This window comes from Mytilus californianus, unplaced genomic scaffold, assembly GCF_021869535.1.
Source record: "Mytilus californianus isolate M0D057914Y unplaced genomic scaffold, xbMytCali1.0.p SCAF_7, whole genome shotgun sequence".
NCBI lineage: Eukaryota > Metazoa > Mollusca > Bivalvia > Mytilida > Mytilidae > Mytilus > Mytilus californianus.
In genome coordinates this window covers 79295626-79420550 of record NW_026262723.1, presented here as the reverse complement: position 1 = coordinate 79420550, position 124925 = coordinate 79295626, and the positions used below count along the sequence as shown (strand labels likewise).

The 124925-nt window shown below is 32.8% G+C and overlaps 5 protein-coding genes across 7 annotated transcripts; 1 reads left to right on the top strand and 4 right to left on the bottom strand.

Annotated features, from left to right (window-relative positions):
- Positions 1-1283: 1283 nt before the first annotated feature.
- LOC127708446 (neuronal acetylcholine receptor subunit alpha-9-like) lies at positions 1284-5045 on the bottom strand. The gene is made up of 2 exons (XM_052213315.1): positions 4432-5045; positions 1284-2399 (listed from the first exon to the last, which is right to left on the bottom strand). Exons 1-2 carry the CDS (start codon positions 4960-4962, stop codon positions 1671-1673), a joined length of 1260 nt encoding a protein of 419 aa, XP_052069275.1. The 5' UTR covers positions 4963-5045; the 3' UTR covers positions 1284-1670.
- Positions 5046-25379: 20334 nt separating this feature from the next.
- On the bottom strand, positions 25380-27034 carry LOC127708529 (neuronal acetylcholine receptor subunit beta-3-like). The gene has a single exon (XM_052213426.1). It carries the CDS (start codon positions 26907-26909, stop codon positions 25506-25508), a length of 1404 nt encoding a protein of 467 aa, XP_052069386.1. The 5' UTR covers positions 26910-27034; the 3' UTR covers positions 25380-25505.
- A 29870-nt stretch (positions 27035-56904) lies between these two features.
- On the bottom strand, positions 56905-100467 carry LOC127707887 (synaptotagmin-17-like). Of its 3 annotated transcripts, none has more exons than XM_052212644.1 (5): positions 100347-100467; positions 71129-71226; positions 65257-66108; positions 59872-59992; positions 56905-57524 (listed from the first exon to the last, which is right to left on the bottom strand). In XM_052212644.1, exons 2-5 carry the CDS (start codon positions 71147-71149, stop codon positions 57172-57174), a joined length of 1347 nt encoding a protein of 448 aa, XP_052068604.1. In that variant the 5' UTR covers positions 71150-71226; positions 100347-100467; the 3' UTR covers positions 56905-57171. The 3 variants fall into 3 exon arrangements, with proteins under 3 accessions (XP_052068604.1, XP_052068603.1, XP_052068602.1); XM_052212643.1 differs by lacking the exon at positions 100347-100467 and adding an exon at positions 78818-78929; XM_052212642.1 differs by lacking the exon at positions 100347-100467 and adding an exon at positions 71642-71716.
- Positions 100468-105817: 5350 nt separating this feature from the next.
- LOC127708065 (uncharacterized) lies at positions 105818-111171 on the top strand. Its single transcript, XM_052212855.1, has 2 exons — positions 105818-105871; positions 108330-111171. The coding sequence occupies exon 2, from the start codon at positions 108336-108338 to the stop codon at positions 109848-109850; it is 1515 nt and encodes a 504-aa protein (XP_052068815.1). The 5' UTR covers positions 105818-105871; positions 108330-108335; the 3' UTR covers positions 109851-111171.
- Positions 111172-113895: 2724 nt separating this feature from the next.
- Positions 113896-114909, bottom strand: LOC127709534 (neuronal acetylcholine receptor subunit non-alpha-2-like). The gene has a single exon (XM_052215138.1). It carries the CDS (start codon positions 114907-114909, stop codon positions 113896-113898), a length of 1014 nt encoding a protein of 337 aa, XP_052071098.1.
- Between the last annotated feature and the right edge of the window lie 10016 nt (positions 114910-124925).

Sequence of the window (124925 nt, the reverse complement as noted above, 5' to 3'; positions counted from 1 at the left end):
AATTCAGATATTTCAGTAAACTCTTCTCAATACAATTTCTTTGACTTTTTTTTAATAAATCCAAACTTTCTCTGATTTAAATTGGAACTGTTAATGTTTTTACAACAACTTGGTCGATACCTCTGCTGGAGGACTGTTCGTCACCAAGGGCACCACCAGTCTAGTAGCCAGTACTTCGGTATTGGCATGAAAATGCGAATCTTGTTTGATTGAAATTTGCTGTTGAGAGATTTTGGAAATAATTTTAAACTAAGGAATATATCTTTCTCATGCAAAGTCCAGGTTTAACTATACTTTATGAATTTGTCGGTGTTGTCAGCTCTTCAAAGTTTGTATTATGATTTGCATTTTCAAATATTTTGACCTCGAGCAGCTCTGAAGAGACATTAATTATGGAAATGAACAACTGATGCAGTAAAATGGTACCGTTAACATTATTACTGCTAAATATGATGCCTTTTTACTGAATAAAATCTGGTGAATATGCCAATCGCAACTTCTATATTCCCACTGAACTTGATAAAATGGATACCAAAGATATGAATAGGGGTGTCTTATACACGGATTTATACCGAGAAATTCATAGTGAGGATCGGTTGATGACTTAAATTTAATAAATGTGAACTTTTCATATTTATGTACGAACACTCCAGCAGCACCTACATACTAAGTATATATCTCCTAGTTAATACGATATTCCAGAGTTTATGTTTAATAGCAGGATTTACAGGTCAAAAGGGTTGGTGCTTATATTTTACAAGGACGCAATTGAACCAATGGTTCTTAATAGTAAAGTTGAATTCATCAATTAGAAAGTTTTACTGACACCATCATGACTTTTTTTACCGTTATGGAAAATCTGTGAACATGAATACTGTTTTTCTTTCCTTGTTTATGACTATTCCCAAATGTGATTTATCAGTAGATTATTTGTCATGATCAACAAGATGGGTACCACTAGTATAGAAACGGTTTATCCTTTTAGAGCACCTCAGCTCACTTCCTTTTTTTATTTAGTGTTTATTTTGTACTGTTGGTTGTATTGTCGACAGTTTTCTTTTGGCTATAGTGTTGTCTGTTTACGACTACTAGTTTTGCTTTGCTCCTTGCTTTTTTTCGATTCAATTCACTTAATTTTATTTAATGGACATAAAATGATACGTAAATTTGTTTTAGGCATTGCCATTTCATCAGACTCCAGCTATTGACCAATAATGAGCACAATAAAGATCAATAAGCTAGCGACTAATAAGGTGGTGTTATCTGAAAACCACAAACTTGCATAAGGTTTAAACGTTTTATTAAAAATAAAATCCAGTGACCAACAAGAAACATCACTTTTTAAGGTTTGTTGGCAATCGATACTTTCAAATGAATAATTCCGATATAGAGTATGTTTGTATCAAAAGAAAGTCTTTAATATTAATGCCAAAACATGTGAGTTCAGATTAAACCAGATCTATCAGTGCGTCAGATTTGTGCAAAATACCAATAAAAGGGAACAAATAAAGATCTGAATGTTAGGAGCCTGGTTGACATATTGCATGAGTATATTAGCGCTTATTTACTTTTATGACTCCTAACGATTTTTCCAAGAGATCAAAAAAATTTAAAAAATGCGTCACTTTATCACTGACAAAGAATATTTAAATATACAAAAGAACAAAATTTTACGTTTCTGCAAACGCTAATGGAAAATAGAAGAAAATGGCCACAACAATTGTCATAATCAGGAACAGCAGGAAAAATGTCCAGTCTAAAACACCTCCTACATCTTTCCATTGCATCTCATCCCAGTCTGTGTATTCTTCTGTCACGCTTTCATCGTCGTCATCTTTATCAAACTCATCATCTACCCATCCGTCCGAACTGTCGCCTATTTTACTCTTTCGTTTCTTTTTAGAACAACAATTTTTACCCTTCTGGCATTTAAGGAAGGATGTAACATGTTTCAGCCAAAGTGGAATGTCTGTGGCCTCTTCTTGAGAATATACTCTCAAAGTCAAGGTCGCCATGGCCATCGACAGAGAGCTCATCACCAGCATTAATGTCAGATAGATACTCAAAATCGTGATTGGACTTGACGAACGTGGAATGTTATCTGCTATCATTGTAATATAAATCACCAGAGATAAGAAGGTAACGACCGAGTAGGCAATTCGTTCTCCTGATTCTGCTGGCATCATGTATGAAAGACTGCTTAAAATACACAATATCAGGACCGGTAAGGCGTAATTGATTAGAACATTTCCAGGACGTCTGGATATTCGTAGATTAAACGTTAAATATGACGCTCCATTAATTGTACTTGTTGTTATAGAAGTTTGGTCAATCCACCACTGAACATTTTCTGTAAAGTAGGTCAACTCGATTTCAGAGGTAGAGTTCTCAAGTTTAACCTTTAAAGCAAAAATGAAAAAAATAAGCTACCTTAAATAATAAACATCTGACCGTTTCCATTTTAAGTCGACAATAAAAGAAAAATACAAAATTTTTACTACATATGCAGAATTAAAGTTGATATATTTTCTAGATATAAGGCTCAGCTTATTTTGCGTACTGAATGTAAACTTTGATGATCTGGGCTTTATTATTGTAAGATGCAAATTACAGTTTAATATTTGTAAGATTTGTTAATGAAGTTTACATACTTACACAGCCTGGGGTGTATTTTGGAAAAAATAAATTATTTGATTTCCGTTCAACCAACATGTTTTCCTAAAAATATACTTTTAACAGGTACGCTCGTAACAAAAAGTTTGTAAAAACAACTGTAAAACGTTCGAAAGCAAAATCAAACAAACAAATTAGTCTAAATAGAACGCCCACAAACGTCAAAAGTTAACTTTACCAGAGGGGGTTGCAAATTAGCCTAGTAAATGGAACAGCCACAAACGTCTAAAGTTAACTTTTCCAGATATGGTTGCAAATTAGTCTTAATATAACAGAACCAAACGTCTAAAGTTATCTCTACTTTGGTATCTTTCGCCTCTCTTCTATCAGAGGGTTGGGTTGGGGGGGGGGGGGGGGGGGGGTGCAAATTGCTAAATAGAACAGCCCCAAACGTCTAAAGTCAACTTATCAGAAGGGGTTACAAATTAGTCTAAATAGATAGCCACATACGTCTAAAGTTAACTTTACCATTAGGGGTTGCAACCATTGTTTTATCACAATATTCATGTAAGTTTATGACTGGAAATTTTAAAAATGAATCATTTAAATCATTCCGAAGAACTGACTGCATGTGGAATGGTACCATAGGTACCGACCAACAGTGGTAGCGACCAAGTTGTAGTAAAAAACAAGTTATGTAATTTCTGATCGCACAATACGTGTTCCTGTATATTCGTCATGAGGTATGCTCTTGATCAAATTTTGAAAACCAAAATTACAAAACGTTTTAGAGTCCGGCCTTAAAGTAAAGAACAATCCGTCTAAAATCAATTTTAACTTAGGGAGTTGCAACCTTAGTTTGATAAAAAAAATACATAATTACATGAACTTGAAATTTACTAACAAAATGTATCATTTGAATCATCTTAATACCAAAAATGTGGACAATATTGCTAAAACTTGCTCTGTACATGAATAAAACAAAAGGAAAACTAATGCCTAGTCTAAGACATAACCTATTGTTGATACACGTGCAAGATATGAACTGTATCCTACACTTGTAAAATTAAAACTGTCACAAAAAGTTACACTTGTACGATGTAAAATGTAGTGTAGCCTACACTTGTACGGTGTCTGAATGAAAACTGTAGTGTACTCTGCACTTGTATGTTGTAAACTGTAGTGTAGCCTTCACTTGTTCGATGTAAACTGTAGTGCAGCCTACACTTGTATGATGCGAGTTGTATCCTGCAGTTGTATACTAATGTAAACTGTAGCCTACACTTGGACGATGTGAGTTGTAGCCTACACTTTTACGGTGTGAGTTGTAGCCTACACTTTTACGGTGTGAGTTGTAGCCTACACTTCTACAATTTGAATTGTGGCCTACACTAGTACGGTGTGATTACGGCCTACATTTGTACGGTGTGAATTGTGGCTTACACTTGTACGGTGTTAGTTGTAGCCTACACTTTTACGATGTGAATTGTGGCCTACTCTAGTACGGTGTAAATTGTGGCCCACATTTGTACGGTGTGAATAGTGGCTTACACTTGTACGGTGTGAGTTGTAGCCTACACTTTTACGATGTGAGTTGTAGCCTACACTTGTAAGATGTGAAGGCTACTCTTCATTACTTACAAGTGAATGCTACTGTTCATTACATAAAAGTGTAGACTGCTGTATATTACTTACAATTTAGGCTACTGTTCATTACATAAAAGTGTAGACTACTGTATATTACTTACAATGTAGGCTACTGTTCATTACATACTAGGAAGAGAAAAATAGTTGCAAACAAGCAAGTTAAATATTTACCTGGTCTTCCAAATAACCCAACGGTGTAAACTGTAGCTGGCATGTATGTTTATCGAAAGGATAATGTGACATCGTAATTTTACAGCTGGTCTTTGATACTATTCCTACTTTCCATGTGTGCGTTCCGTCCTTATTTAATCGGATTTTATTACTCCTGTAACCTAACGTTTGAAGTGTTTCAACTGTATTGTGTATTGAAATAGGTGGCAACCAAACGTTGTCTTGAGCAATCATCATTTCATCTATGCCGGCAGTCCATGCCGTCAACAAATCATTAGTCCAAGATGCTTCTATAAATCCAACTAAATTTATTTGTCCGTGTCCTTCGTCCAACTTATTGATAGCAATTAATGAATATTTCATGGAAACAATTATCTGATCAGACTGTGTTTCCTTAGGAAAAATCTTTTTATTGTAATCTGTGAATTTCGTTTCTGATAGAAATGCCTGAAAATCTGTATTCGTTGCACATAGTATGGTACTTGATAGCGTACATATTAAAATAATACAAAAGTATATTGTTATATTCATTTTCACAAAATAATATTTCTTCGTGTATTTATTTTCGTTTTTTAAAAGTATAGACAAATATAAGTATGAAAACCTTTGTAAATAAAAAATAAACGAATCTTTCGCTTCATTGGATGGGTTAAATTAACTTGTCATTGTTTTATGATTCGCGCTATTTATTTTGAACAGAATAACTATTTAAAAAATACACAGTTTCTTTTAATGTTCATGTGTTGGTTTGAAGGTATTGATACCCTAATAGATCCTGACAAATTCATAAAGACATAAAAAAAAATGAATAACATGTAAAATGAAAAAAAATGTTGAACAAGTTACTAAGTAAAGAGAATGTTATTGTATTCAAAGAAACAAATTTCAACAAAAAAGGGATATTTCTAACAGCTTGAACCACTCCTAAAATGGTGGCAATGTTTAAAAAAATTGACAAGATTTCAAAGAAATAGCAAACACGTATACATTAGAGCTTGCATGTAGGATTATGGAACGCCATAGCTGTCTTATGTGTCTTTTTTATTGCTTTTCTATTATACGAAGATGCTTTTCTATTATACGATGGTGGTTTTCTATTATACGAAGGTGGTTTTCTATTATACGAAGGTGCTTTTCTATTATACGAGGGTGGTTTTCTATTATACGAAGGTGCTTTTCTATTATACGATGGTGGTTTTCTATTATACGAAGGTGCTTTTCTATTATACGATGGTGGTTTTCTATTATACGAAGGTGGTTTTCTATTATACGAAGGTGCTTTTCTATTATACGATGGTGCTTTTCTATTATACGATGGTGCTTTCGTATTATACGAAGGTGCTTTTCTATTATACGATGGTGCTTTTTTATTATAATAAGGTGCTTTTTTATTATGTGATGGTGGTTCCCGTGATAAACCGGAAGTGTGGAGTTTATTTGAAAAAGGGACGGACCAATTGCTAATGAAATATGAAAAAAAAAAAAAAATCAAGAAAATCAATTAAGTCTTTAAAATGAAATAGTTAGTTCAACATTTTTTAAGTAGATTTTGTATCGCTTAATGGAGTCAAAAAGCGAGACATAGGTATGCTGTTTGCGGCGGCGTCAACAATGTATTAGTTTGTGATTAGGTCTAGTTTATGGTGAAGCCCTAGTGATAAGTTAAAGATATTTGGTATGCAGTTGTATTAGTATTGACATATCTCATTACCATGGAGATTATTGGCCATGCCCCCTCAGTTATGGTCTATTGACTCTGAAATTATTCCTAAGAATCATGCATTAGTTTGTGATTAGGTCAATTATTGGGGAACCAATAGTGGTAAGTTAATGATACTTGGTAAGGAGTTGTATAAGCATTGGCATATCTTATTTCCATGGAGATTATTTGGCCCGTCCCCTCAGTCATTGTCTATTGACTGAATTTTTTGTTTAGTTTTTATGGAGCCTGCGACTTTTGTCACAGAAAGCTTTACATATGGATAGTGATCGGGCGGCGTTAGCTAACTTATTAAAAGCTTTATTTTTTAGGTGGAAGACCTGGATTGTTCATACTTTGTATATAGATGCTCAATGATACTAAGTTTCCGTCTGTCACATGGCCTATGTTCTTTAACCCAATTTTCATGGTTCAGTGACTGCTTGAAAAAAAAGTTATGATTTTTTGTAATGTTAATTTCTCTCTTATTATGAGTAATAGGATAACTTTATTTGGTATGTGCGTACCTTGTAAGGTCCTCATGCCAGTCAGACAGTTTTCACTTGACCTCAACCTCATTTCATGGATCAGTGAACAAGGTTAAGTTTTGGTGGTGAAGTCTTTATCACAGATACTTTAAGCAGTAGGTCCAGTATTTTTGGCGTATGGAATGATTGTAAGGTGTACATGTCCATCTGGCAGGTGTCATCTAACCTTGACCTCATTTTCATGGTTCAGTGGTTATAGTTAAGCTTTTGTGTTTTGGTTATTTTTTCTTATACTATAAGCAATAGGTCAACTATATTTAGTGTATGGAATAATTGTAAGGTGTGCATGTATTTCTTGTTTGGTTTATATTACCTTGATCTGATTTTTATACTCATGTTTATGTGATAGTTAGGCTTTCTATTTAGGACTATCAACATATTATCAATGTTTAGTAAAGAAGGCGAGACATTTCAGTGTGTGCACTCTTGTCATGTATTAGTTTGTGATTAGGTCAGTTTATGGGGAACCACTAATGGTAAGTTAATGATAATAGGTATGCAGTTGTATACGCATTGGCATATGTCATTTCCATGGAGATTATTTGGCCCCGCCCCTCATTCATGGTCTATTGACTTTGAATTTTTTGCTTAATTTCAATGTATTTGTTTGTGATTAGGTCAGTTTATGGGGAACCACTAGTGGTAAGTTAATGACAATTGGTATGCAGTTGTATAAGCATTGGCATATGTCATTTCCATGGAGATTATTTGGCCCCGCCCCTCAGTCATGGTCTATTGACTTAAACTTTTGCTTAGTTTTCATGCATTAGTTTGTGATTAGGTTGGTTTATCGGGAACCACTAGTGGTAGGTCAATGATATTTGGTATGCAGTTGTCATAACATTTGTTCACCTCATTACCACAAATATTATTTGACCTTGCTCCCTCAGTTATGGTTTATTGACTTTGAAATTTTGCTTAGTTTACATGTATTAGTTTGTGTCTAATTTTGTTTAATGGGAATTATGATAAGTCAATGGTATTTGGTATTAGCATTGGCACATCTCATTTCCATGGAGATTGTTTAGCCATGTACCTTCAGTCATGGTTCATTGACTTTGAATATTTGCAAAACTTGCATGTTAAAGTGTTGCTATTTTAATTTCAACATATGCATTATAAAAATTACCAAAAAGGGAGACATATCTCTATGATAACAGTTTATTTATTTTAGTAAACCTGACTGGAGGAATTTCAGTAGAAAAAAATCTATTTAATTTGAATTTTCTGTGTTTGATATCTTCATACCATGACTCTAAGTTTTAAAAAGGTATCTGGGGGGGGGGGGGGGACATGCCCTCCAGACCCTCTTAGAAAATTTCTCGCATTTGGCCCTCAGCAGTGATACTACTAAAAAAAACTGAGAACATTCAAATATTACTGATAGACTAACTTTTAAATTAGATATAAACACCTCTGCGTTATAGATGAGCATCACCACACAAGTTGGAGACTGTTCTTAGTGGGTGAACGGTAGAAGATGCCTTGAAATGAAATTTAGCTCAAGTTCAAGATAGGTGATACTCCTATATAGCCAAATTTAATCACTGGAAAGCATTTTCGCAAATATTAGCATTGATTTCATTACATCAAAAATGGTTTTAACCCAAGTCTAATAGTAAAAATAAGTACATTCAGCTACATACTAGTACCTCGGACAGTTTCGAAAAGTACCTGTTCGCTAAAGCTTGCCGACACATTTTTTTAAAATCAATGGACTTGTGTACTCCCGCAATACTTGTGACACAGTAAAACCTGTCTAAACCGAACCGATTGTAGTTAGTTGAAGTGGAGACATATAAAACAAGAGATTGGAAACTCTGAATATTATACAATAGAAAATTGAAGAGATTTCGGTCTGGAACATTTTATGACAAAATGAAGTTTTCATATTATCATGACAATATTTTGAAACTTACTAAATAACAAAGTATTGAGGGCATGTGTTGATTTTTGATACTTCTTTTACAACTTCTGTGATCGGTATATTTAGATATCTTGTTTAGTTTTTGAAAAATTAAGGAATATTTCTGAAAACTTAACTACTTTCTTTCTCTATATATGACTCTTATACATGTTATATTCTTATCAAAGCATGTGGCTGCGATATTTCTCGAGATTTCACAAAGTTGCTTATCTTTAGTATTATATGTCTCTGGTTCAAGTACTTTTTAATTTGGCAAATTGTAAGACCAATGACTTAATATTCAGGACACAATTAATGATTTTCAGTTCAAACACAAACATTTAAATATTTGTTCATTATCGGCCAAATTCTTTAAATGCATGTAAAAGTCACAGTTACATAAAGCATTACCGAAGAATTTCATTTAGCTGAACCATGTAGCCAACCTTTATATATAAAAAATAAAGATAAAACAAGGAATGGCAATAATTCGATATAAAACATCAAAAATAGAGACATACAGCGACAACACAAAAAGGAAAATGTACAGAAGGTAGAGAGAAGTCCCGACTTGGTACAGGCACTCTGGCAAAACTTGGCAGAGTGGTGGGGTTGAACCATGTTTATGGGTACACTAACCTTGCCCCTCAATCTACTCGACTTCCTATCAAGATTCGAAAGACGCGCAGCAAAAAGACTTGCACAATACAATTGCCAACTCAGCGTCCATATAAGTTAAAAAAATTGGTTATAATAAATACTAAAATAGTAAGAGGATATACAGATCTGTACATTGTACATGTACTACCTCTACACAAAATAATACAGTTACATATAACCAATATACCACTGTAAAGCTTGAAGTTGTTGAAAAGTCATGGGGTTTTATAAGATTAAGTATATAAAGAAGTTATGCAGTTATTCATTTACGTTCAAGATATGAAGGAAATTTAGTAAATTACAAATAAGTTTTAATAACCAGTTTAGTTATTTCTTTCAATGACTTCCAAACATTCAAGATAATAATCTATTCCAAAGTTAGTATTGCTTCTTATCAATTGTCGAGTTGAATCCAGCCTGCATTGATCACTTATCATGCGCGCAAGGGGTCCAAATATTAGTCTCTCGCCCTCTTCTACATCATTTTGATCCACATAGCCTTCAATTCCATAATCTTGCAAATTTGCTTCTCCTTCGGTAATTCCTACGGCATTTTGAAGTTGACCTGAAGTCCACAAGCTCAATGGAGATGAATTAACAGTGCGTAGTCTATGACCAGCCCATGCCTCTGCCAAAAATTGAAGCTTCCTGTTTAGTTCGTCCATGAAAACAAAGTGGAGAGCAGCTAAGTTTGTCAGTTTTAGTGGGTCTAGATAACCTTCATCTTCCATGAAATAAAATAAGTTGTAAAAGTAACTAAGCACACCTTCATGCACATCTCTCCATAGTCTCTCAATCCGTTGATTATGAGTGCTTTTTCCCGTTACCATACTGTTGGGCCTTTTTGAATCAACATGTAGTTTGCCACAGAAACATTTTCCAATCCTTTGTCAGACCTAACTTTATTGGGTATCCCATACTTTGCAACACCGGAGAAGAAATAATCCAAAACTGTTCTTGATGTGTTGTTGTCGGTACATTTTAAAAATGTTATCAATCGACTAAACCCGTCAATGCCACCTACAATAACAAATCTCCACCGGACAAGTTTATGATTTGTATCTATGTGCCAGAGGTGATTTGGACCAATTACATTGCAAACACGCCTATTAGGCCTACCAGTACGTCTCGCCTGTACACCGGCGGTATCTAATCGATGCATACACTCCCTAGTCTCCATCTCTGTACTCTTATGCCTTTTAATAGAAGCATCTGTTGCAATAGTGTTTCGCCACCCAACGGAAACTCTTTCATTATTTGTCCAAGTGTCAAGTCTAAATCACTGTCATCAATTTGTGTAAAATTCATTTTGCTTAATCCAAACTGTGACATTCTTCGGTAAATGGTGCTTTCAGACACGGACAACAATTTAGAAATGTCGGATATTTTAAATCCATTTTCAAGAACAGACTTTGGAATATCAAATTTCGGAGGGCCGCATTCAGAGTTTATTTTATTAGGGGCAGACGTTCCATATTTTACACATTCAGTTCTTAACTTCATCATATCTGCCCTACTAGATACACCTAATATTTCAATTTCATGTGTCGAAAGCCTACATACAATGTCTGGAGTGATTTTCTCTTTCTCAAAGTTTGGAAATGCTTGCTGCAAGTTTAATTTCTGTAAAACGTTTAACATTTTAGTATTCACAGCCATGGCCGCCATGTTGGTTCGGTGAGATTCAAATACACGCCACGCTTCCGGTTAATCACGGGAACCACCATCACATAATAAAAAAGCACCTTATTATAATAAAAAAGCACCATCGTATAATAGAAAAGCACCATCGTATAATAGAAAAGCACCATCGTATAATAGAAAAGCATCTTCGTATAATAGAAAACCACCATCGTATAATAGAAAAGCATCTTCGTATAATAGAAAACCACCTTCGTATAATAGAAAACCACCATCGTATAAAAGAAAAGCACCTTCGTATAATAGAAAACCACCTTCGTATAATAGAAAACCACCATCGTATAATAGAAAAGCACCTTCGTATAATAGAAAACTACCTTCGTATAATAGAAAAGCACCTTCGTATAATAGAAAACCACCATCGTATAATAGAAAAGCACCTTCGTATAATAGAAAAGCAATAAAAAAGACACATAAGACAGCTATGGCGTTCCATATAGGATAATACAGATACAACAGGCGTGTCATCATACATTTGCCTTTATATTTCCTTTGACAAAGAGACTGAACAATTTTCTTTGATGAATCTGTTTATCTTTTTTGGAGTACAACTAACAGCTGCTCTTACGTTGTGAATCATATATTTTGTGAATCATATATTTTGTGAATCATATATTTGCGTATCGGATAATAGCATCCCTTTAGTGTTAATGAAGCATTTTCACGTTAACTTGAGCTAATTGGCAATATGAACAAAAGTAGTTGTAAGGTATACATCAATGGAACAGCAATCCAACGACAAAAATACAAAAGAAATATAGAGGTCAACTCCTATAAAGGAGGAAACAAGTTTCCAATAGGATTATAGAAAGTCATATTAAGACCCAACTTCAAATTAAACTAAAAACAAAAATAACAATCTCGTCACCTAGAGCTAGTAGGTCTTTTGAAAATATTGTTGTCTAAAAATATAAAACTAGTAGCAAGCATATCGTCTTTATAGATTACGAAGTCGTGCATACGTAATTGACTACCCCGGTTTTGACTATTTTTTGACAATGCTTGAAGCACGCAACTCGCATAGGACTGTAAGCCTACCTTCTTGGCGCATCATCTTTTACATTATAATCTCCCTTTGGTATTCATTTATTTTCTTCTCGCATCACAGTTAAGAACAGTTTTTCCGACCTTTTTCACAAAACAGAAAATATCTGAGGTAATAAGTCTGATAACAATGCATTTAGATAAATACATTATATATAATCTATATGTATCTACTAAGAAACTCCCTATAGACGGGGGAAAAAATCTCCAAACAAGAAATTATCAATAAAATTATTCATGTAGAATTATGAAACTTTTTTTCGTTTCTCTAAAAGACAAATTGTAAATGATAAAGAATATGTTAATGTCCGAGTGTTTAATGTAGTCAGAATGTGTTCGGGTAGTGGCATATCTTCCCGTGGACTGTTACCTTGTGAACTAGCGGCTTAGAATGTCAGACAAGGACAAAGCAGGGTTCACATTCGTATTATAGTGAAATGTTCTCGTTCTGAAATGCATGTTAATAAAAATATCACTTTATATATAAATATCATGCATCCGAAGCGCTTTTATGGATTTACCTTCAACAGGAACGCTCAAACATCAAGAACTGAAAGCTAGAGATGTAAATATACGTTGACACGTTAGAAGTTATATACACGTAACTAATATGGACATACATAGAATAGCCAAATTCATCTAAGGTAAAAGTTGTCAATGAAACCACAATCATCATCATTTAAAAATATCAAATGTTTGAAAGCCTGACCCCCTCCCCCTTTAAAAAAAAACCAACCCCAAACCGAATAGAACAGGAAAAAATCATCTAATGTCCGGTTGTTAGTCAGCTAAGCTATGTTTAGGAATTTGTACTCTTACCTATATAATACAGTTGCTTTATAAATTGGGAAAAGGTACCAATTAAATCATGCCATTATTGAAGAATCGGCTACTGGGCGGTCAGTAACATAAAGGACTGGTGCTCCTCCAATAAAAATTAATAGTCCGAAATTCTAGAGTAAGCAACCAAATCTTCATTATCATATGTGGACAAGTAAGTTGTCTATTTCAGATTGAAACAAATTTTCATGAACGGGGAGGTAGAATTTGATGGTTTTTATTACTTGCATCTTTCAAAAAATATTAACAGTTATTAACCATTTATTTATCAAAGAAAGTGAAATTTAGAGTTTGGCATATTATGTAGACATATGTCTATTGTATGATAGACTGTATACTGTCCCACTTTAGATGTCGTTTTATATTTTTTGTTGTTGCGCTGTGTAGCTGTGTCCTTCATATTCTCCACTATCTCTTTTTGTTCATAATGAATAGTGACAGAAATATTGAATTACTATTTTTTTAAAAAGCAAGAAGTGGCTTAAGATTGTCTCCAAACGGTTGAAACACAAGCTCATTCGTTTCTCATATTGTTTATGACGTCTTTACGCTAAATCCGTTGGATGTGTACTGATTGATACTTTAGTCTGGGAAACCATAATTTATTTATTAGTTGTAATTGGATTTGAACTAGCTTTTAGTAACAGCGAGTACTCTTATATCGGCGCTTTGCCCAACATCAACTTATTTCTATAGTTTTTTCTTATGTTGTGCTGTTACACCACTGTCCGATGGTATAGGGGAGGGTATAGCAGCGCTCACAAACATGTTTAACCCCGCAACATTTTTTATGGTTTGTTAAAGGAACGTATGGTGGCCTATAATTGCTTATATCCACACTCTGGTGGATAGATGTCTCTTTGGCAAACATTCCACATCTCCTTATTTTTATATTAAAGAGCAGGTCCCCATGAAACATCCTTATAGAATTCTTTGAGAAAAGATATATACAAAAGGACCATTAGTCCTTACATACAGCAAAACATGGGCAAATGACATTGATAACACTTAACCTTTGAAAACATATTATCTACAACTCTATTTACGATAATTTACTATTTCTTTTAGTGTACTTTTCGTTGAGATAAAACAAATGAAAATACTTTCTAGCTATTTCTAATACAGAGTTTTAATGACAAAACATCGATTGAAACATATGATATATTAAAAGTTTTAATAAATATAAAACAATGAAAATAACATAATCGAAAAGTTTCTTGTATCCTTTCCTAAACAAATTTACACTGACTTCTAATTTATATTTGCATACCTATTTGACAAAATTGAATTTTGTCTACAAAAATGAATTTTGTCTACAAAAATGAATTTTGTCTATAAAAATGAATTTTGTCTACACAAAAGAATTTTGTCATTACAAAATTGAAGTTCTCATAAAACAAGTCTGTATCAGATAGTTTTGTAAGACAAAAATTATTTTGTTATGACAGAATTGAATTTTGTGTACACAAAATTGATTTTGATTACAAAAAGTTCAAGTCCCATTCGGCGCCCATACTAATCTACCAGTACATGTATATTGTTTGGTATTTACGAACAATGTTCTTTACTCTTACTTCTGCTGCACAATATAATGAGTTCATTTACTGAAACACGTGTAAACTATTTTTGTAACGAAAACCTCTTGCTAACAACCGTTCAAAGCAAATTGTGTGCAGAAATTCTGGTTATAAACTTCATGCATTTTGTCATGACATGACATGACCTAAGAAGCTGACATGACATAAGAAGCTGACATGACCTAAGAAGCTGAAACGACTAATGCCCGATATTTTTTAAATTATAAAACTGAAACAAAATGTTTGAGAGATACATAAATAAGAAAATAACAACATAAATTAATTTTGTCACGTTCTACTTGTAATAATGTACAATTAATGGCGTCATAAAAATCAGAGTCAAAAGGAAATTGACAATAATAAATACAACGAAACAAATTTTATCAAAGGTTCTCGCTACATGTTTCCATGTAATTTCATAATCGTTCTTGTACACCTTATCATCTTTCCGGATAACAATAGGAGCAAAGTCTTCTTCGTATTCGGTTTGAAATTTCGGATGAGAAAAGAGATTATCGTCATTGTCGTCATACTCCGATAAAGTCAGAGGAGTTACCTTGTTTTGACGTGACAGATCATCCTTGTGTTTGTTCTCATAGCAACCACAGCATGCAATAAAACGGACGATTCTTTGAGGAACCATGTTCCTGGGGTCTTTACTGTGAATAGTCAATGATAAAATGGCTAGATACGTAAGAACAGAGACGACAAGAAGCATCGTTGTAAAGTAAAATGACAAAATGGACATCTGAGTCGACGATCTTGGCAATGATCCGGTGACCATAGCCATAAGAATTGATATTGAAAGGAAAACAAACATGGCGAATCCAACCCTTTCTCCAGAACCTGATGGTACCAGGAATATAAGGTTACTCAAGAAAACTAACATCAGAAAGGGTAAAAAATGCGTCAGCAAAAAGTACTTTGGATTTCTCTGCAGCGTTAGCTCGAAGTGTGCAAAAGATGTGCTCTCTTTGGTTTCTGTGTAAGGATCATGCGATTTTAGACGCCATAATTCATGCTCGTTGTAGTATGAAGTGTCTAAACTTTCGTTGGTAATTGAAATATTAACTTCTGAATCCATGTAACCCCAAGGCGTAAAAGTAATGTTACATTTCTGGGTATCAAAGGGGAAATAAGTTGAATCTACTTGACAGTTTGTTTTGGATACAATTGAAGGCGACCATTTCATTACTGCAGATTCATCTTTGGTAGGCATAGAGATTCTTACGTCTGTACTAGCATCTCCAATCATTGAAATATTTGAATGTGAATTAAAAATGCTGATGGTTGGTACCCACAAAACATCTCGTGGCACAGAAATTTCAGTAACAAAAGGCGGACCGGACACAGCGGATATTAAGTCATCATTCCAAGTAATATCCATGAGTCCATTTATCTCTAAATATCCATCCGCTTCATTGAATTCTCCTATGCTCACGAGTGTGAAGTTCATATCCACAGTTATTTGGTCACTTTGCTCAATTTTGGGGAAGATTTCATCAACAAAACAAGTTGAACAAGTTATAGCATTTGTATAAAAATTTAGAATATCCTGATATGATGGAGCTCCAGAAACTGGATAAAAGTAAACAGTCAAAGTTAAAATCAAGACTGGTTTTATCGTTGCCATATTTCTTTTCCCTAATTAAAAAAGGAACTTCAATCAGGCGAATGATAATAAAATCAAAACAAAAGACAAATTTCGAGCCAGTAAACCTATTGATCATATCAAAATGTGACACGTACTTACTTAAGTATATAAAATAGAATTGTTATTCGAAAGGAGAACTGACGTTAAATTATATTAATAAACAAAACTAAGAGAAAGTAATCAGAGCGATCAAATATAGTACACAGGTTTGTGTCAAAAGAATTAACCGCAATTATTTAAAACAAGTATAAAACCATATAGTTTAAATATTAAACAGTGTAAAACTGTACCAAATACAACTTGACCATTAATTGTTCCTTAAATTAGAAAAAAAAAAATCATATCTAGCCTTTAATTCATGAATTTAATAAAATATTTTTGTCAGTTTGACTTTTAAAGGTTAAACCGCCCTTTACCTCAGATGCTTTGCTAGTATTAAAGTGCCGCAAATAAAAGGATGTGTTTGGTATACGTTTACGAAAAATCTGATGAAAATTTGCAACATAACCCATCTATTTTAACTGGACATTGAATTAAACTTTTGTTTTGTTGAACATATTGTACAAATAGCGCAACTGACAACCACACCGATTTTTTTACCGAGAGATAAATCTTAGGAATCTTGAAATCTTAGTGATTGTCAGTGCAAGGTGGTAGATATTTGTGCATAAATGTTACATCTTAAGCTCAAATGTCAGATTTTGATCTTAAGCTCAAATGTCAGATTTTGTGAATATTTTGACTTTTTGTAGTAAAAAATTCAACTTGAAAATAAAAATGTCTGTTAAACAAAGTCATAACTAAGAAAAATCTTTATTTCATTTAAAATTAATTGATCGCGGTCATTATTTTCAATAAATACTGGTTAAAATTGGGCCAAAGTGCCCCATCCCATCATTTATTTTTTTATTAGAATTGATAAAAAAATGTTTGCTGTGAGAAATGTTAAACACCAACCAGAACCAACTTAATTTTCAAATTAAAAATGTTATCCATTAAGATACACAGTCTGATAGAATATCTTGCTGGTTCTAACTTACGATCGTTATCATAAGATCTAACATGCACGTTTACACATTTTTTTCAAAGCTAAAAAGAAATACAATTTTAAATAACGGAATGTGGGTTATACGTCAAGAGACGGTAGCCCAATAACACAAAAACCCAAAATACACCAAGAGGTCTATACAATAATTCAAGCCATAGAGTCTACAAAAAAATGTAAATATACTTAACAGAGACTAATAACGATCTGCCATCAACACCAAATAAGATAAACTATGGCAATCCTTACAAGGTTGAACAGAAATCTATTATTGTGGTGTCAAAAGGAAGTTCGTGTGTCGTTCATTGGGTTGGCGGGGTGCTTGAAATGAAGGTGAGTACGGTAGGAAAAATGACATAGAATCCGATTCTGAAAGCATTGTGTCTCGTTGAATGAGCCTTATAAATTCCATTTTGGTCATATAGCTCTTTAACTGTTTCGGTTCTTATACATCCTCGGCTTTCAAATATCCAGCTTAGAGAGTTCCTGATAATGGTAAATATCTACTACAAACATTAGGGACAACCAAATATATACTACAAATAGCTGTGACTACCAAATATATACTACAAACAGCAGGGACAACCAAATATCTACTACAAACAACAGTGACAACTAAATATCTACTACAAACAGTAGTGACAACCAAATGTATACTATACAAACAGCAGTGACAACCAAAAATCTACTACAAACAGCAGGGACAACCAAATATCTACTAAAACAGCAGTGACAACCAAATATCTACTACAAACAGTAGTGAGAACCAAATATATACTATACAAACAGCAGAGACAACCAAATATCTACTACAAACAACAGGGACAACCAAATATCTACCACAAACATTAGGGACAACCAAATATCTACTACAAACAGCAGGGACAACCAAATATATACTACAAACAGCAGGGACAACCAAATATCTACTACAAACAGTAGTGACAACCAAATATCTACTACAAACAGCAGTGACAACCAAATATCTACTACAAATAGCAGTGACAACCAAATATCTACTACAAACAGCAGGGACAACCAAATATCTACTACAAATAGTAGTGACAACCAAATATCTATTACAAACAGTAGTGAGAACCAAATATATACTATACAAACAGCAGTGAGAACCAAATATCTACTACAAACAGCAGGGACAACCAAATATCTACTACAAACAGCAGTGACAACCAAATATCTACTACAGACAGCAGGGACAACCAAATATCTACTACAAACAACAGTGACAACTAAATATCTACTACAAACAGTAGTGACAACCAAATGTATACTATACAAACAGCAGTGACAACCAAATATCTACTACAAACAGCAGGGACAACCAAATATCTACTACAAACAGCAGTGACAACCAAATATCTACTACAAACAGTAGTGAGAACTAAATATATACTATACAAACAGCAGTGACAACCAAATATCAACTACAAACAGCAGGAACAACCAAATATCTACTACAAACATTAGGGACAACCAAATATCTACTACAAACAGCTGTGACAACCAAATATATACTATACAAACAGCAGTGACAATCAAATATATACTACAAACAGCAGGGACAACCAAATATCTACTACAAACAGCAGTGACAACCAAATATATACTATACAAACAGCAGGGACAAACAAATATCTACTACAAACAGCAGTTACAACCAAATATCTACTACAAACAGTAGTGAGAACCAAATATATACCGGTACTATACAAACAGCAGTGACAACCAAATATCTACTACAAACAGCAGGGACAACCAAATATCTACTACAAACAGCAGTGACAACCAAATATCTACTATTAACAGCAGTGACAACCAAAAACAGGGCTCTTACTTGACACATGTGCATCATTATGCGAGGGTATTAACCCAGTTGTAGGATTTTGAGTAGTCAAGTAGACAATGGCCTACAAACAATATCAGTACACTGAAGAAACAACTTTATTTTTGTGAAAATATTTAACACTTCTCTAAACAAATTTGCGGTCTCTGATAATTGCGCGACATTTTGTCACAGATATACATGGAAATTGCAGCACATAAGACTGTTCACTATTTTTAAATATGAAATGATAGTTTATTAACAGACGTCTTGGTGATTTCATAACTTTGAAAATTATGCATATTTATAAATTTTCTAAATTCTCACATATTTTGTCTGTTAACTGTATCTTTTAGGACAATTAAAAAAAACCTTCGTATTTGTGTGTCAACGATGGTCCTTTAATGTTCTACTCCTGATAAATAGAAAAAAAGAAAACATTGGAAATAAAATCAGCATTGCTTTTATAGATGATTGTTCTAAAAGAATGAAGGCGCTTAATAAAGTATCAGATCATTATTCTGTTGTAACACCGGTAGTTCCTAATAAGAGGGGTAAAATGTAATAGCCCGAAATTATAAGTGTTCCGGACATGAAAATTAGGAACAATGTTTTATCAACAGTTTTCCCGACAACTGTCCAGGTTATCCCGTATCGGCATTCCTCTTCCTCTTCATCGTCGTCTGATACTTCATCGACATATTCCATTGTTTGTACCATCGACTCATCATCATCCACTACAGTAGCGCTATCGGATAAATCGCGTTTGACCTCCGTAGTATCGTTCGTCATCATTTCTTTGGTCAATGTCTGTTTACTTTCAGAACGTTTTTTGCGTTTAGGGGGCATGAACTGTGATTTTCGACACAAGCGACATGTCAACAAACCAAATATGTATACTAAAACCCATGGCACTGGCGTATTGTCCTCTTCCTTTGCATAAATTCTTAGCGACAAAATTGTCACGAATGTTGTCAAACTGCTGACGGATAGCATTATAACAAGATAATATACCATATTAGACATAGGTTTGGATGTTTCGGGGAGATTTTGTGATAAAATTGTCAAATAAACGGCAAACGTAAGAAAAATATTCGTTGCAAATCCCATTCTTTCCCCTGCTGTGGGTGGTAATACAAATGATAAAGAGTTCAGCACACCCAGAAGAACAATCGGAATGATCATGTTTATCATGAAATAAATGGGTCGTCTTTTCACTGTAATAGATAGTGAGAGGATGGAGCGATTTGATAGACTAGTTGTGTTTATTGACGAAGACAACAGTTCCCATTCCTGATTTTCAACGAATTGATCCGTACGAGCATACGTCGTCGTCGGTAGGAACTCGACCTCATGACTCTGATATCCCCAAGGAGTGAACATTATTTCGCACGTCTGCTCGTCAAACGGAAAGTCAGTGGTATCTACCGTGCAGCCAGTTTTGGTAACAATACCAATATTTAAGTCTACTTGACCATTAGTTAGCGTCAATGTTGCATCATACCCACCTTTAATGAGTGGTGTTAGACTTGACACTGAATTAAACACGGTGACCGGTGGTAGCCATATATCATCTGACTGAAGATCAATCTCCATCAAAAGATGAGTTTTAGGGAGATAATTAAGAACTATATACTCGTCCAACCATCTTACTTTCATTTTCATAATCAATAATAATGTTCCTGCCACTTCGTCAAACTCCGGAAGTTGTATCAAGCTGAACTGCAAGTCCACATACAATGTTTCATTATTCCAAAGCATAGGAAGCACATTTTTGTCGTAAGATTTTAAAAACAAAGCACTCATCAACTTCCTGACGTGTGAAGCAGTTGGTATAGTTTGTGAAGAACAGTTATTGCAATTTAACTGAACAGAACTTTGTATCAATGCTAGTATTAGTAAGCATGTCGGTAAAGCAGCCATGTTGTTTTTGTTTTAGCCTAAACTGAATTAATTGTACGTATAGAATGAAATGTATAACATACAATATTTTGATAGAAATCATACTTCATATAAATAGAACCATTTATTAAATGTCAATATAACATTAACTCCTTGAAGTTTAATTAAGATTCAACTGAAAAGATTGTGATAAAAGTCTGTTAAAAGGAATAGACGCGTAAAATAATGAAATCACCATTATATCTTTTTGCATTAATCTTGTATATAACAAGGTGAAATGGTTCAACATTCAAGATAAATAATTAATCTTTTAAATCTTCTTCTTAATAAGCATGTCATTTAAAAAAAATAATAAATGTACATCAAATCTTGTTTGACTTGCGGCGTTTAATCCGGCCAAAGTAAGTTTTTAAATACAAAAAAGACCAGCTTGGCAAGATCTACATTTATAATCAGATTGCCGAAATTGTCTATCGTCTTTGTAAAGGAGTTATTGCCCTTAAATGACATTTACCATTTTTGCGTTTTTGCTATAATCTTGAAACTACAATAGATAGAGAGAAGCTTTTAAAAGGAAAATGTTAAGCTATACCAATAAGTGAAGGTGGCCAAAAACGTCAGTCAACTCTCTATATGAATTAGCCCCTTCATTGTTGATTTTTACCATTTCTTTGGTGAAAATATTTACAAAATCTTAAACCACAATGCAAACAAGTGTTTTGAAACTTTGCAATAATGATTTATGTCATATCTTCTACGAATGATACTTAATTTGATCCAATCTTGAAATTAAAATAGCTATAGAGTTAAAAAAAAAACAGCAAAAATGATCAACTAGTCAAATCAATCGACAGGCCGATAATCGTCAGTTAACTCCTTATGAAAATGCGATAATGAGTTTTACGTCAAGTGTGAAAACTATAGTCAATAAAGAAAAACAGTAAACAGCTAAAATTATCAGCAAGACAGGATCTACAAATAAGTTACAATGGTCAAAATCGTCAGTTCTTTTCTGATAGGAGTTATTGCCCTTAAACGATGATTTTTTTTGTTTAAAAACTTAACGTTTATTGTGATATTTTCTAAAAACTAAAACAGATATAAAGAAGCTCCAAACAGTAAAACTTATTATAACATTAACGGTACCAATTTTTCTCATTAGCTAGGCAAGATCTACAAAAAAAGTCAAATGGCCGAAATGCTCAGGGGACCCCTGAAAGGAGTTATCACCCTTCAATAATTATTTTATCCATATTTGAACGATAGGAGAAAATATAAACAGTTAAAATGATAAGCACAATAAAATCTAACACTTAGTCAATGTGACCGATATCGACAATCGAGAGATATAATAATTATGAGAAATTGCAAAATAATATCAACGGATAAATCGACACACCTTACATTTTCATTCCAATCCCTATAGGAGCTATATCCTTGAAATGATTTTTTACCCTTTTTCAGTTTTTGCTACTATCTTGAAAACTATAACAGAAAGAGGAAACAGTCCTGCAAAAATTATCAGCAAGATAAGATTCTCGAATAAGCATTTACCTATTTTTTCGGTTTTTGCTTTTATCTTTAGAACTGGAATAGATATAGAGAAACTGTGAACAGTTACATGGCCAGCAAGGTAAGATCTACAAATAAGTAACATATCTAAGTGCATCTGGATCAAATTGGTCATAATTACTTAGTGTGTGAAAGATGGTCGTTGTTGCTAATGATTTATAATGGCATATTTTATTAGTCGAGCGATTCAGGTTCCTAAATGAGATCCCAAAGCAAAATTATTTTTCCATTTATTGTTTTAACAAAGTTCTGTGAATAAATGATCCTTCGACGTATCTATAAAAATCGTCTTATATGATTGCCATGAGCACAAAAAAAGGAAAAAGTTTCAGGGCCAACTTTGCATAAAATAGACTCCTGGAGGAAAATAAACCTCTAGATAAATAAGAAAAAAAAAACAGACAGGTGTATAGACGAACAAGAATAGACGTATCAAATCAGCGAACACTTTTAACTAAAACATTAGGAACTCCCATCAAAACAGAGAGTGATATCAGGTACTCTAGAAGGCTAAGCATATCTTTCATTGCGCGCGCGACATCCGCCGAATTTTGCTAGTGGTCAAAAGCCTTAACAAATCGCAAGGGTCAAGATCGGTTCAAGAATCTGAAGCTCTTCAGAATAACAACGATGACGACAATAAACCCTTCGCAGTTTATGCTGAATATGTAACACTATGCATACAAAGCATATAAAGTTTGCTGAAATAACTACAAGGATTACACCTATAGATGAGTTGAACCAGTCTTTAACCTCATTCGTGACTTTGAGGGATGCATGCATATTTACATAAATACAGTTTTATAAATTGTTTTTGGCTTTTAACTAGCTTTCAGTAATTGCGATTACTCTCAAATCGTACTTTCGTGTTAATTTGACCTTTTGACACAATTTGAAATGCATTTTTGTAATTCAATGTTTACTTATTTTGTGTTATATCTCGTCTATCTATTTTGAATATGTACCACTTTTGATAAGTATTTAGTGTGACGATAAATTTTCACTTCTGTACTCGTACTGTGAACAACAAATTTATTAATTTTGTAATAAATGTTTACTTCCGTACTCCTAACAACGAAATTATTATATTTAGATTTACCTGTGTACGTTATTTTATTTAACGCCATTTTGTCCCAGGTTAGAGTTGTCTTTTTGACACTGTTCCTTCATCTTTTTTTTTTTATTTATATAGTATTTATGTTGTGTCATAGATCAAACTTATTCGTTCAGTGTATGTTTACTTGTTTTTGTTTAAATGTATTTTTGATCGAGTTATGCCATTTCAATTGATATTTTATATTGTTGATGTTGTAATGTTACACTACTGTCCCAGGTTAGGGTGAATGTTGGCGCCTTTTAAAACGTTTAAACCCGCTGCATTTTTATACATCTGTCCTAAGTCAGGAGCCTGTTGTTCAGTGGTTGTCGTTTATTGGTGTGGTTCATAAGTGTTTCTCGTTTCTCGTTTTTTATATAGATTAGACCGTTGGTTTTCCTGTTTGAATTGTTTTACACTAGTCATTTTGGGGCCCTTTATAGCTTGCTGTTCGGTGTTAGCCAAGGCTCCGTGTTGAAGGCCGTACTTTGACCTATAATTGTTTACTTTTTATACATTGCGACTTGGATGGAGAGTTGTCTCATTGGCACTCATACCACATCTTATTTATATTGTCTAATCAAAAGTATTCGTCATTACACTGTCATTTAAATTATAAAATGATAACATAATGATTTAAAGAAGGTATTCCTGAATATATGGGGTCATTAGAAAAAACTTATTGTTGAGTAAGGTGCAAGTCTAGCCTCAGTACTTTTTTTTCATATAGTCCATATATTCTCCTATACCTCTATGTTGAAATCATTTGCAAATTGACGATACTATCAGTAACAGAATATTGGCTCTTATTCATTCGCTTAATCATGAATGTATCAATGTATCATATATGAATGATATTTTCCCACTAGTTTTTTATACAGTCTCTATTATACATCTGGTATGTTGATTTGTTGAATCAACTTTTGAAATTCTGTTTTATTTTTATATAGAACATGAACATTTACAAGGCTCCGTATTTTTCTTTATTCGTTATTTACATGAGACAGAACGTCATTGCGTGTGCATTTTACAGTATGTGACCAGTATAATAGAAAAACAAAGGAGTATGGTCCAGTTTTGGCGCAAGGTCAAAATCAACCTATTTTGAAGTGATAGATTTCTCAAAATAAGGATGATAACCTACAATACTCTTCCAATGAACAGAATATTCTGAAATGTCGTAACGCCAAAAGTCCTAACCATATCGTAAGACACGGAAACCAACTTTTGCATGCTCTTGTCATTTGTTGAGTAATTCTGAAACAATGTTTAAAAAAGGAGGAGACACCAAGGATTCATCGAAACCCATAAGTGATAAAAAAAAAGTAGTAAACACAATTGCCTAAACAACGTAGACATAGGATCGGACGTTTTCGGTAAGTTATCAGAAATCATTGTAAGATACACGGCAAAGGTCAGGAATGCAGTTACAGAATAACAGGTAAATTGCAGTCCATAAAACACTATACAGAAAACTAAAGATTGGGTCAAAAACCTGGAGTGAACTGAGATGTTCCGGAAGAGTTAGCTGTTTCTGCTTCCCTATTGGTACCCGTCGTGATGTTCATGGCAAGGAAAATCAGTATAAATTCAAGTCCCCATGAATTATTTCTTAAACATACACTCGATAAATGTAAACAATAGTCACATGATCATAGCGATTCTCATTGAGTGAAATAAATTCGATCTTATCCAACTGTTTTGAAGAATTAGATATGTTTGCAATCGTTGAAGATTGTTGTGTTGCCTCTTTGTGTTTCTTTTTGGTTAACTTGTGATGTTAGATTACTTTTTCCTTAATGTTTACCTCATATCTCTTTTTTTTTATTTTAAACTTAACATTTGCATACATAATCAACACTTCTTAAATATGTAAATGACTTTATTCAATTATTTGTAAGTAGCTGTACATACAATTTCGTTACCAATATCATTATGAAAATAAGCAAACCCCTTTTAATCATTTAAATTTAAGTTTAAGATTATTTCAAGTATTCATTTGTGCCAGAAGTGGAACCAAGAAAATAACGCATACAATGGCGTTTAGTCCTATGAAAACCAAGAAAAAAAGCATATCAAGAGTAGAAGCAACGAGTTTCCAATCCACTCCCCATTTACGAGTATGTTCTTCGTCCGAATCAGTTGTCACTATACTTCTGGTGTCGATTTTCCCTCTCTTTTGTAATTCGAAATTAACAGGGTATTCTGGATCCTCAAATTCATCCTCGCTACAAATTTTACAGTTTAAGCAGCCTATTAAATTTGAAAGCCAATTTGGAACCATTTTTTTCTCGTCTTTATGGAAAATTCTCAACGTGAAGATAGTCACAAACGCAGTTCCAGCACTAATTGCAACCATACACATTAGAAAATAGCACAACGTAGACATAGGATCGGAAGTTTTCGGTAAGTTATCAGAAATCATTGTAAGATACACGGCAAAGGTCAGGAATGCGGTTACAGAATAACCGATTCGTTCTCCAGAATTCCCTGGCAACAAAAATACAAGAGTACTAATTACAGCTAGTATCAATATGGGAGTTACAAGATTTACTACAAAATACAAAGGACGTCGCGTAAATTTTAATTTCACCAGGATAAAAGATGACCCATCTATTTCTTCGACTGTAATAGCCGTACTGTCCAAAGTCCACTCCATGTTTTCTTGATAGTCAGTTAAATTTACTTCCGGTTCCAAAGCATTGAACTTGACCTCTGTACTTGGATGTCCAAACGATATAAACCTCACTACGCACTCTTGTGAGTCAAATGGGAAATGGGTGACGTCGATAAAGCAGGCAGACTTTGAATTAATACCTGGTTTCCACGTTACTAGTGGTACCTCTTTGATAAGAGTTTTGGTAATAGTCCCTTCATTACTGTCATTTTTAATACACGTCGTGTAGCCCATCTGAACTCGAACGTGATATGTAGAATCTGCAATCGGTATAATAGCTTTCACCGAGTTAAATACAGATACAGGCGGTTTCCAAATATAATTCTCCGGAATCAGAAATTTGGTAAGACTTCCGTGATCTACCTCATCAAATGAATCATCTACAAGTTCGTCATTCCACAGAAGAGTTAGAAATCCTACTATCTCTAAAGTTCCAGCGACTTCGTTGAAATCTATGACTTGTAAAAGATCGAATGACATATTTACCTGAACAACAGACAAATCTGCTCTAGGTGGAACCAAAGTGTTGTATGAAGCTCTACTTCCTGTGAATGTCGTAGACAAAAAACTTTCAAACTGTGTTTTAGAAACTAAATTCGCATTAGGAGTACAAATTTCTGTGCAATTATAGTGATGAGTACACGGCACCGCATTAACATGTTGATGTCTTAAGAAGCAGAAAGTTATAACAAATATTTCCATTAACATCTCCATGATGTTTGTACAATTCTTTCTTCCTAATATGATTTATAAACGAATCGGTCCATGTGAACAGATTTGGCATCAATATAATAATGTGTGATTAAATCGAAGTTTAAATACTTCAAAAGACAAGAGTTCGACACCGTTACACAGACTGATACTTTATATTTAATTAATTAATTGGACAATACTGTAGTCGTACATATAGAACTCAATCAGGACATGATTAAGTTTACAATTTTATAATAATTGGACAATTTTCTTTTTCAAGCATTATCATAAAGTTAATTTAAAAATCAGACCTCTGTTGACCCTTAGATTGTAAAGTATTATTTTTTCGATTTTTTTTGCGTCAAACTTTGATTTGATATGCACATTAAACTAAAAACTACGCATGAGAAAATAGTTTCCCATAGTATTAAAATGTGAAAAAGATGGTCTGCAAAATTTACATAGCGATTGTGACCAATATAAATTCCGCTAAAATTATATTTTATGCTTTGAGTGAAGAAAATGTATACTTTCCATGGCAATGCTAGCAGTAAACTAGGTTTAGGACTTGATGGCACTTAACTTTTCGATTGATGAATTTTTACCAACTATCATTTTTGCAATGACTTTTAATTTTTTTTTTGTAAAACTAAAATATATTTTTAAAGTTCATTTAAGATTTTCAGTATATCTTATTAGAATTTTAGTTACGAAAATAACCTTTCAACATGGGATCTTTAAATTTGAAAGACTGTGTTGCCAATCTGATAAAATTTAAAACTAATTAAAAATTTGAAGTACAAAATGTTTGTATTGTAATATACGGAAGCCCTGAAGGGACACACATCATTTTTCCTGTCCGTTATCACGATTAAATAGTCCAATATTTCAATTAAGTAATTAATTATCTCGATTTTTTTCATCGTTATCTCGATTAATTTGTATATATGTAGTCGTTATCACCATTAAATTGTTCGTTAGTTCGATTTGTGTTTTTTTTTTAAATTAAGATAACGAATCACTAAATCGCAATAACGGACTTATTAATCGATATAACGGAAAATAAATCGACAAAACGAAAAAACAAAATCAAAATGACATAGAATGAAATCTTGATAAACGACGTAATATATCGAAATATCGGATAAGTTAATCGGGATAACGATCTAACAAATCGAGATAAAGAATCACTTTGTCAAGACGATGGACTGGTTACTCGTGACAACGGACATACAAAAGTGAAGCGTGTCCCTTTAGGGCTTCCGCAGTAATAAGAGTGATATTTTATCATATAAAAATTAATTTTATTATTTAGCGTTTTTTTTTAAACCCCGTTCTTTTTAAGTTTTATCTCTAACAGACCTGGGGTCAATTACATGCCAAAGTAATTAATTACATTTCAACTACATTGATTTTCAAATGTAATTAATTACATTTCAATTACATTGATTTTCAAATGTAATTAATTACATTTAAATTACATTGATTTTCAAATGTAATTCATTACATTTCAATTACATTGCCAATGTAATTAATTACATTTCAATTACTTTTGTCCAAAGACTTGTAAGAGCTCTATCATTTAGAATAAAATCATTAAAATGACAACAAGAAAGAATAGAATGAAACTTTTACATATACATGCACTTTTTAGCAGTGAAATTATTTCAAGATCCCATTTATCCATCTGAACATATTTTAACTTATGCATATGATGGTTCAAAAATAAAAATTGCCTTTGGCATTTTAATCAAGGGAAATTCCTATGCTTCATTATTAGTTAAGTGAAGAATAACCTGGGGCTATGATTATTGTTAATTGTTAGAACAACATATATACAAATTGTAGGTCAATCATGTCAATAAATTGGTATTGTTCTCAATTTTTAGATTTTTTTTTCTAAACATGTGAAAAAATTTATGAATTAAATACAAATAAAGATTATTATACATGCTATAATGATTATAAAAGGAAGTATCAAGGAATGCTGTAGTTTTTTCAACATGATAAGTGTTTAAAAAGTATAAAAAAATACCAAGTGCATACTAAATGTAGGGGAAATATAAAATACAAGTTGCCTCAGAACAGCCAAAAAATGTTTAAAAAATTTCCCAGCAAATATTTTAATGTAATTGAAAGAAATTGAAATGTAATTCATAATTACATGGCAAAAAGGCAATGTAATTCATTACTTTCAATTACATGTAACTGAAAATATGCTCAATTACACATTACATTGAATTACTTTCAAATTTGTAATTAATTACACCTAATTACAATTACAATTTTAATTACCCCAGGTCTGATCTCTAATTAGTTTTCACAATAGGAAAACGCACCTTGCTGGACAGAAAAAAGTATGAATTGTGAATTATTTCGGGTTAAAGATTCGAACTCCGTATCGTTAAAATTTACCGTTCTGATTTTTGTTATGGGCCGGCACTAAGCCGGTCCATCATATGATATGGGTTTGAGATTGTTACATGATCATCTGCGGATCTATATTATTTTCTGTATATGCAAAATTAAAGATTTTAGCTTATTGAAATAAATACATTTTTATTAATTTTTATAAAAGGAGAAGATGCCAAAAAAAAAAAAAAAACTTAAATATATTTATAACAATGAATCTTCAATGGTTTTTTTTATGCACAGAATGCGTGACTCATATTTGCGTAAATTCCCAAACCGGGTTATTTTTAGTAATGTAAACAAGGTACCATCATCTTACAACAACTCGTCTTCGGAACATGGGAAATGATTTATAGTTTGCGTTTTTTTCTCAAATAGTTATTTTATATTCTATTTTGATTATTATATATATAGTTTGTATCATTAAGAAAAATAATCTTAATAAAAATATCTTTACTTTCAACGTAAACGATCTCGGGAGTTTTTATAGGTCACATGTTTCGATGTTTCGCGGGTTTTTCACAAAGACACAGAAATGTCAAAGTTCAAGCCGTTCGTTTTTCTCGGAGATTATCACAAGTCCAATCCAGAAGCATCGCATAGATTTAAAAAAAAAAGAAGAAAAGCAACACGTGAACCCAAGACCGCTGACTGGTCACCAAAAAATTGTTGCTGCAAATTGTTTGCTTTTGAATTGAAATAATTGACTGTGAATAGAATAAGATAATGATGATGTTAAAACCTTTATTGAAAATATGTAATTGTGTGTAGATTTTTGCACAAGTCATTTGAAAGCAATGTTGGATAGTTGTACAGCTCCTATTTGAATATACATTTTAAGGCTCGACTATTTTATTTATTACTTGGGAGTGTACATCATTTTTTCATAACCCTTTTGTAAATCCCAGTTTCTACAAACCGGATGTCTAATGCAAATTGCACAAACCAATCGCAATATAAATTTAAGCACTCAGTTTGCTTTATAAAATGGATGCATTTATTTATCATATCTTCATATTTTTTCATTCACGACTGTTTAAAATTTAAATATCTAGCTACCTTTGGGTACGCATCCCTGCTCATTGGTGCTCATACGTTGCATATAATTTTCATAAATGTAATGACTGTTCAAACCTGTGAGGCATAATGCACGCATATATGACTACTAGTATTTTAATCATATTCTATTAAGAATAAATTCAGTCTCAGTTTAAACTTAATAAGAATATTCTCTTAGTCTGGTAGTATCTATTAATGAAATATAGATATTTTAGCAGAAAAATCCTTTTGTTTGATTATCTGTCTGCTTTCCGACCACTGTGTTTCCGACCTAAGATAAATATTTTTAACAGAAATATCGTTTTCTTAATTTTCATCATGCCTTCCGACATTTTCCCATGCTATGATTGAAATACAAAATATCAAATGATAAACGTTCAGAAATAGTCAGTGGGACATTATATATCAATAAACTATTCCCAGGTTTATAGTCACAATGCACAACGTGAAGCTATATTAATACTACACACACAACGCGTACAGGGACCGTCTCAAAACATGAAATACTTGATATTTGATAAACATTCACATTATAAAAACGCATGTTTTGTCGAAAGGCAAATATGTTTTTAACATATAAATGATTTTTTTTACTGCAACCTAGTCTATATTGTTTTACTTTCCAATCTACAAATGAACTGATTGTTGAAATATAAAATGTCACGTGGTAGCCTACCCACAGAGGGACCATATCAAAGACATAGATAACTACCTGTATAAATGATCGAAATTTTAGAGACGTTCCAAGAATCTTGATTCTGAGGATATCGAATGACCCATAGACACTTCAGAAACTCACCAATATATAAGCGTGAACCCCTCAGGATTTTTAACTTCAGTAACTGAAAGTGATTTTCAAGCCTCTCAAATATCCACTTGGTGTTTGTTAATACTTTGCAATTTTACTGCAACCCAATAGAAATGAAAACATTTTGTCAAGGATTTCTCAGCTGTTACGAAGAGAATAATTTGCTATACTGCCTGAAGCTTTCTGATTTTTAATTGTAGTATGTAAGCAGTTTTTTAGTCTGTCGTATACCCAATGAAAATATGAAGGGATATGGAGTAAATGTACATGAGACATTATTAATATCAATTCATGGTAAAACCAAAAATTTGAACGTTTTTATTGTTGTCATTCATCTTCAAGTCACCTTTAGGCATTCAACAATGGCAATATTCCTCATAACTGGTAATAAGTTCCAGTTGACCCCTCGCATCGGTCTGAGCAGAATTCATTGTTAAATATCATACAATTAACCCATTTCTCTGACGTCATTCTATTGTTCTTACAGTGGATTATTTTTCAAGAATCCACTGACTACTTCGTTAACTTATTTTATAACTGTAAACTTTTAACTTACGATTTTTTATCCTCTCAAAAACGAGTGGCATATGAAGGGTTCGAACTCGCGCGTATTTTCTTCATAATCAGTAGAGTCTTCAGTCTATGCATGATACCACTATACCACGAGTGCTCACATAAATCATTATTTAAATAACACTCTTAAAGCGCACAACTGTCAATACATGTCAATAAACTGTATTACTATCTCATAGATAATTCGCTTTTGTTATCTAACAAAATATATATACTATGTCTGGATTTGTTCATGTTCTTTTCAAATTTATTTATATCACGTCAACATTGAACGGACTCTAATTTGAGTAAAGTGTGATATATAAGCTACGACCGTAAAACTACTTCTTTGACTGTAAAACCAGAAACAAAATCATCGCCTTTACATGAAAATGAAGTATATAATACCTCTAAGATTAAACTGACTATTTTTATCGATAAAAAAATTACAATGAAAAAATTTCATTCCGGATACAAGGTTCGAACTTTGCACTGTTAATACATGTATCACCGTTATGACATTCGTTACCAACGACTAGACGATCACAGCTATGAACAGCTTGATGGTAAGTTTATGAAATCAAGATAATTATTCATTGTACATCCGTAGCAAGAGCAATTATGATGGGGATTCAGAATGCGTACCTCAGATAAAACTAGTTTATTTACCGGTGAACGATATATGCCAAATGAAATTATAACGTTAAAATAATCGTAACTTAATGAAACGGAAACAGTTTACACAGATTTGAATATAATTGTTCAATTTAAATCGTAAGCACAATCGTAATTTTAACACTTTAGGAAAGCAACATGAATTTGAGCATTATGAAATGGCAGATTTATGGCATCTACCTTATCAATATTTTTTTGACTAAGAACGGCTTAACGGTGTTTAGTCTTCAATTAACCAAAACATGTTGCTAAATATTATATATATAAATTTTGAAGGTTCTAAATTTTGGAAATTAAACTTTTTAACTTTTCAAAACAAGATAAATAAATTCTGTATATTAATATATGTCTTTTTGAATAAATTAAATATACCAAAATCTATTCAATATAAATAATTTGTAATGATTAAACATTAAATGAAATATGTATATACAAAACTAAAATCTGGTGTTAAAAAGGGGAGCTAACACCCCATTTAAGTTATCTTAAACTTATGTTAACTTGTCAAATGTCTAATTATAGATGCGAACCGTGTGGATATAATCATTTCCAGCTATTATAGAATAAAAAAGACAAAATACTAAACTATTTTTATGAAATATCGTTGATTCATTGTCAAAACGTAAAACAGACAGTCGTTTTACTAGAAATGGGTTAAGCTAGAGAATTGATAAGAAGCAGTGGATTCGGAAACGATAATCAACTTGCGACTAAAGTCGCTCGTTGATTATCGTTTACGAATCCACTACTTCTTATCAATTCTCTACTACAGCTACATCCATATTTTATGTCTGTTTTTTGATACTTTAAAATTTCACCAAAACCGAATAGAAATGACAACATTTTGTCGAGGATTTCTCAACCTTTACTGAGAGGAATAATATGACATGTGTTTGGTTTAAGATTTTTATATCTTTTGTCAAACGAAGTTGGGGAAGGGATATAGTGTTTTATCTGTCCGTCACAAAGTTAAAGTCCATCTATCTGTGGAAGTATAAGACCGGTAGTATAAGTCATAGTTTATGAGATTTTGTTCATAGATGCATCTTGAATAACCAAGGGGTCCTGATAAAAGTAAGGTCATCTTGACCTACATTTCATATATGAGTGACTGATTAGAGTCCATATCTGAGATACAACTCGTGGAGAAATAATATTTTGTCAGCAGATGCATCTTTTATAGTCAGGAGGGTCCTAAAAAATAAGTCATCTTGACATAAAATTCATTGATGAGAAAATGAGGTGAAAGGCTGCGGTAAAGTCCATATCTGAGATGAGGAATACAAATATGTTGTCAGTAGATGCAACTTTGATAGTCACGAGTTTCAAAGTCAAGACTTGAAAATGAATTAAATGATATTCCATTTCATCAACTGCACTTAAATGATATTCGATTTCATCAACTGCACTTAAATGATATTCGATTTCATCAACCGCACAATTTTGTAATATTTTATAGCATTATCATAACTAATTGGATTGGAATAGTTCTTTCAATTGAGGATTCAAGTCAACTCAATATACAGATTGTTTATATAAGCATTTTGCACTTTTTTACACCAAAAACCTCCTTACTTCCGGCCCAAACATTTGGTGCGTGCACCAATTTACTCTCTTGTAACCAGTTACTATAAGATTACACCTATCGGTTGGTTTGTTATAAAATGAATAATATATTATCAGAAATGTAGTTTCAGATGTGATTTGGTCGTAAATTCAATCAAATCCTCGTTCTACATCGATCAGGTAGACACTACATGATTTATTTCATGTTCAAGTGAACATTTACAAAAAAACGTATGCTACTAGTTTCTGTGACACATTATCTTTCAGTTACTCTAGACTTAGTATATGTTAGAGAATGATAATGAAGAAAGGGATTACCATTCTCTTACAAACTTAGAATATTGTAAAATGCTCAAGGCTTAAATGATCTCTTGATTGGTTATATTCAAGAATTAGTTTCACTGTCAGTGCAATGTTTGTAAGTAATGCATGACTTCCTTTTTAGGCATTTCCTTTATGGATTAGTTTAAGTGATGTCAGGACTTTCTTATAATTTTAAAAAATATAATAAATTGTGTTTTAGACATAAGATGACACAACAGTACAATGAAATGGTAAGAAATGTTTCCTGATTGTGAATGTAAAAATCATGTAATATTTCAGTGAGGAATTATCATTTTGTTTATTTACAGTTCAAATTAATTTTAATAAATTCAAAATTTGAGTTACAACTAAATTTTATTTTACAGCCAATATTTTGGTCCAGCCCTTTACATCAAATAATTCTTCATTATGTCAGGGAAATGTTCAAATATAATGCCTTTAAAAGTTTAAAATATATTCAAAAGTTAAACTTAATTCCTATTTTTCAAATCTTATCAGAATATTGGAAATTACTATTCTCACCAACTGCGGATCCAGTAATCTGAGTTTTTGAAAGAGTATAATTAAAGATTTAGGTTATATTTAATTCTAAAACTTTTTCCTTTCTTTTTTTGTTTGCATTGATTTGATATTGTTTATTTTTATTAGTAATTTAAAGTTATTAATATTCTTATAATAACGTTACCGGTACCAATGTTACTGCACCAGTAAACTTCATCTTATTTTGATTTTTTTTGTTTGTTTCAAAATTCAATTTTATGTCAGTTTCAATCTCAAATTCTTTAAAGCTGATACATTTGCTTCGGGGTAGTTGTAACTCATTTATAGAAACTCTTTGTCTTGAACTGTAAGTAGGCCTAAATAATAGGATAATCCCTTACTAAGAACATGATTTCATTCATTCTGCACAATTAAGAAACACTCAATCCTACAATTTCATTGGTCGAGAGTACTATGCTATATTCTAAATATTGTTTCTACATTTCACATTTAATCAGTTTATTAGCAATCAATAAGTGAACGATATCAACAGAACAATTCGAAAACTACTATTGATGCCTAGACATCGTACAGCTATACAGAAAACATAATGATGTGTTGGCCGCACCCTTCAAACTTGAGTATTGTGGTTACTTACTTAAACTATAAGCTTCCAGCAAATACTAGCTATATATAGATTGACAGTGTGATGAATTTAAAATTACACTTTTTAAGCTGAAAGACTTCTGCCTCACGTCAATCATTTGCTCGGAAAAAGTGTAACAAAGGGTTTACTAAATAAAGTTTACAGAAAATCGTTATTTTTTTTTATTTGTAAGTTTTGGTTGATTGTTTTTTTAGGGTATGTCATTACAGTTATTGATGTTAAGCACTACTAAATAATACATTCATAATGGTCCACCGAAATTAGTTTTGATAAACCATCTTAACGTTTTTATATCATGCCCCATATACAACTGAACATTTCTCTTCATTATACAATCGAGTAGGCAAAGTTATGGTTTGAATTTTAACTGCGTATGCCATAAGTTACAATTTAGGTTACTATGATCTTACTTTTATTTTTCAAGGCATGTTTTCCAACTAAGGTCTTGTGGTTGTTTAGTTAATAGTTGTCGGGTAACGAATGAAAAAAAAAATATATGACGGCTTTATAAGACTTACATGTAGTTGATTGATTACCTAAGCGTACCGGTAGACATAAGTATATAAATGTAGCAGATACCAATTAATGTGGAATAATAATACTTATTTCGAGTTTAGGGGTCACTTCAATTTAACCGTACTCTATTTAGCTTGTCTTTGAAGACCTTCCCAAATTATTCCATCAATGAATTTTAAAAGGAGTAACATGACGGTGGGTGTCATTAATGGAACAGGTACTGTTGACCCTTCCGGAGAACCTCCAATTTTTTTGGTGGGGTTCGGGTTGCCCAATCTTTAGTTTTCCGTATTATGTTTTGTGGACTGTTGTTCGTCTTTTTGTCGTTTTTTCTCTCGTGATATTGTCTGTTTATTTTCGACGTATGTTTTTTTTAATATCCCTGGAATAGTCTCCTCGTTTTAAAAGCTCACCTGGTCCAATGGGCCAAGTGAGCTTTTCTCATCACTTGGCGTCCGTCGTCCGTCGTCCGTTAACTTTTACAAAAATCTTCTCCTCTGAAACTAATGGGCCAAATTTAACCAAACTTGGCCACAATCATCATTAGGGTGTCTAGTTTAAAAAATGTGTCCGATGACCCCGCTTGCCAACCAACATGGCCGCCATGGCTAAAATGTAGATTTTGGCTTATATCTCTGCAACTAAAGCATTTAGAGCAAATCTGACAATGAGTAAAAATGTTCATCAGGTTTAGATCTATCTTCCCTGAAATTTTTAGACGAATCAGACAATCTGTTGTTGGGTTGCTGCCCCTGAATTGGTAATTTTAAGGAAATTTTGCAGTTTTTGGTTATTATCTTGAAAATTATTATATATATAGATAGAGATAAACTGTAAACATCAATAATGTTCAGCAAAGTAAGATCTACAAATCAGTCAAATGATCAAAATTGTCAATTGACCCCTTAAGGAGTTATTGTCCTTTATAGTCAATTTATAACAATTTTTTGTAAATTTTTGTAATCTTTTACAAAAATCTTCTCCTCTGAAACTACTTAGACAAATTTAACCAAACTTGGCCACAATCATCATTAGGGTATCTAGTTTAAAAATGTGTCCGATGACCCCGCTTGCAAACCAACATGGCCGACATGGCTAAAAATAGAACATAGGGGTAAAATGCAGTTTTTGGCTTATATCTCTGAAACTAAAGCATTTAGAGCTAATCTGACAATGATACAAATGTTCATCAGGTTAAGATCTATCTGCTCTGATATTTTCAGACAAATCAGACAACCCGTTGTTGGGTTGCTGCCCCTAAATTGGTAATTTTAAGGAAATTTTGCAGTTTTTGGTTTTTATCTTAAATATTATTATAGATAGAGATAAACTGTAAACAGCAATAATGTTCAGCAAATTACGATCTACAAATAAGATCAATGACCAAAATTGTCAATTGACCCCTTAAGGGGTTATTGCCCTTTATAGTCAATTTTTAACAATTTTTCTTAAATTTTGTAATCTTTTACAAAAAACTTCTCCACTTAATCTACTGGGCCAAATAGAATTAAACTTAGCCACAATTTTCAATAGGGTATCTTGATTGAAAAATGTATCCGATGACCCTGCCTTCCAACCAACATGGCCGCCATGGCTAAAAATAGAACATAGGGGTTTACTATAGAAGTCTATGGGAAAATTGTAAAAAACAATTTCAACAACTTGAAAACTAATTTAATTAAATAATGATAAGGGGTCTTCAGTAACTATTGTAAGATTACAATGGGATGACCTGCTTTTAATTTAACTACTGGGCCAAATTAAACCAAACTTGGCCTCAATCATTATTAGGGTATATAATACTATTTATAATGATTTTAACCTTATTTTACATGATTTCCAAAACCACAGTAGATTCAGGTGAGCGACACAAGCTCTTGAGAGCCTATAGTTAAAATATTGTAAAGATACAGAACAGCAATAAAGGTTTTGTTCTATTCCATGATATTTTTATCTTGTGTACCTTCGAACCGTATTACTTTTTTCCAACTGATTTTATTGTGCTCTAAACACTAATAACACAGACTGCAATCACGTTGATATTGCCTATTGCATCAAATTTTTGATGCTTCTTTTACTGATGCACTATTATAAATGAAATTTCACCGTAACGAGCTCATTGAAAAAAAACATTTATACCTTTCGTGTTGCGTATATTACATTATAGTAATAAAAAACCTAACGTTTGATGCATTTGTCTCAAGTGGTAGGATAGTTTTTGAAAAAGGAGAAGAAAATAGAGATCTCTCATACATGTGCAAAGTTGTTACATCCATCTTCAGGGACTGCCGACGTATGAAGGTCAAAGAAGTTTTATCAGGATGTCTTTATTAAATAATTTACACCAAGATGTCGTTAAATGACATTGGATACCTTGTATTTATCATGCTTTTCAATAACATATGGTCAAATCGCTGAAAGACCCTCTCCTAAATCATTGAAAACTATCATTCTGCATTGACAATGATTATCTTGGTGTAAATTATATACACCCATTCGGGCTAACGCCCTCAAGGTGTATCTAATACATAAAAATCTTAGATCGTTTTTTTTTAAGCGTTTGCTGTTGGATTTTATATGTTCCTTGTCTGAGGTGACATTTCATATCACAAATTCATGGTATTGTTTTAGCTGATATTTTAAATTTACAATCATTAAATTTCCCTATGAAATCAGGGATGTTTGTTAATTTTCTTAATGAGCAGAAATACATACAAAATACATAAAACATTTGTAAGCTCTTTTTAATAAAACAACTACTCTTTAAGTTCCCTCTAAAAGGATACATTATAGTTGAATGATAAGTATGGTGCATGATAAAACAAAGAGTTATTAAAACCCTTACATTCATGAATTCTTTAAATGAAAAAGCATCAATCTGTTGCTACTTTGAAGTTTGTCAGAGAATTTAATGCAAAGTGAAAATAAAATGAAACAACATCTTTATTATTTGTTCTCGTTCATTAACACACAACCAGAACAGATTGAAAAATCACAATCAAACGGTGATTCAGACATATCCCCCTTCCTTCAACATTGGATTCAAAAATACGTATGCAAGGTATGAATGGACAGCTATCGTTGCAAGAAAAAGTAAATAATCAAAAGCCCGCGAAACTGTTACCCAGGTCATTTCTTCGGGAACCCTACAAAACCAGCAACGTTCTGAGCATGTCACCTTCTTTGTATACGGTGGTGGTTCTTCAATTTCTTCACGTTTCTTCCATTTGTCCCATTTTACATTTGAGACCCCAAACTTGTGTTCTTGTGGAAGGTAGTAGACATCAAATTTTCGTCTTTTATCTTCAAAGTCATATGACGAAATAGATATACCATCTGGGTGAATCTTTGCTTTCTTTTCCCGCTTACATCTGCATACCATGCAACACATTGTACCAACTATAAATGATACAACAGACGGAACTTTAAGGTCAATAGTCTTAAGATGTTGTCTGACAGTAAAAATAGAAACTATTGTTATAACACCACTAAAGGCCATTAAAATCACGATGTACAGTGACAAGGTAGACAGCGGATTAGATGTTCTGGGAAGATTATCACCAATAATTGTCAGAAAAACGGAGAATGTTAAATAAACAGTCATAGAAAACCCTACTCTACCATGATCTATTGGCATGAGGAAAGCAAATCCATTTATGATTCCCAACAACAAAATAGGTGCAGCTAAAACAATTACAAAATACGTGGAACGACGCTTTAAGTGAATGGTAAACGACACATATGTGGCCTTGCTAGTTGAGCTAGTGCTTACTGTTGTGGTATTCATATCCCAGATAATGTTTTGAACGAAGTCTGTCGTGTCGAGACTTGTAGAATCAGTGGAAAGTGCTAATTCTTCTGGACTGTAATCAAGGTGCGACATATCAAATGAACATGTCTGTGAATCAAACGGAAACAGTTCGATATTCACATCGCAACCAGCCTTAATGATAAATGCAGGCTTCCAGACATGGGTGCCGTCAAAACTTACGTCAATTAGATCATTTTTAGTCCCTACGACGGAAAGTTGATCAACGCCATTGTACGTGTATATCGGTGGATACCAAAGATCAGATCGTGGTATTTTTGCTGTAGTGATGACATCTGTTACTCCAACAGGTTTTTCGGTCCATGTTAGAATTTCACTTTTCCAGGAAATTAAGAAATTACCGACTAAGGTTATTGTTCCATCCCTATCAGAAAATTCTTGTATGTTGTCAAGTTTCATTGAAATACTCACATTAAGTTGGTCGGACTGGTTGTTCTTAGGGAAACTAAGTTTATTATAATCAGCAAATATCTTATTGTAAAAGAACTGCCAGTCTGATGCTAAAGTAACTCCGTTTACAAATTGGAAATATAACGAAAGGAGGAAAAATCCTCTTAAGTAAAACGGTGATAATTTCTTGTCCGCCATGTTGATGTATAATTAAATCATTTGGCAAAACATCTCGTGTTATACTTGAACTCCATATCAGATCAGGTGTAATTATTTGTAATTAACTGGAAAACAAAAGATTTATTTAACAGATGTATTTGAATAACAATACAATTAATGTATTAGTTTAAGTACAGAATGTTAGAGCTGTATGTATGTTCAACACTGAAGTGTTAAATGTATAATTTACAAGTAGTTACAATAATTAAACAAAACAAATGAGATCATTTGATGGTTGTGAATTTTCCTTATGTTAATTGTTCCATCGAAAACAAGTGTAGGTACATCTTGCACTTCAATCTTTTGACTAGACAGAAATATGAATTATTAGGCATTTAACGGCTTTTTTTTATATTTAACCTCTTCTTTGATATTACCCTTTTTTATTTTTCAGAAATAACGATTTTGATTTTAAATAGGTAGAAACCTATGATGCAACTTTTAAATACTGTAGCAAACTGGAAGGATGATTGTAGCTTTTCTGTTCCATTCGTCAAGTTCAATTTAGTTAATCAAGTTGTTTCAAACATTTTTCTTAAAAGTTCAGACAGATGGACCGATGGATAGATTCCAATAAACTTTAAGATAACGTTGTGTGCAACTAAAATAAAGAGTTTTCCTTATAATTAACGGAGATATGGACATCAAATAGATGCTACGTCTAACTCATTCGCAAAGCTTCCTTGGCAAATAATTGAATGTTGGTTATACATTCAGCATTTTCAGTGCTTACATTTCATAATGCATTTTGTGGATCCTGATGTTGCTTATCGTGATAAATATTATTTTAAATAATAAATTAACGAATATAATTATTATAGAAGCAATTCTCCTGAGGCTGAAGTTTTTGAATGTCACGGAAAATCCGGCTAAAACAAAAAGTTGAAATATTTCATAAAAAATTTTGAAAATGAAAAAAATAAGAATTTTTAAGACGATATTTGAGCTTTAGTCATGTGTACAGATTTGTGATAAATCATTATCTTGTTCAAAACTATAACATTTGATAGATAAAATAATTGAACAGGGTTGATTTGTTGTTAAAAAAAGACGCGAACCTGCATGACATACTTTTAGTATTTCTTTTATTGGTTTTATTTCACTTTTGTGTGTTTTCTTGATGACTGTCTGGCTGGCTGGTTTGTGCTAAACATTACACAAAGTATCCCCCCCCCCATCAATAGTGTTGATTTTGAATAACATGTACCAAAAATAGTGAAATGACATATGAAATTTGATCTTTACTCGTTTTCTAGACACTTAGTTATATAAATGGATAGCCAGTCATATGTTATTTTAGCATTTTGCGTTGTCTGATTGTTTTTTTGTTGTTGTTGTTCTCAGTCATCGAAGATTTCGACTTAGATATATTGTTGCCCACCTGTTATAACGTAGATCGTCTGCCTATCCGTCAGAGCACTTGTCCAGATACCGGTAACTTAAGTTGCTTACTCAGATCTGTTTGGAAATTCTTACATACTGCTTTCTTCTTTGACGAAATACAATCGTTGGATTGTGTCTGTTTTCGTATATGTCGCTTAAGTTATGGACCTTTAATGATTTAATGTTTTGACAATTTTAAAGCTGCTTTAAATGAACTTTACGATTTTATAAAGACAAGTACCCTTAGTTGCTCCTCTCAGTGAGCACAATCAATCAAATATATTATTTTATTTGACAAGGAAAATCCACTCTTACACCACAGAAAAAACTGTAATACAAGATGGAAAATAGCAGTTTTGTATTATAGTTTCAGTGTATTGGTGTATTGAAATCATGGCTAAAAGACAATGAAAATGTCACGCAAATGTGCTCCATATGTATAAAATTGAGAATGGAAATGGGGAATGTGTCAAAGAGACAACAACCCGACCAAACAGCATATCTAGTCACTAATTTGGTATCAAATCAAGACAAAAGAATGTTCGTTTGAAATATATATTTCTCGAACAAGTATGACCTTCTGTATTGTTAAAAACGGCACGAAATGAGATAAGCAATTCAATTGTTGGATACTTGTTTGAAGTCTTTCTCCATTGAACCAGAAATATCAATGTTATCAACTGTGTAGGGGATATCATTGCATATCTCTGTGTCAAAAACTAAAAAAAACACAATAGTACTTTAATTGTATAATGACGTATATTTGATATTCTATAGTAGTGTTATATGAAACAATGAGATAATCGAACTGATCCTAAAATTAAATTATCATTGTTTAAGAATCACACCATAGTTTCATATCAATTGTTGTTTGCTTAATGACGTCCATTGTCATAACATTCAAAACAAATAGTTATAACTGTAGAACTTTCAGTGCAAATGTAATAGTAGGCACGTGTATTGTTCGATTTTAACATAATGAATAAATAAAATTTAAAAAAAAAGGTGATCAAAAACGAAAAAGCAAACCAAAACAATTTATAGACACCATCAGTATAAAACGATGAAGAGGAAATTAAAAAAATAAAGAATGTGAAAGGAGACCAAAAACCATAGAAAATCATGCTTAAGACTTAAAAATAACCATTTGTTGTTTTTCTGTATTTTTATAATTTTTCTTTTAATAAGACATTGATACAATATAATAAATAATTTATATCAAAACGATATTAAGTTGACTTTACTTTGTTTATAAAACTGTGAAAAAGACAACGATGATTATTACTTAAAAATTTAAATGCAAAAGATCCACACAAAAAATATTTTCAACTTGAAATAAGGTTTTCTTTTGCAAGATTGATCCAAGGATACATGAACATGAGATACACACAAAAATTAAGGAAAAGAAATAAAAATAAGTAGAAAATATCCATAGTCGATCCAACTGTTTTCCACTTTATTCTAGGAACTTTCTTCTCCTTTTCAATATCATCTTCCCCATCATCGTCTCTCCTGCGTTTGACTTTCACTTCTTTAACAAATGCCGAGGCTGCTTGAAGTTTGAATCGTTTATTTAGAATCCCATATCCCGACGGTGGTTTCCAATCTCCGAGTGTTTTACCTCGGCATGGGAAACACCACAACAACGAAACAAAACATGACAAGCATCCTGATACTTTAGACTTGCCATGTCGGTGATAGATATGTAACGTAGACGAAATATACGATAGAAGCATGATGTTCGTCAAAAACTGCCAATCAAGAAAATAAACGACAACCGGGATCGGCGATGTAGTTTTAGGTATTTCATCCGTGACAAGGTTTAAAACTATGGTAACGACAAGCGTTCCCGTAACGATGTATCTTACTCTTGCTTGATCGTAGGGAATCATGAATGCAAGAATACTCATCACACCCGTCAGAAGAACCGGAACAATAAAATACATGGTAAAAAAAGCACCTCGACGCTGAATCTTTATAGTATATTCAACCTTTGAGTACAATCCTAGAACATATGATGAAGTGGTTGACATAATATTCCAAGAAGGGTTTATGGCATACTGAGTGAGGTCTATTGTGGCGTTCTCGACAGACGGATAAAGTGTAATCATTTCGCTTGTTATTTGCCAAGGTAAAAATGTAATAACACATGAATGTGTATCAAAAGGATAGTATGTAGCATCAACTGAACAATATACTTCGAAATCAAAGTTAGTTTTGTAGTAAATACTCCCGTCAGGTTTTAACACCACAGGCGTTGAAGTATGACCAACACGAACAAGGTCCTCCACAGAATTTGTCATGATAATGATAGGCATATAAACATCATCCTGTGATAGAGTGATATTTATAACTGTTATTCCGGCAGCTGTCAGAGGTGTTTGTATTAATTCATCCGTCCATTCCATTTCAATGAATCCCATTAATTCCAACACTGCAGCCTCTTCGTAGTATTCCTTGATGGCTGTGATACCGAGGTTTATTGTCACCTGCAGTGGGTCGTCCTGGATTAATTTGGGACGTACTGCTGCATCATACTTTGACTTATCTGCTGGTGGCTGGGCAATGTCATCCAAAAAAGTCCCCACGTTTGTTGCAGTGTCTCCATAAATTACCGGTGCAATTCCAAATGCTATAAAGAAGATAAGTTTATATTCCATTTTGAAATCTTTCGGTATGGTAGAATTTAGTTGTTACTTATAAATTTGTTCTGTTTTAATATCAAATCGACATTTAAAAACAAATACAATTATAAAATAGTAATGGCATGATCGCTTTAGAAAATCATAGTTCCATGCTAATAATTACTTAAACAACTAGTTTGCTCAAACACAATAACTTTCAATAGAATATAATATAAAATGTATGTACTAACTGAAATAAAACAATAAAGACATACTCAAGAAACAAAATATGGCAAATTTCTGAAACTCAATCAGATTAGAAATATTTGTATTTTATTTTAGCATTGAACATTTAATAGGAAATGAAGTCTTCATGCGTTTTTACGGCGTTTCTAGTAATTATCAAGTTTTCATTATTCAAGACACAGACGGAGTATCATGATAAATTCAGAACCTACTTATCAGATGTGATAGAGGACGCCACTGTACACGATGCAAGGATACGCCCGGTAACAGACCAAGCAAACGCCGTAGATATTTCTGTAGAATTCCAGATCATATCCATAAGTAAGCTTGATACCTTTTCTGGTTCCATGGATTTCGCTGGTAGATTAATACTGAAATGGACAAGTGAAGAAGAAATAGTGCGTCCTGATAAACAGAGAAACTGGTTGGACTTTGATGCAAGACTTGTGGAACAAGATAGTATCTGGACACCCGACATCACTGTTTATAACTCAATGGGCGTGCGGAATCGACTTGGCGATTCGTCATTCCGTATTCAAATAGACATGGACGGTAGATGTGAATGGCTATTGGGCGTTGTTGATTCCACTTCTTGCACGTTTGATGTGACTTTATTTCCGTTCGACAAACCAACTTGTAACATCGTTTTCACTACGTGGAAATACAATGCTGATGAAGTTCTATTATCTGCTCTCAATGATAGTGTCGACATGTCATTATACAATGAAAATAGTGAATGGACGATAGTAAATACAACATCCAATCTAACAATTCAAAACGATGTTTCATATTTAAACTATACGATTTACTTTAAACGTGAAGCTGGGTTTGTCTTAGTAAATATGATTCTTCCCGTAATTGTAGTATCCTTGCTAAATGCATTAGTATTTCTAGTTCCTTCCGAATCGGGAGAACGTTTAACTTATGCCGTTTTATTATTTTTATGGTTTGCGGTCTATCTGGATATCATTTCTACGAATTTGCCTATATCGTCTGACAATATGTCAAATTTATCTTTGTTCGTCATTTCAATGGTTGGGTTAAGTATTTTAACGATATTTTTGGATGTTATTAGTGTAATGTTGTACAATCGCGATGACAAAAATCAAGTGCCTTGGTGTATCGAAGGTTTTGTTCGATGTTTACGCTGCCGATGTGGTGGTAGTAATCGTAATCGAATTATTCCTTTCGAAGATGTTGAATCATTTGATCAGAACAGCGAAACACCGATGCTAAACGGAAAAGCGCCGACGACTGTAGCGCTTGGCACGAGAAGTAATAACAAAGTAGAATTAAGACTGAGAGATTTTGAAATGCCTAGGGATGATTTAAAACGAAAAGAAAACATTGAACATGAACCTAGAAAGAGAAAATCAGATGAAGTTGACTGGAAAGTTGTATCTATTACATTTGATTATGTATGTTTTGTATTTACTCTGCTTTGTACTTTAGGACTTTGTGGTTACTTTCTTGTTCCTTTGGTAACTGCGAATTCGTAGGAAATAACTACTTATAGTAGTCGATGATTCAAAAATTAGAGGGAACAGGGAAACTAAATAAGAATTTAAAAACATATGTAGTTTTCTTTGAATATTTCTAATAAAGGCATTATTTATATATTCAATTACTTCTTTTACTGTCCAACAGCGTGATTATTTCTGTGCTTCTTTGCATGAAAACTGTTCAACTATTTGATCGTTACTTATTATTCTAGTTACAATCTCGTCCTCTTTTTTCATATGTTGTATCCCCGAATTAGACTAATCCCGAGTTTGTACTTACACGAGCAACACGAAGGGTGCCACATGTGGAGCAGGATCTGATAACTCTTCCGGAGCACAGGAGACCACCCCGGTTTTGATGGTGTTCATGTCACTCAGTTTTTAAGTTTTCTATGTTTTGTTTCGTATACCAGTGTTTGTCTTTTGGTCGTTATTCGGTTTTTGCTATGGCGTTGTCAGTTTTTCATCGAATTATGAGTTTGAATATCCCTTTGTTATCTGTTACCTTTCTTTAAGTAGTTAATATAAGTAAATTGATCGTGTAAATACAATCAATGGCAATCGTCTATTATCATTCGTCCGCAATGATATACTTGTAGCAATCAGTCACAGTCGCATAGACTATATCTAACCCCAAAAGAAAAACATATTTAAAGTATATATAATAATGTATTTGCAATATCACACACTGTCTCAACTCTTAACATCTATAATCCCTCGAGCAGAGCTCTCGGGATTGTATTGAAGTCTCGGGATATTGAAAAGGCCATATAATATTCTCTAAATATACTCTGCAAAAACAAAAGGAAACGCAATGTTTTTTTTCAAAGATTATTTGTGTACTGCCAATCTACGTTTTTATAAATCCCGCACCTAGAGGCGAGTTCAGCTAGCCCTTAAATAATAGTGTATACTAGTTCAGCGAAATGGACGCCACAATAAAATCTGAAACATAAAAAATGAACCAAAATTAAAAACACACAGAATACTAACAAAGGCTAGAGGCTAGAGGTTCCTGACTTGGGACAGGCGCAAAAATGCGGCGGTGTTAAACTTGTTTTGTGAGATCTTAATCCTCCCCATATAACCAATGTTGAATAAACAAACACACAGCAATACGCACAGTAAAACTCACTTTAAAAGAAGTCCGAGTCCGATGTTAGAATATGTAACAGAAGAAACTACTAGACGTAACAAAATGACAATGTTCATCATAAATCAACATAGGACTACTAGCAGTTACTGACATGCCAGCTCCAGACCAATGTTTTTGTTGTTGGGTAAAGTCTTTGATCATATTTAATTCGACAAAAAATATATGTGAAATTGTATTTTAGACCAAATATGTCACTTTCAATATATTGTTGTCAAATTAGGGACATCGCATACATCTTATTCATTTATCAATAAATAACATAATTTTGAGGCTTGAAGATTTTCCTTTTTTTTGTTGCAATTTCAGGGACCAAGTAATGGCTTGCATAATACCGCCTCCTTCATGCCTCATATGGTCGTCTCAATTAATGTCAGTCGACAAGTAACCAAGCTAATTACATTGGTACTTCATGTGATCCACTTGCGTAAGTTTATCCTACAAGCATCAACGTATCACAAAGAGTTGACAATGTCCTACTCAATTAATTACACCAATGTATCTGAACTTCAAGGTGGACCAGTTAATCGGGGAATTCAACTAGAGGAAAACACACATACATAATAGATATAGAAATATTGTTTGGAAATATAAGTACCATAGGATGGAAAGGAAACTGGTTGTCTAGATAAGAGAAACGAAATATCATCCCTTTTGTGTTAAATTGTATCGATATAGAATTTTCTTTGCTGAGTAAAATCCAAAACCCAGCAAAGACAAACTTTCGTTTTACGCAAAAGTTTTTGTGTTGTGAATAATTTAAACGAAGACTTCCCGATCAATTGAAATATCAATTGAAATGGCTTAACTCAATCAAAAGACATATTAACACTAGTGATAAGCCATTTCAATTGATATTTTATAGTGTGTCTTTCTATGTTGTGATGTTACACTATTGTTTCAGATAAGGGTGAAGGTTTGGTACCATTAAAACGTTTAAACCCGCTGCAATTGTTTGCACCTGTCCTAAGTCAGGAATCTGATGTTTAGTAGTTGTCGTTTGTTGATGTGGTTCACACGTGTTTCTCGTTTCTCGTTTTTTATATAGATTAGACCGTTGGTTTTCCCGTTTGAATGGTTTTACACTAGTAATTTTTGGGACCCTTTATAGCTTGCTGTTCGGTGTGAGCCAAGGCTCCGTGTTGAAGACCGTACTTTGATCTATAATGGTTTACTTTTATAAATTTTGACTTGGATGGAGAGTTGTCTCATTGACACTCATACCACATCTTCTTATATCTATTAACTCAATCAAAAGACATATTAACACCAGTGAACATACACTGAACAAATAAATTTGATCTATGATACAATGTAAATACAAAATAACATGTTTTGTGAGATCACAACTTTCCCCTATACATTTAGCCAATGTGGAATGAACAAACACGCAATACGCACAGTAAAACTCAGTTTAAAAGAATGTATTTTTATTATTATTATTTTTTGTACGTTTAATTAGTTTATTCTCTGTAAGTTTTACAACTGGAAAATCCCTCACAAACGTTTTACCATATGTTATATAAAACCTTTTTATTGCATACATCTAAAGATTATATATTATAATTGTCAATGATAACTACCTGACGATCGAGGAAACGAAACTGATCTTAAAAAATAATCATCTTTCGTTCACATTGCTTTTTTGGGTCACAAGTAGAAGTGAACAAAATGTAATTGACACTTTTAAACAGCAAAATCCTAAACTCATTTGAGGTCAACCCATATTTTATCTTTCTATAATTTGAGTTGTTATATGTAGAAGAAAACTAACATGTCAAGGTAAGTTGACCCTAAAAAATAAATAAAGATACTAGTCATTTGATTTGAATGAAAGTGTTTTCACTCTGATAATTATAAATTGACTTGGAACCTAATACTTTCATTGTACTTTCCATAATATAACTTTGAATTAAAAACAAAAGTTTTAAATTTTGGTAGAAACTGTTTAAACGTTACGTTGAAGTTCATCGTTTATATAAAAATGGTTGGAAAATTAATTGTTTTCCTTCTAATCTTGACATATTTTGGATTAGTGGGATCAAAAGACTTGGATGAACTGAAAGACTTGTTATACTTGTCTCATTATGGTCCTGATAACCCTTACGACTCAAGGATATTTCCATGCCACTTTGAGTACTGTCTTGTTGGAATAGAACTAAGTTTCCAACCGAAGTCGATAACAGGATTTGTGATGGAGACAGGGATTCTGTCGCTGACTGGTAAAATATCTTTATCATGGGTTGATGAAAACATCGGAGAATGGATGATTGGGTCCGAGCATAGCAGCATTACGGAAATGATTTTACCGGAAGATTATGTATGGCTTCCTACAATCACTGTTTACAATACGGTGAAAGAATTCAAAATGGTCAGTGATCCAAGCCATAAGGTGCGAATTTTGCCTATATCAGGAACTGGAACGCAGTCCCCCATTGAGTGGGTGACAACTCTTATAACAGATATTCCATGCGTCATTAATGTTAAATATTATCCATTTGATGAACAGACATGTGAAATTGTTTTCACACCTTGGGGTTATAACGTTTCGGAGGTGTATCTTTACACAGCAGACGACGTTTTGAATACAGCTCAATACGAAATAAACGAAGAATGGACTCTACAAGCAGGAGCTGCATCTAACTATTCCGTTGATGGAATTTCTTATCTTAAATATGAGTTTACTCTTAAAAGGAAGTATTTGTGGTTCTTTATAAATATGGTAGCACCGATCATTTTACTAAGTATGTTGACAGCGTTTGTAAATATGATTCCCGTTGATTGCGGCGAACGACTGACATTTCTTCTGACCATATTTCTTGGACTTGCGTTTTATATGGACATGGTTCAAAGAACAATACCGAGAACATCAAACCCAATGCCTTTTATTTCATTCTATCTAACAGGTATGGTTTATCTCAATTCGTTTGCTATCATAATAAACATTTTTCTGATGAGAATTTACAACAAGGACCCCGATTCAACCGTTCCCGTGGCGGTTCGATGTTTCATTGCAACGCTCACCTGGCGATGGTGCTGTCCAAAAAAAGTAAAACCGGATCCAGATGCCGTCCAACCAATCGAAACAGACAAGGAACACACCATTCCAGTAGAAACAATCACTCTCGCACCTATGGAGAGAATAGACTGGAGAACAACAGGAATAGCATTAGACATTCTTTTCTTCTACGTATTTACTTTTATGCACGTTCTCTGTTCAATACTGTTTCTTGTGCCACTTTCACAAGGGGCAATTTACAAAATTTAGTAGATACTCTTTTAGGATCCTTTCGGTTATCGCTAAATGAAAATAAATCAAAATAACTGGTAGGTTCTATGACTAGAGAGTATTAATAGAAAACAATTGTTAAGATGATTGAGTTGGCGAGATCAAAAGCAGTTTACCACGCCTTTAACCTCAATACATTTTTTAAAATCTAACATCGATCTTATATTCTTAAACTTAGTTGTTACTCCTTTAACCTCAACAAACTTAATCAAAAATGACCTGGTACCAGCTTCTACTGATTTTATATTCCGATACTAGGTTTAACCCCTTTAACCTCAAAATAATGATCCTTTATCGAGCTTAATCTCAAAATAATGATCCTTTATCGAGCTTCAGCTGATTTTAAATTCTTAAGCTAAGTTTTAACTCCTTTAACCTCAATAAACTTAATTTTAAAGATTGCATAGAAATTTATATTCCAAAAACTAGGTTAAACCGCTTGTACCTTTCACAAAACCTTTAGCAAACCATTCGGAATTTTTGCCCTTCAATGCTGTTCTACTTCGTACTGTTTTGTCCTTTTAACTTTTTTTATTCGAGCGTGACTATTGAGTCTTTTGTAGACGAAACGCTCGTCTGGCGTACAGAATTGTATGCCTAGTATCTTTGATGAGTCTTTTTTTAGTATACTTTAATTCAAAAATTAACTTTTATCGAGATTCCACTGGTTTTATATTTTCAAATCAGACTAATCCACTAAAATAAGCCAAAAACAATCCACTTTACGATATACTTGATAAACCATATCGTAGCACTATACACTACGACGTCGATGTCATCGAATATGGAATTAATATCTATAATAGAACTCGGAAAACGGACAAATATTATCGCATGTTACTTACCAACTAAAACGTATTGTCCCAGAGATGCAGAGATAACATAAACTTAAGGATTACTAAATGATAAAAGAATTATTGACTGTTTTCTGCTTACATCCAGTGGCAAATATTTTTCACATATCCAAGAAGATGTTACTTAAAGGCATGCACCATGTAATCATTTAGAGGGCATGAAGTACTTTAATCACTTTAATCAGATATTTATGTTAAAATATAGATCTGATTCATCTTTTTATGCATACATATATTATCTGTACAATGGCTCTTATTTATGATGCAATAAAAATGAAAACCTACAAAGGAAACAATATGTTTGAAAAACTTCATTTCATATATTTGATTAAAATATTAAGAAATTCTTAGTATTTTACTTATTTTATCATTCATCCCTACCCCTATATTACACCTGAAAAATCCAGTGACATTTTTTTTCTCTCTCAAAAACGTCAAAGTTTTTTTAAATTTTTGCTTATTCCTAAAGGAAATCAATTTAACATTGAAGTAAGATCTTTGAATGTTGCCTTTATCGATCCTAATACTGATGTTATATTTTATAGTATAATACATAACTAAACATGTACTGCTATCTAGTTTTAAGTGCTTATGGCACGGCACTACATCCTTTCAATACTTATATTTTGGTATTGCATAATCATGGTCACTTTTTTCTCAGACTGCTTTTAATCTTCCTAAATCATTTGGAGATGTATTGATTGATATTTTTCTCTGGGAAACCATGGCTTATTTATTAGTAAAAATGGGATTTGAAATAGCTTTCAGTAACTGCGAGTACTGTTAGATCGGTACTTTGTGTCTTTTGTCTTTTTGTTTATTATTGCGGTTTTGTGCAAATTAACGATCTGATAAACCAAGCCTTTTCAAACTATTTTTTTTACATTTTGTTTTCTTATGTCGTGCTGTTACGTTACACCACTGTCCAAGCTTAAAGTGAGAGTTGAGCGCTCACAAACATGTTATCCCGTCATATTCTGTTTGTTCATATCTCAAGTCAAGAGCCGTAATCCAGTGGTTGTTGTTGGTTGCTTTTCATCTCATTATCAGTCTTCATTATTTGTTAGTTTTTGTTTGTTTCATAAATCAAGCGTTAGTTTTCTTTATTGAATTATTTCCAATAGGACCTTTTGAAGCTTGCTATACGGTATGGGTTTTGATCATTGTCGAAGCCCGTATAGTGACTTGCAGGTGTTTACACACTTGCCCTGTGGTCTCTGTGGATAGTTGCCTCATTTGGCAATCATACCACACCGACTCATATTTATATTCATGGAAAGAAAAATTAAAAGAATGGATTAAAGAAAAAGAGAAAAATATTGAACTAATAAAATGAACATGCATACAGACAAATAAAGATTTGACCAGAAAACGTTTCATAAAATTTTTATCTACTCATGCTAAAGACTTCATGCTTTAATGTAAAGTGATCTTTGTTAACACACCTTTTATTTAAGGTAAACATGGGTTTGATCGTTGTTATGGATGTTACTTTTCATGGATGGAAAATGTAATTGAGCTAACCTGACACAGCAGAGTAAAACTTCCTGTGATACAATTAGTTCAGCACTTTTCAAAAATATTGTTCCACATTTCGCATAAAAATTTGATGTGCAAATCTAAGTCCTGCTTTGGTATCAATATTTGTTATCTATCATAATTTAAAAATAACTATGAGCACAAAGTAATAAGTAATTATGTTTGTCTATTATAAACTTGCAAAAGGTTTTATACTAAAACTTAAAATTGACTTTAATATCCTTTCTTTGCATAAGATGGTTAGAAAATCGAGGCTAGTATAAACATTTAAATCGTGAGTGAAGGGAAATAATCGAAGAATATTTTTAACCTGTTATGAACAGAACGACTGACTGATGTCATGAATGGAGCAAAACCACGTTAGTTCATTAAAGATATATAATGGTCTTCATGTATCCCAAATATGAAGTTTTTGCAGGAAATTATGATTGATTGCCGTTGTTTGTTAACGTTAAGTGGTAAGTATTTCACTCTTTTTCAGAACTTAAACAAATAAACAACTAGCTCAATTGTTAGGTTCTGTAATGTAGATCGACCGCGATGAAAGGCACGGACTTTACACTCCTACTTGAAAATGAGGTTTCTTTGATCAGAGCAGATATTTTCCCTTGCAACAGGTCACCTAAGGACCGCTCAAAGAGTTGTTGCAAGGTTTTTGTATCAATATGAAAGCGTTACACTCTCACTAAATGAGGCATTAGATTTAACCTCCTCATTATGACAACACGTGACTGCGTATTCATACATCCCGCACAACCAAGCGGAAGCACCCCTCTGACATATGTTTTACTGTCAGATAACCGTACTTCTATACTCCAGTCTATAAAGTTTTGTGAACACAACTGTTTGTCTTTTCGTCTTTGTTCTACTGTGTTTAACTGTCCTTCTTCATCTTACGATGTACCCCTCCCACTTTCCCCATAATCTTCGTATGTTTTTATCCTTGATTAAACAAAGGTTGTTACAGAACTTTCACTAATTTTAGTATATTTTGATAATCACTCAGTGAAAATGTCATAATAAATAAGAGGACTGTACAGCTGTGACAACTATTCTGTCATCAGAATATCTAAGACTTCGGAAACATGCCACCAGTAAGTTGAGACACAGACACATCGTATCGTTTAACTAATTCATGTTCGTAAAATTTATGTAATTTCGATTTCAGTCGTTCTGGACATCATCAATATATCTGAAAATGAAATTGAAATTAAAAGACTTGGAAAAATGCATTTTCATTTTGTTTTTGAGAAAATGACCAGAACAACTGCATATCATAGTAAACGAGAGTAGAACAATACTAGTAGCCAATCATTCGGAATGAGACCAGAACAATACTAGTAGCCAATCATTCGGAATGAGACCAGAACAATACTAGTAGCCAATTATTCGGAATGAGACCAGAACAATAGCCAAACATTTCAAATCAGTCCAGAACAACATCTAATCCTTCTAATTCAATCTAAGATAGCCGCTATCTATCTTGAATGAAATAATAAAATCAACATAAAAAAAATAATCATCCTGGAGAATTATCAGAACAAAAGCCTTTCATCCTGATTAAGACCGGAGTAACAACCAATGATCCTAAATCAGATCTAAAACAAAAGCCAATCATCTTAAATCAGATCAAAACAAAAACAGATCATCCTGATTGAGGCAAAAATATCAGCAAATAACACTAGATAAAACCACAACAGCCAATTATCCTAAATAACATCATAACAATAGCCAATCACCCTAAATGAGACCAGAACAACAGTCAGTTATCTCATTGATACATTAAATCAGAATAACAGCAATCTATCTTAAATTAGATCAGAACAACAAACAATCATCTTAAATTAGACCAGAACGACCAATCTATCTATATGCGACCAGAACAACTAACCATCCTAAACCATATCAGAACAACAATCAATTATCTTAAATTAGATAAGAACAACCAATCTTTCTATAGGCGACCAGAACAACTAACCATCCTAAACCAAATCAGAACAACAAACAGTCATCTTAAATGAGATCAGAACAACAGCCAGGTATTCTAATCATATCAGAACAACAACCAATCATCTAAAATTAGAAGAGAACAACGACCAATTATCTTACAATTGAATTAAAACAACAACCAATCGTCTTAAATTAGATGAGAACAACAACCATGCATCCTAAATCATACCAGAACAACAACCAATCAATCATCTAAAATTAGATGAGAACAACGACCAAATCTTACAATTAGATTAAAACAACACACCATCGTTCTTAAATTAGATGAGAACAACAACCATGCATCCTAAATCATACCAGAACAACAACCAATCATCACAAACCAGATCAGAACAACAACCAGTCATCTTAAATTAAATCAGAACAACGATCAATGATCTTTAATTAGATAAGAACAACAACCAATCATCCTTACTCGGACCAGAACAACAACCACTTATCTCAAATTATATCAGAACAACAACCAATCATCTTAAATTAGATCAAAACAGCAACCAAACATCCTGTATCCGACAAGAACAACCAGCCATCCTAAACCAGACCAGAACAACAACCAACCATCTTAGCCCAGACCAGAACAACAACAAATCATCCACATTAGATCAGAGCAACAACTTATCAACTCAAATCAGATTGGAACAACAACCAATCATCCTAAATCAGAGCAGAACAACAACCAACCATCTCAAATCAGATCGGAACAAAAACCAATCATCCTTAATCAGATCTGAGCAACAACCAATCATCTCAAATCTGATCGGAACAAAGACCAATCATCCTTAATCAGAGCAGAACAACAACCAATCATCTCAAATCAGATCGGAACAAAAACCAATCATCCTTAATCAGATCAGAGCAACAACCAATTATCCTTAATCAGATCAGAGCAACAACCAATCATCTCAAAACAGATCGGAACAAGTACCAATCATCCTAAATCAGAGCAGAACAACAACCAACCGTCTCAAATCAGAGCGGAACAACAACTAATCATCTCAAATCAGATAGGAACAAAAGCCAATTATCCTTAATCAGATCGGAGCAACAACCAATCATCTCAAATCAGATCGGAACAAAAACCAATCATCCTTAATCAGATCGGAGCAACAACCAATCATCTCAAATCAGATCGGAACAAGTACCAATCATCCTAAATCAGAGCAGAACAACAACCAACCGTCTCAAATCAGAGCGGAACAACAACTAATCATCTCAAATCAGATCGGAACAAAAGCTAATTATCCTTAATCAGATCGGAGCAACAACCAATCATCTCAAATCAGATCGGAACAAGTACCAATCATCCTAAATCAGAGCAGAACAACAACCAACCGTCTCAAATCAGATCGTAGCAACAACCAATCATCTCAAATCAGATCGGAACAACAACCAATCATCCTTAATCAGATCGGAGCAACAACCAATTATTCATAACTCAGACCAGAACAACAACCAACCATTCTAAATCAGTTCAGAATAAAATAGCTTATGATCCCTATAAGTTGCCATATTCCTGAGAGCAGTTGATGTATGTGTTTGGTTTCCATGCTAATTATTTTAAATAAATATTGTACCCTTTTCCTTAAGTGACATTTTTTGTTTTCGTAAAATTAACAAATGGTACAATTCTAATCAATTTACTTCTTTTCAAAAGACTCTTTAAAAAATGTATGGTCCACTTCTTCTACCGGTCACCTCTAGAAACAAATACGTTTAATCCTTATATTTTTCAACCCCAAACATTTGTTTTTTCTTTTAATTTCAACTTTCTTAGAACCCCAGGTTTCAATTCATGTGTATTGCGAGTATGGTTTCTTTTTGTTATTATTTTACCCTTTGGTCCTTATAATTGTCCAGATGTTTTAATCATTATTTAATTCAATTTAGCTCGATTTATTTCTTCAATAAATTCTCAGAGCAACAACTCTCATCTTTATTAACAATTATAACAAGGTTATATCATACATTTGTCAACAAAAAGATATCTGAAATAAATGTCAAATTTCTCAACAGGTTCATGCTATTGAATATCACTTTACAGATATTCTTATTCATATATTGTCTTTCATTTATCTGACAAATTATGTGTCTTCTTTCAAAATTGTCTGATCAATTTTATCAATCAGCATTTTATAAAATGATATGATGAGTTATTTCGCACATTAAGTAAATGATTGTCGAACGTGTCATTGAACTGCAATCGAGGCAGGTGACACTTGATCACACTCTATACGCGTGCGCAGTGAATGCCACTGCGCCACTGGAGACCTCTGTGAGTTTAACATGCGTTTCCAGTGAGTGTATTCATGAGGTCCTGTTCCGTATTTTCCTAGAGAAATACGACCTACAAAATCGTCCTTTGTTTTAGAGTTGTGATCCCAGACAGTTATAACAACTGTTGTGTTTTCTAACTGTTGTTGTGTAACATTAAAACTGACAGATTCATTGAAAATGGGATCAATGGTATTCTTTTTACATGATGTCTTCTTTGTCTTGATTGGCTTCTCAAAGTGCACCAAGGTAATTTTGACAATTGGATCTGAAAAAATACACAAGTAAATTTGATTTATAACATTTACATTCACTGTGAAAGATTTCTATGCAAATACATGTATTGAAAATGTTACTGACATATTAATAAAAAGCAAAACCGTTCTTTAGCATTTTGTACCAAAATATTCTGGTTGTTATCACTCATCTAGTTCTCTGTTGCTTGTCTGCAAGGTTTTGTTTTGAACGGACAAGTTTTTTTCTACGGTGGATGATTAATATTGGTTAAAAATCTTGTAATCACTCATATTGCTTTTTTATCATTGCAAGAACAAAACTCATATCTAAACTTTGAAAACAGATTTAAATCAGAGACCGAACCAAAGTTTTTTGAATTGATAAGCAGTCATACTTTTGCACATGTACTTTTCCGGTGAAGTACTACTAAATTATTTATACAATAAATCCATGTATAAGTAAAGAATATAAATATGTTTATCATCACAAAAGTAATACTTATAAATATATTCGTTGCAAATCATTAAATGGAATCCTATCCCCAAAGTTAGAAGAGTGCCTGCCATCTTTTGTGTACGTTTATAACCTTTTAACAGCTCATTAAAAAAATCCTGCCAATACAAAAAAAACGCCCTCTTTTTTAAGAAACAGTCCACATTTTCCTCCCTTCACCCCGTTGACCCAATTTGTCAAATTTAAATATTCATCTATTGTTAAATTTCTTTGTCATCTATTCAAAAGCCCAAGGGTTGACTAATGAATAGAAATACGGTCATATGGTTTAAAGAACGCTCTCTCCACTTTAATGAAACATTTGAGGGACTCGTATGTGGATTGTTGCAAGGCAAAATAGCTGCCCCTATCCAACATAACTACTTTCCCCTGTAACAGTCTAAATAATCTACCCTTTATGTCGGTCGACCACTTTGCAGGTCATATCTATTGTATTGTTAATTTGGTCTTGTCCTAAAACACAAGTCTGTTTTACTTCTTGGGTATGCAAGACTGTATAACACCCAATGTATGTCATACGGGTACTAGTATAACATTCAGGGTTTGTCAGACTATAACATACAAGGAATGTCAGATTTTAACATACAGGGTGTGTCAGACAATATAACACCCACTGTGTCAGACTGGTATAACATCTAGGATATGTCAGACTGCATAACATCCAGGGTTTGTCAGACTGTATAACACCACGTGTGTGTCAGACTATTCAACATCTAGAGTATGCTATACATTATCACACCCAGTGTATGTCAGAGTGAATATCGCCAACTGTATGTCAGACTGTAGAACAGGATATGTTAGCCTGTATAACACCCACTGTATGTCAGACTGTATAACATCCAGGAAATGTTAAACTGTATAACACCCACTGTATGCCAGACCTTATTACATCCAGTTTATGTCAAACTGAATAACATCCAGGGTATGCCAACCTGTATAACACCCAGTGTATGTCAGACTGTTTTACATCCAGGTTATGTCAGCTTGTATAACATCCAGTGTATGCCAGACTGTAACATTCAAGGTACGTCAGACTGTATAACACCTAGTGTATGTCAGACTGTATACCATCCAGGGGATGTCAGACTGAATTACATCCAGGATTTGTCAAACTATTACATCCAGGGTTATTGCAAACTATAAAATCCAGGGTATGTCACACCGGTTTAACATCCAGAGTATGCAGACTGTATAACACTCAGTGTATGTAAAGAGTGTATACCATCCAGGGTATGTCAGACTGTTAAACACCCACTCTATTTTAGACTGTATAATATTCAGGTTATGATGGAGTGTAACATCCAGAGTATGTCAGACTGTATAACATTCAGGGTATGTCACACTAATTAAACATCCAGTGTATGTCACACTGGTATACCATTCAGGGTATGTCAGAGTATATAACGCCAAGTGTATTGCGGACTGTATAACACTCAGTGTATGTCAGACTGGTATAATATCCAGGGTATGTCAAACTGTATAACATCCAGTGTATTCAGACTATGAAACATAGTGTAGGCCAGAGTGTATACCATTCAGGGTATGTTGGAGTGTATAACATCCATCGTATGTCAAACTGTATAATTCAATGATATGTGACATTGTATAACTTCCATGGTATGTCAATCAGCAGAATGTCAGACTATGTCAGAGTGTGCCTATAAAATGCCACTTTTACTGTTGAAAGTAAATAAAAAAGCGCTTTAGACGCACAAAATTTATAAAATGTGCTATTTTCACTTTGTTTCCTTCAATCACTAGTCTGTTTGAAAACATGGTTGATTTAAACCCACTACTACTTTTTACTGTTAAATACACCCTTTGAATCTGCATTATTATACAGTATTTATCAGTTTGTTACTTACCTGAACCTCCTATCATATCTGTTTGTAGAAGTTGTTTGGCTTTAATGATGTCTACATTTAAACGTCCAGCACTAGGTAAATAGTTTAGAGATAACAAAATCTCTCCTAAGTCCATTCTTTCCTATAACAAATTAAAAATATTTTAACATGAAATGAATATCCTGACTTCCAGTAATCCAGAAAAATTCTTCGGACACACCACATTCTTAAATATAAAAATAAGAAGATGTGGTATGATTGTCAATGCGACAACTCTCCACAAGAGACCAAATGACACAGAAATTAACAACTATAGGTCACCGTACGGCCTTCAACAATGAGTAAAACCCATACTGCATGGTCAGCTATAAAAGGCCCCGAAATGACAAATATTAAACAATTCAAACGAGAAAACTAACGGCTAAAGTCTTATTTTTATTTTCTACGCTACTAGTTGGCTGCTAGTCCTTGAGCGTTACTCAGCTCTGTAGTTTGTATTCTGGTACTGTTTGACATAGAGTATACTTTTAATATATTCTCCGTTGGTCGATTTAGAAACTAGATCTTCCCTCGTGCGAAGTTGATCTTAAACGAATTTTACTATTCTTTTTATGTCATTTTTGGTCAAATAGCTCTTCACGTATTCGGGAATTTACACACCCCTGGCTTTCAATGTTTAAGCGTTCCTGGTGAAGATAAATCCAGAAAAGCGCTTCAGAAACACCAAATTTATAAAGAGTTATTTAAATTTTACACATATAAATTGAAATTTAGGATCGGTTGAGAACTAAACTTTACGAAAAAAAAAGACTTCTTAACGTTTCATTGTTATGCAACAATACTCGAGCAGCACCTGCACATGGGGTACATATCTATCTCCTCGTTAATATTACATTTTAGAGCTTGTGTTTTCTATCAGCACTGCATTGATAAAGGTTTTCTATTTACAAGGCAGTTGGCAATTGAACCAATGACTTTTTTCATGGTATAGTTGATGTTATATTTTCGAAAGTTTTACCTATACCATCATGCTTTGAAAGATAATTATGGAATATCTGTGTCCCAGATGACCGCGAATATCTTTATTTATGTAACCCATAATCCACTTCTACTTTACTGTATTAAGACATTAACGAATGTGACTTATCAAACCAATTTAACATGTCAATAACAACATAATGGGTACCACTAGCGGACAAGGAGCTGCTTATCCTCCTGGGCACATGAGGTCACCTCCCGAATTTGGATAGGTACATGATGTTTATATTGTAGTGTTATTTGATTGCTGTTTATCTTTTATTTATTTTGATCTTCGGCTTATGTTTTTTTATTCCCTTTTGGTGTCATCTAATTTTTCATACAATTCAAGTATCGTTTTTTTTATTACTTTAAACTGAATAAAATTGCACTTGAAAGTATTCATTTATCGATAAACGGCAAAGGTTGCAAAGTGTAAATGAATTGAACTGTTAACCTTCCACATGTACAACTGTAAATGGGTTAATCTGGGATATTATTTGTTCAATCATTAGACGAATACGTACAAAGCAAGTTGGGGATATTAAAGAGTCGTAACTAATTGTTGGGCATTCAAGACAGTCACACCCAAAAAAGAAAAAAAAATCTACAGAGTAAATAAGTCTACTTTCTTTGAAAAAAGAAGCCGAGACTTGTTTGTAACACTATATCAATGGGTTATCGCGTATTTTATACAACAGAAAGTGTATTGAATTAAAAAGTGAGCACCGCTTTCATTGGCCTGTATTTTCAATTAATTGTGGTGATGGTTTTGTTTTTTTTTCATATAGCGAGTCTCGCGTGAACAGTGAAAGCATACAGTTTATGTAAAAATCGGTCATGTTAAAAATTACAAGTCACCTGATATCATCGTGTTTAATGGATTATAGTTTATTACATTTACAAACATGAATGAACTTTTGACCACTTACTGATCGATATCACGTGTATTTTGTAGAACACTAGCAACGATTAAACAGAACCAATTAATTAATTAATGTTCATAAAATACATGAAGGTATTCGTAAAAACGACTAACAAGTTTATAATAGACATAATTTTTTTTTAAATTTAGGTTTGAGTCGTCAATAATAATTTCCTCGAAACCACATTAAAAAAGTTTTATGTTTTAATGATAAAAGAAACCCAAGTCAAATGACCAGTGGTGGTTATCTATTTCACCTCCAATGCCAACTGTTTTATATAAAAAAGAAGATGTGGTATGATTGCCAATGAGACAACTCTCCACAAGAGACCAAATGACACAGAAATTAACAACTATAGGTCACCGTAAGGCCTTCAACAATGAGCAAAGTCCATACCGCACAGTCAGCTATAAAAGGCCCCGAAATGACAATGTAAAACAATTCAAACGAGAAAACTAACTAATTTATGTACAAAAAATGAACGAATAACAAATATGTAACACATAAACAAACGACAACCACTGAATTACAGGCTCCTGACTTGGGACAGGCACATACATACAGAATGTGGCGGGGTTAAACATGTTAGCGGGATCCCAACCCTCCCCCTAACCTGGGACAGTGGTGTAACAGTACAACATAAGAACGAACTATAAAAATCAGTTGAAAGAGGCTTAACTCATCAGATGGATAAAAATACAAATACAAGTGGACGTGGCCAGGTACTTGTACATCCAAACAACAAAAAGACACTAAGTACAGATTTAGGACATAAATGCATATTTAAGACGAGAACAAAATTAATTGGGCAAGTCCAGCAGGATAGGAAGGGATTAAGGCGGAAAATTATAACTTCCACTGCAAAAAGAAATGTCTTGTAGAAGCAAACATAAACCCCCTCAACCTGGAACCATCGCACTGATGAAAATATTGAATGTAAGATGTTTCGTGTGGACAAAATACAGAACCATTCACATTAAATGAGGTACCTTTGTAAAAAATCACCTTTTATGATTTTCTTGAAAATACAAAAGTTCTCATCTTTTCATTCATTTAAAAAAAATAGACAGATTGTTGTTTCAGGAAAGAAATTTTAATTGACAGTTCAGTAACGAAAGTCGTTTCTGGCAGCATAATATTTTTCATCCGACTAGTTTTGTATAAAAGACATTCATTAAAATACATTATGATTGAACAAGAAAATAAAATGTTTTTTTTCGCTTGGGGTTCAAAATTTAACCTTCTTGGATTCTTCCCTCATTCACATTGTTACTCACCAGCTAATCACGATGTGAAGAATATTCGTTTTTTTTAAAGAAGCGAAAACGAAAAAGTATGTAGTGACCCAAAGCGTTTATAAAAGTTCGAGCAGATACTAAACATTAGGTGCGGTCAACAGGAAAATTTATTATATCAAAGACGTGAATAGGACTAGATTTTTTCGAGGAAAAGATAATTAAAAGAACTAGATGTATCGGAACGACACGAATGGCCCCGCTCGCAAAAAAAGCTTGAAGCCATTATTAGGAATGAAATTCTGTATATAACTGTTATTTTCATGAAATTTTCAAAGTTAAAAGCCTGTTATTTTGGCACAAATCAGTGAAGCGGAACCAGACGTAACCCCGATCTGTAACTCAGCATAGTGAACTTACACACTAAAAATCAGCTCAATATGTGAAGGCGTTTAGAAAAAAAGTCTGTATAACTGTTTTCACAAAATTTTCAAAGTCCAAAGTCCGTAATTTCAGCAAAAACCAATGGAGCGGAACCAAACGTAAACTTGATCGGTAACTCATCATAGTAGACTCACATACTAAAAAGCAGCTCAATATGTGAAGGCGTTTAGAAAAAAAGTCCCTATAAATGTTATTTTCATGAAATTTTCAAAGTCCAAAGCCAGTAATTTCGTCAAAAATCAGCGGAGCGGAATCAAACCTAAACCCAATCTGTAACGCATAATAGTAGACTCACATACTAAAAATCCGCTCAATATGTAAAAGGCAATGAGAAAAAAAGTTCGTACACCTGTTCGTTCCGGAATGACGGAATGACGTATATGGCCCCGACAACTTTGTTGCGGGGCCATAAACACTTTTTAAAAAATTGTGGGTCTCAACAGCTCTTTCGTTAGCCAAGGTTTCATAATATTTTTCTATAAAATAGTGTGATACTTCCATTCAAATACTGTTTTTGCACGATCAGCTGTGCTAGAATCTAAAGAGAAATTAAATCTGTTATTAACAATCTAAGCCTAGATCAATTAGTACTACAACACACACGTTTCATCAAAATACCATTCTAAATCTATTTTATATATAGTTAATATATATTTGTACCTAATAAAAGCTCAGGCATGATAATCGAACGGTAATTTACGACATCTGCTTTCACAAAAACACGAACAAATCGTTTTTACAATTGACAGACTTAATTTAAACAATAAATTCAAATTATACAGCATTAGCCTCTAAGTCAGAGTTGATATTCTTTTTATCTTATTTTTTTTTATTTACAGCGTCATTCTAGTAAAGCAAGACTGGTGTGATTTCATATTTTAGACAACAGTTAGCATATTAATGATTTTCGGATTTAGATTTAACCTTTTGTTTAAATCGGAATAATGATCAATAATGTCGTGGATGTTGTATGCATGTACGTCATGGCCTACATGAATAAAATTAGATATATCTATAAGTAAAGGTCAATAACCACTTTTCATCAACAGCAGTATATAAATTATGTCAAGCTCTAAATGGCCAAGAGTCTTAAAAGCTGTGAATAATTACAGGGACTTAGGGGTTCACGTTTGGTACAGTGGCGAGTTTTTGCTTGATTGTAATGACCTTTTTTATGAAATATAAACACGAGCGGTAAAGATAGGTTTAGTTGTGATACTTTCGAATTTAATTTTTGTCATTTTATATAGTTAATAAATTATGAAATTGTTGGAAATAATATGAATAAATGGAGATGTTGGGTATACGCCAAGTGACAGCAATCAGCGACAAAACAAAAATCGACATCCACAGGTCACTACACGAGCCTTAACAATAAGCATGGGTCAAGCTATGTGAATTGTCCGGAGTCTAGAAAAGTAATGATTTAATTCAACAGTCTATAAAAGATATTCCCTTAACATAAAATTATCCAGAAAAATTTTAAAGATATAATAAAGAAAACCACCGACTAAAATGAAAAGTTTTTTAATAATTCGGTCCTTTTCCTTTTTATTTTCATCAAGTTGCATGTTAACCAGAAGCAGTCGACAAATTATTTGAGATGTCCATAGAAACCAAAAATAGTTTGATAAAAATTTCTACTCAAACTCTAGTCTATAGGACGGACAGAGTTTAGCGGTTACTAGACTTGCTTTCGCCGTCGGCGACGCTGATAAAATATAATATAACTAACACTTAAAGGTCCAGCAAACACAAGACGACATTATTCCTTAGAAACTCACCTTTGTACTTGGCAATACTGGCTTCCACATATGTCCTCCTTTGATCAGGTTCATGCCACCTAGAGGTAAATATACTTGGCCAATGATACAGTGCCGAGAAAATTTATCAAAATCTTTTATAAGAATTTCTAGCGTCCTCATTTGAACTTCACCGAACGGTATTTCAAACATGAAGTATTCATTCCATGTTGGATTTTGTGTCTTTCTTTGAACAGATGTTTGTTGTGAATTTTTCTGATCTGGCAACAAGCTTACTTTACAGTAGGGATTCGAATGAGCCAGGTCTTGTTTAGTGTCATCGAGAATAAAAGGTAAGGGCAAGTCTTTTGCCTCAATTATTTTGACAACAAGGAAACGATTCACAACGTCATATTGTAAGCCAATGTGAATTTGTCCAAGCTGAAATTTGGCCAGCTTTTCTTCATCTGTTAAACATGGTTCATTTATGACATCATCATACAAATCTCTTTGGAAATTCTCCACCGTAATTTCGGTTTCACTCGGTAATCGCCGGCGACCTGGTCGTGGCTGGACGTTTTCTTTGTTAGCCGTCCAAAACTCAATTGGCTTCATATCAATAATAGGAGTGGTAGTGCCCTTCTTGTAATCGCAACTTATCTGAGATGCTGACGATACCGAATCAGTCCTTGACGTACTGTCAGATTCTATACGTTCACGGAAACTTTTGTGGCTCTCTGCACAAGAACTTGTAGAATCGAGTCGAGTAGACGATTCACGGAAAGAATGTTGAATGTCACTTTTTCTCAGTTTCTTTCGTTCCTCTTGACAACATTCGCAACATACCTCTTTACAGCAGAAAATTTCGTAAAGTTTTTCACAACACTTCTTTGACTGTAATAGTGAAAAAAATATAATTAAATGCATTAAGATCAAGATACAACGTCTTTTGTGAGAGGAAAACAACTGACTTCAGTAATTTGCGCTGTTTCAAAATTAAGGTGACATTTTGAGTATGGTGGGAGAACTCGACCACCTTCTAGGTACGGAAAGTGATTTTTTTAAAAACAACTAATCTAAGAAAACTGTACCTCATTTTAAAGGCATTGTAAAGACATTTTCAAAACAGTTTCACTTTTATCAATACACATAATAACAACGAAGAAATAGCAAATTTTCAAAATGGTAATTTTTTACTCTTCTAGAAAAACTGTTTCCTCTCTTTAAAAAATAATAAAATACATTTTTTTAATCATTTGGGTTATAGATTTGTTTATATTGCTTCTTTTACATCTTGTTAGTCAATTTCAATCCTCTATGTTAAGTTTTTTGATTAAAATAGAAGCATAAAGCATGAAAATGTCAACCACTCTCATGAAATTCTATCGTCCAAAGTCACATAAGATGACGATACCTTTATATATTCCTTTCTTCAGAACATCAGTCGGTATATTGAAAATGTAAAGTAAAACTTTATAAACATTTGAATGTAAAGAAACAAAATATAAATGTGAATATTAATTACCCTTTATATACATATGATAGTCATGATAGTTATAGAATGTTCCTTTTCATTAACATTCTATTTAATGAAATAATCATTCTTATATAGCATGTATAGTGAATGCTTATAAATAAAAATAAACAACAACCTTCCAACAATTATACTACAGGTCTAAAATACCTGTTGCACTGAAAAACAATGAAAATAAATATAACATTATTTTTATTTGAGAAATTTAAAAAAAAAATAATTATGTCTGATCACTGTAAATACTTGTATGTATATTAAAAAGTTAAGTAAATTCATATCTGTATATCAGTTACAATATTTATACAGTAAAATCTGTAAACCAATCTCATTCACGACTGAAGTTCAAAATGCATTGAATCTGAGATGAAGGGACTTCAGAACATGGTTTCCGGTTTGGTTTAGACTAGTTTCACTGTATCAAGCATTAGTTGTTAGTAAGACTTTAGCTTCCCAGATATAATATAATTATTATTTCAGGATACATGTATATATTAAATTGCATGGTGTTCGCTAGTGTTTTTTTTTCTCGACATGAAATTACTTCAATACTGATCAATACAGAAAGTGGTAAGCTCCAAGGTAAAACTTGATTAGTTCATGTATTCCTATACATGATCATGCTGAAATCATATTAAAAAATTGCACTTCCGGTGCAACTACAAGCAAAACGAATCTTGAACAGAACTTCGAACATGGTTTGAGACCTACCATCTCCGGTATTATCTCAAATTTTTGGCTTGATAATCATCTAACAGTCTGTATGTGTAGATAGCTGTAGTTTCCGTTACGTTCCCTTATTTAATTATACGCGTGTATTTAGAACATATATGTGGGGAAAATTTCAACAACTCAGTTATTGTGATCACACACACACACACAAAAATATGTATACAAAAAATAATATCTTTATAGAGTGTACTGTTAAAATACAGTCTGAAAAACCACATTATTCAGTATCCTTACTATCTCGTGTGCAATGGCAAATGGTTAAACTATCTTTAAATCGCAATAAATTGACTGTATAATGCAAAAAAAAAAACTATTACGCTGATTTCCAATCAAAACTAAACCAAAAGTTGTCCATGCAAGGGAAATAACTATGTATAAACAAAAAGTAGGGTTATTTATAAAAATTAATTTTGATATGAACACAGCTATCTAGATTTATTTATTGGACATAATTATTTAATTAATACATTAAACTTGATAAAAAAGTACATTTTATGGCTGTATAACGTTCCCATGTATTTTTTTGAAACGAATGTAACTTTCAAACCCTTGTTTGTACCTCAAATATTTCATCGTATTCCCGAAAATTATAATATACAGAATCATGAATATTCATATGATATCTATCAAAAGCAATCAGAACCTTGTGAGACTTAACAAGTTAATAGAAGGCCGTAATCGGAGGTCATCCAAAGATTTTATTTTCACACACATCTGGGAACAATTATTTTGGGTAATTTGGAGTTATCTCCCATTGGTTTGCCATACCTACACCTTCCAATTACTCCCTGAATAAAGAACAACAGAGAAAAGGGCTGTCTCTTTCATATAAAAAAGCTATTTACTAGTAATGTGTAGTTATGATGTCTTGTGTGCATTCTAATATCCCCTTTTCCCAATCTTAAACAGTGGTTTTATAAAACACAAAGTAATCTCTACCGTAGCGGTCCGTTTGATGAGGATGTATTGAGACATTATTTTATCAAATTGGCGGGAAAATGGCAGCCTGTTATGTTTTCCCGTTATAAAATGGCGAATCAAACATTCTGAAAAATCACACAATCGACATTGCAAATTGAAGTGTTTGATAATTTCAACATGTGAGCAAAATAAATAACGAGAAAAATATCAAATTATCGACTAATTGATTTTTCACAACCATCATTACAGGCGGTAATTACATAATAATGAAGTACACGACAGCTGGTAATTAAAGCCCATCACTTACCATTCAATGTCTATAGGAAAAATATAACACAGTTAATTTTAACTAATCGAAATGACAAAACTAGAATAAATAGTCGTGTCACTTTGGGTATAAAATGCCGTGTTACTTTGGATATAAAATGTCGTGCCACGTTCCGTATTAAATGTTGTGTCACTTTCGTTATAAAATGTCGTGTCGTATCACTTTTGGTGTAAAATATCGTGTGACTTTCATTAAAATGTCGTGTCTCTTTCGATATTAAATGCTGTGTCACTTTTGGTACAAAATGTCGTGTCGTATCACTTTCGGTATAAAATTATGCATCATAATAAAAAAATAAGATTACATATAATTACATCTGTTCTAAAAATAAGGGAAGCAGGACAGGAGTGAGATTGTAAGACAGGGACCCTAAGTATGCTCTTCTGGGCTACTAAGGTACTTGTAACAGGATATTTGAAATGAATTGTTTTGAATTAAATGAAAACAAATGTGGGAGAAGATATCCACTTAATGGTACTCTAATAATTTAAGTTTGATATAGTGTTTAAAAAAAATAGCTGTTATTTAATAAATATAATAAAAAGGGATAGGGTTGGTCTCCCATTGCCATCATTTTATCTATATAGTTACATATGTTGGTTCAGTGTATTTAAATCTTTCAATTGTATCGAAACTTGGCAAGAATTGTTAGTTTTTGAATCAGCTAAGTTAAATGTAAAACAATAAAACGACTAAACATCTATAAGAAAGTTTAGCTTATATTCATCGTTTTTGATAAACGTACATGAGCGAACACTTATCTTTATAAATATGTAGTGTGTCTGGATCATTTTCTGTCTTTTCCATGAATTTTATAATAAAAAAATGAGAAAGGCAATACAAATAATGTCAAAGGACAAACAACACCATCCATGACTTTAGACAAAGACAAAAGAGAAATAAAAGTCTACAAAATAATTCATACGAAATTGATACGAAGTCGGTGAAGTCAAATGTTCCGGAAGCGTGAACGGTTCCTCCATTTGCATTCAGTCGAGTTGCTCTAAGCTGTAAAAATCCTTCTGACAAGTCGTATTCGGTGATATCAAAGAAAAAGACAAGATATATAATAACATGATTTAAATCGATTGATTGATTGATGTTCAACGCCACTTTCAGTACTATTGTGTTATTTCATGGCGGTCAGTTTTTATTGGTGGAGGAAGCCGGAGTGCCCGGGGAGAACCACCGACCTTCGGTACGACATCTGACAATCCTAGCCAATTAAGATTGGATTCGAGCGCACCTACCACGTGCGGGATTCGAACTCAATACCTCAGTGTTGACAGGCTGGTGATACAGAAGTTCGACTACTTTTTCTATTGATACTAAGTACTTAGACCACTCGGCAACCGAGGCAGCACATGATTTAGACGTAAGATGTATGATCCTTTCATTGACCGTCCTACCTAGAGCAGTAAGTTGTTGTGTAGGACGTTAAACACCAGAACTCACTCACTCACCTTTAAGTACGAACCACAAATGCACATTTCAAATATAACCAATAAACATGAGTTCACTCAGCATATTAGGTTTGGAAACCCCAAACGCATTACCCTTTAAACATTAAAGGTTTGAAACCCAAATACACAGTACACTCGGCATCAAAGGATTGGAAACCCAAATACACAGTACACTCGGCACCAAAGGATTGGAAACCGAAATACACAGAACACTCGGCATCAAAGGTTTGGAAACCCAAATACATAGGTTATAAAAGGAATAAAAATGATTCTACACATTTATAACAGACTTTTTAGAAATGATGTTTTTTTCGTTTTTGATTAGGGTTTTAAATCAACTTAAAGCCTCATATATCTGTAGATAACAGATACATGTAAATAAAATATTTTCAACTTATGTGATAGCGAGTCTCAAAATGGAAACTGGCGCTACTTTTTATCAGCAGACAAAATCATAATGGACCTGTAATGTTGGGGAAATGAGTAACACAGTTCACATCCAAATTTTAAAATGGATTACTAATGCTTGTTCAAACTGACACAGAGTATTCTGCCTCAAGTAATTTAAAAGCTTGCATGCTCTTTATTAGGATGTATATAAGTTATTTTTACACGAACATTAAACCCTATGGACAATATCTTGTTGATTGAACTATGATTCTAGTATTGATCAAAATCCTTACGTGTAACCTTAGATAGTTAGCGCCTCATTTAACTAGACATCTCTTTATTGATTCCATCTCAAGTACAATATCATGGTTTTCCCTAAAACACTGAAATTTTTAAATGTCACGGCTGATAAAAACACAACGATGAGATAACCACAGTCTGAAATATTGATCGTGGTAGAGACATAAAATCCACTAATTAACAATAAATCAGAATAAGGAGAAACATAGTTCTATAAAAGTTAATTAGAGAATTGAAAATTTGTCTTACCACGGAAAATATGAAGGACATGATGTTGGTTTCCTTCCCGTGTCTATCGATTAATGCTTCGTTTCAGCGGCCATTATTTCCCTCGCCATCCTCGATCACTGAAAAATTGAATAAGAATTGTTTCCCAAATATATGGTTAAAGCACATATGTTACATCTATTTTGATTGAAAATTTTTACCACCTGTTGGGATTTTAAAAAGTGCATCCATGAATAATTATAAATTTCTATTACATGACAGATATACATGTATATGATAAATATGAGGCAACATGAATTCAGTAAAATACATTAGTAAGACAGTGGTATAATATAAAATCATGAAAGCTGAGAGAATATTATCTATTGAAAGAGGTGTTACAGTTTATTTTACATTATATACGAATAAAGCAATACCGAATAGTCTTTATTCATATCAAAAACACCGGAAAGATTGCTTTAACGATAGAAACCATAATGTTACTGTAAACAGAAAGTTGATCATATCAGAGGTTTAAATTGTAACTATACGTACGAAATGTGTTGCGTGAAAGTCCCAAATCTTTATCACATGGTACAAAAAGGAGTAATATTTGATTCTTTAATATTTATTATTGATATTTGATAATTTATGCAGTTACATTGAAATGACATTGATATTGATTTGGTTGACAGATGGCCCATATAATGTTGATATATATGAATGGAGTGTGAAGGACAATATAAACAAAATCCTCCTACAGTCTGAAAAAAATTTAAAAAAATGAATTCTTAATTATGTTGATGTAAATGTTGTGGTATTTTTTGTATTTCTGGAAACTAATGTTCCTTGTCTGATTACAAAGTTAGATTGCCATATATAATATAACAAATGCACTTAATTGAAAAGGTAAAGATTGACATATAGTATAGAAGATGATTTTTTTTTAATTTCGATAAACTGCCCACGTTATGGGGCATTGTGACGTGAATATATTTGCTTTTTATGATAATATACCCAATATTTATATCAAAATAAAAACTCGCAGCATCATGTTAGAAATGGATCGTTATATTCATGATTTTTACACAAGCATTTTCCAAGGAGAATCATAATTGAACTATTACAAAATACATTTAACCTCCTACTTCCTGGAATTTTTTATATAAGGTTTCATATACTCAAATCAATCAATAAAAAAGTGCAACGTTCAACTAGTAAGTTATTATAAACTTCATATATATATATAGAATAGGCAGTGGCTATTCTTCCGGATAGCCCAAAAAATAGCAAACTAGATGTGTCGGAACGACACCAATGGCCCCGCTTGCAAGCTTCAATCCATTTTTAGGAGTGGAAATTTGAAAATGAAAGTCCGTAAAACTAATATGTTCACGAAATTTCCAAATCACGTAATTTTGGCACAAATCAGCGCAGCCGAACCAAATGTAAACTAATCTGTAAATCATCGTAGTAGACTCGCATACTAAAAAGCAGCTCAATATGTGAAGACGATTAGAAAAATAAGTCTGAATAACTAAAATTTTCAAAGTCCAAAGCCCGTAATTTCGGTAATAATCAGCGGAGCGGAACTAAACGAAAACTCGATCTGTAACTCTACATAGATGACTCACATACTAAAACTCAGCTCAATATGTGAAGGGTTTAGAAAAAAGTTCGTATAACTGTTATTTTCACGAATTTTCAAAGTTCTAAGCCAGTAATTTCGACAAAAATCGGTTGAGAGGAATCAAACTTAATCTTGATCTGTAACTCATCATAGAAGACTCACATACTAAAAATCAGCTCAATATGCGAAGGCGTTTAGAAAAAAAATCTGTATAACTGTTATTTTCACAAAATTTTCAAAGTCCAAAGCCCGTAATTTGGGCAAAAATCAGCGGAGTAGAACCAAACGTAAACTCGATCTGTAACACATAATATAGTTGACTCACAAGCTAAAAATCAGCTAATTTGTGAATGCGTTTAGAAAAAAGTCCGCCATCAAAAATCAGTGGAGTGGAATCAAAATTAACAACTAATAAGATAAATCATGCACCTAACACTAAAATAACAATTAGTACACAACCAACATCCAATAAATTGATAATTTATGGAGTTACATTGAAATGACATTGATATTGATTTGGTTGACAGATGGCTCATATAATGTTGATATATATGAATGGAGTGTGAAGGACAATATAAACAAAATCCTCCTACAGTCTGAAAAAAATTTTAAAAAATGAATTCTTAATTATGTTGATGTAAATGTTGTGGTATTTTTTTGTATTTCTGGAAACTAATGTTACTTGTCTGATTACAAAGTTAGATTGCCATATATAATATAACAAATGCACTTAATTGAAAAAGTAAAGATTGACATATAGTATAAAAGACGAGTTTTTTTTTTAATTTCGATAAACTGCCCACGTTATGGGGCATTGTGACGTGAATATATTTGCTTTTTATGATAATATACCCAATATTTATATCAAAATAAAAACTCGCAGCATCATGTTAGAAATGGATCGTTATATTCATGATTTTTACACAAGCATTTTCCAAGGAGAATCATAATTGAACTATTACAAAATACATTTAACCTCCCACTTCCTGGAATTTTTTATATAAGGTTGAATCCATTTTTAGGAGTGGAAATTTGAGAATGAAAGTCCGTAAAACTAATATTTTCACGAAATTTTCCAAATCCCGTAATTTCGGCACAAATCAGCGCAGCCGAACCAAACGTAAACTCAATCTGTAAATCATCGTAGTTGACTCACAAACTAAAAATCAGCTCAATATGTGAATGCGTTTAGAAAAAAGTCCGCAGGATAACTGTTCGTTGCGGAATGACAGAATGACGAAATGACGGATAAAGGTAAAACTATATGCCAGTAATTTCGTCAAAAATCAGTGGAGTGGAATCAAACTTAACAACTAATAAAATAAATCATGCACCTAACACTAAAATATCAATTAGTACACAACCAACATGCAATGGATTTAGTGTAAAGACGTCATTAACAGTCAGAGAAATACATGATCTTGTGGAATGCCAAAATACAGGTATCGACAGATTGTAGAGCCATGAATGTGCATATGTATATACAAAAATAATATTTAGATTGATTTCAATTTACTGATAATAAAATCAATATTTATACCAATAAACACAATATTCAAAGATCTAAATTAATTACAGTTTTAAATTGGTAACCTTTTAGAATAAGTTTATTTAAAGGACCGATAAGTTTACCCTGATCGTATCTAATTTTCCCGGCTCCCTCAACAACATCTCCGTAAAAATTAGGATGCTATTCCGTTTGAAATAAGTTTTCTACAGGTACAGCCAAACTTCCAAACCAAATCTTTGTATCTATGGAAGAATTTAGTAAAGGTTTTACATATTTTGTAAATCCGGAGTCAAATTATTTGAGGAAGGTAATTTTATAGACCGAATTCTTCTGTTTTTATATTGCAGATATTTACTGATCTTCAATCTGTTTACTGTTTTTTTTTTTTTTCTATTTCTTTTTGAATTTTGATTTTCGATAAACAAGTTAACGTCAGTTTGAAATTTGACATTCGGCCCTGCCGTTTACCGATGACAACACTAATAGAAACGGCAAACTGCTTTCGTCTTCAGACTAATACTTTTATTATTAGTTTTTAAACACTTTGTATAGTTTGATCTGATTAAGGTGGTAAATAACACTACCGGGAGATAACTCTGTAAAAATCAGCTGAACGTTTTCATCACGTTCTATTGTTAAAGAAACATTAAGCTTCTCAATGATTAAAATTAGTGTTTGCCAAACTGCTAAATACCCAATGAAATTTTTCCGATAAAGTGTGTGGTTCAAGTTTTTTGAAATTTTTATATTTTTATCAAAGGGTCAAAGTAAATATTTTGTCAAAATTTTATGAAAATTAAACGAGCCAAATTAATTTTAGTCAAGGTGTTTGGTACCACCTTAAAACTAGAGAATACAGAGTTTTTCTTCTTTTGAACACTTCAGTCGTGGAAGAAACATTTTTAAATATCTATGTGGAAGATATGCGTGGACATGCCTTCCTCGATTTTAGAAAACTTACAACTTGAGACGTAATATCAAATCTTGCTTTAGTACACAAATCTTTCATAAGAATTAGAAAAGGTTATAAAATTGAAAATCAACTTATATGATCCTTTTCAATACAGTGTTATTTGCCAAGTTGATTTGAACCGACATACATTAATGATCATGCAGTTCAGATTTAGCGAAAAGAAAATTTAAGAACATTGGGATTTATGGACGGAATGACGATATGTTTATTGAGAGTCATTTGAAAATGCCCCATTCGATCCATACCATTACTTAGCAATATCTTACAATTATATTCAGATTTAGTAAACATTTCAATTATTCAGTGGTTGGACTCATAAGTAACGATAACTGGTACTCGTACCCATTACATTTTCTGCAAAAATCGCTACACCAGTTACCCGCTTTTCGTTGTTTATAAGACGATTTAAAGTTCGAGTCTACAGTGCTTAACCTAACTTTTGATAAACCTTAAAAGAACGTTTCCAAAAAGAGATTTCCCGAAAATTTGTATAATCCTGAGCATCGATAAATCGGTCACCGAAGGATGTTTTCATATTCTCTATGGAGAAGTGAAGTCTGGGTTTTTTCAATATTAACAATGGTTTGTCATTATCCTTTTCAGGTATGAGTTCATCAGGTTGTAAATGTCAAATATCAACAAAGCTGACCTACTTTGTCAATGTTTTGGAAGTGGTACCATTGTCACGCTCTTAAAGTCGTCTTAAGATAAAAGCACATGTGGTGCTTAAATAGGATAAAGCTATTATGATACTGTTATATTGTTGAAATTGACTTGAAGTACGAAATGTGTGTTACTTTTAAGAGGATAGAATTTATGCTCCTTTTGTTTTAGCATAATTTGTTTAAGATGACCAATTGATGTCCAATATTCTGAAAATTATTTTTGTTTTAAAAGTGTTTGTTTTGTTTCTTAGATGCACCGTAGACACATCATCATGGCTTGAAGACTTGTTTCACTTCACGCAACTATTAAGAAAGCTTTCAGTCGAGAGGAAAAGGTGTAACTGCAAAGGACCGTGCACAACCAAAATGATGTAAATGCAGAAAAAGCAATCGCACCTTGTGGAAAACGACGTCCTAAGAGTACATCCTAGAATGCAATAAGTGACAGAAACTAATATTTGTGTTGGCACGAGACGGTGTTAGATTTAATTGTATGTTTGATTGGATTTTTCTAAAGTCAGATGTGTTGTATATCCATGATGTAACATCCAGCAAACATGTTTAACCCCGTCACATTCTGTCATAAGAGTATACGCATATGGTCATGAACATATAATCATATGCGTATACGAATGTAGCAGATAATGACCATACATTCACAGTATAAATACTCATATGGTCCGGAAAATTTACATTATCAAAATATCTTTAACGCTTATTCAACATACGATTTTATTAGAAAGGAAATAAATCCAGTCTTCAGGGAAAATTCACATGATGGATGGTACAGATTTTTTGTAGACACAAATTAATTACACGCCGACGCGTCTATCTCAATCGTTTTCATGTTTGAATAATTAAATTTTTAATCAAAAGACTATTTTATACGGTAAAAATGTACCCGAAAATTGAAGAATTATGTATATAACTGTTTTTTTACCAAGAGAGGCGAAAGATATCAAAGGGACATTCAAACTCATAAGTCGAAATTAAACTGACAACGCCATGGCTAAAAAAATAAAAGACCAACAGACAAACAACAGTACACAAAACACAACATAGAAAACTAAAGACTGAGCAACACGAACCCCACAAAAAACAGGGGATGATCTAAGTTGCTCCGGAAGGATAAGCTGACAAACGATTCCAGATATGATATTCTTAAATTCCACATTTTAACAATATCTAAAGAATATTTTGAAACGTAAAAGTTCGACTGAAACGTGAGGTGTGAACCTGACGAGTCACGTTACATTGCTACTGACCAGTAAACCGAAAATAAGTGCGGGCGGAACATACTAAAGGGAAAATCAAAACTCATATGTCGAAAGGATTGGGAAAACATGCAAATTGCACTGTTTTTACAGCAATTGCCTTCTGGAGCTTATCAGGTAGCACTCTGTTTCATTTTATTTCACGATATTTTTACAAAGAAAATCAGATAATCTTTATCGTCTCATTCTGATCATTTTTTGCTTGTGCCTTTCTTGGACATTGTTAGGAAGAAATGGCCTGCTAAGTTATGTTATTGTCCTATACTTCGCCCATATCATCCTGCTCAGGCACTCCGTAATTCTTGTATAACGGCTTGGAGACATGAGCAGAATTTATCAGCGACGTCACAACCATAACAATGTGTGAGGAGACGTTTTCAGGATTACTTTCGTCTATATATTGGTAGCTGGCAGTTATTTAACAAGTTTAACAATACCGATAACGTTATTTGACCAGTTTGACAATAATTCAATTAAATATTTGTGTATTCCGTACCTCCTCCTTTGATTTTTTTAAGATGCGAGATTTAACGCCAATTTTTAGGCTTTTGTTGTTTGTTTATTTTTAAATATGAGGTTTAACGCCATTCCTACACAACTACACACATTGTTTTGTTGGTGTACACCAATGGATCTTTTATGAATATCATAAGTGAACCCATTCAAGTATGTGCACAGTGTCACTCAGATAGTGGACATCAGCTGAATAATCTTGTTTATCATTGCTTTGATTAGAAATTTTCCATATCATGTTGTAATGGGACTTTTCGTGGAAATGTAATTTAAGGTTCAGCAATTTATATACCGGTATTTAAGTAGCTTCATAACATAAGATGTGGTATGAATGCCGATGAGACAACTCTCAACCAGAGACCAAATGACGCAGAAGTAAGCAACAATAGGTACACCATACAGCCTTCAACAAAATGAGCAAAACTTATACCGCATAGCAAGCTGTAAAAGGCCCCGAAGTGACAAATGTAAAACAATTAAAACGAGAAAACTAACGGCATCATTTATGTACAAAACAATAAACAAAAAACAAATATAATAAACAGCGACAAACGACAACCACTGAATTACTGGCTCCTGACTTTTGACATGCACATACAGAATGTGGCGGGGTTAAACATGTCTGCGGGCGCCCAACCTTCCCCCTAACCTGGGACAATTCAGTTTTAACAACTGATACAGAAGTAAGGAGATGCGGTATGATTGTCAATGAGACAACTATCAACTAAAGGCCAAATTACAAGGATGTAAACATATACAGGTCAGCAATGTGCAAAACCAATACCGCACAGCACATGTTAACTATGAAAAGCCTCGGGATAACAAACAGGCTGTCTTTAAACTAGATTCATATTATAATTAGATTTATGCGAAACAATGGACAATATTTATATGTTTGAACGATTCCACAAAAACTACAAAGATAAGATATAAATCGATATATTTCTTGTTTCTCTGATTATTTTATTCTTATATCATGTTGTATAAACCACCATAAACATATACATTTTTAATGCTAATAAGAAGTGTTTTCGTAATTAAACATTGTATTTTCGTTTAAGAACTGAAATTACATATTTAATGTGAAATATCTTACTATAACAATAGTACAGACAATGTGCGTTCGTTTAGATTTAAAAGACAATTTTAATATCATTTTTACTTACCATGAAAAAGAGAACAATCTGCACCTTCCAACGAATGATTTTATTATGGATTTTTTTGTCATGAAATTGTCGTCAACTTTTTCTTGCCATTACACTAGAATACAACGAAGACTTGATTGATTTCAATCTCAAGTTGCTTAGCAACTCATCTGATTTGAAGATTTGATTGGTTGTGTATCAGCTTTGTGTTTCCATATAGAGAGTAAAAGTGGTTTACAAGCTCTTCATGTTCCAATATGTCAACAACCTGATATTAATTTCTTGAACAACATATGACGTCAAACGTTTGTCTTAGATTTTTAGATGAAATTTCTTGATTTCAAAGTAAATATTTGAAAAATTTATTACAATATTGACGTTTCAGGAAATACAGTATAACGTAGTGTTATCCTTGTGTAGTATATATTCACTGCAAGTGGCATGTGGTATTACTATGAAATATTCCAGTTTAACCATCATTTGTTTTTTCATTGAAACGAAATTGATCTACAAAATGTACCCTTTCTTCCCTTAATTTTAGTAGAAATGAAGTTAATATACCAACAGTTTCAAATGTTGAAGTTGAAATTATCCCTTCGAAAATTTTTCGAGACTAATCTCCGGGTTTGTACTTACATGAGCAACACGACGGGTGCAACATGTGGAGCAGGATTTGTTTACCATTCCGAAGCACCTGAAATCACCCCCGGTGTTTTGGTGGGGTTCGTGTTTGCTCAGTCTTTAGTTTTCTATGTTGTGTTTTGTTTACTGTTGTTTGTCCTTTCGTTGTTTTTAATTTTTTGACATGGCAGTGACAGTTTGTTTTCGACTTATGAATTTGAATATCCCTTTGGTGTCTTTCGCATCTCTTTTTTTGACTAAATGTTTCACCAAATTCTCTTCGAAATCACAATTAAGCTAAATTTAACCAATCAAATTCTAAACACATTGAAACAATAATATCGACGGTGAGAGGAAATTCTCATTCCAAAAAAAAATCTAAGGTTGATATTTCATTATTAAATGACAAATATATATATATATATATATAAAAAATCAGTACTTCAGTTTCTATTATTCGTATTGACAGTTGCTTAACAAGTTCACACCTGAATTAAGGTATTCTTTGATATTAACCAACGACCGGTATGTACGTCTTTGAAGAAATATACGCTGACGTATTCTAAAGATATGCTAACCAAACGCAAGCCAGCAGGATATTTTCAAGACCTTCGTAGACAGCTGGAGATAAAGTTAGAGGGGAATTAACGATTAAACTGATTCATTGTTTAAATAAAATTCCTGTCCTTTGTTTTCTGGATGTTATTTGGTTACTGTCTCATTGCTGTATAATTAAAATATTGAAACCCATGCTTTGGAAGTTTGGTGACGTAAGTATAAGGAAACTACATAATAAACATATACAAAAAAAAAAATGAAGGGGAATTCTCCTCAAACACAGGAACACTTGTTTTCGACATAGTATTCAAAAACTTGTGTCTAAGCTAATATAAAATGTACGTCAAGATAATTACAGGCTTTCTTCCATAACTCTGCATAGATTCAAAACATATAAAGTGGTTGTATTCTGAGTTTAAGCATTACTTTGTTCACAGATAAGGTATAGAAGATCAGAGTTTTCAAAATGTTTTAAATGGAAATGAAGTAAGACTACAGCACATTGCCGCCGCTTCAGAATCATACAGATGTTTGTCAAGATTTTCTTATTATTACATAAATTTGTTGTATTTGATTGTATACACATGTTCCTTTTTAGCTCACCTGGCCCAATGGACCAAGTGAGCTTTTCTCATCACTTGGTGTCCGTCACCGTCGTCGTCGTCTGTTAACCTTTACAAAAATCTTCTCTGAAACCGCAGGACCAAATTTAGGCAAACTTGGCCACAATCATCATTGGGATATCTAGTTTATCAAGATGGCCGACATGGCTAAAAATAGAATATAGGGATAAAATGCAAGTTGTCTATTATTTTGAAAACCGTTATAAATAGAGAAAATCTGATAACGGCAAAAATGTTCAGAATGTTGAGATCTACCAATAGTTCATTGACGTCGAAACTGTCAGGCAACTTCTTATAGGAGCTATTGACAAATTTTACCTTTTTTTTTTTCTTCATTTTTTGCTTTTATCTTGAAAACTATAATAGATAGAGAGAAACTTTAAGTTGCAAAAATGATCAGCAATACAAGATCTACGAATAAGTATGCATGGTTGAAATCATCAGTCGACTCCTAATTAGAGTTATTGCATTTTGGTGACGATATCTTAAAAAAATATAATAGATAGGTAGAAACTTAAATAAACAAAAATGATCAACAAGACAAGATCTACGATTAAGACAATATGGAGGAAAATTATAATTGGAGTTATTACCCTTTAATGACGATTTTTACCATTTTTTTGCGTTTTGCCTCGTTTGATAAAAATTATAATAGATAAATAGAAACCTTAAATAACCTCTTTTGTTGTTTTGAACAAAAACTAAAGAAGATAGAGAGAAACTAAACAAACAAAATGATCACCAATACAGGATCAACAAAAAAGAAATTCTTGTCATAAATTCTATTCTTGTCTACAATGTTGGAGAGAGTTCATTTTTGATTATGCACATAAACCTAGGTGAGCAACACAGGCTGTTTAGAGCCTCTAGTTTTATGTACCCAGCACCCTACGCACAGATTACTTCTTAAACCTAAATACAAGTACTAGTATTGGTATTAAGTATCCCGTAAAAGCACATGTATGAAGTACACTAGCTTACAATAAGGTATTGTTTTTTGCTCATAATGATTGTTCACGGGCCATATGTATTAACAACATCTCCCAGGAATTAAAAATACACCTATAATACCTTACTATATACCACTACTCATGAAGAGGGGAAAGAAAATACACTTTTATTTATTGTCTTTAGATATTATATAACACAGAGTACTAACATCAACTGTGCAGATGAGTGTAGTTGATGAAAGCGTGGACGACAAACGGCTTCTATTTTTGTATATTCATGATACTGCTTCCTTAAATCTTAGCTTAAAATCTGGATGGGAAAGGGGGGGGGGGGGGTATTGAAGTTAAAAAGTGAGACAACAATCAGAATAAAAAATGATTTATTAGTAACACGACTTTTTATATGACTGTTTATGAAACTTTTCATTCGCGGATCCATGATTTTGAAAAAGGGAAGCGTAATTAAGGAGTACCGAAATATCCGGAATGTTTTTATCTTTAAATGGGTGATAAGAATACATGAAATACTTTTCACCAATTGCATCACCATCTTCGGATGTGTCCCTTCTTTTCTGATAATGAGAATGAAAAAAATATGCTGTGACTGACTAGCCTATATTTCATCGTTTTTTGAAATACTGCCACCAGACGTTATCCGATCTCTTTTCTTGTGCAAACAATTGTCAATTATTCTGTTAGGTAACTTAATTGTATGAAATGGTCCTTACGTTAAGAGCTTGTCATACTGTATAAACACCTGTCAATTGTAGCATATGGAACAATTTGAATATATTAAACATAAAAAGGTGGCAACATACATTTATATTTATACAAAAAATTATAGCAAACACGATTATTTTTCGTTGTTATCTTAGATAACATTTTGCTGCGATACTCTGTAGACCATAAGTATTGTATTTTGTATTAACACAGGGATACTGTAAGCAGCAGTTTGCGACCAATAGACGATAAATCTACCAATGACGTCATTGCTCTGTTTTATTCTTATTGATCCAACAGTTGGAAGTAATTCTGTATTAAAAACATGACACGATTTAAGAGTGACAAAGTACAAATTGCCAGAAGATGAGAGATTCTTAGTTTGATACGTGTAATAAAACAATTATTGTATTCCAATTTCAATGGGGAAACTGAACTTTGAGAACATCATCAACGTGAATGTACGGACACTGTATTCCAACGAAAAATAACCACGGTTTCGTCTGAGATAATTAGTTTTAAGATCTAATTTGTATAAAAAACAAAAGACATTACAGAAAAAAAAACAGTTTAAATGTACTAGACTTCATTAACACAAAAACTGTCCTGACAGGGTTATGAGGAAGAACGACTGAAATTGACACTACAAAAGCTGTACAGTTACCATCACGAATGTGTTGACAACTTGACAGACATAATGTTTTTTGATGTGCATATGCTTGTAATTACGAGAGAAACACTTTCGGGTTCTTAGATATGTGTACTATTCCCTACCGTGATTCTGGAATTGCATGACGGGAGCAATATGCCTAGCAGAAGATACTTTCAGTTATTATTATTTTTTTTTTATCTTAGTTTGTTTTATTCAAAATGGATTTATGATATTTGAACATCGGTTGACTACTGGTAACGCTTTCTATCTAATAATAAATGTGCACACAATCGGTAAGCACACTTAGCATGACAATAGTGCTGCAATCTGATTTAGATTCAGATCTATCGTAAATAAGCATAGCGAAATCACAGATAGGCATTGCTGCTATTTTGAAACACTTGAATATAAATACACCTGCTTTATTAAATTTTTGATTTGTAATGTAATTAAGAATTTTTTAATAAATTAGTAAGTAAATGGCTTATTGGACAAAAAAGCAGAAAGATAAAAGAAAATGCAGTTATTTGCAAAGAAAGAATCATTGCTTTCAAAAGTTTCAGCCTGAATAAAGATCGTTCATTTTGAAAGTTGAAAAAGACAAATACCGTTTTTGTCACAATTAACACAAGGAAAAAAAAAGACATTAGTAATAAGTGTAATAGTTTTGAAAAGTGAATGTTTTATTTCTAATGAGTCACTTACTAGTATGATACCAAACAGTGTTGTTTAATTTTCCAGTAAATCTTTTAATTGCATGCTTGATTGTTGTTGTGTGTTTAAGGTCGGCGGCAAATATTTCAGTCGTGAAAATTCGGGAGGAGAACAAATTACCAACACATTATTTAAATTTTCACAAACAGAGGGTATGTTTGATAAGGGAAGAACTTTGTCCTGGCAAAAAGTCGACTTAGGACCCCTCAATCGGTTGTTGAAAGTGCAGAGAGCATGATACCCACCTTACACAAAGCACCGGTTTTAACTTCCCCATTCTGATCGGACGTGGTTGTGAATTTAAACATCCAGCACAGCCAAACAGACACATCTCATTTTTGTAAGGGATCGGAGAAGTCCATGTGACCCTCAATATTTCTATATCCCATTCAACCCTTTAGGTGGGTATGTTTTGAAGTAAAATTGTGTCAGTACCCGTTCACATACATGTATTGGTTATAAATGTACTTGTTTTGTTTATCATCTTTTAATTTGTCTAACTAATGTTTATGTTATTTTCTAAATGATATGTTATGTAATTTTTGTATATATAGGGAATGACTGTAATATTTTTTCTGTCTATGAAGAAAAAACCTCAATCACGTGGTGCACACTAAATAACCCGCGTAGCGGGTTATTTAAAGTGTGCACCACGGGCATTGAGGTTATTTCGAATAAACAGAAAAATATTACAGTCATTCCTTATAATTTGATTTAAGTATCGAAATAAAACGAGTAAATCATTAAAAACTGTTGATGACGTCACTGTCACATGGTAAATTTATGTCTATGAGATGATAGACAAAAAAATTTATCCAATTAGAAAACGCGTTACTTCTGAAATTAAATTATAATCTTATATGACAAAAATGAGAAGATACTAAGAGGGCAATCATTATAAAGTGGTCTAATTGACTCAGTCAACACCATGGATGACCAATAACAAAAGACGACGTTAAGACAAACAACAGTCCACAAGGTTTAGTCACGTTTCTCCAACATTTGATAATTATACTAAAACAACATTAGGGATTAAGGGGTCCTAATAAGGACTGGCATCTGGATAAGCACATGTAATTCACCGATATCAGTTCTTAACTAAAATAATGTAAATGGGTTATTGTTAAAAAATATATATGAAGACATTGAAAATCTAATTTAAAAAAAAATAATAATTGGGTTTCCATATATTTTTGGTTGAATATAACCAGAAATTTTAATACAAAATTAAAAAGTTATTCAACTAAAAAATCCATGATTAAACAATGAAATTTCAAACTAAAAATTTCATAAAAAGTTATCAAGAAATAATCTCAAAGTTATTTTTCTTAAATGATTTTGTAATGGAAATTACACTAACAATCGAAATGATCACTGACTGTACCCTATTTTAGTAATTTATTCTATTACTCGATATATTTTTGAATTTGTGTTACATGTAGATTCTCAAATCTAAAACGATGCGCAACAACAAAGTTTCATTTCCGTAGAAAGTTACCTAAAGATGTTGTCCTCTAGTGCGAAGAACCATATACAGACCTTCTAAAATTCAAACTGACCATTATTCCGTGCGTTCATCGTGTATCGTGCGTGTTGCGTGCGTGTATCGTGCGTTTATCGTGCGTGTACCAATCGTGCGTTCATCATTCATCGTTCCGTGTATTTTCCGTGTAACGTGCGTGCATCGTGTATTCTTAATCGTGTATGGTGCGTGTATCGTGCGTGTATCGTGCGTTCATCAATCATTCATTCTTAACCGTGTATCGTGCGTTCTTCAATCGTGTATAACTGTGTACATCAGATAACGTGCATTTGTCAAACGTTCATCTCTAATCGGGTAACGTTCATTCATTGCGGTTTTTATATGATAGTCGGTTATAGAGCTCATCAAAGCTTATATTTTATCTCACGGTTAAAGTGTATATATATGTTCCGACTTTAAATAAAATTTACATTCATACTTACTTTCCGAGTTGTGAACACTTAATTAACTTCATCGTACATAACGTTCATACAGATTCATGAATTTTTGTGTAAAATTTATTTATCATCTGTAAACATTTCGTGGTTATTCAGTGAATCTTGGCTGGGACTGACACATTTTAATATAATGATACATGTTCTACGTACAAACAATAACATGATGACATTTCTACGACAGAACAGTTAAAATTGGAATTTCTATTCAACTGAGCGAAATGGGCTTAAAAATATACTGTTGGCTACTGTTATTTGTTAAAAAATATTCCGCCAATTAAAAACAACAGTGCTTTTGCAAAATTTAGATGTGGGGTAGCTCCACTAAAAATAGAAACTGGAAAGTATGAAAGAAAAGAAGTCCACGAGATGACATGTGTTGTAGCTCTACTATTGAAGATGAACTTCATGTCATTTTAAAATGCCCATTATATGTAGATTTAAGACAAATTATGATACATTAAGCTAAACATTTTAATGAACATTTTAACCTTTAATTATCAGATAGCGAAAAATTTATATTTTTATTTAATAACGGCAATGTTGCTGCTATAGTTGCAAAAAACATCAACAATATTTCATTGAAAAGAAACGGCATTTTATTTCCTAGTTCTCAAAGAAAAATGTTTTATTTTCATATAGTACAGGTGGACACTGTAAATTTTAAATGTAAATGAGTAATAATATTGTGTCTTAAAAGTCTCTCATTATTCTTTTTAAGATTGGTACATACAATGCAAATGTTTTAATGTTTTATGTTTATTTCTGTGATTCTCATTTTATGTTTGTATGTGGTGAGACTATAATAAAATATTGAATCAGTATTAATGTTCAACTTGAGTCATTTCTCCAATGTTGAACAATGCAAGATTATAATTCTTCGCTTATTTGGCAAATTCATATTCTACTAAATATTCAAGCATTTAAGTTTTGATAAATACCATTACAAATATAATTTTTGTCTTCCGTTTCTGATGGTCTCGTGCAGGTAAGGTTATTCCATTGAGAAAATACAATATACAAGATTGTCGGGTAAATGTGGATTGCGGATTAAGATTTTAGATGTCAAACTTGAATTAACAAATTAAACTGAGGCGAATTTAACACGAATATGTATTTTCTCTTCAACAGTGTTTTTATTCTCTGTTCTTTATTTTCATTTAAAATAAGCTAAATATGTTTTGTGGAAAATTGAATACAAATAAACATATGTATTTGAAGGCATTTTTTTAATCAAACAAGTATATTATTAAGATCACGCAAATATATCCCGTATTCCTTAAGAAGGATTTTAAATTGAGGAACTTTTTAAACTTGAAATTGTGTTTACGAGTTTAAGATATTCTTTTTTATTTAAATTTTTTGATAAAATAGTTAAATATATTGTATTATCATAACAAGACTTTAGTTAAATGGAATAAACATGGAACACTTTCACAGATTCACTTTTCATTGTGTTCATGGTTGCATATCAAGGACACCGTTTTTAATGTATGTCTAAAAGATTAATATCCGAAAAAATAATTCACAATAGTACTTTGTATTAAAGAATGACGGATTATTTTACCATGGGGGTATTTTTTGTTCCGTTACTGAGGACATTTTTTTGTCCTTTATGAATCCATATGACAAATTTGACTCCAATAAGGATAAATTTTATCTTATAGAAAAATCGGTAGTTTTTATCCGATAGATTTTGTGTTCATCTTTATCGGATATAAAAGATTGAAAAATACAAACAATTAATTGAAGTTTCGTATGCATCTATCACGATCCAGCAACTTTTGACTAGTATAAAGGGTTGCCTTGGTTTTATAGCTCAAAACGGTATCATTTGTTTTGCTTTACATTGGGTTAGATAATGAAATGTATGTTTCAGAAATTTACACAAATTTGATTTCGGCTTTGACTCCCGGGGACACTGTCGTTTACAGTAAAAGACGAAATTCTACACATGTACGTTCTTATAAAAAGAAGTTGTGGTATGATTGCCAATGTTCATCATTATATCATAATTATTGTACTCCCCTTAATAATGAATCTATAATATATGCCACTGGACGTTAAACGATCAATTATTAATTCATCCATCTTATCCTTTTAGTTTTGTGATAATTTGCATATCAAATACATGAAACAACAGGGGCGGATCCAGCCATTTTAAAAAGGGGGGTTCCCAACCCAGGGCAAAAAGGGGGGGGGGGGTTCCAACTATATGTCCCCATTCAAATGCATTGATCGTCCAAAAAAAGGGGGGTTCCAACCCCCAGAACCCTCCCCCTGGATCCGTCACTGAACAACTGCAGAGTTTCACTAAAGTTAGAAGGCCGATATTATTGCACATATAAAACAGACATTAACATCGATCCCTACGTTTTGATCCCCTCACAAAACACGCTTTATAAATTTCATGCATCTATAACGCTTTTCTTGATTTACTTTCACTAGGAACGCTTAATGCTAAATATTTGAAAGCCAAAGAATGTATAAAATAGATAGGAGTGTAGAGCTATATGACCAATAAAGGGCCTATACACATTCACAATATTCTGTGTATTTATGTGTCTGTCCAAAGTCAAAAGCACGTAGTTCAGAGGTTTTCGTAACATCAATTCTGTTATATACATGTATTTGGGCTTTTTTTTTTGTGGCAAGATACATGTAGCTTTGAAATAAGGCCAATTAAAATTAATTGATAGATTTTCATCCCCGCCCGCCCCTCTGAAATCGTCCCGCCCCGATTTTTTTTATTTTGAAAAATTTACAATTTCCGGAATTTGTTCATTTCCGTTACCGGTAATCGTCAATAATTTTGTTTCATTCAAAACTTCCTGTTTCAAATTTCGGTTTTCGTACTTCTTCGAGTAATCAACCAAACATGCAAAATGATTAAGTCGACATATTCTGCTGCTCTATGATGACACCATATGATCGTTTACTGAGAATAGAGATTGATTATGAGAAGGGCGTGAAATATTCGGGTTACCAGTAATACGCGGTGTCCAAGAATGCAAATCCGACGCGGTATATCACCAATTTCTGTGATTAGAAAACCGTGGATTTTTTGTATTTATACAATGATTTTGTCTATGGAAATTTGGACTGTGAATGATATCCAAAGCGCAAGAATCGTGGAACACATTGATACAAAAAACATGACTGGATTAAAGAAATTGACACAAGCACGAAGTTGTTAGATTTATGACTGTATATTGTGTTCAAAAAATCGACAAAGCCCTTAAAATTTACACATGGCTGTCTTTTTTTGTTGACAAACAGCAAACACCCTCTGTCCCTTTACCCTCAGTAGAGTCATTAAGGTTGCAATTCTGTAAATATAGACAATGCAATTTCCCATAGGAACTCCCTTTGCGGCTAAAACTGTGACACTTTTACTATGAAGTTTCGTGAAAAATAATATCCTAGAACGGAAAGTTTATATGCACTACTATTTTATTCAAAGGTCAAAATATAGGGCTGTGCGGCATATTTTCAACATTTATATGCCCTGAACTTCTAAGAGTTTAAACTTATACTAAAATTCTATACTACCCTTACCTCCATTTTTGGACCTCCTAAGAATTAAAATTTAGTCGCTACCATGTTTTTCTATACTGGTTACATTCCCAAGTGATGTCTCTATGAAATGAAACACAGAGATCATAAATGGGAACCAGTACGTTAACAAATTAACATATCTATGAATATTATATATCTCCCCAAAAGAGGCGTGGTTTGAGAAACAGCTGTATTTACAAAGTTCAACCTTAAACAACTTCTTTTTTGTTAAGTTCATGTTTTACATTGTAATATTATATTTGCATATTGAATAAGCACCAACCCTATTTTTTTCAACACTGTTTGAGTTTTCATTTTATTCTCAGACTGTACTCATAACACTTGTGTTGCATACCAATGCATTTGCTTCATTTTATGGGGACCACAAACCGTAGCTTGGAAAGCAAAATAAATTTGGTGTAGGCAGTCCAACTGAAGAGAGAATTTATCCACGTTGTTGTTGTATACTATTAATAGGTTTCTAAAGCGGCAATGCAATTGCATATAGAACAGTGGTTGCCAATCAGAGATATTTATTTAAGAATTAAAAAAAAAATGTACGATTCTTTATACATGTATATACATGATATTAGCTTATTATTACACTTGCATGTAAGAAGAACACATCAAAAGAGTGTTTCATATGAAATAAAATTTAAAAAATAAAATCCTCCCACCCGCCCCATTTTTTTCAAAAATCTGGATGAAAATCTACTAATTAAATTTAGTTGGCCTAAAGAAGGCCGTTAGTTTGCTCAATTGAATTGTTTCATATTTTTTTCATGTCGGGGCGGGGCCTTTAATAACCGACTTTACAGTTCCCGTATTTTTTCATTATTGAAGGTCGTATAGATATAACTGCTAGCATTCCTCTTGATTTGAACTTTCTTGAATAGTTGACTCACTAGCAATTATACCACATTTTCTTATTTTTACATAAGCCTTCAATCATTGTGTAAACCCTTAAATAAACCCTATTTCTTTGGGCAATACCTACGGGAATTAAAATAATAAAAACCATTATTAGAAAATCGGAATATATATGTGTGTATGACTCGGAGGTGCAATGGAGATCATAAAGTTTGATGGCCACGCGTGAAGTGCGCTGGTCTGCGCCGAAGTGCGATGAGCTGTTCGATGGTTTGCGATGGTTTATATAACGCGGGATACCTAGATTAAAGTCTACAGATGTGCAATTATTATGAGCAGTATATTTGTTTCAATGTCAGTATATAAAGCATTTACTAGTGTTATTGTCTATGAATGTAATAGTTAAAGTTACCGCGTACTAATTTAGAGATCGTCCTATTTGATGTTTTGCATGTGGAAATTATTCTTGCTTCAACATGTATCTTTACTTAATTTGTTCCTCTAATGAGATCATCATTTACCGTTATATAATCATAAGAATAGTTTCAAGGTGGACCCGTATGTATTGAGGGAATGACACTTCATCGTACGTAAAAACAAATCTTTCGTATATTTCCCGTTTCACAGTCCTACATGTATATTGAATTTTACCCACAACTCACAAAGTTGACCAGCGCAGGGTATGCTTAAACCTCTTATTCTAGATGTCAGGTAACTTACTCGTGTTTATGTTGGATTGCTGTCTGATTGACGAATATCCGTCATTTTATATATATATATAACAAACAAATTTAAATTATATATATATATATATAAAGAAAAGTTAAGTAGAATCCGTATGCTGGTAACATATAAGAAAATTAATAAAAGATAATAACGGTTTCAATTCATCACTTTTACTAGCGCTTTCACTGCTTTTACAGATCTTCAGGTAATATATAAATATTTAAATTTGTTTTTTAGGGATGCAACCAGTTGCACCTTTTCATTTAAAATATATTTCCGTGAAGTAATCTCAAAAGATTACTCACTTCAATAAAAAATAAATAAGGGAAATGAAACCTCTTCTCGAATGTTGCACTTTGTGTAATTGTTCTCTTCGACAAAATACTGCCTTGAACTCAATTTTGGTATAAATAAAAAGAAGCCACATTTGGTTCTTAAATGGATATTTTTTAAACACCTAAAGCTAGGTAAAGCCTATCTCTTGATATAGGCTCTTAAATTCGGCAATTTTTAGAGACCGACCGTGCTTGGGCTGTATTGCCAGTCAAGATCGCTAAACTCTCATTATCCGTTTAAAGATTTTCTGAAAATACGATGGTTACTGTCTCATTAGAAACTAAAACCTTATCAAATATGGTGGCCTTCGGCTGTCATCTGCCCTTTTCGGGTTGTTGTCTCTTTGACATATTCATCATTTCCATTCTCAATTTTAAAATAACTAAAAATACGATAAACAGTTGTCAGATCAATATTCATTTAACAAGCCAGTGCGTTGATACAGGTTATATTCTACTGAATTTACTATATCCGTTACTATTACGTAATTATATAAGTCCCGTGTCCAGGTAAAAATAACAATTTGTGGTTTGTATGTCAGGTGAAAGTGACAACGGGTGGTATGTATACTAAAATGTTTATCGTCTTCCATTATACATGAGGGTGTGGATGGGGGTTTATAGAATAGAAAATTATTGACCAAAAAATAAAGAATACAAAAAATAACCAGACAAATATATAGAAAAGAAAATGATGAGGTACTAGAATATATGGAATAAAGAATGATCGACAAAAGGTATAACGATTAGAAAAAAATGCCTAAAATGATAGAATACAGAAATAATGAATCCCTATTCAGACCCTCATAATCTGACGATGACATTTAGCTTTAGGACAATTATGGTCATGTGATGCAGTTTTAGAACCACAGTGATTTTTTTTACAAAAGTTCACATATATACAAGCTAATTCTTACAAAATCAATTTGTAATAAAAATTATATCTTCATGTGCTAAATTTAAAAGACAAATGGGTTTGAATTATTCGACATTAAAAAATTTTACTTATAACATTTCGGTTTCGTGGACATTTTTGTCCTTTGAACAGACATCCTTAACTTTTTTGTTTCAAAAGATAAAAATATGCGGATTTCAGTAAAGAGATTAGGAATATCTTCGTTATAAAATTGGGCTCTACATTTGTGTAACAATTCTTTGTTAATATTTAATTTTTGTGAAAAGAAATTGATACAAGAAGAAAAAACGGTATTTTTGTTATATATTTATCTAGTTAAAAAAAGTCGGTAATTTCTTCATAAAAGTTGCAACGAATAATCTTCATACAGTATCAAGCAAAATGTCATGTCTAAATTGAGGGGGCCATAACTGATAACACTTTTTCCTTAAAAAAATGAAAAAAATAATTATTTGGATAAGAAAATAACCCAGATATTTAGATATATTAGAATAAAAATCTGTTTTTAATTTTTTTAAAATCATTTAATATTCATCGGTTTATGATTAAATGAAAAATATAGAAAATTGTTAAGTTGTTTTTAAGGAAGGAAAATAATGTTTGTCCCGAGAAAAAAGCCCCCCCCCCCCCTATAAATGATCATTAATTTACCTAAGTGGGGGCTTAAATTTGGAGACCGATCGCGAGGCCTGACTGCCATAAACAACAGATAACGAACAGCAAACAGTGGGTACACCAATTGATATGTATGAAAGACAACGGCGGACACAAAATGATTGCACTGAATAATTTCAACTACCATTGAGATCGTTTTTTTTCAAATCTCCTTATCAAGTTAGAAATGCATTTTAAAAAACCTTGGGATATCTTTTACAGTTTGGAATTGGAATTGGAATTAAAAATTGCATTTCCCAAAGAGTTTCAGGTAAAACCCCGAGAATCTCACCTCCTAGAAATTTGAAGTGCCAGGATGTTTGAAAATATGTATGAATTTTATTACATACTTGAAATTGTATAAGGAATATAAAAAGATTCAGTATGTTTACTGTACAAACAAACAACAGACACCAAGTGATGGATACAATTGTGGCTTATATTGTTTAATTCATTTTTACTGAGAGCAAAATTTGATTGATTGATTATTCAGTGGTTGTTTAAACGTCCAGTGGCAAAAATTTCATGCATATTCAGGACGAAAAGTCGTTTCAGAAGTATATTATGAAGTATTTGGTATTACAAATGTTTAAATTTTCTCATTATTTGGTAAATTTCATTTTCTTAGCTATTTCTAATTAATTTGTACGAATCAGATTTTTCTGACAAATTATATATTTTGCTCTAAATTAACTCATACGATTCTGATAATATAAGGAACATTGTAACTTAAGTAAAAAAAAAAGAGATTATGATTGTTTAATCAGTTGTTATGTAAGTTCGCTCGTGTCAGTCGGATCACTGATTTTCGGCAATATCAAGGAAAAACCGGCACGTTCCAAATATTGTTCAACTACTCATTTAATGGTGATTCTTTTTCTTTAAAAATTGGAATTTATGTAATAAAAATCTATCTATCTCTACCATAGTATGAAAACAGAGTACAAGTAACACGTCCTTTCTAGTCCTTAGTGGCATATTATAAGTCCTTAGCAGTGTTTAGACGTACAGGCAGAAAACAGTCGAAGGCCACCAATGGGTAGAAAATCCCGCACCGAAGGCGTTTTTCAGCTGGTCCCTAAACAAAAATGAATTTTAGTTCAGTGATAATGGACATCATACTAAACTTCGAAACATACAAATATTTCCTAAATTTCGGAACGTAAACATATGATAATTAATTAGTTAAGGTTACAAATTTAGGCAGATAAAAAGAAGGGGGGGTCAATGCATTTGAATGGGGACATATGGTTAAAACCACCCCTTTTGTCCTGGGTTGAGAACCCTCTTTTTAAAAATGGCTGGAATCGCCACTCTTTAAAACGTAGCAATTTATAAATTATTTATATTAAGTAGAATTATAAAATCGATGAGTTTTATAATTTGACAACACTCATTGATATTGGAAATACTATACTACAATTAATTTATTTAATACATGGAGTGTTTAGTAAAACTGTCGACCAATCAACACAGAAAGCGAGATATCTAAAATTTGTATACCCTTATAGATTTTCATTATCATACATCAATTTTAAATGCAATTCCAAATAAAATGGCTTTGAGAACCGTGTATTAAGCGCTTATCGTTCATTCGTCAATGAATCATTCACCGTGCGTGTATCGTGCGTGTATCGTGTGTTCATCATTCATCGTGCATCGTGCGTGTATCGTGCGTTCATCATTCATCATTCATTTTTCGTTAATCCTCCGTGTAACGCTCATCGCTCATCGTGCGTGTATCGTGTATCGTGCATTCACCGTGCGTGTATCGTGCATTCACCGTGCGTGTATCGTGCGTGCGTGTATCGTGCGTGTGGTCAGTTTGAATTTTAGAAGGTCTGTATATCTACCTAGTCGTTCTGTCAGTATATCATAAGAGCCAAAGTCAGAGTTCCTGGCATGCTGTTTTAGCAGATGGAAGAGTCAATCGTATATATGTCCACGTTTTCCACCAAAAGGGGAGAATACAAGCTGGGTACATCACGTCGTGAACTATAGGGTGTTTAACTGTGGGAACTGGCTATGTGAATTGTGGTCTACAAGTATTCTCGATTTGTCACTTAAGCTTTGGACAATACATGCAAGTTAACTAAGAAATTTAAATAAACTAAATCTTTAATAATAAGCAGCGTAACTTTGATACTTTTATATAAGCTTAAAAGACTTTAAGTCGTTTGTTGGTGTGGTTTTATAAGTGTGTCTCGTTTCTCGTTTTTTATATAGATTAAACCGCTGGTTTTGCCTGTTTTACTGTTTAACACAGTCATGCCCTTTATAGCTTACTGTTCGGTGTGAGCCAAGGCTCCGTGGCCGTACTTTGACCTATAATTGTTCACTTTTTATACATTGTGACTTGGATGGAGAGTTGTCTCATTTGCACTCATACCACATCTTCTTATTTAAAATCAATGACTCAAGCCATTATATATTCTCAATAGCTCTCAGAATATAATATGTTTATTTTTATTCAAGATCGCAAAATTGTACTAGTAATCAAAAATATACATTATTATAAAAAATAGAGAAAAAAATATAAAAACAAATTAAAATAAAGATTTACATTACTGTGCTAGATTATATCGACTTTTAAAATCTTAGGAAACTATTTAAAAAATATATATAAAAAATATTGTAAAAGAAAATGTTAATGTTTAAATAAATCACTATTAGATAATACCCTTTTTTAACAATATTTTAGTTAAGAACAGGTGAATTACTGGTTAATATCAAGATACCAGTCCTTAAGAGGACCCCCTAATCCCCTATGTTGTTTGAGTCTAATTTAAATTATCAAATGTTGGAGAACCGTGATCACACCGTCCACAAAAACGATAAGATTGAGCACCGAGAAACCATTAAATATAATGAATAATAAATGTACGTTTTCTGTTGTATACCGTACAAAGGACAAATCAATTGGTCTTAATAAAGAATTCGCATACTAAGCGTATATCTTTTTCAGCGATGACCAGACTAAACAGCGAAGATAGAAATGACAAAATCGGTCTGAAATAATGCACAATTTATTAACATACCAAAAGGTTGGGTCCAAGTAGTCGGTAGAAACTTTGGAAAGTTTGTTTAGAGTAAGACTGCCACTAAGAATAATTGATAAGTTTAGAATTTCCCCTAAGAATGATTGCAAGTACGCGGTTTTTCTCTATCTACGGAGAATACTGAGGGAGGATATGGTCATCATCAATGTGATTAAATACTGTAACCTTGAGAAGGATGCATTTCCTTGGAATACATGCTACAATTTTAACTTAACCGGTTGTACGTATTGTAATTCAATAAGTGAGGGGATGGATGGGGTTTACATAATAAAGAATAATAGCAAAACAAAAATACTGATAAAGAAAAATAAGCAAAAAATATAAATAATGGGGTGCCAAAGTATAAAGAATAACTGTGGAAATTAAAAGAATAAGGTAATACTGTGACAGTACTGATTACAGAAATTAAGGACCCCCGCCAAATCCAGATCCTATAAGTTATGAAGATATTATAAAGTTATGTGGCAATGCATAGTTCAATTTAAGATTGCTTCAAAACTACTACATAAACCGATATTGATTCGACAATAACTAGATAACTGAATACATTGAAAAGAAACATAAGTTTGAGGGGATATTGGGAAATGAAATTGTTAAACTCTGAAACCAATTTTGGAACTCATTTTGCGTTTTATATTTGCCAATGCATTTTGTATGCACATTTGAATGTCAAACTTTCCCAACAATAGAATATTCTGGATTTAAGCCACGTCACACATATTTATACTAGGAACTAAGTGGCAAAGACGATACAAATTTTGCAGTCTGCAAATAGTAGCAAATTAATAATTACTGATAATTACCTTAGTTCTAATTTGATACGATTTTTTAATACGATTCTAATGTCGAAGAATTGGCTCCCTTAGACCATTCTCATTTCAGACTGCATGGTAGGAAGATATCGATCTAATTTTTAAAAATCAAACACAGGACTATCTTTAAGCTATTACCAGGTCAATTTTGTCGAGGTCAGCCGCTTCATGCGTTATCCGTAAAAATGTTATAGTAAACATTTCAGTAGGATCAAAATTATGAAACGCATATTTAATTTTTGTCAGTAAAATTTTAAAAGATCAGTTGTGTTTGCATTTAAAATAATAAAACATTTATCTTTGATCTCAAAGACTGATTGATTTGACGATGATTGTTGGTTGCTTAACGACCAGTGACAAATAGTTCACGCATGTTTAAGACGAGAACAAATTACCTGTACCAAGTCAGTAATATGACAGTTGTTTTTCATTCGTTTGATGGTTTTGAGCTTTTAATTTTGCCATTTGATAAGGGACTTTCCGTTTTGAATTTTACTTGGAGTTCGGTATTTTTGTTATTTTACTTTTTAACAATACATGCAATTGGTAGGTCCTGTATTAGGAATTGATCGGGATGACAGGAGAGATATTTGGACTGTCACTTGCAATTGATCACCTACGGACCGCTCAATGAGTTGTTGCAAGGGTTATTAACGTGTACAGATGCATCGGATTAACCGTCCATATTCCGACCGACCGTGGCTGCGTACTTACACATCCCGCATATCAAAACAGACGCCCACTTTGGCTAGGGTTTTACTGCCGGTCGGAAAAACACCAAAGTGACCCTATTTCTATTCCCCAGTCACCCTTGAGGTGCACAAATACTGACTGTTTTAATTTTTATCTACATACGTAGCTCTATCCATGGTATAGGCTCCTCCCATTTTGAAGAAGGGTTATTTCTTGGGATTTTCTGCAGCAAAATCTCGATTGAAATTGTCATGATGTTATTCTGACTGAGTTTGTATTTGATTCTACAGGTCTGTAAAAGAGTGATGCTCATGTTGCAGAACATTTATTTTGCCCTTTCTATGAATGTATCATTAACATCCTTTACACAAACAGTAAGATAATTTATCAGAAGTGATGATCATATTTTAGTAAATTTTTATGTTAAGTGTCACAGTCGAATAAAAACCACAGGAACTATGCATTATTTTCAATTGTACGAAATAAACAAACTGTTACATGTAACAAAGCATGCATTGTACTACATTTGAATGTGAAAACAAAAGTGTCTAATATATCTTATACTATTTTGGCATTATCACCACAAAGAGATAATTCAGCAAACTGGCATTCAAGACATTGAAACATATTTCAAATAGATAACATTTGTTTCTTTATTGTAGAAGAAAAAACTGCCATAAAACATGCCTTAAAAGAGAGGCTAATCATACCAAAGGGACATTCAAACTCGTACGTCGACAATAAACTGACGCCATGGCTAAAAAGGAAAGAGACAAACAACAGTAAACAAAACACAACGTAGAAAACTAAAGACTGAGCAACACGAACCCAACCAAAAATTAGGGGGATCTCAGGTGCTCCGGAAGGGTAAGCAGAGCCTGCTCCACATGTGGCACCCGTTAATGAGAGAATACAAGCACACGCAATACATGCAATACACACCAATATCATGTAATTTTAGATATAATTAACATAAAGTTAAGAGAAAGAGGTTACTGGAAAGTTTTATTACGGTTTGGTTACTGTCTCATTGTTATAACTCACATCTCTCATATAATAACTTCGTGATATCTTCTATCAAATGCAACGGTCTTTAACACACATGAACGCAAACGAGGGACGTTTTTGATAAGTAAATATGATACATTTTTTTAATTCTGGTTAAAACTATAAAAAATCAAGTTTGACATCCGCTCTTATATATGTCAGTATCATTGTCACTTTCGTGTATAAGATAAAAGAGACACACTTATGACAATAACCAAACTTATGCAAGTCCTTAGCGATTTATAAATAGACAAGGAAGTAATTAAAAATAGATTATTTCATGACTGTTTAGATTTAAAATACAATAAAATTAATCGCTTATTTGATTGACAAATCTTGTTAAATAAACTCATACATGTCGCATATCTCTTTTCCCTTGGGTACCATTATATACAAAATTGATGTTTATCTGTATACAAGCTTCTTTTGTCAATGTGTTTCGCTAAGAGGTTATCTTGGTACAAGCAGTTCTTACTGTGGCGAGTTTTTATCGTTGATTCTAAGCAAATTTTAACACTACATGTATAAGAATATTAATAAAAGTATGATTCAATTTTGTCATTTTACAGTTATGAGACTGTTATAAAATATAGAGGTGGAGGGTTTATGCCAATGAGACAGCAACCCATTGACACAAAAACCAAAAGCCATTTTGAGTTTAAGATGCATTCTTTAACAATGAGTTAATGTCTATACAATGTGTTAATAAAGTTCTAAATTGTCCCCAGTCTAGGAAAGTTGTGAATAATTCAACTATCAAAGATTTGTCATTAATAAGAAATTCCCTCCAAAATGGGGGAAAACCAAAAAGACAAACGCTAACGGGGTTCATTTTTGTGACAGGTACATGGCCAAGTGGTGGGGTTAAACTAGATTTTTGAGATCTCAATCCTCTACCTTTTAATTTCAATTTATGGTATAACAAAGGGAATATATATGAAGGTTTTTGGTATGGTTCGTGTTGCTCACTCTTTAGTTTTTATGTTGTATTTTGTAGACTGCTGTTTGTCTTTTCGTCGGTTTTTGTCGTGATTTTGTCGGTCTCGTCGACTTTTGATTCTCCCTTTTTGGTGTCTTCTGCCTCTTTTATATGCCGTCCTATACTCTATTAAAGTTCTCAGTTATATGTAAACTAGAATGAATTTCATAACAGTGTGGACACTGAAACATAGTAATCAAATGTTATCGTGTCAGTCACTGGCTGTCGACAACAAAGACATCACGCAATTACAGTATATCAGGGGCCTCTCAATGGGTTTATACATAATTACTATCTTTACACATGTCCATTCATAATACAAAAGTTTTTTGCATGGAAGTTTATAGGAATCTGTTTTGAATATTTTTATATACTCACAACAAAAAGTTTCTTTTGACAGAATGAGTATATTCAGAGGTGATATCACCAAGTAATCGAGAGAAAAAAACGTTATGTTTTTTCTTGCACAAACGTTCTGTGGCTCCTTTAAAAAAAAATATAAGAAAACATTTATTCGTACGAGTTGATGTAGAGTAACCTACAATCACCTTCCAAGCTAAGATTATTTTTGTTGGTAATAAGAACCCCGGACCTTCATAAAAATCATTTAAGTCCTCTGGACTGCATGATTTTTTGCACGGAAAAAATTTGAATTCCCATCGAAGACTCCGAAGGATCAGATTTTCATAAACATTTAAATATCATTATAACAAAAAATAACTCGTGAAAGTATCAAGAAGCATATGAATCCGGTCTTGTGTGCAAAATTTACGTTGATTGGAGTCAAGAGTAGCTTTTGTGGAAACACTGATATTTATTTTAGATTTTGTTATACCTGAACATGTATAACAAAAGTTATGGGATCTATATTTTTTTACTACAAGTTAAGCAGGTAATTTCAATGAATTTGGTCTTACTCAACTATTTTTTTTTTTATCTGAGGACGCATATTTTAGACAATTCTGCATAAACGTTTATTTGCATTTTCATTCATGCTGATTTCAAAAGCCTCTTGCATAGCCACCCCTCCCTTATTTTAACTGAATCAGGAATGGTCATCCCCTTACAATTTGAAATTGTACTCACTTCTTTTTCGGTTTCTGTGTTTCAATATATGTCCATGAATTTAATGATATGTTCACAAAACATCTGTTTTGGAATAATAAATCATGTGCACAAGACTAAACTGGTCAACTGTAACACGAGATAATGCACAGGTTAGTATGCCAACATAACAGTAACAGTGTAATAATAAACATTAAAAATTTGTGCACTAGTTTAATTATTCTAGTGTAAAAGGTATTGTGAACATATTTAATTCATGAATAGATACTGAAACACAAATTAAAAAAGGTAAGTACAATTCTAAATTAAATCGCTGTGATCCGTCAAATCGTTTTTCCAATCAACAGAACAGCTGCATTTAACAGGTCGGGCACATTTCCCTATACTGACATGTATTTTTTAGCATACTTATGACCCCGCCAATGCATGTATTAGTGTTTATTTACAAATAAAGCATTTTTTATTTTATTTTGGCCATTGACCAATCGACTGAACGATGTGCAATGCATGATGGACTACTTGTCTATAACTGACACACTACTTAATGTTTCACTTATTGCCAGAAAAGAATTTTTCTTACTTTTTTCTCTTGATTACTTTGTGATATCACCTCTGAATATACTCATTCTTTCAAAAGAAACTTTTTACTGTCAGTATATAAATATATTCAAAACAAATTCAAATAAAGTTTCATGCAAAAAAAATATTTATGAATGGACATGTGTAAAATAGTAATTATGTATATCCTCATTGAGAGGCCCATGACATACTGTAATTGTGTGAAGTCTTTGTTGTCGACAGCCAGTGACCGACACGATATCATTTAAGTATCAGTTGTCCATGTCCACACCGTTATGAAATTCATTCTAAGGCCACACCAATTTGATTATCAGTTCTTTGGATTTTCCCGCTCCTGTTTTGGAGAAATTGACTTTTCAATAAAAAAAAATAAATACCGCTTCCGCAAATTTTTGGGCCGCATGCCGCTCCAAATTTTGTTTCTTCTTGAAATTTTTTTTTCACATAGACGTTTTTCTTGTGCATATATTGCTCCGTTCGATTCCAACGCACGTGTGATAAATCGAATTGTAAATAAAAGATCAAAAATCGGGATGCCAACATGTAGTTGTGTCAATTCATTGCCGTGGACAAGTAGTTACTGAACACACAGTTATCCGAAATGCATCTCGTTTTATCTATGAAGACCTGTTCTAGGAGACAAATATTAAAAATCTGTCTTTAGATGACCACGATCACATCAATGTTCGTTAGAACCATCGTCATCCCGGATTATTGTTTCAACAGACATAGACCTGAATCTGAATAAGTACGTTGCAGGGCCAGGATATAGCATCAATTGCAACGCCAATGGAATAGAGGCGCTGGAAAATTAGTCCAACGATGTGAGAGCAACCGAAGTTTTAAAGCTCTCAATTGTCTTGGTACACACGAGATTGTTTGGTAGTCTATTCCAATAAAAAATTGTTTTTACAAAGGAAGACGGTTTATATTGTTCAGATTTGCTATGTGGAATTTTGAAACACCGGCTGCTGTTTTGTACAAATTTATCTACAATGTTTGTTGTTTTATAGACCTATCTATCTTGGATGAAATTAATATCAAATTCCCGTGAATTTTTAAAAAAATTACAGACTTATCTTATTTTGATGAAACCATATCTCCTTGTTAGTCTATTGGCATACAAGCAGAAATCTTTTGTAAGGGAAAATTTAAGAGTTCCAACGTTCGAGACCAAAGTGGTGGTATTGTGATAGGCATACTCATAACAATTAGGGATGTGTAATTGGTTCAATCACTTCTAGTCAAGCTAAAGAGTTTAAAATGCATTGCAGCTTTTATGAGCAAAAGGAAAGAGTATTTTGCTGTCAGAATAATGCATGTGAATGTTGTGATATGTATTTTAAGGGAATATTTTAATACATTGTGATCTACATGCATAGCAATATAAATATCTTACTCATGATGTTGAAATATTCACCTCACTCATTATGTTGATCCTTTGTATGGATAAATTATAGTTCAAAGTGGACATCACGCAGCCAATAAGCATTTTTTTTTTTATACATAATCATATTTAAATTTTATTCAACATATGTCATTTACCAAACTAACATAATTCCTCTTGTTAAAATGCATCCGCAATTTTAATGAAAATTAACGCAGACAAAGCTTATTTGACGAAAATAATCAAAACTAACTAAACCCCAGCGAGACAAGAAAGTTGAGTATGGTTCATGCGCCAATCCATCAAATTATATGCATTAGAGCATGCTTTTTCTCCTTTTTCTATGAAGTAACCCAGTAATAAAAGATTGGATATGAGTAGGCATTCATATTTTCCCACAAAAACAATCTTCCATGCAGAGTTACCGGTCCTTGCCGGGATTGTCGCAATATGTAATTAAGATATTCTTCCGCATGCTTTACCGTTTTAACATTTTCATATTATTAATTTATGTTCTAAACAAAAATATTGTTATCAGTATTCATTGAAGAGATGTATTTATAACAAACGATAAGGAATGTTATTTTGCACTCGTTAATATCCGCGTATTTATCATGTTTATAGATCGGTTACAAACCCAAAACGAAAGTTGCGTAATGGAAATCTAGGCGGCCACAGACCACAATTAATTCCTCTATTAGTTCTTTATAACTTTTTGTCTCATTAAAAAAATTGCACCGATTCTTTTTGTCTAATCTTTTGTGTGTGTAATGTATAGTACTAGTCCAAAAACATATCCAAAATTCAGAAAAATCGCTCCCCAAGATCTTACAAATTTAGCCAATACACATCCATACCCCTATGGACAAGCCAAGAGATGTTCCGAAAACTGTAAATATTACCTTTTTGCACTTAGCCTAATCACTCTTTCCATATCAAAATCAGTTAAAATACAACATCCAAAAATTTATTTCACCTCTCTTCTTTCATTTCCACCCCATAAAAACTAAGAAATGAATGAGAAAGGCAAAGAAAAAAAATAAAGAAAAAATACACTTTAATTAAAGGGAACTATATTCGTGGACAACGAAAAGGGTCATTAATTGTGGTCTTGGCCCAGGCGATAGCAATACATCGGAATGCCCTGACTGTCATCGCGATGTAAAAATGACATTTAACACGATTTCTAATGTGACAATAATTATTCAGTTCTATAGTATAAAAAGTATAGAACAAGTTGTAAAAATGTTTAATTCAGTGGAATCTGCCTTAGAATTAGGTTGAAGTGACATCACTTTGGAAAATCCATTTAATTGATGTTTGAAGTACACACTGATCGTCACACTCTTCTAACTAAGGGTTATGGGTTTAATCGTTATTTAAGTTTCATTTATGTACGACCTTGAGGTTATGTTAGACATATAGATCTAATCTATTGGATCCTACATTTTAAAATAGATATAGGAAGATGTGGTATGAGTGCCAATGAGACAACTCTCCATCCAAGTTACAATTTATAAAAGTAAACCATTATAGGTCAAGGTACGGCCTTCAACACGGAGCATTGGCTCACACCGAATAGCAAGCTATAAAGGGCCCCAAAAAATTACTAGTGTAAAACCACTCAAACGGAAAAACCAACGGTCTAATCTATATAAAAACGAGAAACGAGAAACACGTATGAACTACATAAACAGACGACAACTACTGTAATCAGATTCCTGACTTAGGACAGGTGCAAACATTTGCAGCGGGATTAAACGTTTTAATGGTACAAAACCTTCTCCCTTTTCTGAAACAATAGTATAACATCACAACATGGAAAAACACACTATAAAATATCAATTGGAAGGCTTAACTCAATCAAAAAACGTAAATTAACACACAACGATACATGTTTTAATTTTACTGTCTTTGTTTTTGTTGACATTTTAGGTCATTTTATTTAATCTTCCAAATTTTCGCAATATTGTATGGTCTTTGTATACAAAAAAATAAAACTCTAAATGAGCTATATTCGGATCATTTCGTAAGCAAATAAGAGATTTTCCTACTAAACTTCACAGTATTACAGATTTGTTAGTAAACTTAATGTTCTGTCATTTTTTTTATTTTATTTGGGGAAATTTTATGAAACACTTATGCTTAATGAGGACTTTAAATTTACATTTATAGTCTTTTAAAATAAGTCGGATTGTTAAATTATTGGTAGTAGCTGATTCCTATGTACTAAAATGGAATTAAAAGACTACTTTCTTGTAAGTTTTTTTTTGCTTTAAGCAATGAAATGCTACAAAAGGAAAGTAGACTTTATTTAATAACAGACGCTGTTTAAGTTTTTAAAGAAGAATAGGAGAAAAACTACGACATGGAAGACATAATAAACATATGCAGTTCATTGTGTTTTAATGTTGAATAATGTTTCTAGATTTTCTTGATATTTGATGCTTTAACATTACGAAAAAGTTAAATTGCACTGTATTTTACCTATACATGTAGTTGATTGCACATGTATGTTAGAATTGTACGTCACTGCTTTAGTTGATGTAAAGCTATTTATGGTCCAGTGACAAATGTTTCATGCATTTCGAGAATGACTTTTTAAGATACGAATAAAAAGAAAAGTGTGAGTAAACAAAAGTTGGACAGCAATCTAACAACACTAAAGCCGAACGACATCTAGAGATCAACATACACTCTTCAACACTAAGCAGGTGTCCATAAAACCTGTAAATTTGTAGATAGCAACATGTCTAAGAAAGTTGTCAATAAATGTAACAGCGGTAATCAAAGATAAGACATCAATACCACATTCTCCAAATTATAAAAACAAACCCATTAAGATATGACAAATGACAACCGCTTAAGAGGTTCCTTACGTGGGCAAAGTTGACCTGTTTTGGTTTTGGCTTTTTTGTTTATGTCTCTCTTGCTCATGTGCTCCTCAAGTATATATTCATCTTTGGCTTTTTTGTTTATGTCTCTCTTGCTCATGTGCTCCTCAAGTATATATACATCCTTGGCTTTTTTGTTTATGTCTCTCTTGCTCATGTGCTCCTCAAGTATATAAACATCCTTGGCTTTTAAATTATTGGTTTGCGCGTTTCTGGTGAAAGTAAATCCGGAAAGCGCCTCGAACGCACACATTTGTAAACTGTTATTAATTGGGACACTGTCAGACACAAGAACTATGTGTTTGGATAGGGAATAAACTCAGTCCTCCCATTTAATCTTCTAATTTTTATATATATAAACTGAAAGTTTGCAACATTCCATCGATATTCTGTCACCAACAGAAATGTGAAAGACTGATTAAGTTTAAATTTTATTCAAATACAAATCTTTTAAACTGTTTATTCTTCAGAATTCATGATCCGATGATGAATGTTTGAGTAATATATACAGGGTAAAATGGCATTTCCACTTTTTTAATGACACGTTCAATGGGTAAATATAAGACGTGGTTGTATTCATATCAATTTCAAATGTAAAAATAGTACACTATATTAAATAACATCAGGTTTGTCAAGGTTCAAATACTCTGCTTCCTTCCGTGTTTAAAGAACCAACGAAATAAAAAGTAAGTGCTTATTTAATATTGTTTCCGATGGTTTATTTTTCAGCTATATACATTTAAGTTTATAATGCATTTCTTATTTTAAGATACATGATTACCTTATTGTTTATCACATATACCATTACATTTGAAATTACACTTTTTCCATTCCTCTGTTCACCAGAGTCAATGGTCTTAGGAGACAAAGGTTATTTTGTGTACTCCAGTGTTAATTCAAAAACTCGCATGAAATAAGCAAATTTGGTCACTTTTTGTTAAATAGTTTGAACCTGTTCGTGCAAGTCCTCAAATGTTCAGAAATGAAGTGTAGAATTAGGGGGGAGGGATGGGGGGGGGGGGGGGGGTAATTGACAGGTCACAACTTGCATGATACTATAAATAGTTATGTTTTACCTATACAATATAACAAAATTAGATTTTAAGCATTGTATTTATTTACTTTCATGAAAACTGACATGAAAATAACCGTCAGTAGATATATATTCTTATACATGTAGTTGCCTGAAATACAAATGACCCACATAAACTAATATCGTGTATGGCAAAACCATTAATTGTGGTATTTGTTGCCAGGGCACCTAAAATACGGTGAGATTAAAGTTTATGCTTAATGAACTGAAACCTCACTCATCTTTGAGGGTCATTAACATTGCCAGATAATGACTTAAAACTAGAACCAAAAGGAAAACGCATAACAAATTTATTTCAAGTTTCCAAAATGTTTCTAATAAAAAATAATTTCACACTGTGTGTTTCCAAAAATAATTTGCAGTATGAGGAATTCATAGAGGTTTGATAATTTAATTACTGAAAGCAAGCATTTTAGTTCAGTATGACTCATAAGGTGGTTGATTTTCTACTCCTTATAGAATACCGTATATAATAAATAATAGTAGAAGCTATTATAAGACACCCTTTTCCTATTGTAAACCGATCCTTAACCAAGGCCAAATAATTAAATGACTGATTCCTGATCAATGTCATTATCAATATTCTTAAAGTATATGTCCCAATCTAGGAGTTTGTAGTCCAGTGATTCTGTTTGGTTTCTTGTTTTATAAAAAATAAGGCCATTAGTTTTCCCTCTTTGAATTGGTTCAGATGTTGTCACCTTTTTATAGCTTACTATTCTGTTTTTCTTATTGTTTGTTAAGGCATACGTTCACCTGTAGTTGTGTATATCTTTGTTCTTGGTGTTTTGTGGATAGTTGTCTCATTGGAATTCCGAAATAATACAACAACTAGTCTTCTCCAATATACAGGTGTCTATACAATATGTCATGCTCTTAATCACCACAAGACGAATAAAAAGTTATGGATAAATGCCACCAACACTGTATTCTCCAAATAAGAAAAAGAATTAAGATGTAAAAAAGATAACAACCGACAATGTTCTTGTCTTGGGACAGCTACTGAAACAAATGGCTGGGTTAAACTAGTTTTTGTGTTTAACGAAACTGTCTCGAAGCATGCATGTCGAATAATTATTAACAGAAGTAGAAATATTCATACTTTAAATAATTTGTGTTTAGTTTATGGTAAACACATTCTATGTTATAATAAAATAGTAAATGGTCTCTTACAATTTTCTATAAAATAGCTGAAATTTTATATCTTTATGGTATTATGCATTGTTGACAGATGAGACTTTTAAATGACACTAAACTATATAGATTTGAATGATGTTAATGCCTAGGAATATGTAATAAATTAATAATTTCTCGATTTCGATAGGAAATTACATGAATGGCAACTTTCTTCTTTTATCAGAAGCATTTTAGGAAGTATGAAAGTATAAAAATGTGGCCGCCATCTAGGTCGCAGATGATCGATGTTTTAGATTACAGGCTGTTCTAAGTTCGATTACCGGTCATGTCAAACAAGAATTGAACCTGGTATATGTTTTGCTTCATGCCAAACATGCTACATTTGAAATTAGATCGAGCAAAGACTAGTCGACTCGGGTCAGAATAAAGTGTAAGCTAGGATGACATGTATTCATATGGACTGTTGCCGTTTTAACTATCCGATTCTTGTACAAAATGTGACGTAAATACGGTCTGATACAAAATATAACATAAACCTCTGTTTTTTATCTTCATAAATAATGACAGATGTATTTTATATGTACCGACAGCCTTTCAATATCAAGGAAGAAAATTCTTCTGAAATTGTATGATATATAAATTGCAATTGGCTGTTTAAAGTTTAAATCTTTAGCAGTCATTACATTATTTCAATGAAAAATGATTGATTGTTGTTTGCTTATCGTCTAGTGGCAAACATTCATGCATGTTCAAGACGAGAACAATTTAATAATCAAACTACTTCAATTCACGTGGATTCTACAGTTTTATGCTACGAATGCATATTTAATATTACTTGTTAAACTTTTTATTACATTAGTACTTTTTTTTTAATTAATGGTCTTATGGTTTTTTAATTGGATATTCATTTTTAGATCAATATGTCTGCATTAAGAAGCGTAGTACTACTACCATTTACAGCGGGAAGAGTCATTGGTCGACACGGTAGAAAATCTCAACACGATGGAAGCCTATCATCTGTTGTCATGCTAACAGTCATTTTTGCTCTTACATCAGCCAACATAGTAGTGACTGTGTATGAACCAATAGAACCAAAAGGATCATTCGATATGACTTATATCTTGTTAATGTCACTACAAAGTTTGGGCCTTCTTTCTTGTATTTGTCTTCCAATTTTACTCAAAACCAAGATAATAATTTCAGAAAAACAGGAAGTTAAACCAGCAATTAAAATTAGACTCTTTTTTCTGTGTATTTTTGCTTTTGGAGGATTATTTCACATATCGACACACCTGGCATGCAATATGTCTGGATTTATGATACGCCACAATCATTTCTTCAAGTCAGAAATTATTTGTGATATTTTAGGTATTTTATATTATCCCGTACAAACAGTTGTTGTAGTCGTTTTGGTTCAATATCAACTTAAACCGTCAGTTCTTGTTCATTATTTACTCATTTTCCAAATAGGAACATACATTTCCTTTTGGAATTATTACTTGCTTCAAGGTCTTCGTGCGCCTTCAAAGGAAGGATTGAGCATACATGAAAATTGTGGAAACAACACAGATATAATTGAATTGTTTAATTCGACAGAACCATTTCTTGCACCTACTGTTATAGCATTTACTTTGATGGTGGTTTTATTACTGGCTTCAACGTGGCCTGTAACTACCCTTCTACAGGCGTTACCGATTAGCCAATTATCGGTAGACAACAACGAAGAAACCCAACTGATTGTAGAAAGATCACCTGAAAATATGCCAACGGGATGCCGGGAGATTTCTAAAAAATCTAGTTTTGCATTTCTTTGTGGAATTTTCATCAATATTCCATTGTTGATTTTTACATGTCTATATGATGTACATTCAACTGACGAAATAAAACTACCGTTTTATATAATCGCACTTATTTCCAAAATCATCCTGTTTGTAGCTATTTCAAGAGGATACATGTTAATTCCGAAAGATTGCAAGGTTTTGCTTAGCCGCGTCAAAATTATCGCTATTGCAAACTGTCTTCTAATTTTTGGATTATGGGGAATGGTTTTCTTCGAATGTCTGAATTTTATCAGCGTTTATAATGAAGACTGGACCGAGGTTAAACTGGTATATTTACTGCAGAATATATTAGCGTCATTGACGGCTTTGCAGTTAACTATATTTCTACTACAAATGAAGCATTACGAAAAACGAAGACGTCCACTGGCTTGGTCGTCAATAGAAATGAACTGTATTTTCCTTGTGGGATTTTTACTGGTTTACTGGATTATTGATACTTTTATTGCATCACATAACCTTATATCAACTACAGATACAGCAACCGAGAATTCAATTTTAACAGTAATGGGACGTATTGTTTTCCCGTTTGTTTTATTTTTTAGATTTCAGTGTATTTTGCAGCTCTATGAGATTTATAAGATTTTTGGAACCTGATCATTCTTTAATAGGGCCCGGATCAAGGATGATGCAGCCCTATAGTTTTCACTTTGTCTGTCTGTTTGTCTGTCTGTCCGTCCACAATTTTTGTAACCACAAAACTCTAAAAGTATAGATAAGAGGCCAATGGAATTTTGCACAGTTGTTGTGCATCATATGTTGATTTTGGTGAAACTCGGCTCATTAATTTAGGTAAAATCTTCGTTTTTGTTAAATAATCACAAATTCTGGGACATGTCTTCTTATAATAGGATTTTAACAAAGCCTGATATATACCGGTATAGGTGTATCAAAATGCATTCAAAATTGCGTTCTTAAGCCAAAATGGTGTTCAAGACTTAGATTTTCTTAAAAAATGATAAATTCTGAGAAACATATTTCTTGCTAGGATTTAAATGAAAAAGGTATCATGTGCTATTACGAAATGATTATGTGTGTCAAAATTATTGGTTGCCCATCATTTACGAAAATGCCCACCAAAATACATGTCATATTGGTTGGATTTTAAGTAAACCTATATTAATAGAGAACACATCCTGAATTATTTGCTGGTGTCAAAGTTTATGAAAATAGACAACCTATACACTTGTTTGTATGCATCAGTCTCTTTGCCTCACATAAAAATGTGCAAGCGGGGCCCTTGTCGACATGTTAGTTTTTTCCAGTTTTCACCAATAAAGCTAATATTTGTAAATATGAAATTTTATTTCCTGCTGTATATACATGTATCCTTGCAATTTTTTTTAATTTTAGTAGCAATGATACCATTTAGGGGAATAAGCACTACATTTTGTATACTTGTATTTTAGTTGTGTTGGCTGCTATGTCTGAAGGTGTTTTAGATGATCAACCGTAATTCATGTAAGCATTCTTAGACTATCATAAATACATCGTATATGAAACAAAATTCAAATGTGCCACTTAAAGTTTCACGGAATAGTTCTTTCCCTATTTCACTTTTTACACGCCATTTATTGACTTGTATCAATGTATAATACCGTTTGTCCATTCATACGTCGAACAATAGCTCGAGAGCGATTTGGTCATTAACACCGTATACAACTGACCCTTTTTTGAAACCCGAAGGATACGACCCTTTACCACTGTTTACTTGAAGGGCGTGTCAATCTCTGTATGCATTCCATTTTATTTTCTCAAAATTCTTAAATTTGATATAAGTCCTGTTTTACATCCTTAGTCTAAATGAACAGATGTAGCAATTCGATGTAATATTTTTTTTTGGTTTAAATAACAAAAAATGCACGATATTTTGTAAAAAGTGAATGTATAAATTTTTTCTCAATAAATATGAGCAAAACTTGTCTTTTTTTCTGTAACCGAGTGAGGCATAAGCTAACAAGTATTCGATTACTGAGCGGTTTAATTTAAATGTCATTTTTCCAAAATCGTTTCTATAACCTGTCTGTTACCGTTTTATTAAAATGGCTTTATGGTTTGTATCGATCTGATGAGTTATAAGCCTTTTCAACTGAATTTTATAGTTTGTTCTTATGTTGTACTGTTACACCACTGTCCAATGTTAGGGGGAGGATTTGGTGTCTGCAAACATGTTTTAATCTGCAACATTTTGTATGTGCCTGTCCCAAGTCAGGATCCTGTAATTCAGGGTTTATCGTATATCATATTTGTTTGTTGTTTTATTGTTTTGTACATAAATCAGGCCGTTAGTTTTCTCGTTGGATAGTTTTGTCATTTCGGGGTCTTTAATAGCTTTAATATCCCATTTTCCCCGAATGTGACCTACCGAATTAGACTTATCACCGGGTTTGTACTAACACGAGCAACACGACGGGTGCCATATGTGGAGCAGGATCTGCTTACCCTTTCGGAGCATCCGATATCACCCCTAGTTTTTGGCGGGGTTCGTTTTGCTCAATCGTTAGTTTTCTATGTTGTGTTTTATGTACTGTTGTTTGTATGTTGTCTTTTGTCTTTTTTTTGTCATGGCGTTGTCAGTTTATTTTCGACTTATGAGTTTGAATGTCCCTTTGGTATCTTTCGCCTCTCTTTTAATGTGCGGTATGGGTTTTGCTCATTGTTGAATGCCATACGGTGAACTATTATAATTGTTTTATGTCTATGTCATTTGGTCTCTTGTGGAGAGTTGTCTCATTGGCAATTATACCACATTTTCTTATTTTTTATACGTAGACTTTAGGATACATCGTCGTATTCACTGACGGTCCATTATGTATCAATGTCATTAGGTGTACTATGTAGAATTGCATTCCCGATACATCATTCCTCATATCTCTTTAATTAATTGCACAAGGTATTTATGAATTTTGTCTTGGTATGATCAGTTTAATTATGATATCAAAAAGTCATTGATGATTGCAAATTGGAAATAGACGTCTGATCAAAACAAGGGAATATGCACTTTACTATTTATAATGTTTTAAAAAATAGTTATTTCGATAATATTTATTAAACTGAAACAGTTGAAAACACGCTGAATTATCCAAGAAAAGAAGAAATATAAAGAAACAAACAAAATATTATTGGTCGGTTGTACTGTGCGTGAATGGAATTGATGATGTCCTCTCACTAAATAATTCAAAGTTTGGTGACTATGTTAAATACATCTATCCAATCGAATATGAAATAAAGGATACAACAGATACAGTTAAGCCTGCCTTATATATTGACTTACGTCTAGAAAATGAACGTCGTTCGAGAACAAAACTTGACGACAAAAGTGACGATTTCAGCTTCCCAATTATGAGTTTTCCCTATCTATGTAGAAACATTCCAGCAGCGCCTGCATATAGAGTATATATCTCTAAGTTGATGTTGCATTTCATATAATGATTTTTCTTGATATAGACTGTTGTTGCTTAATAGGAAGCTTTTGAACCAAGAGCTCAAAGTTGTGAAGTTGAAATCATCCCTTTGAAAATTTTACGGACAATTTTGAAATATCTGTTTCACATATAACTGCAACTACAGTCCTCTTCGAATGTGACATCATCGAATTTGTACTTACATGTGTAATACGACGGGTTCCACATGTGGATCGGGATCTGATTACCCTACCGGAGCACCAGAGATCAACCTGGTTTATGGCGGAGTTCGAAAAGCTCAGCAAGACAAGATCTACAAATATGTTAAATGGTTAAAATCGCCAGACGTATCTTTATTGGAGTTATTGTTCTTTGATGACGATTTTTATCAATATTTAACGTGTTTGCCTATTATCTTGAATACTTTAAAAGATAGACACTTTAAACAGCAAAAACAATCAGCAAGATCTACAATTGAAAACAAAGTTTGTCGATATCGTTAGTAGACTCTTCATTGGAGTGATTTCCCTATAATTACATATTTTTGTGTTTTGGGCAAAAACTAAAGAAGATAGAGAGAAACTGTAAATAGAAAAAAAAAATTATCGGCAATACAAGATCAACAAAAAAGAGATTTTTTTCATGAATTCTATTCTAGTCCACAATGTTGGAGAGTGCCCATTGCTGAAGATGCACATAGACCTAGGTGAGCGACGCAGAATCTTAAAGACAGTCACACATGTTTAATTTGCTTTGAATTTTGCCAAGTGAGTGTAAGGATTTTGTATGACTAATAACAAACCTATTAGGTCGAGGAATACAGTTATCAGCCTTTGATTTTTGTGGTCTACGAGTATGGTTCCTAGTGTGGACAGTGTATTACTTGCATTTCTTTTTTCATACACCTTCCAAATTTAATTCTTCATATTTTATGCATAAATTAAGGCGACAGCAGTTTACCGATGTTCATATCTCGTAAATCGATTAGCGAGAGGAAAAATCAGGGTAACAAAACAAAAATTGAGTTAAAAGCACAAACTCTTAAAGGAGCGATTAGCATCTACTGCTATGAAATATTTTAGTCATCTTGCATTATTTGAAAGCCCAAACCCTGGAAAAAAACTCAACACACAGATAGAGAAAACCAAAAACCCTGGAAAAAAACTCAGCACACAGAAAAAAAATGTTAAAATAAAGTTTTGATGAAGGCGATCGCAACAATCACTTGCATTTATTATTTATAAAAACCGGGTTCCAATAGTAAACGAAGCACTCAATACTATGATGACAAAATATGCTCCTATAAAGAAAACCGTATTAAGTCTTTTGACAACGTCTATTTTTCTTATAGTATCATTCACACGCTGTTTCGCATTTTCGTTAGAAGTTTCGTTGTCATTTATTTTGTTTGAGGTTACAAAAACACACACAAATCTTTTTAAACATGGCGATAGAACTTCCTCTCCTGGAGAAAAGTAGTATGTTAATATTGCGACATTGATGACAACAGTTACACCGCTTATTATCGTTAATACTGCTATATAAAGCATAATAGCAGGAATCGGATCTGACAAAGATGGTATTTCTGAATTTACTAGTGTCAAAACAACTGTAAATGAAAGAAATATAGAGGTACTAAAAGATACACGCTCTCCCGAATCAACTGGAAGCAAAAACACCAAAGGGATCAATAAACCAATTACGTATATTGGAATTAAAACGGTAACCGTAAAATACAACCAAGAACGCTTAATATTAAGAGTCACCGTAACCTGCCCTTTCGACTCTACTTCAAGTGATGACGAATCAAGCGTCCATTCTTTGTTGGTTGCAAAAAAGTCGGTGTTAACTGTCGTTTGCGATATTACAAACATAACTTCAGTTGATGATGATCCAAATGCTACAACTTGGATGCTACATGATTGTCTATCAAACGGAAAGTTTTCCAGATTTGGAGAGCACTTTACTTTCATTACATTTCCAGGATACCAAGTCACTAAGCCGAAATGGGACACTGATAATTTGGTGTCTAATGACTTACCAAATGGAGTAAACTTTTCCGCTTGATTGATTATAAATAAATCAGGAATCCATATATCGGATTGAGGCACGTTTATTGATGACAGACCACCATATGACGATGGGGTCCACACTAACGATGCATCGGTCCATGAACAGTTTAAAATACCCACCAAAGACAACGTTCCTTCTACTGTATTAAATTCGTTAATAGCCAATAAGAGAAAATCCATCTGAAAATTAACTCTAGTGGATTGGTCTAACACTGGCTTCACATTTTTATTATAATCCGTAAACAGACTAGAATACAAACTTTTTGTTTGTGAAATGCTCTGTGGTATAACAATCCTGATGTTCACCAGGATCAAAACACAAAACACAAGTAACATCTTCTGTATTTACAAAGGAATTTATGCAATAACCGTATAGCGTCTAAATTTGTTTATCGACGATTTAATTTTAAAGAGATATATACTAGTCAACAAAAGTAACGATACACAAGTTTGAACTCAAATTTATCATAGAATATAATAAATAGGAAAAACTGTTAAATTATGTAATGAAAATCATTCATTTGCAAAGCAAATGCATATGATTAAAAGAATCTGACCAAATTAGAAAGTGAGAAAATACCGTGTTATTGAACACAGGGGTCAAATTTATTTTGCGGAAAATGATGACAAAAGTCGGCACTTAATTTCGAAGATGAAAATTAAGTATTCAAATATCTGCAAAGGCATTCAAAATTTTAAGCAGATAATGTTTCAGTTTAAAGTTCTAAGTTCTAATATCGATTTTTTAATTTTTGGGTGAAAAATACGATTTTTGAAATAACAAAAATTGCAAAAAAAAAAAAATTCGCGTATTTGCCTTAAATTAATGGTTTTGATAAGAAAACAACACTCTGTAAATATTAAACCAATTGGGCAATTATTTACCTTGGTACAGCGAATCAAATTTCATTATGTATGGAAAATACGTTGCCTTGTATCGTTTCTTTTGTTGACTAGTATACTTAAAACACATATTGTATAGATCGACCTATTATTCATAAGACGGTCCTTTTGTCTTAACATTGTAATTTGTTCAATATCAAAAAGAATGAAGTTGATAGATATAACTGTTAACATGATTGATCGCACTTTATAAATTAAATAAATTATAGCTTCAATGATTTGACATCACAATAACTGGTACGTTTACTGATTAGCCATGTGATATCCATGTATATTCATTTCCAAAATACAGTGCCATTGAGAATAATAAATCTAAACAAAACAGGCAATTCAAATACTAGTAGTCTAAACTTTACATTTATTTGTATGACTCTCCCCTAATTTGCCGTAGCACATTGTATTAGCAATATCCATCATTCAAAAATACATCAGTTGTACGGGCTTTTATTATGTTTATGCCTGCATATATATAAACTATAACTATAACTATTGTAAAATGGCAATGACTGGAAATGCCAGTTCCAAGTCAGGAATATGGCAGTTATTTTCTATTCCGTTGTTTGGTATAATGGAGCTTTCAAATTGTCAGGTTTTATGTAATTCCCCTTTTTCAATTTACCGCGGAGTTCGGCATATCTATTAATGCTTTTATATAAATCTGAGTTTTTTTTTCTATTATCTTTATCTAAATTATCTAAATTGTCTATATTATTAACTCTCTGTATTTATTTAGATATACACGGAAGGTTGCTGTTGATATAGTGCATCGTTTAGAGTAAAATAAAAAAGCTACCAAAAAGTAAAATACTTTGAATTGTTGTTAATTGATACTTATTATTATTTAGAGTCGAACGATTGTACTGAGAGGTATGCTTTATTGATATTATTTGAAGTATAATAAAGTATAGAATAAAATAGCATATTACAAATGGTTTCATTTTTCTTGTTTTTCATTGTTTTTTTTTTGTCACGTGTTTCCCAATATATATTTTGTATTATTTCACTATTTTGACAGATTGATTCGACGTTACTATTGATAAAAAAAGTAAAACAACAAAAATACCAAACTCCAAGGGAAATTCAAAACTAAAAAAATGGCAAAATCAAAAGCTCAAAAACATCAAACGGACGGAAAACAACTGCCATATTCCTGACTTGGTACAGGTGTAATACCACCAAATCATAGTACGTCACATACGAAAATAGGTCGAAAAAAATATTCCCTTGAATTTGACAGTTGTAGGTAATTGATCCTACATCTCATTGCAGTAAAACATTTCTGGGTCATAAACATATATATCTTGGGTATTTCAAAGCACCATTATTTTTTTATTTGGGGTTTCTATAGAATATTTTGGAAACTTGAGGTTACATGGTTACTAAAGCTTGTACACAGGTTAAAAAAGGGGGAAAATTTGATTGGTTAACTTCCAGTGATGGTTATTTTCTTATATGCAATGAAATGTTATGTGAAATTTTTTCTATAGTACTGGACAGGATAAAACTTTACTCATGCCAAGTATTTCTTCATTTGAAACAAAGATAAATTCTGCACAATTTTTTGAAAAGTGCAAATTTAACAAAGACTAATAGGGGAAAATCAATGGTGGTATTACACCTACAGGCATTTCCTTATGTAGAAAATGGTGGATTAAACCTGGTTTTATAGCTAGCTAAACCTCTCACTTGTATGGCAGTCGTATAGAAATCAGTTATACTGACAGCAATGTATGAGCAAAACAAACAGACATAATAGGTAAAAATGTCAAAAATTGGGGTACAGCAGTCAACATTGTAATATAATCTTAATCACTATAAAAACAAATTGGCATATAGACACTCTAAAGTACATAAGCAAAAATGAAAGACAAGAATACAAAATTGACTATAGCACAATACACAATGGTGGGATGCATAAGTACCCAGCCACGCCAAAAGTATATTATCAAAAATGGACTAAACAGTAAAGGTAAAACATGTACAAGGACAAATAAAAAGACCACTATAACACGTAATCAAACAGAGGCAAAGGATACCAAAGGGACATTCAAACTCATAAGTCGAAAATGAACTGACAATGCTATGGCTAAAAAGAAAAGACAAACAGACAAACATTAGTGCATAAAACACAACATAAAGAAAGACTGAGCAACACGAACCCCACCAAAAACTGGGGGTGTTCTCAGGTGCCCCGGAAGGGTAAGCAGATCCTGCTCCACATGTGGCACCCGTCGTCAAATGATAAACAACGTTAGTACCTAGAATCTATACTTCAAGACCATCATGTATTATATGTGAAGTTGATACGGAATATTTATCATCTTCCAATGAACTTAAAAAAAAAAAATATCAACTCCGTGTTACTAAAACTCGTGACATCGAGTAAATATCATTTCCAAAAAAGTAACATCGAGTCAATATCATTTTCAAACTTACACTATTTATATTTACATATGTAATACATAAATTAAGGACTTTCACTCGTTCAATACGTTATATATGGACCTCTTAGATTATGTGAAATAGTTATAAACAATGCTTATTCTATATACGTTAATAAAAATAAGCTCAAAATACTTAACCTGCTGATATGAAATTATGCCGCCTTTCACTCAATAGATGCGGCTGACTTCGGAGAAGACGACATAAACATTCTAAGATGAAATGATGATGTGCAATGCCCAGAGTAAGGAACTTCAGTTCTTCAAAACAATTGTTATTGGTCCTCAAAATACCAGACATAATAACTAAACAAAATATTTTGATAGCATAAGAGTAAAGAAAAATTTGAAGGAGAAATCCCTAATATATTGGGTTTATAGATAGTATTACGGTTAAAGATTGTTTTTACATATAAGTACCAGTTTTTATAAAGTTATTTTCTGCAGATGTCATCCCACATGTACTTCCATAACTCTTCCTTATATTTGCGATAAAAGGTTATGAATAATTCATAATATATATTGACGTTGGATTAAGTATGATAAGATAAAGGGTATACATTTCATTTAAATTTTGGATTTCACAGAATATACATTGTTAAAATATCTATCGGAAGTTGAAAATATCTAAGTAGGAACTTGCTCGGTCTGTATGAAAATTAAAGTTATATTTTTCTCTTCCTCTACATCACTTATGGATAGCTATCATATGGTCAACTATTTCGTGTATATCAGAACGAGACCAAATTAACAATAAACCCAGCTGGTAGGGTCTGCAAAATGGAAGGATCGGTATAAAGGGCGGGAATTGCGACTGCCACCGAATATGGGGATATGTTGGATAGGGTATACATTTTGCCTTGCAAGATGACACCTATAGTTTTGAGTACCAGTCAAAAAGTCGTTACAAGGATTTTCAAAACTACAGAGTACGTGGCACACTCCTTACACAAGGCATCGGATTTAGTTGCTAGTCTCCTGTATTTAATAAATATCGTCTAAATTAATTTACTTAGAATACAATTGTGTGATAATAATTCTTAAATGAGTTAAAAGAGATGTAGGACAAACTTCAACGAGACAATTTCCAAACGCCACAAAACCCCCAAAAGCCACAAAAATCCAAAACTAATTTGTTCTCTTTATGTACCTTTGTATGGTCTGCATTTGTAATACTGTGGACTCATTATTATTCGTGGGATACCAATTTTCGTGGATTTCGTGAGTACAGGTAAACCACGAATTTAAATTTCAACGAATTACTAATTTTCTATTGGGTAGTATGCAGACTTTGGAAAAACCACGAAATCATATGTCCACGAATATGCAAGATTTCATCAATCCACGAAAATTGGTACCCACGACAATAAATGAATCCACAGTATTTCATTTATTCTTAAATTTTGTTAACCAGGTTTTATTAGTCTTATTGAGTCCGTTTGGCAGTGCGGGATGTATAGATACGCAGCCACATTCAGTGAATTTGAACGTTAAATTCGAAGTTTCATGTAAGGTGTGTGTCACACTCTCTTCAGATCAAAGCACAGTTGCAACAATGTCCTGAATGGTACTAAATGATAAGGTTGAAATCTCAGATGAGCTTTGTTTTCCTCTACAATTTTGTTCAATAATTATGTTCTTTTATTTTGCAGCGGCCTTTCTCTTTTTTTTTCCTTTCTATATACAACTTGCTTTGTTTGAATTGTCGTTGTGAAAGGTTTATATCAGAGCCATAATTAAAGATTATTTAAAAGATGATTGTTTGTTATCAATTAATTCCTCATTATTCATGGATTTTGAACATGTTTCAGTCTTTTTTTTTAACAAAAATCGATAATAATTCCCAATGTATTGACACTTTTTGGTCATTTTATTACCCCAGTCCTACTTGACCTTAAACAAATAAACAATTAATCCCCTTCTTAATTTATCATTCAAGCTTTGAGGTTTTCTATATTTTTTTCTGAATTTTCTTTGAATACATTCTTATTTAAATATGCTAGTATTATAGTGTTTTATCTATATCCTGTATCATGTCCAAGCACAGTAATATTTGTTCAAGGTAAGTTGTATTTGACCGCAATGTAGCCGAGGGTCAATTACCCCAGTCCTACTTGACCTTAAGCAAATAAACAATTAATCCCCTTCTTAATTTATCATTCAAACTTTGAGGTTTTCTATATTTTTTTCTGAATTTTCTTTGAATACTTTCTTATTTAAATATGCTAGTATTATAGTGTTTTATCTATATCCTGTATCATGTCCAAGCACAGTAATATTTGTTCAAGGTAAGTTGTATTTGACCGCAATGTAGCCGAGGGTCAATTACCCCAGTCCTACTTGACCTTAAGCAAATAAACAATTAATCCCCTTCTTAATTTATCATTCAAGCTTTGAGGTTTTCTATATTTTTTTCTGAATTTTCTTTGAATACTTTCTTATTTAAATATGCTAGTATTATAGTGTTTTATCTATATCCTGTATCATGTCCAAGCACAGTAATATTTGTTCAAGGTAAGTTGTATTTGACCGCAATGTAGCCGAGGGTCAATTACCCCAGTCCTACTTGACCTTAAGCAAATAAACAATTAATCCCCTTCTTAATTTATCATTCAAGCTTTGAGGTTTTCTATATTTTTTTCTGAATTTTCTTTGAATACATTCTTATTTAAATATGCTAGTATTATAGTGTTTTATCTATATCCTGTATCATGTCCAAGCACAGTAATATTTGTTCAAGGTAAGTTGTATTTGACCGCAATGTAGCCGAGGGTCAATTACCCCAGTCCTACTTGACCTTAAGCAAATAAACAATTAATCCCCTTCTTAATTTATCATTCAAGCTTTGAGGTTTTCTATATTTTTTTCTGAATTTTCTTTGAATACTTTCTTATTTAAATATGCTAGTATTATAGTGTTTTATCTATAACCTGTATCATGTCCAAGCACAGTAATATTTGTTCAAGGTAAGTTGTATTTGACCGCAATGTAGCCGAGGGTCAATTACCCCAGTCCTACTTGACCTTAAGCAAATAAACAATTAATCCCCTTCTTAATTTATCATTCAAGCTTTGAGGTTTTCTATATTTTTTTCTGAATTTTCTTTGAATACTTTCTTATTTAAATATGCTAGTATTATAGTGTTTTATCTATATCCTGTATCATGTCCAAGCACAGTAATATTTGTTCAAGGTAAGTTGTATTTGACCGCAATGTAGCCGAGGGTCAATTACCCCAGTCCTACTTGACCTTAAGCAAATAAACAATTAATCCCCTTCTTAATTTATCATTCAAGCTTTGAGGTTTTCTATATTTTTTTCTGAATTTTCTTTGAATACTTTCTTATTTAAATATGCTAGTATTATAGTGTTTTATCTATATCCTGTATCATGTCCAAGCACAGTAATATTTGTTCAAGGTAAGTTGTATTTGACCGCAATGTAGCCGAGGGTCAATACAGCTGATACGAAATCCTATATGACTACGAGAACATACCACCGAAATACAGAATTAATATCAAAACACCCATCTTATGACACCTTTATTAACCAATGACTAAAAATAACCACCAGAAGTTGATAGAGACCCAATACGTCTGTAGAAAGACTTACTAGTACCAATATGAAAACAGCCATTTTATGACACTTTCAACAAACAGCTAATCGAGACCGATGACATAACTTTTTATCAATGGACACACACTTTGGCTGTTTGACCTTTTTTTTTTATTTACCAATATTGTAAAATTGCCATCAACACCTTAAAAAACAAGAGGCTCTCAAGAGCCTGAATCGCTCACCTGTAATTGTTTGCTTAAATCTTTCATCAATGATTATTTTTGTTAATTGTGAAAAATTCTCTTTAAAGGGCAATAACTCCTTAAGGACACATTTGACAATTTTGGTCATTTTAACTTATTTGTAGATCTTACTTTGCTGAACAGTTTTGCTGGTCACAGTTTATGTTTATCATTAATAATATTCAAGATAATAACCAAAAACTGCAAAATTCCTTAAAATTACCAATTTAGTGGCAGCAACCCAACAATGGACTGTTAGATTCGTCTGAAAATTTCATGGCTGATAGAACTTGGCCTAATGAACATTTTAAACAATTATCAAATTTGCTCTAATTGCTTAAGTGTTTGAGATATATTAGCCAAAAACTGCATTTTATCCCTATGTTCTAATTTTAGACATGGCGGCCATGTTTTTTGACGAAACAGAAAATTAAACACAAACTTTATTCTAGATACCCTAAGGATCATTCAGCTTAAGTTTGGTTTGAATTGGTTAAGTAGTTTTAGAGGAGAAGATTTTTTAAAGTTAGAAAACATGATAAACAAATTCTGTAAAATTGTCCTCAAAGGGCAATACTCCTTAAGGGGTCAATTGACAATTTTGGTCATATAAACTTATTTGTAGATCTTACTTTGCTGAACATATTTGCTGTTTACAGTTTATCTTTATCATTTATAATATTCAAGATAATAACCAAAAACTGCAAAATTTCCTTAAAATTACCAATTTAGTGGCAGCAACCCAACAATGGGTTATTAGATTCATCTGAAAATTTCAGGGCTGAGCGAACTTCACCTAATGAACACTTTTACCCCATGTCAGATTTGTTCTAACTCCTTTGGTTATTTTTAGATATAAGCCAAAAACTGCATTTTACCCCTATGATCTATTTTTAGCCATGGTGGCCATGTTTTTAGACGAAACAGAAAATAAAACAAACTTTATTCTAGATACCCTAAGAATCATTCAGCTTAAGTTTGGTTGGAATTAGTTCAGTGGTTTCAGAAGAGAAGATTTTTTAAAGTTAGAAAACATGATAAACAAATTGTGTAAAATTGTCCTTAAAGGGCAATAACTCTTTAAGGGGTCAATTGACAATTTTGGTCATATTTACTTATTTGTAGATCTTACTTTGCTGAACATATTTGCTGTTCACAGTTTATCTTTATCATTAATAATATTCAAGATAATAACCAAAAACTGTAAAATTCCTTAAAATTACCAATTTAGTGGCAGCAACCCAACAATGGACTGTTAGATTCGTCTGAAAATTTCAGGGCTGATAGAACTTGGCCTATTGAACATTCTAACCACTCATCAAATTTGCTCTAATTGCTTAAATGTTTGAGATATATTAGTCAAAAACTGCATTTTACCCCTATGTTCTAATTTTAGCCATGGCGGCCATGTTTTTTGACGAAACAGACAATAAAACACAAACTTTATTCTAGATACCCTAAAGATCATTCAGCTTAAGTTTGGTTGGAATTGGTTCAGTAGTTTCAGAGGAGAAGATTTTTAAAAGTTAGAAAACATGATAAACAAATAGTGTAAAATTGTCCTCAAAGGGCAATACTCCTTAAGGGGTCAATTGGCAATTTTAGTCATATAAACTTATTTGTAGATCTTACTTTGCTGAACATATTTGCTGTTCTCAGTTTATCTTTATCATTAATACTATTCAAGATAATAACCAAAAACTGCAAAATTTCCTTAAAATTACCAATTTAGTGGCAGCAATCCAACAATGGGTTATTAGATTCATCTGAAAATTTCAGGGCTGATAGAACTTCACCTAATGAACACTTTTACCTCATGTCAGATTTGTTCTAACTCCTTTGTTTTTTTTTTAGATATAAGCCAAAAACTGCATTTTACCCCTATGTTCTATTTTTAGCCATGGTGGCCATGTTTTTAGACGAAACAGAAAATTAAACAAAAACTTTATTCTAGATACCCTAAGGATCATTCAGCTTAAGTTTGGTTGGAATTGGTTCATTGGTTTCAGAAGAGAAGATTTTTTAAAGTTAGAAAACATGATAAACTAATTGTGTAAAATTGTCCTTAAAGGGCAATAGCTCTTTAAGGGGTCAACTGACAATTTTGGTCATATTAACTTATTTGTAGATCTTACTTTGCTGAACATATTTGCTGTTTACAGTTTATCTTTATCATTAATACTATTCAAGATAATAACCAAAAACTGCAAAATTTCCTTAAAATTACCAATTTAGTGGCAGCAACCCAACAATGGGTTATTAGATTCATCTGAAAATTTCAGGGCTGATAGAACTTCACCTAATGAACACTTTTACCCCGTCAGATTTGTTCTGACTCCTTTGTTTTTTTTTTAGATATAAGCCAAAATATGCATTTTACCCCTATGCTCTATTTTTAGCCATGGTGGCCATGTTTTTTGACGAAACAGAAAATAAAACACAAACTTTATTCTAGATACCCTAAGGATCATTCAGCTTAAGTTTGGTCGGAATTGGTTAAGTGGTTTCAGAGGAGAAGATGTTTGAAATAGTTTACACCAGACGGACGACGACGGACGCCAAGTGATGGCTAAAGCTCACCGTTCCTTCGGAACGGTGAGCTTAAAATATTGGTACTGTTCTCCTTTAGTAACTTGTGTTTTGTAAATGTAATGACTAATATAAATCTTCTTTGATGGTATAAAACTATAATCATGGGAAAAAATACTAAAACAAGAAAAATAACAACTCCAACCCAACATCTAAAATATCGCATAAAACACACTTTCATTTTCTGACCGGAAGTTTAAATCCTGAGACCAGCTAAAGTTCTGTGTGAGACCTGTGTTTCTGTATAAGACGGATAAATGACCAGTTCTCAGACACACCTAACTGTAATTAAATTTATAATGTATTTTAAGTCATTGGTTAATAAGATGATATATGCAACCCAAACAGTTGGAGTTGTGGTTTTGATGTTTTGCCACAAGGCTGTATTTGTTGCATATCGAATTAAAACATGTATGCAATACTTGACGTTGGGTATAACGGCACAATTAATTAATAACATTATT

What these genes read in the sequence shown, in the direction of transcription:
- LOC127708446 (XM_052213315.1), bottom strand. Translation starts at nt 4,962, where the DNA reads ATGAATATAACAATATACTTTTGTATTATTTTAATATGTACGCTATCA. An exon ending in TGGGTTATTTGGAAGACCAG is followed by an intron (nt 2,400 to 4,431) that starts GTAAATATTTAA and finishes TTTGCTTTAAAG; the next exon opens with GTTAAACTTGAGAACTCTAC.
- LOC127708529 (XM_052213426.1), bottom strand. Translation starts at nt 26,909, where the DNA reads ATGGAGATGTTAATGGAAATATTTGTTATAACTTTCTGCTTCTTAAGA.
- LOC127707887 (XM_052212644.1), bottom strand. Translation starts at nt 71,149, where the DNA reads ATGTCCTTCATATTTTCCGTG. An exon ending in CAGTATTGCCAAGTACAAAG is followed by an intron (nt 59,993 to 65,256) that starts GTGAGTTTCTAA and finishes AATTTGTTATAG; the next exon opens with GAAAGAATGGACTTAGGAGA. An exon ending in AGATATGATAGGAGGTTCAG is followed by an intron (nt 57,525 to 59,871) that starts GTAAGTAACAAA and finishes GTATTTTTTCAG; the next exon opens with ATCCAATTGTCAAAATTACC.
- LOC127708065 (XM_052212855.1), top strand. Translation starts at nt 108,336, where the DNA reads ATGTCTGCATTAAGAAGCGTAGTACTACTACCATTTACAGCGGGAAGA.
- LOC127709534 (XM_052215138.1), bottom strand. Translation starts at nt 114,909, where the DNA reads ATGGATTTTCTCTTATTGGCTATTAACGAATTTAATACAGTAGAAGGA.